This window comes from Emys orbicularis, chromosome 2 (genome assembly GCF_028017835.1).
Source record: "Emys orbicularis isolate rEmyOrb1 chromosome 2, rEmyOrb1.hap1, whole genome shotgun sequence".
Taxonomy (NCBI): domain Eukaryota; kingdom Metazoa; phylum Chordata; order Testudines; family Emydidae; genus Emys; species Emys orbicularis.
The window spans coordinates 34,454,104-34,598,282 of NC_088684.1; positions in this window are offsets into that span (position 1 = coordinate 34,454,104).

Sequence of the window (144,179 nt, forward strand, 5' to 3'; positions counted from 1 at the left end):
GTCACTGTAGAAAGGTCTTCTAGGTACTTACCAAGGTAATTCACCATCCCCCAGTACGCGTCTCAATTCTGATACATTCATTGGTGCAGTCAATTCTCAAATTGCTTTTACTTTCTCAGGGATAGGACTGATTCCATCTTTGTTTATTATCTGTCCCAAAAACTTGATTTCGGGTATGCAGAACACACACTTTTCCTTGTGTAGTTTCATTCCACAACTGATTAGGCTTAGGACTTTGTTGAGGATTTTGTTGTGTTCTTCTATTGAAAACCCATATATAAAAATATCGTCCATGAAAACTACAACTCCATTTGTTTTGGTTAACAATTCTGCCACCTTTTTTTGGAAAATTTCTGGTAATCCCAAAAGGTAATCTTCAAAAGTAAAATCTCCCAAAGGATGTGATAAATGTAGTCAGTTTAGAACTCTTTGGCTAAAGGAATTTGCCAGAATTCATTGGAGGAATCAAGTTTGGAGAATATTGTAGCTCCTTTCACTTTGGGGAGGAAGTCATCTAGTGTTGGGAGGATATAGTTTTCTCTTACAAGTGATTTATTAAATCCGCACAGATACTTTCCATTTTGCTTTGTAATGGGTACCATTGGGGCACACCATGCTGTTGGCGCAGACATTTTCTTGATAATGCCAATCTGTTCCATTCTCTTTAATTTAGTTTCCACTTTATAAAGCAATGGGATAGGAATGGGGTGTATGTACACTATATGGTTCACCATTGTCTCAAGCTTATTTGTACAGAATCTCCTTTCAAAAGTCCAATATCAAGTACTCCTTCCAGTTCTTCTACCTTCCTCACTAGGCCCACATGGCTGCCACACTGTGGCTGAGAAGGTTGTTGTCTTTGAGCCTTTGATCACATACAAAGATAAAAGCTAGGCACTCAGAGTGTAAGTCAGTGGTGGGCAACCTGCGGCCCGCAGGCGGCCCATCAGGGTAATCTGATTGCGGGCTGCAAGACATTTTGCTGACGTTGACCATCCACAGGCGCGGCCCCCTGCAGCTCCCAGTGGCTGTGGTTCACCATTCCCGGCCAATGGGAGCTGCGGGAAGCGGCAGCCAGCATGTCTAATACGAATGCATAGTGAAACATAGTGAAAGATAGACTGTAAGCTTCTCAGGGCAGAGACTAAGTAGACAAGACAGACAAAGGGTGGGAGGGAAGAGAGGTGAAGGGACTTGCCCAAGGTCACATCAGAGGTGGAAGAGCTGGGATTAGACTCCAAGTCTCCTGACCCCTAGTCCAGTGCCCTATCCACTAGATAAGACTGCATCACTTACCCAAATCTTCCTTTTGTGACAAAGCACAAAAGTAGTCCTCAGTTACTTAGATCCTCTTTCCTTTCCTCCTAGTGTAGCCACTCACACAGAGCTGAACTAGATCAAGCCCATAGTTATTAAAAAAGGATTAGGTAGGGAAATGGAGGAAAAGGCAGTGTGACATGCAACTTTGAACTCAAAAGAAAACGATGCATCTTCATTGCCTTTCTGGAATCTTTCTGCATTGAAATTTCCAGCTTCAGTGAGTCACCTTGACTCTAACAAAGAAAGTTTGTTGCACATACAGATACCATCTAAAGGGCTTCATTTCATCAGTGAGGCTGCCTCTTTATTCAAATTCCTCTCATACAAACCACTTTTGACAGTCAACACACATCATTCATAACAGCTACTTTACATCAAAGCAGAAAGATCAACATCAGCAGCATGTGGTTTTCTGTTACAAGTGGGAACACTTTCTGAATTCATTTTGAGATTGATGATTTGTTAAACATTGCTGCTGTTTAACATTACTCTTCAGTAAGGCATGGTGTCAGGATTCCAGTGGGCCTGATTTGCAAGGTGCTCAGTACCTCCTGCTTTGTGCTGAGTGTCTTTAAGGCTCTCAAGATCAGGCCTTCTGAAATCATAACATCATACCTTAATACAGACCACTATTAAACACCTGTCTAGCTATTTATCACCATGTTTACTGAGATCTTGAAGAATCTGAGCCAGTATTTGTACTACACACAAGATGCAAGAACAGGTAAGTCACGTGGTAACTATCATAAATTAGGTCTATCAATGGCTATTAGCCAGGATGGGCAGGGATGCAAAAACCATGCTCTGAAGCATCCCTAGCCTGTTTGCCAGAAGCTGGGAATGGGCTACAGGGGATGGATCACTTGATGATTCCCTGTTTTGTTCATTCCCTCCAAAGTACCTGGCATTGGCCACTGTAGGAAGACAGGACACTGGGCTAGATGGACCATTCGTCTGACCCGGTATGGCCATTCTCATGTTCTTATCGTGGCTGTGGGTCTGATTCTACAGAACACCCACAACTCCCAATGATACCAATGGGAGTTATTGATGTATATGGGGTGGTAAAATTGGATACAAAGAAAAGTATAATTTGGTCTGGAAAATTAGCATAAACTGACTTTTCTCTTAAATTAATAGAAGTAAATTTCTCTTAACACTGGTGCCAGGATCTGAGTTTCTAGTTCTCACTTGCTCTCTCCGCCCTGCAATGCTTTAGAGTTGCATGGGTTAAACAGCTATCCAGGGCACCATCCTTTGTACTGCCCTCTGCAGTTTACAAGATTTTTTAAGTATCAGAGGGGTAGCCGTGTTAGTCTGAATCTGTAAAAAGCAACAGAGGGTCCTGTGGCACCTTTAAGACTAACAGAAGTATTGGGAGCATAAGCTTTCGTGGGTAAGAACCTCACTTCTTCAGATGCAAGAAGTGAGGTTCTTACCCACGAAAGCTTATGCTCCCAATACTTCTGTTAGTCTTAAGGGTGCCACAGGACCCTCTGAAGATTTTTTAATTAATCTATGCACTAAATTTTAATTATATTAACTCTGTATAGCTTTTGAAGCTTTTACGATTAAGCTTTATTTTAGAGGATCCCCCAAACAGACCCTGAGTAAAAAAAATTTAAAGTATCCATAACTTAAAGTGTTTGACGAATCACCTTCAAACTTTCCAAAAAAGTGTGCAGCAGTATAGCTTGTAAATTACCAAATTATTTTACATACTATATATATATATATATATACACATATATACAGACACACACTTTACATATATGTATATATATAAATGCATTTCAAGTGCAAAGTTATAAGGAGAATGAAAAAAGAATGTATAATGGAACTCTCCTACCAACTTTAAACTACAGAGCTCTAGAGAATGGATTTATAATAAAAGTACTGTAGTTACTCATACCCTGCATCTCATGAACAGCTTGACTAACTTTTTTCATACAGAATAAGACAGTTAAGTGCTGTCCCACAACAAATCCATTCCTATAAGTCAGTGGTTTTCAACCTGGAGTCCGTGGACCCCTGGGGGTCAAAAATTTCCAAAGGGGTCCACACCTCCATTCGAAATTCTTTAGGGGTCCGCAAATGAAAAGAGGTTGAAAACCACTGTTATAAATGAACAAATAACACAATAACTATATGAACCATTCACACCTGCTGAGCTGGGACTAGAATTCTGCTTCTACAGCTCCAAAATCATAGCACTCTATGACCTGAGTTTAAGGAAGCTCTCTGTTAGCTACAGAAGGAACCTAACGTTCACTCGAAGCTACCGCTACTCACTACGGGACATTTCTTGTGCTCACAGGTCTCCCTCTAGTGATAGACAGGTTTATTGCTCCTGTGGAATGTAGCTGTCACAGCACTTCATGGTTGCTGAGTCAGTGGCTGTCTCCCAGACAATTAGGGGGCACTCCCATGGAGGACTTCAAATATCACAACAGAGACCTAAGATGGGACTCTGAGTTTAACGAGGAGCCAGTGCAGCAAGCAGAGCAAGAGGGTGATATGCACATGGGAATGCGTGTCAGGCTAAGCTGGTAGTCTGTTGCATCCAGTACATTGTTCCTGTGCACAACACACACAAGATGATCCTGGTCCAAATCTCTACTCCTCCTGGGATTTGCCTTTATTCTGTGGCTTTAGAAAAATCAACACAAGTAACAACACAGAGGGAGGACTGTACCCCAAAACAGCTCTCCATAGACCTTCACTCAAAACTTCCTCTCAGGGTCATTTACTCACAAAGCTTCTTCCAACAGGACTTCCTATTCCTTCCTCTTGCTTGGTTACGTAAGAGAGCCCTTTCTCTTGCTGAGTAGTTCTGAGAATCATTTGGTTAGCAGAATAGCTCTTCACACAGAGTTCTAAAACCTGACAATATCCTATGGGGCTGATTTTCAGCAGTATCAAGCAACCACAACTCCCAAATGAAGTCAATAAGAACCACAGGGCTGAAAAATCAAGCCCCACAACAGTTTGGCTTACAGATAACAATAATCATTAATGTGCTTAATTACACCTATTATCTTAAAATATAACCTATGCACAAGATTTCGAGGAGATTTAGCTATGAGCGAAATGTGAAGGGTAAGTAATGACATATTTTGCAGCTAAAGGGACTCAAGGAAACATTAAGACATTTCAAATTGAAGCAATATTTCAATATCCTATAGGTTAAAAAAGGTCAACCAATTTTCTTTAAACTTTGTAGAAAAGTTTAGCCTTCAGAGCAAACTGATTTTCCTAAGCAAAATTTAATAAATACTATACAGTCAGGGATTATCATGGAACTTGGTTGCAACATTAACTACACAGGGATTATTATCTTCATCTAATAAAACCGCTGTTTGCTGAGAATCTGGTATACAGTTTTATTTCAACGACACTATTGGATCTCTAGACACTATATATTTTGTACCTTGCACAGATGAAAAATGATTTTCTGAGATTTTCTGTTCTTTGGCAGGAAGCTAAATAAATACTGTTAAAGCAATATTCCTTTTTCATCACCATTTCATTTTACTTGTGGCTTTACAATAAATGGATGACACACTACAAGAGCACTGTCTTATAGGGAATATTTGTTTGCATCTTGTTCTAGAGAGACCAATTCATGTTCACTTTGGAGTGTCCTAATGGCCAAATTGAACCGGTCATTAGATGTGCATGGCATACAAAAGAAGTGTGGCACTTTATACATTTATTCAACAAGCCTTTAAAAGCTAAGTTAAATGACATTGTTGCATATTTTACCAAATGTTAACTTTGGAGTATTCTGATCTACGAGTTATTTGAACCAGGATCAATAAGGTGAAATGTAAAAGACTAATCCATCAGGTTTATCCACAATTTAGTAAATGGGATTGAGGAGATTGGTGTAACTACTGCTTGATGATATTCCACTGTTTAATTAAACATTTTAAATAAAGAACATATGAAAGTCAAGCAGGCCCTTAATTCTATAAAGGTTACATGTGATCTTTTGGCTTAGTTTGCCAATTAAATTATCTTCTAACTCAGACTTCTTCATGGCTTTGTGCTAAACTGACTGACTGTGTTAATGCTCAACAATGAAATCAAATTACACTAAAATTAACAGAGAGACAAGGTGAGTGAAGTAATATATTTTATTGGACCAATATCCTGGGACCAAAATGGGTACAACTACACTGCAAAGTAAAATTAATAGGCATCTTTTTGATCTTGTCTTTTGAGGAAAGATGATTTTGTGGCGAACTAGGATGCAAGAAATTTGGGCTGAATTCCTGATTCTGCCATAAACTTCTTGGGTGATCTTCAACACTTAAACCTTGATTCAGCAAAGCACTTAAACACATGATTAACTTAAAACATGTGAGCAATCCCCTTCCTATTCAAAGCACATATCCCACCGAAGTCAATCAGAGCCTTAATCTCTATGGGTTTACCAAAGTCAAAGGACTTTGTATCAGGGCCTCAGTTTCCCACGTGTTAAATAAAGTTAACACTTCCCTACCACATAAGGTTATTGTGAGGATAAACACATTAATCTTTGTGAGGCACTCAAATTATGATGATAGAATTTATATAGATAGTTGATACTGGTAGGGACTGAAAATAATTGTGAATGGAATTTCTAGAGTAAAAATGCTAAAATACAGTATTTGATTTTAATAACTACTCATTTTAGGTAGTAGATAATGTTAGTGAGATAAATTTCTGATGCTAAATGAAATTGCTCAGAATCTGTTATCTGGAACTGATGTGATGCTCTTTGATCATGATCATAATCGCTTTCAGTGAGAAGCAACACTTCCATAAGCATTTTTTCTCCAGTCAAGTATTGGCTCTAGCAGGACTGCAGAGTGGCAGATTTAGACCCTGTATAGGAATACCAGTCTCATCTGTTGGGCCACCCTAGGCTCAGGATACCCTAGAAAGAGCCAAGGTTAAGGCAAAAAGCTTAAGATGGGGTGGATATTGTGTTTTTAAATTAAACACAGTGAAGCCAAATCTCAGACAGGGTTTGAGTTTAGACATAAAGGGCATGTCTACACTGCACTTAAACACCTGTGGCTGGCCTGTGCCAGCTGACTTGGGCTCACAGGGCTCACAAGATCCTAGAGTCTGGGCTCCAGACCAAGGCTGAATGTCTACACCACAATTAGCCCAAGCCAGCTGGCATGGACCAACCGCAGGTTTTTTATTGCAGTGTAGACATACCCTAACTCAGGATCTTTGTGCTCTGCTACAGATAGATTAGGGACTCAAACTATTCCGAAGGTCCTATGGGTCACTTGGAAATTATGATGGTTGAATTTTCTGTCTACATAAGGTCTGTTTCTACCCCAAATCTCCTTATGTCCTGCAGAATTGACAACAAACTTCAGAACCTTAGCTTTTATTGGTCTGTCAAAAAAAAAAGGGGGGGGGGGAGGGGAGGGAAGGGGAGGGGAAAAAAGGTGGAATAACAATAGATTGATCAACTTGGGGTTTCAAATTCAGCATATACTGGCGGGCAGAGAAACATTGGTTTGTATTTGTGACTGCATTGTTGCCAATATCTACCACTGGAATTTCTCATTTTAGGATAATGTCTTATTTATCTAGATTTAACTCGAAGAGAGGGACGTAATCCCCCTGTTGCTTTTAATTTTAAAACTAAAAACAAACTCTGTAGACTATATTTATCATTGGCAATGGCATTACACCAGAGATGAATTTGCTTCATGTGTCTATGTTGGATGCAAATATCAAAAATATTAAGTTAATATGCTATGAAAACATGGCCTGCAACTAATCAGGACCAACCTTGATCCCAACCTCAGCAAGGTCGTTTTGAGCCAATACTTGAATGTGTTAGCCAAATGGGCTCGTTTCCCCCTGGAGCTGCCCAATTACCCCAAGGAGGCACGGGAGTCTAGAAGACGGCTTCAAGTTTTTTATTGATCAGTCAGCTGAGTGGGTGTCTCCCTCGACTATTGCCAGAGGGAGGAACACACTTGCAAGCACAGAGCAAGCCTTTTTTATACACAGAAACAAACAACTTAGCGTGCATACATTTTGCTAACCTAAGGAATTTTAAGTTCCTTTCTAGGGGTAAATAGGATACACCTGTTGGACTTCCTTAATTGATTATCTTGTAGGATAATAGGCAAATAGTTGACCTTTGCTCTAACAGGATTTTCCCCCCTTGAAAGCATTTTGAGAGCTTTACGGCCCCCAATCCTCAGCTTTTACCGGCTGGTATAGTGCCATCATTTGTTGGTATACAATTTGATTAGTCATTCGTCGGATCAATGCAACTATGCAGGGAGCAAAGCAAGCTAGAATTAATAGGGTTATAATAAAGAGTACAACGAGGAGAAAACCTTTTCGAAGCCATCCTAGTTGCGGTAGCCAGGATGTAAACCAGTCCATATTTCACCCTCCCCAGGTCTGAACTGGGACATGGGCTAACTTTCTCATTTCCTTCGTTAGCTGTTTTACCGCTTTTCCATTATCGTCGATTTGTAAACAGCAATTAGACTTATTTAATTTTGCACAAACCCCTCCTTCCTCTGCTAGTAAATAATCAAGGACTATATGGTGCTGATAGATTGCATTCCTTATTTGGGTTGATTGATCGGCCAAGAGATCGAGAGCTGTGTCTGTTTGGTTAGTTAAGATCTCCAAAACAGCCTGTAACCTGATTATTTGATTTAGGTTATAAATAGGTTCTCTGGCCCCGGATATTAACTTATTAGGGTTCCAAGTGGCCGGTCCATAGTGTTGTATAATTCTTTCAGGGGGCCACTCCTGAGCTCCCCACTTTTGGGAGCTTCCGGCGGCCAGGGTGGAGTCTACGAACCGCCTTTCTTTAATTAAATTTTTATACACCTTAATTCCCAACTTATTTCCCTGCATCTGGGGTAACAGAAAGAACAAGGGTCTTGTATATCCAACATAACATATTTCTGACCAGTTTGGAGGCAATCTTCGGTAGGCATAGGATTCACAGATCCAATAATGGCCCTTTAGAGCCCAGGTTCCATTAGCAAAGGGGCCAGTCCAGGTTTCATCATCCTCGTCGTCTTTCATGTGGTCAAAATATAAAGGCCCCAAAGGTCCCCCCACATGTCCATCATCTGAGTTGCAATAATTACATTTCCACGCCCCAGCTTCCGTCTTCCAGACACAGTCGCAGCCCCATTTTGGCTGATTGGTGCTAGACCAGAACTGTTTAAAACCTTCGACGCGGGTCCCATTATGATGCTGCTATGCCCACTGATACCACCGCACCACATGGTCCTTACTAGTGGTATTGTCTTGCTGGCAACTTAAAGATAGGGCATCAAAGAACCTATCCTGTCCTACCGCCTTGCAACCTTCGCCGTTAGGTTGTTGGTAGGAACATTTTACCCAACTATTATTGGTAAGTTTTACATAGGTGTGGTTCCATCGCCCTTGATATTTAGAACAGTCATATGGGCGACAGTAGGGATCCCAGCAATCAAATCCTTGGGATAGAGTCCACTCACACCTACTTTCTCCCACATACACTCCCTCCTGTCTCGTTTGATTAAGGCAAAGAATACCCATTCCAGCAGAATAGAGTCGCCCGGGACTACCATCCTTAGTCCAAACTTTTGTTCCATTGTGGACTATACTTAAATTACTGAGCCACCATTTAGGTTGCACTGGTTGGGCTACCCAAGGCCATTCATTTAATTCCCCTGGGCCTTCACACACCCAACAGTTACTGAGATTAAAAGAGTTTGCTATTGTTTTCCCCAGTTGTAAAAACCTATTTCCCAACCATAATAGTGATGGAAGTACATAAACAGAAATATTAACAATAACTTCATTATCTTTTCCTAAACAATCCCTTCAGTCCGTCCAGTTGCTGATACTCCCAGGTGGAGTCTTCGCCTGTGCCACCCCGGGCGTCCGGAACCGGGGCGGGCAGAGGGCTGGTGTCCTCTTCCGCTGATTCGGTCTCCGGGTTTGGGTTCAGAAACTGTTTTACCCGCGTATGGTGTGTCCATTTGTCACTCCCAAGAACTTTAACTGCCGCCTGGCTGATGACCGAGACAGTGTGCGGGCCGTCCCACCGTGGTGTGAGGGGGTCACGCTTCCACTTCTTGACAAGGACCTGATCACCGATCTGGAACGGGTGCACGGGCTGATCCAAGGGAAGGCCCTGAAAAGGCACCGCGTATCGATGCAGCTGTAACAAAACAGATTGCAGCCCCGAGACCTGTTTCCATAAGGAGTCCTTCCCCATTTCCCAGGTTATATCCTCCCGGAACCCCGGGATTAGGATTCGGGGAGGGAACCCAAAGACCAGTTCAAATGGTGAAAGCTTAAGACCCTTACGTGGGGCCCTTCGAATGCGGGTAAGGGCGAGCGGTAACGCATCAAGCCACTTTAAACTAGACTCTGTGCATAGTTTAGTGAGGGTATCCTTAAGAGTTCTATTTATTCTTTCCACCTGACCCGAGCTTTGCGGTCTCCAGGGTGTATGCAACTTCCATTGTATACCGAGTGCCTGGGACACCTGTTGGACCACTTGTGAGGTAAAGTGGCTTCCCTGATCAGATTCAATCGTTTCGGGGAGGTGGAATCGGGGAAGTATTTCATGCAACAGGGCCTTAGTAACAGCCCGGGCCTGGCAATGCCGGGTGGGGTAACACTTTACCCATCCCATAAGTTGATCCACAAATACGAGCAAGTATTTATAGCCCCTGCAAGGGGGCATTTCTGCAAAGTCAACCTGCCATCTCTGGAAAGGGTACGTGGCCCATGGCCGGCCTCCCATTGGGGCGGGAGGGCCACACCCCTTTTGGTTAGTTCGTTGGCAGACAGGGCAATTACTAACTATTCTCTGGGCTTCCATGTGCATGCCCAGCCCCTTAAGGGATCGGGTGGCCAAATCAACCATTGCCCCCGACCCCATATGTCCCTCTTTATGCATGTGCCAAAGAATTTCCTGAAGCACTGGTCGGGGGACAAAAATCTCCCCCCCTGGTAATTTCCACCATCCCGAGGGAACCTGCTGGGCCCCCGCAGCCTGCGCGTGGCATACCTCCTCAGCTGTGTATTGGGGAGGGGGGGTTTTAGCTTCTGTATCTTGAACCAAGAGGAGCCATGAGGCCCCTTCCCATGCGGCCTCCTTCGTGGCCTGATCAGCCAATTGATTATATCTACGTTGTTCGGCCTCCGGGGCCCTTCCATGGGCACGCACATGTATTACGGCAACCCGGAGGGGGAGCATCAAAGCCTCAAGAAGTGTTTTGATGAGACTCCCATGTGCAATTCTTTGGCCTGATGCTGTGATAAAATCCCTTTTTCTCCACAGGGTCCCGTGAGCATGTACCACCATATAGGCATAGCGGCTATCAGTATACAGGTTAATAGTTTTCCCAGTTCCCAACCGGAGAGCCTCGATAAGAGCCACCAGCTCCGCCGCTTGGGCGGACAAATTAGGGCTGAGTTTAAACTTGTATATTCCTTTGTCCTTAATTACTACTGCTGCTCCGGTAAACCGCTTGCCATCTATCACATAGCTGGACCCGTCAACGTACCCTTCAATTTCAGGGTTGGGCCACGGCAAGTCTGAGAGATCAGGGCGGGGTTTGGTTTCCTGTTGCAAGACTTCAATACAGTCATGAGTGGGGCTGGTCTCATGGGAAACCCGAGGGTCGGGCAATAGGGTAGCTGGGTTGAGGGAGCTAACTGTCCTAAAGGTTAGGTTAGGGGCTAGCAGAAGCCCTACTTCATATCTGGTATGTCGGCTGGGATTTAGATGCTTTTCCCCGGCGCCTGTCCCCAATATTTGAGGCACCCCGTGGGGTACCACAACCTCAGTGTCCCCTCCCAGGGTCAATTTTTCAGCCTCCTGTACAAGGAGAGCGGTTGCTGCAACGGCCCGTAAACAGGCGGGCCACCTCTTGGCGACAGGGTCCAACACCTTTGAGTAGTATCCAATGGGTCGCCAGGTTGGTCCCGATCTTTGGCACAGAACTCCAGCAGCCACCCCTCCCCTCTCATGAATGTATAGTGTGAATGGCCTCCGAGGGTCGGGGAGGGCTAGAGCAGGAGGCTGAACCAAGGCTTCTTTTAGCTCTCGAAATGCTTTTTCTATCTCTTTGGTCCACGTCCAATGGAACAGACCTTCTTTAGTTAAGGATTCATATAATGGTTTGGCTCTTCCCCCGTAGTCAGGGATCCAGAGCCGACAAAAGCCAGTCAATCCCAGAAAAGCCCTTAATTCTCGGGGGCTCCGGGGTTGAGGGCTATTAAGTATAACCTGGATTCTTTCTTTACCCAGACTACGACTTCCTTGGCACAAATGATACCCAAGAAAAGTGACCTGCTGCTTAACCAGTTGTGCTTTTTCCTTTGAGACCTTATACCCCTATGCCCCAAGGTAATTAAGGAGCTCTATAGTTTGCTCTTTACAGGCTGCCTCTGTTTCAATACTTAAGAGCAAATAGTCGCAATACTGGACTATGTTACATGAAGGGTGTTTAGCCAGGAATGGGGCGAGGTCCCTTTTTAACTGGCTGTCAAAAATCTCGGGTGCACAGGTAAGTCCTTGTGGGACAACGGTCCAAAGGTATTGAGCTTTGTAGTGGGTATCTGGGTCCTCCCACTCAAAGGCAAACAGTCTCTGAGACTCCAGATCAAGGGGGATGGAAAAGAAGGCATCTTTTAAATCTATGACAGAGAACCAACTGTGATTTTTGGGAACTTGGCCCAGAATAGTATGGGGATTCGGGACAACTGGATAGGGGGCTTCTATTAACTTGTTAATTTGTCTTAGGTCCTGGACCAACCGATACTGCCCATTAGGCTTAGGCACCCCCATTATCGGAGTATTGTATGGGGACGTGCCTTCCCTGAGCCACCCGCACTGCAGAAACTTTTGAATCAGAGGTTTTAACCCGATTCTAGTGGTCAGCTTAAGAGAGTATTGTCGAATTCAGACCGGGCTGCTTCCTTCCTTAAGGGAAATATGCACTGGTGAAGCATTCCGGGCCCGAGCGACGCCTCCCTCCTCCGCCCAAACCTCAAGGTTAACCCCTGACAGCTGGCTCCCTTCATTCCTCCCCTGGCACTCCGGGGAGTGATTTCTAGCGCTTATCAGGGCCATCTAGTTGTTGGAGGATTGCTGTTTAGGAAGTCTAACTTCCATAGTCCCTTTGTTGAACAAGATCTTCACCTGCAGTTTAGCAAGGATATGTCGTCCAAGCAGCGCGATGGGGCAAGAGGGGCTGCAAACAAACTGGTGGGAAATTTGATGGTCCCCTATTTTCACTAGGAGAGGCAAAGTTTTTTCCAAAGCTGTAGTTTGTCCCTCTATCCCTTGGACCATGGCACGTCCCCGAGCTCTACCTCGGGGAGCCTTATTAAGGGGGAGCAAACTAAGAGTGGCCCCAGTATCAATAAGGGCTTCAATTGGGCGGCCCTCCACTTTAATTTTTACCGTGGGATCCAGGCTGGCAGCTTGCGCCGCCAGGAGGGGCCGCTGGGTCCCCCGGTCCCCCTATGGGGAAGATCCCTCCCCTGAACGTCCCGTGCCGTTGTAGAGGATGGGAAGGGACGGGGATTTATCTTTACGTTCCCTTCCCATGGCCTGTCGCCGGGGGCATTCATTCTTCCAGTGCCCCTCTTCCTTACAGATAGCGCACTGATTTCGACCCAGGCGAGGGCCCCTCCCCTTCCCAGGTGGCCCTGGCCGTCCCTTAACTTTGTCCCCCCTTTCTTCATATCCTTCCCTTAGGGCCATGGCTAAAACGCGGGCCCCTTTCTTCCGAGAACGGGGGATTCTGTTGCTTCCAATTATATAGATCACTAGTGGTAAAGGGAACATATACCATAGTGAGATTGCCCTCAGGGGCTACAGTTTCCCGCAGTGGACATAAATAATTCTGTTGCAGGGGCCCTTGGAGTACCGGGCCACCCTTGCTCGATGAGCTAATAAGGGTAAACTGAATATCCCCAGGGTTATAGTCAGATGACACGTTCCACTGCTCCTCGGAGCTCTGACCTATCACAGGGCCAGTCTTGCTCCTGGTGTGGTTAGACACCGGGGAGCTCAGAGAGGTTGGAGGGGACTCCCCTTTGGAAGAGCCCTGGTGGCTTAGCTCACCCCTTTCAGCTGAGGCATTATCCTCAGAGGAGGGGGGGGCTTTCAATTGAGGGTGCCAGAACCGGGAGGCCAGGATACAAAGTGGGAGGGGGCATAGGATCAGGGGCAGAAGGAATCACAGTCGGCGGACAAGATTTCTTAACAGGGGGACAGGGTTTCCTAACAGGGGCACAGGCCATTAAGGTCTTAATAGTTTGTGATCTACATTTCTGCAACCATGGGGGAGGATTGGCCACGAGGTCCTGCCAAATATCTATATAGGGATATTGGTCCCAATGCCCATCCCGGGTCACAATGCTATGTACTGCTTGTACAATCCCTGGTTTGAGCGTCCCTCCCTCGGGCCATTCCACCCCGAATGTCGTCCATTCAAGAGTACAGAATTTTACAAGATTGTCTTTACATAATACAATTCCATAATCAGCCTGGCGTCTAAACGCCTTCCAGTTATCCAGCATACATCCCAGGGGTGTCCCGGAGAAGGTGCTTTGTCCGGACCCCATTATGCTTTACCCAGAGTTTTTCGAGACAGAGGTATCAAGAGGGGGAAGGGGTAGGGATCAGATATCCGCTGGGTCACGAGGTTTGGCTGACCCCCCTTGCAATCAAGATATCCTGGTCACCGGGTTTCCCCTCGCAGGAGTCTTGGGGCGGCTGAAGTCAGCTTAAGCCTCAGACCTGTCAGCGGCACTCATTCATCTTTCACATAGATCCTTTAATCAGTTACAATCTCGGTTTCCAACACACCATTAAGAGGAGAAACAAGATTACCCCTCCCAGAAACAAGAGTAATCCCTGAGGTTGCTCCAAGTCCCAATAATTGTTAAAAACGGCCCATGGACTTGTGGAGTTAGTTACGTTACTCATTTGCTTACCCTTTAACCAAAAACACAACAACAAGACATTTACAAAGCTACAATGATGTTAACATACCTTCCCGTATACAGGCTGCCTAGGGGATTTCCACCGTCCAACCCACACCTCGGGGGTGTTACTCCTCAAACCCAGGAGGTAAACGCACTTACTGCCCGAAGTGGCCGCGTCCGGCAGTCAGACTTCCCCTTCTTCTGAAGCCGTCTTGCTTCCGTGTCCTTCAGAGTTCTCTTCAGAGAGGACGCAGCCGCCCCGACCGATTGTGACGACCCGAGGCCCGAGCAAACCAACAGCTCGAGGTGGCCACTCCTCGGAATCGCCCTCGGTCGTCGGTCAGTGTCCTCTACAGGGAGAGAAGTCCCGGCGGAGTCGCCATTGTTAGCCAAATGGGCTCGTTTCCCCCTGGAGCTGCCCAATTACCCCAAGGAGGCACGGGAGTCTAGAAGACGGCTTCAAGTTTTTTATTGATCAGTCAGCTGAGTGGGTGTCTCCCTCGACTATTGCCAGAGGGAGGAACACACTTGCAAGCACAGAGCAAGCCTTTTTTATACACAGAAACAAACAACTTAGCGTGCATACATTTTGCTAACCTAAGGAATTTTAAGTTCCTTTCTAGGGGTAAATAGGATACACCTGTTGGACTTCCTTGGTTGATTATCTTGTGCAATGTATGGGAAAGCAGCTACTTGCGGGAAAACAGGATACATCTGGGATAATAGGCAAATAGTTGACCTTTGCTCTAACAAATGGGAGACCTTAATGGAATACCCACATGCTGCAGCAAATTATGTTCTTCCCCTAACCCTGTATTGAACTAATAGGTGGAGAGAATATGTCTACTATGTAGAACACAGGGCAGGGAGTCAGGAGATGTGTGTTCTATTCCCAGCAAAGCCGATGTCTTGCTGTGTGATCTGGGACCAGTTAATTAATCATTATGCATTAGTCACCCTGTCTAAAATGGGGGAGATTAATACTCCTGGGGCATTGTAATTCATTAATTAACGTTTGTAAAAATCCTTTGAGACCCACTGTTGATAGGCACAACAGAAGTGTGCTATTTTCATTATGAGTATCACAACACAATGTTACTGGTAACTATCCTACTGGAAGTTCTGTTTTTTGGACAAAATAATTAATAAGTCCTTACATTACTGTGGTCTCTAAAGATTCCATGACACTTTTCACAGCAGCAATGGTCTCCTGGACAAATTCCAACTCATTTAAGCTACATTCCTTCTTCACTTTCAATCAGATATTGTAGGCCTCCTGATCTCTATTGCTGTAAGACTGCATTGTCAATGTTTGTAAATCATTTTGCAATCTTTTGAGATGAAATATTATATTTGGATTTTGAAGGCTCCCCAGAGTTCACGGGCTGAAACCAGGGTTTTAGCTTGGCATATTATAGAGAGAGAGTAGCCAGTGTTGAAATTTGGATCTGGATCTAGGTGTAGATTCTGAACATCTTCAAAATTCAGGACTGTCCTGTTCCTGAGATTTGGTTTGAATCCACATTTAAAATAAGTCAAAATTACTGGAGCTAAGTTTGGGAATGTACAACCATTACAAATATATTCAGTGCATTCTATATTGAGCTTCCTTTTCCACCCTAATTTGAGAGAGGCATCCTTTCCAGAGATTCCCCCTCCCCGCCCCCCATTATAGACGTTCCCTGGGGTAGCTTTTCCGAACTAATGAAAATATATTTTTTCCATGAAAACATTCTCTAGTGAATATGCTTTCATCACCTCTGAATGCAGCTTCCAAGCAAGAACAAATACATTTTATAATAATGCTGTACAGCAGTAACAGCAAAACACAAGTTGCTTCAGTGTCACAGTCCTCTTTCAAATGTCTTCATGAAGAACATATTCTGCATCAGGGGGATTTTTGTGCATGTCACAAGAAACAAATCAGCCTTAAGCAACTCTCTTGTGCAACATACTGAATTCATCTCCATGTGTCCTTAGAATATAATAACTTTAACAATACATTGTACTTGACTTACGCATGTAGTCACAGTCCCTGCTTTCACTGAAAGTACACAAATTCCTGAAGTTAGCTGTTTACAGAACAGCTCAATATATCAAGTAAACATCAAATACACCATCAATAATTCAAAATTATTTTATTTTCAATGCAATAAACACTTTAGTTTAGAATGCATGTTAAGATAAACACAGTTCACAATAAAAATGATAAAATATAACACTACAGAAGCTCATTTATATACCACTGCTACTGCTAGAGGTGAGCCCAATCCTAAACTAAAACCCTAAACATTAGCTTACCCCCAAACCTGGGGAAGAGGCCGTTCAGAATCCAAACCCTAATTTTGCAGCTATTTTCTATCTCTATAACTGGCTGAACCCGAACCTCAAATTGAAACAGCCCCTGCATGTTTAGGGTTTCAAAGTCTGGATTTACATTTTGCAGCTAGAGTCCAGCACCAGTTATTAGAGCTTCTTTTTTTTTTGTCAAGTTAAAAAAATTATAGTACTATAATTATTATATTCTGGTTTAATTGAAATTTACATCATTTCAAAATCATATAAAGAAATTAGTTTACTAGGTTAGCTCGTGTTCTAAAGTTTCATGTTATATATTTATGTTAAGCACCTGCTTAAGAGCTGTTCTGGAATAGGGATGCTTTCCTGAAACAGGGCCACAAACATCAGCTGTGAAGAATTCATGTAACCACATTTGCCCACTGAATGAACTAGTGGAACCACTCCATTTTCCACTGGGGAGAGACCTGACATTTTGGAGCCAAAAGTTGTGAGCCCCCTGTAATCCCAGTGCTGCATATATTTAGTTGACCAGCAACAGCGATCTCTGAATGCACACAGCAATGGATCATTACACAGTCACAGCTGAAATGTTTGAGTTAATGAATTATTCCAAATGAATGAACAGGGGGATTGTTTTTAACTATCTGATATGAATGCAGACTTAGCTAAAGGTAAGTACTGTAATACTTTCCACCGGTGACCGTGTCAGCGAAATCCCAGCCTAGAGTTGCTCGTCTATCCATACTTCCCATTTAGAAGACATCTGCAACCAAACCTTATGCTGTGATCTAGCTAAGCAGGGCTAGGTTGGATCAAGATCTGGATGGGGCATCCCTTAGGTCAACTAGAGCTTGTTTACATGGTGCAAAGTGCCCTAAAGGGGTGTGATTTGTAAGGCACTCTACTGTGTTGCACTCCAACTGCCCCATGTAGACCCTGCTGGTGCCATATAAAAAGGCAATTCAGTAGCTGGGAATCTTCACTCCAAGTCATTATTGAACAAATGTCCTATATTGGCACCCTCTTTGGGTGAAACTGAAAATAAACATCCTGGCTGGTTATGGTCATTAAAGACCCAATAACACTTCTTGCAAGACTAGGCACGTTATCCACCTTGTCTGGGTAACAAGCCAAACTTAGATAATTAGCTTGGCTGACCTAAATTGGCCACACAGATTCTCACAGATGTTTCCATAGTTGTGAAGTAATTAACCTTGATATGTATGACACACAATAAATATCTGCATGTCTAGGACAAGATTTAAGCTTTCAAGTCTGGTTTGAGCATTGGCCTGCTAAACCTAGGGTTGTGAGTTCAATCCTTGAGGAGGCCATTTAGGGATTTGGGGCAAAAATCTGCCTCGGGATTGGTCCTGCTTTGAGCAGGGGCTTGGACTAGATGACCTCCTGAGGTCCCTTCCAACCCTTACATTCTATGATTCTATGAAGTCTAGAAGCCCCTTACTATGCTCACACTCACAATGATCCCTATTTAGATCACAAAAACGAGCAAAATTATCTATGATAATATCTGAGGTGGTTAAAGTGTCCTCGTAAAATCACTGGTGACAGGAGTCGTCAGTAAATAGATTTTGCACTCAAAAGTGCATATAGCATGATATCTTTCGTTTTCTATACATTCATTTACTGTATGCTTCAATTCCTGCTCAAAGGCTTACAAAATGTTTCAAAACTTCACAGCATTCTAGCAGTAATGAATCAATTAATGAGTAAAATCCTCATTTTAGAGGATTATGAGAGTGAAATCAATGGCAAAACTCTCATTGACTTCAGTGGAGCCAGGATTTCATCCCATGTTTCAAAACATGGTCTTTGCTTTTAGATTTGCAAAAGATGTGACATTTTTAAAGTAGCATTCACATAACAGGAGCCATGAAAAGTATTGAATGTTAATCATTCCACTGTGATGAGCTTTACAACATGTGTAACAAGCAACATTTACCTCCCATGAGCACTTGGCAAAGGAAGAATGGCTTATATTCATAATTTTCAAATTCACAGTTAATTTTAAGTAACCAATTAAGAACATAAGATTTCATTTGGGTTTTCCAGTAGAATGCCATCCATTGCAAACTGTTGTGTAAACTCAGCTAATCTTTCTACGCACACTGTCTATAATTGGGCAAAACCAGGTTTTATTTCTCAGTTCATAATTTCACAGATTTTAAGTTCAAAAGGGACCATTATGATAACAAAGGGCACAGAATTTTTTCTAATTATTCCTGAATTAAACCCAGTAACTTGTGGTACAACTACGGTAGATCTTTATGGCAGACCTCTAATCTTGATTTAAAGTCTTCAAGCACAGCAGTGTTAGTAAACTGTTCCAATGGCTAATTAACCTCACTACTAAAAGTGTACACCTTACTGTCTGAAACAATAATAATTATCAGCTAATTTCTAAAATTTTATAATATATTACCAACATGTTTTAAATCATTAAAACTTCTCCATTCGTTGTCCCCCAAATGGACAGTAATTGGACAGGCCATGTCCTTGAATAGACACAAGGTATTCTTATTTGCTTTCAAGGTAATCATCGATATGAAAACACTGAAATACTAGGATAATTAAATCAGACTCAAGCATGCATGTGATTTTATATATAAGATGTATGGCTATATGTCTGTGTTTGAAGACAAGAGCAAGGCCTGCATATAAATGAGTGATCAGCCCTCTACGTGCTTTAAAACTGAAATGAAGAAATGTTATTTTTAAATAGAGAAGAGACTCCATCTCTAACAATCTCTTCCATTTAGGAAAGTGAGTGATTACTTTGTTCTAATATGAGATTAAAACCTGCTGCATCACAACCACCTCCAACAATAAGGGTTGCAACTAAAAAAACGTTATACTGTCTAGTCACGTACAGCGCAGATTATTTTCAGAAAGAAAATTTCACAGCAGGAATTATGAAACTGAAAGCAGCTCTGAAATCTTAATCCCTTTGAAGTGGCAGACAGTGTGATACTTCTGGCAAATGAAAAGGAAGCTGCTAGGACATTATTAGGTCCTTCGGTTATTTTTCAGAGTGTAAGAGACAGATTTATGTTCTCAAATGCATGAATATATTCGATAGGAAGTCAATGCAAGCCTTACATATGAAACCTAGGGAAGAACTTGGCCCTTATCAAAAGGAAGAATTAATGCCCACATTTTTTTTTTTTTTAAGAAATGCTACTATGGTATTCATTAAATACTCTCTTTTCATTTTCCAAACACGTCAGGGTGAAATCTTCTGGCTTCCTGTGCAGCTTTATTAAGAGACGACGTCAGTGGAACCACGATGGTTCCACTGCACCTGGAGGTCAGGAAGCAGGGACAGAAGGAGGATGCTACTTATCTTATTGCTTGCCAGAGCAGAGTTCTGTGTGGGCTTTCTCTATGGGAAGATGAAGATTGGTTTGTGAATAGGCCAAGGCTAGTAAAATTATCATTACTGGATCCTCCAACTCAAGTCACTGACTACATGTCCCATGTAGAGGGCATGGAGCAGGGTACACAACACCTCCTTGCAAAACATTGGTCCCCAGCACAAATTGTTCCTGCTCTGGTTTTGTACAACGGAAGTGAATGTAGTGTGAAGTGGGACAGGTTCTGGCCCGTTCGTACAACGACTAACACAATGGGGCCCCAGTCCTGGCTGGTGCCTCTAAGCCAGTGATGCCCAAACTTTTCCTGTCACCCCCCAACTCTCCATTACTGGTTGGGGATCTGTCCATGGACCCCTCCCCCTTGATTACTACACAACCAAGGCTTCCTCAGTAGAGGAGTTTTGGCTGAAGGTGGAGCTGGGGGTAGAACTGGGGATGGGAGAGGAACTGGGGCTAGACGCAGAGCTGGCCTGGGGTTGGAGAGGGAATGAGGGCAGAGCTGGGGTTCGAGCTGGGCTGGGTGTGGAGCAGGGGGCGGAGCTGGGGTCAGGGCCAGAGCTGGGCTGGGGACAGAGAGGGACTGGGCTGGGGGCAGAGTGGAGCTGGGTGGTGCTCCCCCAACCCCCATGTGGGAGCTGGCCCAGGGCCTGCTGCATGCGGCCCCCAAATGTTCCTCCACACACCCCTAGGAGGAGCACTCCACAGTTTGGGGACCACTGCTCTAAGCACTACCACCACATATACACACAAATGAACAAATGTCTGAAATGAACAGTATCTACTCCCACTTGTTCTGTACTGTACCAAACTTTCGTGTCACTTAAAAAGTATCTAAAGTTCAGGTAAACATATTTTGAATAGGTGGGCATTGAGGGCATCATATTTAAAGCTCTAGTGAGACAATGGTCATTAGTTGTGTTGCTTATTAGAGTGCAGTTCTGTATATTTCTAACTGCTAGTATTCTTATAAGGATATTTTTTTACAGGAGCTCAATGGATTGTAACTGAAATACCATAGCTCACCTGCTCATGCAGGTAGTTCAAAGTGTGTTTGAACGGTGCATTTCTTTATCTTACTAAAGAGCAAGCCAGCAGCAACAGCTAATGATTTAAGTGACTCCACCTTGAAAGGCAGGTCCTGGAGCACACACTGCTCACTGTTACAAGTGATGACATCTGGAATAACTCTATTGAAGGCATCTCTGATGTTCGTGACGTGCTGCTTCCAGGGCTGGTTTTAGATTAGATAATTGCACTCTGAGTTCATATTAAGGATGCATTGTTTTTGCAATAATAAATATCAATGTAGAGACAGATTATTTTTCTACATATATGAGTGCTGATTCTTTACTCTGTCTGAGCTGGGCTTGGATACAGTGGAGAGAATAAGTCAGTCACAGGGAGGCAGGGTTGACAGAAGGGGGGAAAGGAGGGACCACTACACCAGGGCCTCTGAGCTCACGGAGCTCCCAAAACATCTGTAAGGTCTGTGTAAATAAAGGGAAAGGGGAGGGGATGAGGCCCCAGTAAACATGATGTACCAGGGCCCCAAGTTACTCTCTATGGGCATTTAGGAAGATGGTTAAGGCTGATTCTGAGCTGACCAGACCCACTGAAACCTAGGAGTTGCACAGGAGTGCTGACTTATGCCACTGGAGGGTCATGCTCTGCCACACCTTCTCCCCTTCTTGTCCTGTCCTGTCCCACTCCCAGAATAACCCTGACATATTCCACCCTCCCCTTACACTGGGTGGTGGTGGTGGAGGAATAGGAGGCAGAGCTGTCTTCACCAGGTTTGCACCAGCAGAGTTCCCTTGCGCACAAATGATTCTCCACTGACCATTCCCAGCTGTTTTAAGGCCATTTGCTCCACATATGTGGTTCAAAGTGACTTTAGTGGACAAGAGAATCCAGTCCATACGGTCTATGTGGAAAGTTAGTTCTCAAGAGGCAGATTTTCACAATAGGTCCTGGGAAATGCCATGTGCACACAAATCAATCCAAAGCTAGCCTATTGCAAAAGAGCAGGAAAAGCCTGTACAGGAGATTTTCCCTTACCTCCTGTTGTCAAATTTGTTATGATTAATTTGGGGGAGGGCACAGGGGGTACTTAACTTTTCTTATTTCTTCTCAGTTTTTTAAAAGATTTTTTAAAACAAACAAAAACAGTGGTGCTACATTTTTGAGAATCATTTTCTACACCTGAGTGACTGTTACCAGTCTGCAGACTTGTGGATGGATTAATGGCTTTCTGCCTAAACAACATTACTAGCTGCAGCCATCTGCCCCAAAGTAACAATGAAGAGGAAACACAATTTTACATGTCAAGTCAAATTGTTTTCAAAATATACAATGTCAGTGAAGAAGGCACACAAACTTCATACAACATGATCATCAAGAAAATCCGAATTAAATCCCTCACCTCCTACACAATTTTTTCCTTCTCCTAGCAGAACAACAAGAGAGACTAGAACTATATTTGTACTTATGGAGCCTTCTTGTAATAAACACGCACATCACAATCAAGAAACAATTCACAAAGCAACATTTTCCATTATCAATATTCACATATAATAAATTGTCAAGGTCCTTGACTCTCCATCCAGTGGAGGCTTTACTTCAGAAAATTTATCTGAGCTATTCATTAGGTTCCATTGCTGCCTCACTGAAAAGAACTGTGCTGGAGTGGAAACAGCTCATGAAAAAATTAACCTTTACATCTCCCAATCCTATGTATCTCTTGCTTTATTCAGGAAGCTCAAACATTGCCCATCAGCACTGTGCTCCACAGTCAATTGTTACCCCAGCCCTAGTATCCTACTCCTACCTTCATGGCACCTTTTCCCTGGAGAGCGGCGCACCAGTCGAGTTCCTTGCCTGCACGCAGTGTGTGTGTGTTTATTTTTTATTAAAGGTATGAAAATAGAGTGGAATATTCAAGCTCCGGGGAAACTGCTAATGTAGTCTTTAATCCTGTAAAGTTTTTGGCCTCCTTGGTAAAGAGACTACCGGTATATTGACTAGAAATTCCTAAATCACGGTAAGTTTTTGGTAATTTTTAATGAGGCAAATGTTAACAAGTCATGACATTTTCTTTTCTGATAATTCAGGCTTACTGCTCCAGTTGTACTTGTACATTCTTTATGCTTCTCCGTGGTAGATGCTGGTATTCCACAGTGTACAGAAGGTGTTTCCTGAGGCCTTTATCACAGCTTATGGCCACCGTCCGACATGCTAAGATCACCTACCCAAGAAGTACTGCTTCATTTTAGGAACATAATTTTATAGCAGTACTTAATGGCATATAAGGAACAAAAGTGCAATACCATATAATGATATTTGCATTCTTGACTGGCATGAGCTAGAGTAAAGAAGTATCACAACCTCCTCCAGAAGGACAATCACACAACCAGGAGGGTTCCCAGAAAAGGGCAGGTTTAAAATACAGCTAAGATTTATTCTCTAGTCAAAGCAAGTAAGGTGCCATATGAAGGGGAGACTAGGCCTGCAGATGATTTAAGTCTTATTTTCCCCCAAGACCCTAGTCTTAGATTTATTGAAATATGATTATGTAAAAAGGGCAAGTTGTTATAAACATCCAGCTATGGATTTTAAAATAATTGGTGTTGTGTCCTTTTTTGCTTCTTTATGGTATATGAGGAAGAAATGAAAGGTTTTTTTGTATTTAGTTATTTTGTTTGTTTAACTGACTTTAGAAATATCAGAAATGTTAAATTTGGTCTTCCCAGGTTTTCCTGGAGGAACTCATATGGGTTTTAAAAGCATGTGTATTGTGAGCTCTTGCATCTTAATTAAAGAGGTAGGCTGTAGAATCTTTAACAAAGATGTCTACTTGCCAAAATGTCCGTTAAACATTGAAATTAAATAAGTGATATCAAAAACAAACAAAAATCAAACAGCTCTAAACGGTCTAATTAAAACACCCTTCTCCTCACAGCTGCTCAGGTTTCAGTTCCTTGACTCCTGTGGTGTCATAATTTTGTAAAATCTCTGGCCATTACTAACTCTCCCAGGGCAGGCAGAACCTGAATACTATTGTTAAAAAAGAAAAAGATAGGGGGTAGGAGGAATGTTGCCTACAGACTTCCAGACATCATAAAGAGGAGCAGAAGATTTTTGGGGGGATGGAAGGCTGTTCTGTTTTGTTTTTTTGGGGGGTGGGGGAGGTTTGGCCTATATATGGGGTGAGAAATGTCAGCACTGAGGACAGTACCAAAAATATCAAGGACCTTCCCTTTCCTACTCAGCCATAGCTTATAATAGTAGACTCCATGTTTGTGGTGGGGCGGCTGCTCCAACCCCATGCTAGAGGGGGCTGCAGCAGGCCAGTGGGCCTGCGCAGACAAACAGCCAATAGGAAGAGGGCTTATTGGGAGCCAATCAGGGCCCAGATTGGAGACAGCCAATCAGGGCCTGGCTCAGCCCTAAAAAAGGCTGCTCAGGAAGGGAGCAGTCAGTCTGTCCCAGCCCTTCATGGGACAGAGCAGGAGACCAGCACCTCGGACAGAGCAGTGCTGGGCAGGCTCAGGGGGAGCACAGTAGGGCTCTAGCCCCAAACCTGCCAGACTGCGGGCCCTGAGAGAAAGGGCCGAGGGGGTGTGAGGGGCCAGAGGGGAAGTGGCCCAGGGACAGTGGGACAAGGGGAGAGAAGGAGGGCAGGGAGGCTGCCACTAGAGTGTCCCTGGGTCAGGACCCAGAGTAGTGGATGGGCCTGGGTCTCCCCCCCACACCCCCTTGTACTGCACCTGGCCATGCAGTAGGGTGGCTGAGACAAACTGCAACCAGCCCTAGAGATAAGGGGCTAGACTTTGGAGGTTGTAGTTGGCCACTGAGGCCAGTGCAAGGACTGCTGAACAACCCCCCCCCCCCCCCCGGAAGGGGGTGAGGATGGACTAGGGGGCACTGCCGGAGGGCAGTGACCTGAAGAGGATGCCGCCGAGTGAGGAGCAACGCGGGTCCAGACACCAGTGAGGAAGAGACGACGGACGGGACACCACCAGAGCAGAGGGTGCTCCCCATGGACTGAGCTAATTCCCAGAACAACCAGTGGGAGGCGCTGCGGTAGTGAGCTATTCCCATCTCCTCCTAGATCACATTCCCCTCTAAGTTTTTCCACTGATTACTGAGCTGCTCTTAAACTGTAGAGCTAATACTAACTTTTATAACCCTTTGACGACATCTTGTTCTATTCTTATAAGCAAACCTTTAAATAGTTAATTTTTTTTTTGCTCTTATGATACATGAGTATGCTTTTTTTTGTTGTTCTCACCAGCCACTGCTGCACACAATTTAAACAGTGATTGACTATTCATTGTAAGAAACAGACCTACCCTACCCATATATGTAATCAAATTAACCTTTACATAAATATCCATGGGACTGGTAAAGGATATTAGAAAAATGCTGTAAGATCTTTTATAAATTTCACATCCTCAGGAAGACAAACCTGATTTTGAACGTTTTTGTCATGTAGTTCAAAAAGGGCAGGTTCACAAAACTATTCTGTCTATAATGCTGAGAAACAAAAATAAAATAGGGTAATTTTTTGACCAGATTGGTGGTTTGGCTGCCAGTACAAATCACAAGGAGTCTGCATTAAAAAACAATCTTTGAATGCTCCATCGTCTTCCAATAGAATAGAAGTGGGAAAAGCATTTAGCTCCTTGTGCATACACTCAGTGGCTGTCAGTAGAGTGAGTGTCATTCTGTCTAGGTTCTCGTACCATTCTCATCCCTGCAGTATTGAGTGCATTCAGCGACAAGACTAACATCTGTCACATGTGGTTCCTTCCTTCTCTCATCCTCTTCCTAGGGGAAAAACTGTGTTCACGGTACACTGTTTTGGCAGGGTTTTTGGTGGTTTTTTTCTTTTATATGTTCATGCTGCTCTGTGTTTATATCAGTGAAGGCAGGTCAGAGAAGTGCACCGTGCACTAGGGTTGGAAGGTTGCGAGTCTGTGATGGTCCTTAGCTCCTGTGGGAGTTTGTCCCATAGCCTTGGGCCAGCCCCTGAGAAAGCTCTATAAGCATTTAGGCAGCATATTGGTGTTGGCCCACAGAGGAATATAAAATTGAATAAATGTTGTGTCTGGCTACACTCAAAACCAACAGAAGATATGAGCAGACTCTGGTGATCAAGACAAATAGATTTTGTCTCATATGATGTATATGCACAGTGCCTAGCACAATGGCACCGTGTCCAAGATTAAAACTGTATTCCTCAGCATTGTCATGTGTTCGAAACAGATAGGCATGATCAGCCCATACTCAGCATTGCCAACCACAAGCATTCAAAAATCATGACTCAGACCTCCAAAAATGAATGGATGAAAAATCATATTATTAAACATATGTTTGCCTTGTGGCTGTAGGTTACACTTCTTTCCTGTTTTCAAATTTTCCTCTGCAATCTTGAGGGCTATGAACTGACTTTTTTGTTAAATAAAAACTGACCTGTAAGCCACCTGACTCCAAGAGCTCGGGCTTTAAGAACAATACCAATATCATGTAACTTGCAATAAAATGGCAACACTACATACCTGGATGTTTAGTGGACTAGGAATTGCTGTATGAATGGCAAATCAAAAATATCCTCACCACTGACTACATCGGCTACCAGTATTCCCAAGCTAGTTAAAATTTAGAAGGATAATGAAATACAAACTGGCAGTAGTCAGCCACAGTCCTGTGCCTAACTTCACTGCTCTGAATAATGCTGCTGTGTTCATGACATTTTCCAACAGATATGGAAAGAAAATGGGGTATAAGAAATGTCTACACACTAACATTTGTAAACCCTCCTTTACACAGCAGCTGCTCTCTCTTACTCTGGCAATATTTAAAAAAATATATTCCAATTAATTTAAATTCATTTGGTGCTCTCACAAAAGTAAGTCTGGAGTAGTTTCCCAAGAGCCTTTGATTTCCTCTCTGCATGCAGAGACATGTGCTTAATTAAAACTTTCCATTAAAGCACCATTAGCTAGACACACAAGCATACCAAGTTGTACCTAGACTCCCTGCCAGAAAACCAGCAGTGCTGACTCTTCCCTTAAGTTAATGAAAAGTAGTTTAAAGTATCAATGAAAAGGATGATTTATGATCATACTGTATATAAATATACAGCAGACAACATATGTCTACCATCTGCAGTTGGTGCAATACAGTCTCAGACACAGTCACTTGGTTGCTTTTGACGGGTTCATGTTACCGAATGCTTACTGAAGATACTACACCAGTTATCTTCTAGAACGTCATAATGAAGTAAAACACCAATTTGAGCCTTTAAAAGGTGCTAGGGAACTGCATGAACAAATCCCATTATCAAACAACATCTGTGCAGATTGCTCCTATTCTCCACTTTCAAAATTTACCCTTAGGGCCTTATACAAACAAAAACAACAACAAAAAAGATGCAGATGTTACTGGATGCAGCTATCCAGTTACATCATAGAATTCACAAAAAAATCATTATTGGGATTTCATGTCATGATGTAAAGATTCAAAAAGACACATTAAAGACTCTGTAATAATTTGTGGGCTGGGACAAAAAAGCACTTGAAGAAATGAAGATCACTTAAAAAAATATGTATTGCAAGGAGTGTTTGAAAAGCCTGCAAAATATTACAAAAATTTTCATTACAATGCACTTGCGATGCTCGGAAGGCAGCAGAAAGCAGCAGAAAAATACCTAGTGAGCAAGTTACTAGACATCCTAATAAGGAAACATCTCCTTTTGGCCAAAGATGAAGTGCTGTTATTTCTATATCTGAAAGAGAATAGGCAGTTATTATTATTTGTATTGTGATCGTGCCTAGAAACTGCTGCTGTGTTATGCCAGGCACTGGTTACCAGACATGTACATTTCAGATAGGTTGGGAAGAGAGGGTTCACATTCAGATTAAGATGAACTAGGATTGTTCCAAATCAGGGCTAGGTTTCCGGTTTCACAGCACTGATCATCTTGAGAAACAGTCTCAGTAAAATTCAACGATCGTGGCAGTTATCTTGTGGGACCAGCAGATCTCAAAGATTTTGCCATTAAGATAAATTGTTCTCATGAGATTCCAGATATTTTGAGGCCAAAATCTGACAAGAACAACAGTTCTAGTAAAATTGGAGCCATATCCAAAATCAGAGCTAACCATTAGCATACTAAGGACTCAAAATACAAAGCACTGAGGGCCCAATTCAGTGAAGAATTTAAGCACATGTTTAAGTCTATCCCTATTCAGCAAAGTACTTAGGTATATGTTTAAGTGCTTTTCTGGATAGGGATGGACTGCTGAGTCAGGACCTAAGTACCCTCTGCTCTCACTGATTTCAGCATATCTCAAGTCTTACCAATTAAGCACTTTTCATCTCTCCTCCAAACTGTGCTAAGCAAAAGAAAAAATAGTGAATTTATTCTGTATTACCATAATATATGCAGATCTACATAGTATCTATAAGTAAAGGCAGTCTCTAATGTCAAAATCCTGGCTTGGCAAAATTCTTATTCACTTCAACTGGGCCCACGATTTTGACTAAATATCAATAGTTTAGCCAAATATATACCACCTGGAACTTTTTATTATTGTTCTATAAATATGCCTTGTGGATATCATTGGGGTTATGAAAGGAACTTGTACTTTAACATCCCATTGGCTTAAGCACAGCAAAGATGAGTCAAAAGAAATTTTGTTTTCAGGAGGGCAAAGTTGTCCAGCCATTCCCTTAACCATCTTCATGATAATAGCAGAGACATCTTAAAGGCCCTTGGAACAGCTGCAGAGGCTGAAAGGAGCCAGATGGCCCTGCTGGAGAAGCATCAGCTACACCTTGACATTTGATACTTTGGTCATCTTAGTGATGGAGCTGAGTTTAGAGCTGAGAGTACTGGAGCTGAGAAAGGGGGCTTGCATTGTCACTCAGCCAACAAAATGCCTGGGCTGTTGATGCTGGTGGCAACAGAAAATGGTAGGCAAAACCAGGTTTGCAGTGGCATGTGCAGGATTTATTCACAAGTGTCTCAGACCACTTGCTTTAAGGGGTTTGGAAGAACCTTTCCCCAAAAGTCTTACCAATTAGTCACTTTTTATCAAAACATTGTAACCATATCTTCAAATCTAAATGCATCTTGGTCAATGTTATATAAGTCTCTGATAAACAGAGACAATGTTTTCTTTTAAGAAATAAGACATGACATTCTCATGGCTCCTCTCCAGTTTTCTTCCCTTCCCCTTCCCCATTCCCATCCTCGTACTTCTTACCTAGATATTTTCTTTACCTATTAGAACTGAAGTTAAGAATTGAGAGGATAGGCTGTGGGGACATTAGTCAGGGAGAGGGGAAAAGGGAGGAAAATGGAGAGGCCAGATATGGTGAAAAATGAGAAACAGTACAGGAGGGATGGGGATGTGCAAAATTTAAAGGCGACAATGTGAACAGACCTAATGCTACCAGAAGCTGAACCTACTGTCAGTCACTGAGAGTTTGTGCTGCCTTCAGAAATTAGTCTAGAGAACCCAATCTAGATTACACACAAAAATACTAAATTAAAAAAATGTTATTACAGTTGCAAAGCCAGTCACTCGAAGGTGAACAGCACACTAACACACAGGAAGCTTCCTACCAACACTACAAAAAAGGATTCTGCGTGGACTCCTCCTGAAGGTCGAAACCACAGACTGGACTTCTACATAGAATGCTTCCGTCGACACGCACAAGCTGAAATTGTGGAAAAGCAGCATCACTTGCCCCATAACTTCAGCCGTGCAGAACACAATGCCATCCACAGCCTCAGAAACAACTCTTGACATCATAATAAAAAAGACTGACAAAGGAGGTGCTGTAGTCATCATGAATAGGTCAGAATGAACAAAAGGCTGCTAGACAACTCTCTGACACCACATTCTACAGGCCACTACCCTGGCCTCATTACCCATTATCCAGATGGGTAATGAGGATTACCCATCTGCTCAAGAAACTCCCTAAAGAAGCACAGGAACAAATCTACACTGAGACACCCCTCAAGCCCCGACCAGTGGTATTCTACCTGCTACCCAAAATCCATAAACCTGGGAATCCTGGACGCCCCATCATCTCAGGCATTGGCACCCTGACAGCAGGATTATCTGACTATGTAGACTCTCTCCTCAGGCCCTACGCTACCAGCACTCCCAGATATCTTCGAGACACCACTGACTTCCTGAGGAAACTACAATCCATTGGTGATCTTCCAGTAAACACCATCCTAGCCACTATGGATGTAGAAGCCCTCTACGCCAACATTCCACACAAAGATGGACTACAAGCCATCAGGAATAGCATCCCTATTACCATCATGGCAAACCTGGTGGCTGAACTTTGACTTTGTCCTCACCCACAACTATTTCAGATTTGGGGACAATTTATACCTTCAAGTCAGCGGGACTGCTATGGGCACCCGCATGGCCCCTCAGTATGCCAACGTTTTTATGGCTGACTTAGAACAACACTTCCTCAGCTCTCGTCCCCTTACACCCCTACTCTACTTGTGCTACATTGATGACATCTTCATCATCTGGACCCATGGGAAGGAGGCCCTTGAGGAATTCCTCCAAGATTTCAATGATTTCCACCCTACCATGAACCTCAGCCTGGGCCAGTCCACACAAGAGGTCCACTTCCTAGACACTACAGTGCTAATAAGTGATGGTCACAAACATCACCCTATACCGGAAACCTACTGACCGCTATACTTACCTACATGCCTCCAGCTTTCATCCAGACCACCTCACACAATCCATTGTCTACAGCCAAGCTCTAAGATACAACCGCATTTGCTCCGATCCCTCAGACAGAGACAAACACCTACAGGATCTCTATCAAGCGTTCTTAAAACTGCAATACCCACCTGGTGAAGTGAAGAAACAGACTGACAGAGCCAGAAGGGTACCGAGAAGTCACCTATTACAAGACAGGCCCAATAAAGGAAGTAACAGAACATAAGAACATAAGAAAGGCCGTACTGGGTCAGACCAAAGGTCCATCTAGCCCAGTATCTGTCTACCGACAGTGGCCAATGCCAGGTGCCCCAGAGGGAGTGAACCTAACAGGCAATGATCAAGTGATCTCTCTCCTGCCATCCATCTCCATCCTCTGACGAACAGAGGCTAGGGACACCATTCTTACCCATCCTGGCTAATAGCCATTTATGGACTTAGCCACCATGAATTTATCCAGTCCCCTTTTAAACATTGTTATAGTCCTAGCCTTCACAACCTCCTCAGGTAAGGAGTTCCACAAGTTGACTGTGCGCTGCGTGAAGAAGAACTTCCTTTTATTTGTTTTAAACCTGCTGCCTATTAATTTCTTTTGGTGACCCCTAGTTCTTGTATTATGGGAATAAGTAAATAACTTTTCCTTATCCACTTTCTCAACTCCAAGAACGCCACTAACCATCATCTACAGCCACCAACTAAAACCTCTCCAGCGCATCATCAAGGATCTACAACCTATCCTGAAGGACGATCCCTCACTCTCTCAGACCTTGGGAGACAGGCCAGTTCTCGCTTACAGACAGCCCCCCAACATGAAGCAAATACTCACCAGCAATTACACACCACACAACAAAAACACCAACCCAGGAACCAAACCCTGCTACAAACTCCGGTGCCAACTCTGTCCACATATCTATTCAAGGGACACCATCATAGGACCTAACCACATCACCTGCACATCTACCAATGTGATATATGCCATTATGTGCCAGCAATGCCCCTGTGCCATGTACATTGGCCAAACCAGATAGTCTCTACGCAAAAGAATAAATGGTCACAAATCTGACATCAGGAATCATAACATTCAAAAACCAGTAGGAGAACACTTCAATCTCTCTGGTCACTCAATAACAGACCTCAAAGTGACAATTCTTCAACAACAAAACCTTCAAAAACAGACTCCAACGTGAAGCTGCAAAACTGGAATTAATTTGCAAACGGGATACCATCAGATTAGGCCTGAATAAAGACTGGGAGTGATTGGGTCATTACAAAACTTAAACTTAATTTCTCCCTACTGTTACTCACACCTTCTTGTCAACTGTCTGTAATGGGCCACTCTCTTACCACTTCAAAAGTTATTTTTATTCCCTTGGTATCCTGCTGTTAATTGATTTCTCGTTAGACTGACCTAACACTTGGTAAAGCAACCCCCATCCTTTCATGTATTTATACCTGCTCCTGTATTTTTCACTTCATACATCTGATGAAGTGGGTTCTAGCCCACAAAAGCTTATGCCCAAATAAATTTGTTAGTCTCTAAGGTGCCACAAGGACTCTTTTTTTCTAAAGGTTAGGAAATGCCAGAATTAAAGTTGCCTGTGAAATCCTATTTCAACCTCTTGGTACATATGCATTATGATAGTATTTAATTACGCAATCAGCTACTATTTTTCCACAGGACCCCTGCCTCAGTTAATGAGCACCTTTTTTATATTTTGTTTTCTCCTCATCATCACACAATTTGCCAGTGAGATTCAGACATATCTGCTGACAGCAGAGAAATGGTGAGACTCAGGAATCTTGGGTTCCACTCCAGGCACAGGAAAGAGTGTGCTCTAGTGGGCACAGACTCTTCTTCCCATTTCCCTCAAGCATGACCTTGTCTGCCCTGTCCCCTCCAACCTGTCCTGTTCCAATCCTCTCTTCCCCACCCCTTGCCCTAGTCCCATACTAGTGGAATTCTTCAAGAACTGACCTATGAACTGATCTTATTTAATATGTTCATGAGTGACCCTGACACACAAAGTAGGAGCGTGCTAATGAAATCTGCTGATGACACAAATCTGGAAGGCAGAATATCCTACAGGAAGAACTAGATGATTCACAGGACTGGAGTAATAGAAATGGGATTAAATTCAATAGTACCAAGTGCAAGGCCCTGCATTTGGGGATTAACAACAAGAATTTCTGATATAAACTAGAGAGTAACAGTTGGAAGACAGACCTGGGTGTATTACTCAATCACAAGACGAGTCTGAGCCACCAATGTGATGTGGCAAAGAAAATGCGATCACAGACTGTATCAAGTATGGTATTTCCAATAGAGATGGGGAAGTATTAATGTCATTGTACATGGTAAGACATTATCTGGAATACACTGTACAGTTCTGGTCACCCATGTTCAAGAATCATGAATTCAAACTAGAACCAGTTCAGAGAAGGACTACTAGAATGATCAGGAGAATGGAGAGCATATCTTACAAGGGGAGACTAAAAGAGTGCACTTCTGGAACAGCTTTCAGTAGGAGTAGTTGGGGCAAACAATCTAACTAGTTTTAAGATGGAGCTTAATAAGTTTATGAAAGGATTTATATGACAGGGTTCCCTGCATTAGCAGGGGACTGGATTCATTTCTATGGACATGAAAGAGAAAGTGGCCTCACATTGTAGCTCCCAAAATTGTTCAGAAGTCATTTGACAAAGCATTACCTTTGCTACCAGGAGGGTGCGACATCAGGGCCAGATAGAGGAGGCTCCAATAAGGCCTGATCCTGCATCATTAAAATAAATGTGCCTTTTCCCATAAAACTTCCTGGCTCCACTTAAAGCAATGGCAAAACTCCCATCGATTTCAATTGTGGCAGGATTTCTTCTTTTAATAGGAGCAGGAGCAGAGCCATGCTGTGTAATCCATGCCCATTCCAAATATATCCATAAGATCATGCATTGGAAGGTGCCCAACCATGAATATCTAGAAGGAGTCTCTCCTTGAACCATGAGCAATCACACTGCCTCCTAACTCTTATCAATTTCATAAAACAGGACAGGACTTTGGTCTACAATGGGAAAGCTGAGCATAGCATTACTCACAAGTTATTCTCCCGTAATCAGAGAGTTAAAAAAATGTTAACACTCAAATTACAAAAGATGGAGTTATTGAGAGTGCTCTGTAATTTCAAGTGTCAACCACTTTTGATGCTATAATTTATGGTATTAGTGTTTATACTTGAATTTAGAATACAGTACTATAATTATGGACTCTGCAGGAAATAATCAGATGATTCTTATGAAAACTCCCAGATACAGCAATTAAAACAATGGCAGAATACAATTCTATAAATTACAGTAATGACAAAAAAGGTAACATTGAAATAAAGGCACAAAGGACCATGCTTTCCCATTCCCTCTCTGAGGCTGCTTGGACCCTTGTGCATTCTTGTCTCTTTCCCCCATTGCTAATCGCTTCTCTGTCAAAACCACATGAATATCTGTTAAGAAATTATCTTCAGCAGCACAAACAGTAGAAGCACGTAATCGCCCATATATTTAAAACAGTGAGAAACAAATGGCCTGAGTGCATATGACATTCACTGTGCCCTTTCTGGATCCTTGCAATAGAAAGTAGCGCTGCTTGAATACAACTTAACATGCCTTGTCTCTTCTGCTGTATTAAGCAGTTAACCTTGTTATTGCTGAATTTTTTTTACTGTAGCAAGCGGCAAAATACACCATTAAAATGTAATAAACTTTATAGTCATTTTCCAAATATAGACCTCAAATATGCAGCAGCATCTTATCACTTCCATGTATGCAATCTGAGTGATATAAAAGGGTTTGATAGCTATGGGATTTGTTCTTTAATTTGATCACAGCAGATATACTATGGCATACAGATGTATACTGTACTATAGCTGGGCAGAAGAATGCATTCACCTGCACTGCCTGACTCTCAGTTTTGCATATTCTATTTTTTTAAACAAAAACATGCTTTTCGCATAAATGCTATTCTCTTCTGAGTGACTGCCAGCTGGGATCAGCTGAGAGCAATGGGAAGCGTTCCTTGCCCACACTGAGATTCCTCAGCACTCCAGTGGCAACTGGCATTGGGAGTGAGGGCCAAAGCTCTAAATATGTACCTCAGTCTAGATGTTAAGCCACACATTTACTTTAAAACACAACATACCTTACAAAGCCATTAGTGATCTCGGGCATAAATGCAGTGTTTGGTTTCACACATGTGGCACAGATGTCCACTATGTGAAAGCAATGGCACTACCCATAGAATTAAGCAGGATCAAGCCCCAAGCATAATGCTGTGGACTGTATCATCCCATCTCTTTTTCAGAAAACAATCCAGTTCAAAGGGGAGTTCTGCTTCATGATGAATGGGATGATATGGTGTTTCAATCTTTGGTGTAGGCAGTGGACACTAATGCCTCTTTCCTCTACCAATAAATAAACTACAAAGCAAAGTGGTGACATTAAACAAGAGAAGTTACAAAGTGACAGAGGTTTGACGGCTCTGGAGCCAACCGCAGAAAAGGACCTCAGGATTTACAACGGTACAACACAAAAGGCTAGTCTGATGCTTACATTTTTAACCCAAAGACCCTTTAGAAGATGGTTGAAAGTCTGACAATGCAAAACAGAACAGTTTTTCTTTTAATTTACCCTTAGAGGGGCAGTGGTATGTCTACATTTGCAAGTGGACAGTTACTTGTGCGTGTTCTCCATACTTGCACCAAGTGTCCACATACACAGTGCTGGGCACAGGTACACTCTGCACACAGGTGTATGCATCCTCATCCACCATGCCCCTTTTCAATATGCGTCATTAGCGCTAACATTTCAGGGGCAGTATCCCAGATTCCTGTGCATCACAGGAGATGCTCTATGAACAGCCTTACTGCATATTGCTAGCACTGTGCACCACCTACACACATTTGACAACGGCACCTCCCATAAGTACTGGAACTAGGTGTGCTGCCGCACCCTCTGGCTTGAAGGAGTTTCCATTATATACAAGGTTTGCAGTTTGGTTCAATGGCTGTCAGCACCCCCATTATAAAAAATTGTTCAAGCACTCCTGCATCTCTCCGACATCACTCCCTTCTGCCAAATTCCATTGGAGAGATGAAGTAAGTCCATGAAGATGTGGTTCTGCTCCTGCTCATTGGACAAATGTTCATGTGGTGCCGTGCTGGACTCTGGATTGAATCAGTCCAAAGAGATTTCAGACAGCAAAGATGGCTGACCAGGGGAGGGGGAATGAAAATCCACTTGTCTCATGAAACAGATTTGTTGAATGCCATGGGTGGAACACCACTTCTGATCCCAGAGAACCAGCATAGTGTGGTGGGAACACACTGTCTTGGAAAACAGGGATAACGAACAGTGGCTGCAGAGCTTCAGAATGAGGAAGCAGGCAGTCATGAAGTTGGTGCAAGCTGCTCTCACAACTCTCCAGTGCCAGACCACTTGATTTCAGAAGCCCATACCAGTATAGAAGTAGGTGGTTATTGCCTTCAGAAGCTGGTAACACCTGACAGCTACTGGTCAGTTGCCAACCAGTTTAGGGCTGGGAAGTCAACTGTCAGGGCAGTAATTGTACAGTCTGCTACACTATCAATACTGTGATCTACCCACAGGTGATTCCCATAACCCAAGTCCCTGAAATTATAGCAAGATTTCAGAGGATGGGTTTTCCAAACAGCGTGGGGGCCATCGATGGAATGCGCATCCCTATACTTTGCCCACCAAAAGGGGCCAGTAAATATGTAAACTGCAGAGGTTACCACTCGCTGGTTCTCCACAGCTTAGTGGACCACAGGGATCGGTTCACGAACACAAAGTTGGGACACATGGGGAAAGGTCCACGAAACCAGGGTGCTTAGGAGGTTGGGTTTGTATCACAGAAGGGAAGAAAGGACTTTATTCCCACAAAACGATGCGACTATGTACAGTGTTTCTGTGCAGACATGTATTTTGGGGGATCCCACATGCCCTCTACTATTGTGGCTAACGAAACCTTACCCCAACATCGCTGACCCAAGAAAAAGGGAATTCGACTACAGACTGAGTAGCTGTAGAATGGTGGTGTAGTGCGCGTTGGGGCACCTGAAAACCCATTGGGGACACCTTTAGACCCATCTGGATGCCAATGTGGCCAAGACAGTTCAGATTATTGTGGCATACCGTGCTTTGCATAATGTATGTGAGGCTAAAGGGGAATACTGCTATAGTGATCGGGCACAGGGCACTTCTGTTTTCCAAACCTTTACAGGTAGCCAAATCCCACGCTGTGCACACAGCTCCTGGTTCCCAACAGGCCAGGGAAATTTGTGATGCTGTGCGCTCATACATAATGGAACACTGGGGAGTCAAAAGGTGACTTGGGACTATCAAGGTACACTATTGCGATGCTATGGTGCTGCTTCAAAGTTCTCAATTGAGCACTGCCATGTATTTCCGTTGTAAGATACTTCAATGGGTTTTGATCCCTTGCAGGTAATGTACTAACTGAAAGCAGACATTTGGGGGCGGACCCTCAAGGTTAATACCTTTGGCTCTGGTGTTGTGCTGTGGAGACTGTTAGTGCACTTTAATGACTTAGCAATGTTTTGCCACATTATCTGCTCTGTTTCAAGTTGTTTTATAGGGAGCACTGAAGCATTGTTTAAAGTTATTAAGAACAGTTCTGTAAGGTTCTGGGAGGGACTTAAGACATTCATTCCACACAATTCTCTCTGACACTGTAGCTCTTAACAAGTGCTATGCACTGCTGTCACGCCACTGGGGGAGGACACTGGCTGCTGGTTACTTCTGGCAGCAGGCAGTGCTCCACCTCTACTCCCAACTGACCCACTGTAGTGATGAACTATTATGCTGCTCTAGCAACAAGTGATGAGGAACCGCCCCCAAAGGTGGAGGAGGAGAAGCCATGAACCCCCAAGGCTGGTAGGATCACAGCCACCACTTCCAGGACGAAATGTAGGGTATTGGTGGTTGGTGACTCTTCTGAAGGGGACAGAGGTGCCCATCTGTCAGCCCTACATGGCATCCTGGGAAGTATACTGCCTGCCAGGGGCCCATATCCAAGATGTTATGGAGGGATTGTCGAGGATCATCCGGCCCTCTGACTACTACCCCAAGCTACTCATCCATGTGGGCACTAATGATATTGCAAGGTATGACCCTGAGCAGATCAGACGTAACTACAAGGCTCTGGGAATAAGGGTGAAGGAGATGGGGGCACAGGGAGTGTTCTCTTCAATTCTTCCAGTCCAGGGTAGGGGCTCATGAAGAGACAGATGCATCCCGGAGGTGAAAGCCTGGTTGCAAGGATGGTATTGTCAGAAGGGCTTCAGCTTCCTTGACCACAGGATGCTATTACAAGAAGGAGGACTGCTAAGCAGAGATGAGGTCCACCTATCGAGGATGGGGAAGAGCATATTTGGCTACAGACTGGCTAACCTACAAAGGAGGCATTTAAACTAGGTTCGATGGGGGCAGGAGACAAAAGCCCACAAGTAAGTCAAAAATATGGAGACCCGAGAGAAGGATCAGAATCCAGGGGGAACATGGGTTGTTATAGCAGGGATAAGGGACAGACCAGACAGAATGGAGGTGGGGAATCAAATCAGTATTTTAGATATCTGTATACTAATGTGAGAATTATGGGGAATAAACAGGAAAAATTAGAAATGCTAGTGAATAAACACAACTATGATATAGTTGGCATCACAGGTGGGACAATACATATTACTGGAATATTGGTATAGAAGGGTACAGCTTGCTCAGGAAGAAAATGCGAAGAAAAAAGGGGGGAGGTGTTGCCTTATATATTCAAAATGTATATACTTGGACTGAGGTGGAGATGGAAACAGGAGACAGACTTGTTGAAAGTCCCTGGGTAAGGATAAAAGGGGTTAAAAAAACAAGGGTGATGTCATGGTATGGGTCTACTATAGATCACCTAACCAGGAAGAAGTGGTGGATGGGGCTTTTTTTTTTTAAAACAACTAACAAAATCATCCAAAGCACAGGACTTGGTGGCGGTGGGGGAACTTCAACTATCCAGACATCCATTGGGAAAATAACACAGCAGGGCAGAGATTATCCAACAAGTTCTTGGAATGTATTGGAGACAATTTTTTATCTCTGAAGGTGGAGAAAGTTACTAGGGGAGAGGCTGTTCTAGATTTGATTTTAACAAATAGGGAGGAACTGGTTGAAAATTTGAATGTTCATGATTCTAAGGAATGGTGGGAGGGAAAACAGCACAATAAAGATAATGGAGTTCAAGAAAGCTGACTTTGGCAAACTCAGGGAGTTGGTAGGTAAGATCCCATGAAAAGCAAGTCTAAGGGGTAAAACAGTTCAAGAGCATTCGCAGTTTTTCAAAGAGACATTATTAAGGACAAAAGAGAAAACTATCCTATGCATAGGAAATATAGGAAGTATGGCAAGAAACCACCCTGGTTTAACCAGGAGATCTTCAATTATTTGAAACTAAAAAGAGTCCTACAAAAAGTGGAAACTAGGTCAAATTTCAAAGGATGAATATAAACAAGTAACACAAGAATGCAGGGACAAAATTAGAAAGGCCAAGGCACAAGATGAGATTAAACTAGCCAGAGACAAAGGGTGACAAGAAAACATTCTACAAATACATTAGAAGCAAGAGGAAGACTAAGGACACGGTAGGCCCGTTACTCATTGAGGAGGGAAAAACAATAGCAGAAAATGTGGAAATGGCAGAAATGCTAAATGACTTTTACGTTTCAGTTTTCACCAAAAAATTTAGTAGCGATTGGACATCTAACATAGTAAATGCCAGTGAAAATGAGGTAGGATTAGAGGCTAAAATAGGGAAAAAATAAGTTAAAAATTACTTAGACAAGTTAGATGTTTTCAAGTCATCAGGGCCTAATGAAATACATCCTAGAATACTCTAGGAGATGACTGAGGAGATATCTGAGCCATTAGCAATTATCTTCAAAAAGTCATGGAAGACGGGAGAGATTTTGGAGGACTGGAAAAGGGCAAATATAGTGCCAATCTATAAAAAGGGGAATAAGGACAACCCAGGGAATTATAGACCAGTCAGTTTAACTTCAATACCCAGAAAGATAATGGAGCAAATAATTAAACAATCAATTTGCAAACACCTAGAAGAAAATAAGGTTATAAGTAACAGTCAGCATGGATTTGTCAAGAACATAATGTGTCAAACCAATCTAATAGCTTACTTCAACAGGGTAACAAACCTTGTGGGTAGGAGAGAAGTGGTACATGTGGTATATCTTGACTTTAGTCAGGCTATTTGATACTCGCATGACCTTCTCATAAACAAAAGGAAATACAACATAGATGGAGCTACAATAAGGTGAGTGCATAACTGGTTGGAAAACTGTTCCCAGAGAGTAGCTATCAGTGCTTCACAGTCAAGCTGGAAGGACATACCGAGTTCTGGGAACAGTTCTGGGTCCTGTTCTGTTCAATATCTTCATCAATGGTTTAGATACTGGCATAGAGAGTACACTTATAAAGTTTGCGGACAATATCAGGCTGGGAAGGGTCACAAGCACTTTGGAGAACAGGATTAAAATTCAAAATGATCTGGACAAACTGGAGAAATAGTCTGAAATAAATAAGATGAAATTCAATAAGGACAAATGCAAAGTACTCCACTTAGAAAGGAACAATCAGTTGCACACATAGACAACCCATGCCTGCTGACAGTGGGAAGGGGCACAACCCCAGAACAGCTCAAGTCATGCCCCTCCCTCCCCCCAGCAGACCCTTCCCTCCCAGAAAGCAGCAGCCCCTCCTGCAGCGGCCAGATGTTCCTCTGTTCCTGCCTCTCCCTGCCCAGTGCAATTCGCTGGCTCAGCTGCTCTGCAGGGAAGGGACCCAGCCGCACCATGTGACTGAGCAATCTGGGTGGGGCATGGGACCCTGCATAGCCCCCTTCCCCTCCGTGTCGCCTCTGCATAAAATGGGAAATGACTGCCTAGGAAGGAATGCTGCAGAAAGGGATCTGGGGGTCATAGTGGACCACAAGCTAAATATGAGTCAACAGTGTAACACTGTTGCAAAAAAAAGCAAACATCATTCTGGGGTGTATTAGCAGGAGTGTTGTAAGCAAGACACGAGAAGTAATTCTTCCGCTCTGCTACGTGCTGATTAGGTGTCAACTGGAGTATTGTGTCCAGTTCATGGCGCCACATTTCAGGAAAGATGTAGAACAACTGAAAAAAGTTAGAGAAGAGCAACAAAAATTATTAAAGAGCTAGAAAAACATGACCTAGGAGGGAAGAATGAAAAATTGGATAGGTTTAGTCTGGAGAAGAGATGACTGACAGGGGAAATAATAATGGTTTTCAAATACATAAACTGTTACAAAGAGGAAGGAGAAAAATTATTCTCCTTAACCTCCAAGAACAGGACAAGAAACAATAGCTTAAATTACAGCAAGGGCAGCTTAATTTGGACATTAGGAAAAACCTCTTAACTGTCAGTGAAGCTAAGCACTGGAATAAATTGCCTCGGGAGATTGTGGAATCTCCATAATTGAAAATTTTTAAGAGCAGGTTAGACAAACAGGGGATGGTCTACATCAGTGCTTCTCAAAGCCGGTCCCCCACTTGTGTAGGGAAAGCCCCTGACGGTCCGGGCCGGTTTGTTTACCTGCCACATCCGCAGGTACGGCCGATCGCGGCTCCCACTGGCCGCGGTTCGCCATCCCAGGCCAATGGGGGCTGCGGGAAGCAGCGCGGGCTGAGGGATGTGCTGGCCGCCCTTCCCGCAGCCCCCATTGGCCCGGGACGGCAAACCCCGGCCAGTGGGAGCCGCGATTAGCCGAACCTGCGGACGCGGCAGGTAAACAAACCGGCCCGGACCACCAGGGGCTTTCCCTGAACAAGCGGCAGCCCGACTTTGAGAAGCACTGGTCTACATAATACTTAGTCCTGCCATGAATGCAGGGGACTGGACTAGAAGACCTCTTGAGGTCCCTTCCAGTCCTACAATTCTATGATTGCTCCCATGGCATTAGTTGCCAGTGGTATTTGTTTGGTGCAGGTGGGTTTGTCCTTAAAATACCGCTCAGTGTCAGGTATCTTCACTGTTAGTTTAGTTCCGATTCCTTTCTATTCACTTTTTATTATTAAGCAAGACAGACTTCTCAATAAAATTCTCTGTTTTTCATTGTGGTGCTTTAGAGAACCACAGCATACTTCATTGGACCCATGAACTTTTTTTATTTTTTCTTAATGGCTGAGGGGCATGGGGAAGGGTTGGGAAGGGATGGAATTGTTAGCATTTCCTTGGCACAAGACTTTTGCAGAAGTCACACCGTCACGTGCTGTGAATCCTGTTACTTACCCCAAATCTCTGGGAAGTATCAAGTATCATATTCAGAAAACAAGATACAGACACAAGTGAAGGAACAGTAACTTTTATTTACATACATACATGGAACAGTTTGTAATAGGAACAAATGAACAAAAAAAGAAAGCCAAATCCCTTCAGGAGACATCTCCTCACCCCTCACCTCCCCCTCGCCCTGACAAGGGTGGATGTGGCAAACCCAGGACAAACGGCTACAAAGGGGGGTAGTAATCAGTCCCAGGGGGTTAAAAAGGCCTCTCCCAAGCCACTGAAGAGAGAGAACCATGGGGAAATAAGGTTCAGCTGGGCAAGGGGTTACTAGGGAACTAATTAGGTTCAGCTGGCTCCAACTGCTTGGGACCTTTTTAAACCCTCCCCGGCATGGAAGGGGGGGGGGGAGAGTGAGAGAACCAGGGAAGCTGCCAGTAAGTTAGGAGCAGCAAGGCTCTGAACCCTTCCAGCAAGGAAGGCCGCACTCTGTCCCCAGAGGGGATGACAAACAAACACAGGGAGCTGACTGAGGGAAGGAATAGCCAGCCCCTGTGCTACCTACAGGGTTTTGCTTTGCCCAAGCCTGGGTCTCCAAGGCTAAAAAGGACTGAGCCTGCCGAGGAGAAGGAGGTACTTTGCCACAGTGGGGAACGGCCATGGAATAGTGTGTGGGAGGACAAATGTAGACATGTCCTGAGTGGGATTTGGGGGCTGAAAACAGGCTGGACCACAGGGACTGGGTCAGGCTCATCATTCCCCTCCTTAATACTCTGGGGGGATTCCTCCAAGAGGGGTTTCGGGTGACTGAGGAGGATGTGGTGCCAGGTGTCCAGCATGCTTTTCCCTGGCCGGGGAGCTGGGATTCACCACTTCAGCAACAGACTGCACAGCAGCTGGAGGAGCAACACGTGGTGCCTGTTCCCGCAGAGGAGCAGTGGCCACGGCATCAAACAGGCCTCGAAAGCATTCCACCACAAATTGGACTAGCTACTGCATGAGTGCAAGATCCTGTTCTCTCTGTGCAGGAATGCCTCATCCTTCGAGCCCAATCCTCTTACCCTAAGCTACCCTTGACTCCTTCTGTCTATGCCAACAAGCAGGTCCTCCAGAGTCCTTTGGCGTCTTCCTCTGCTATCTCTGTGGTGCTGCTTCTGCCCTCCCAGTGGAATAGGCTCTCTGTCAGCATCAAAATGTCCTAACAAGTCAAAGACAAGGGTAGCATTATATTTTATTTTTCTTTGGAAGGTACCTAAATCTCCCTTCCCCCTCACATAACACAACTGTGCTGCCAAAGGCCACAATATTGATACTACTTAGAATCCAAGGAACACAGCTGTTACAGTCTCCTTCCTTCAGGCTACTTTTGCAGCCCACAAGGAAAGAGCTGAGGTTAAAAATGGTAAGATACATGAATTAATTGTATTCAGATGTAAAGATTACAGTGCATGGATGGGCCACTTGGGCTGGGGTTTGGTTTCTTTAGGGTAATGTTACCAAGTCATCTTTCTCTTCTTTAAAAGCTGGCCATCGCTTGGAGAACATAGCTGTACTGAAGTTACCTCAGAATGGAAAAGAAAAGTGGCTTTCCAGTACAGTGGAGGACACCTGGCCACCTGTGTAAGAGAGATGTTTCTGATAGTGGTGACCCCTCTTCAAATTGCTGAGTGGAGGGGTTTGGTGAGCTATGAAGGTAGACCAAGCACATTTGTCCTGCCGTTAAACCTGAGGAACCAGCTTCAAATTCTTCTAAAACAAAAATTTGCTGGATTAGATTTACAGGACTTGATGGCAATTCATGAGGAAACTGACTGTATTATAAGGTAGCAGACTGAGTTGCCATGGAAGAGGAACGGAGAACCACAAAGAACAGCCCTCCCGACCACCCCCTTTGCAGCCATGTCTTGTTTGGGGACCATGTCAGGGTGCAGTATGGGTGGGGTGAGGGGACTGGCTTCAGGCATGTATTACCAGAGCAATAGGGGATATTTACGGGGTGTTTGGGGGCATATTACAACTTACCAGACTTGGATCCCAGTTCCTGCCACAGCTCGGGATCCTCCCCAGGCTCCTCAGAGGGGGCTTCCTCAACCGGGTCTGCCAGGTAGATGTGCGGAATCCTCTGGGTCTCCCATGGTTTCCTCTGGAACTATCTCCGAGGCCTGGGCTGCCTTCTCACGCTGCCCATCACCAGCATCCCACAGTACAATGAGGCTAGCAGGGGCATATACTAGGTCCTCTCCCAGAGTGACTGTACGAGTCCTTCATCCTCTGGTACAGGAGCCTGAGGTGCTTCATGCGCTCCCAGCACTTGGACAGAGTGTGGTGAATGCCTGCCTCCTCCAGCCTCTGTGAAATCTCCAAATACAGGTGTTTGTTCCTGCTGGTACAGGCAAAGTTATGGAGGATGGGGTATTCTGCCCACACATTGATCAGCACCTGGGCGTGCTCCAAAGACTAGGCAACAGCTCTTGGAACATGCTCCATGGTCAGCACTGGTGATCAGTACAGTTCATAGGAGAACAAACTGCTCAGTGTAGGTCCCTAGTACTGCTGGCAATGGGGGGGGGGGGGGAATCAGGGACCTTTATACCTTTGGGTAAGTGTCAGACAGCAAAGTGATCAGTGCACTGGGGGAATGGCCCTAAAGGACTATCAGTACCGGTGACCTGGTGCACACTCCTTACCCCGTCCACACTGCACTATAGAAGGGATACATGGCCATGCCACAGCAGAGGTGTGTACATACCCACACCCCTTAGGCATGCTAGCTTCAGGAATGTACTTCAGATGAGGACAGTAAGAGGGCTTTGGCACAACGACGCACATGTGACCACATACACGCACGAGTGTAGAGACACTCTTAGTGGGAAGTGATTGGCCCATATTCACTGTTCATCTGCCTCAGGGTAAAACCACATCTTATGGCCAAAAGTTAATTGAAACCAAAGGGGTTTTCACAAAGAAGAGCTCAAAAAAAAAAAAACCTCCCACAACTTCCTGCAACCAGTGATTGTGATCATGTGTGTCAGGGAGACCTTTCCCTTTTCTTATCCAGCTTCTACTTTTCCAAGAAGTAATCTTCAGTTGTATCCAGTCCTATTCCCCTAAGGCAAAGGCCCTCTACAATCTATCCAAAAAGGAAACACACCAGTCCTGCACCAGCTCTTCCCTGAACTCTGTGGACTTCCATCTAAGTCCTCTGTCTTCACTTTAGGAGAATCATGCAGGTGCATCTAACGGGGGGGGGGGGGGAGGGGGGGGAACTAAACCAGCCCAAAATGTACTAGTTAATTGCTGATAAACAGCCAGCAGCAGAGAGCACATAACAACAATGGTTTGTGTCTATGTGGCTCCCTCAAACATCAGTTATAGCTATGCTTGTTACAGATTTCTTAAGGACTGATGGAGTTTATAAACACACACAGAATCCAGAAAATGTTTCCAACCAAACTAACAATTTCAATTAAGTTAAATTTTAAGTTTGCACTAATTTAGTATCATAGGAATGTAAATGTAGGGCTAGAAGGGACCTCAAGAAGTCTCAAATCCAGCCCCTTGAGCTGAGGCAGGACCAAGTAAACCTAGACTATCCTGATAGGTGTTTGTCCAACCTGTTCTTAAAAACCTCCAATGGTGGGGATCCCAAAACCTCCCGTGGAAGCCTATTCCAGGTTTACTTATTATATTGTGTTGTCAATGTGCTGTATGATACAAGAGGAATACAGGGACCGCAATTGCCTCTGTGGCAGCTCCCCCCTTGACATTATGGTATGGTACAGAGTCTGTACTGGGAGACAGCGTGGAGAGTTTGCAGGCCAGTGAACAGAAATCTCCTCCAGCCATATGGGATTAGTTCAAAAAGATAGGAACCTTGGGTTATACTATATCTTCTGTGTAGCCCCTGCTTGGGAACCCAGGGATAGTCACAGCTGGGGATATCCCTGATAGCCTGACTCCTCCAATGGAAGGTAGATAGAGCTGTTAGCCAGAGCCACCTGTAAATCCCAGAGGCACTGCCAGGAATAGCAGCAGACCACTTAGCCTCTTGTATGGATGGGGCAAATCCCACCCCATGCCAATGGGATAGTCTGAAGGGGATCTCTGCAAGGTAATGCTCATAGAAACTCTACCCAAGAGTCCCCTTCTATGGGTTTTTCCACAAAGGGATGGTATGAAAAATTGCTTTTGCAAAACTGGAGTAAGTATGTAGCATGAATAAAACATCGCATCAGACACTCATTTGGGGGGGGGGGGGGAATACTCACCTCTGCTAGTTCCATGCTGGTGCCTTTTGTAGATTCAATTAATCACAGAGAAATTAGCATGGTAAATAAAAAAAGATGAGAATGGAATACTGAAAACACTTATGACAATTTAGTATTTAAAGGCATGGGATCAGCTCTTAAATTAAACTGAAATGAAGGGGAATTCACATCTTTGTTAAAAATGTCAGAACCTGTTGTCAATGAGGCTTGTGATAAAGCATCTTAGAAATATTTTCCTTCCTCAGAAGCTGCATGTTCAAAAAAATTATTCTGATAGAACAATTGCTTTTTTCAACTTTATTATTCAGTCAGGACTAGTTCAAATAGATATGATTCACTGAATGCAAACCTTGCACATAAAACACAGCAATAGGTAGAAATCAAAGAGTTCAGCTACAATATACCTGGTAACTTTTGACAATTTGATGATGAGAGAGTTTAGGCTTTAAATCAAAGTGCTGTGATTTTGTTAAAAATAACTCTTTTGTATTATAATTGGCACCACAATATTAGAACTCATTCAGATTTCATTTTAGAGGAAAACAAACCTTTAATTTCTTTTTCCATAAGTTAACTGTTTTGTGTAACACAACATTTCCTTGCAAACAGTATTTTTCCATAAACAGACAATTAAATATGAAGTCTGAAATTTTCAAAAAAGTACCCACTGATTTTTTTTGGGGGGGGAGGGTGTCAACCTGTGATGTTGGCGGGTTCAGCACCTCTGAGTATTCTAAATTGAGCACCCAACATTTGGGCATCCAGAATTAATGGCCATATTTGAAAATTTGGACCTAAATACAAGGGGACCTAAATACAAGGGGATCACGATCTATTGAAAATAACACAGTGTGCTGACACATTTTACCCTTTTTATCTATCTAGTCAAAGGCATTTCCTCACTTTATACATAGGAATCTACAGTATGCCAGGAAGGTCTACTCTGTCTCTATCCTTCCAGAATATAGTGAACCATTTAGCTATTGTACATGATGCACAGCTGTTTGAGGTAGGGAATAATACAACACACAGTAAACAGATGTTACATAATAGCTGCATCTCGCAGGTGGACAGTGAGAACTTCTTGTACCCAAGGTCTAACAATACCTCACATAATTCTTGGCATGTATTTGACCTTCTCATATACAACACGGAAGTGTTTGGCTTTCAGAAAGGAATCTGTGTGGGGAATTTTACATAATATTTAAGATACAATCTGGGGGTGGATAAAAAGAATAAAATTCCAAGGCCACTGGATGGATGAAATGGATGAAACCTGTTGTTGACCTTTTGTTGTAAAACTCTGAAGAAATAAAGACATAGTAGAAGAACAAAATGCTTTGAAACATGTGGTTTACAGATGAAATTAGGTCATTGATAAATCAAATATCAATCCCAGCTCAACTGTAGCATAATTCATGGCATAAATATTACATTTAGTAGAATCATTTGATCTGACACAAGCTTTAACTTCCCACAACCCTGAAAGACAATCAGCAAGAAATGGAAATCCTCAAAATTGCAGCTTTAGAAGCCCATTACTATGGACCCAGCAATGGTACATTTGCACTCATGAAAATGGGATATGTATTACTCCATTTTGTGTATTTCCAGCATCTCTCCTTCTGAATGCTGGATGCACTCTGATACCAATATAATGTTCTATTTCATAAGCTAGAGGTGTCACATTGTGCTTCTGGTAGTAGTAATATAATTCTGTTTATATATTGCTCTGTGCATGAAAAAGAACTAAGGGACTATACAGCAGGGTGGGGGAAACAGACAAAACAACAGTCATATATCCTGCTTATGTACCTTGCATCATAATATATTTACCACAAATAAAGCTTTACCGTATGGTCACATTCACTATATATTTTTTGAATGATGAAAAACGTAAGAGAGTACAGAAACTGACCTCTTAGTGCCAAACATAATGGTGGATGGTTTGCTTCACATTTATGAGAGTTCTGCACTACAGAGACTGTTCTAGTTGACCTGGTCAAAAAAGAAAAGAAAAGAGAGACATTTTCAGACTAAGACATTTAGGAGATGGATGTAAATGTCCTGAAGAATGTCTTTACTATTAAACTTCTTTCACCAGAACTCATGAGCGACCATTCAGATGTGTTACAGAAATAGGCAAATACGTGTAACCAAATATATGCTGATGTAGATCCGAAACCTGAGATTTTTAGTCAATCTTCCCTCAGGCAAAGCAGCCATTGATATCAATGACTGCTTCCTTACTTGGCCCTTACTTAGGCACAGGAGCGCCGCCAGCTTTTCTGCCACCCTAGGCAGCGGAAGGTCCCGCCCCGAAATGCCGCCCCCCACAGAGGAGGCGGAAGGTCCCGCTGCCGAAATACTGCCGCGGTCGCCGCCCCCCAAATTGTAGCGGTCGCCTAATGGGTTGCGCCGGCCCTGCTTAGGCAAACTGAGTAGGGACCTCAAGGATTGATCGCTAAATAATAAAAGACAAAACCTTTTTTATAAAAACTGAAAACGCTGAAAAATGACGATCATGGTACTAAAATAGTTCCACCTCTCAAGTTTGCAGTTCATGGCAAAAAGACACAGCCTACAAAAGAGTTCTACTCGAGGTTTGGTTGATTTTTCTATGTAAAAGAAAGAAATCAAAAGATGCTCAGCAATAAGCAATCTTAATACAAATGGTTTTGTTCATTAGAAAAAAGCAGTGATTAAATTATTTTTGACTGATGGGAAGCTTTTAGCTATAAACTCCTTCCTAATTTCAGAGAATGCTTGAGGGAATTTCACATTAGTACAATCATCTCCAAGTCATTCCAGGTAAAATATCTTGTTCTCGCCAACTGAGGAAGCAGTGATTGTTAAAGCTGTATGTTTCATTGTGCTGGGTTTGAGCAGTGGAATTTTTGTCTCAATTATCCAGTGCGCTTGCAGCGTATCTGGTTTTGTCAGCATGGCTACCCCACTTTTAAAGCAGCAAAGAGAAGATGGAGGGGATCTTTCCCCTCTTTCTCATGCTTGTTTTCTCACAGAATCAGCAGACCGCACCTGGACAAGCAGCACAAATGTAATCAACCTGTGCAACTTCTCGGCTTGTGCAATCGCTCTCAGCTGCCTGGAGTTCTGGATTGAGATTTTTAAAAAGCGCATGACTGAAGTTAAGCTCCTTGGCTGGGAATTTCAAAGGAGTTGGTGACAAGCTCTTGTTGAAGATCAATGGGTTTCAGGCATCTGACTATATCTTAGGCACTTTAGAAAACCCCATGCCTAATTCCTTAGGTAGTCACCTAAATAAAAGTGCCCTGGTATTCATAGTTACTTAGCATTTCTGAAAATCAGGCCACTTAGGCTCCTAATTCCCTATTCAGCCACCTACCTTTAGATATGCATTAAAATAAAATTTTAAAAAATTGGCCTTGGATTTTTTTCATTCTTAAATAGTACCAGAGAGAGTAGGCCTCAGGTAAAAATTTCAAAAGTGCCTAAATCATTTAGGAGCCTAAGTTTTATTGAAAGTCAATGGAACTTAGGTATTTTTGAAAGACCAGTTACATGTATTTATTAGATTGTGAACTGTTTATGGCAGGGCCTAGGGCTGTCTTTTGAGTTTGTAGAGCACTTAACACAACAGGGCCCTGATCCTACCCTGGAGCCTCTGGGATATACATAATAATGCTATAAATGATGTGGTATCGTCATTTCTCAGGAAAAGGATATGCTACTGGGGCAATCTGCATAAACTTAAACCTCCTGAGTACCTGAGGCATTCTCCCCCGGAGGGTGAAAAATTAGTGCAAATTCAGGGTTGGACATTGTCTCTCAAATGCATTTGTGGGGAACGCTAGCACCTAACCCATCTTTGCAAGCAACATTCCCCCTGTGCTCCTCTTTCCTGGCAGCACAGCTTCCTCCTTTTTTGGAAACAACTACTTACATAAATATAGTTGGTCACAAGAGGCATAGAAGAAAAAAAGACCACCACATTTTGAATATTTTTCCATGTTTTAACCAAATTGCCCAATATTGAGAGGTAGAATATTGATGGGTAAGCATTTTCCTCGTCTACCAGTTGTCTACTCGGAGTAGCACTGATTTAACTAAACATGTTATTTTTACATCAATATAGTTCAAAAGGCTGTGGGGAAGCTCTGATTTCCATTAAAACCAGATTTTTTTTGAGTTAGCTTAACTCATTTTAAGAACAGATTTAAGCTAAACCAAAATAAGCTTCTACACAGGGAGTTGACCCAGAGTGAGACTCCTTTTCATTATGAGAGGGTTTCATTGTAGAGGCAACTGTGCCCAGAGGGTGGCAGAAGATAAAACATTTAGACAGGAATACAGAGAATGACAATGATAATAAAGGAACAAGAAGTGCATGCAGGACGATGACTTGAATTTGTTGACATAACTAAAGCAGGGTAGATTAATGAGAACGTCTGATCACTGAGACGTACAGGCTTTTTGAAAAGAACAGGAAATGAAGGGAGGAAGCTTAACAATTTATGTTGAGAAAGAAAGAGAGGTAGGAAAAACATAATGGGTTAAATTCTCCTGAGAACAGAATTATCTCCAATATTAGGGTTACCATATTTCAGCAAGCAAAAAAGAGGACGGGAGGAGCCCCGCCCTAGCCCCGCCCCTGTCCTGCCCTAGCCCTGCCCCTGCCCTTCCCACTTCCCTCCCTCAGAACCCCCAACCCTCCCCCCGCTCCTTGTCCCCTGACTGCCCCCTCCTGGGACCCCTGCCCCAAACTGCCCCCCAGAACTCCACCCCCTACCTAAGCCTCCCTGCCTCTTGTCCCCTGACTGCCCCAACCCTTATCCACACCCCCACCCCCAGACAGACCCCCTGGGACTCCCACGTCCCATCCAACCACTCCCCACCCCCTGACAGCCCCCCCAGAACTCCCGACCCATCTGAACCCCTCTGCTCCCTGTCCCCTGACTGCTCCGATCCCTCTCCCCACCCCTGCCACCTGACAGCCCCCCCCCGAACTCCCAAACACCCCTCCCCCGCTCCTTGTCCCCTGACAGCCCCCAGGGACCCCTGCTCCTAACTGCCCTCCAGAACCCCACCCCCTATTTATGTACAGGCGTGACTACCTGCCCTTTCCTGGTTATTATACGCGGCCAGTCCGCATCCACACCCAGTAATTAAATAAACTAATAATTTAAATTGGAATTTCATCCATTAATAAGTATTTATTATATAATTAAAACCATTCTATTGAAGGACAGATATTAAATAACACTAAATAAATTAATGTTCAAAACAATATTAAAAATTTGAAAATTTAGAGCATGGAAACCAAAATAGCTAAAATTTAGTTTTGGCAAGATACACGGAATGGAAACTCCGGGATCTTTACCTGTCACTGAATATAGCCATCATACCAATAGTGGAATATAAAACAAGTCTACATATACTCTCCTTAAAATTTTTACTTCTGTCCATTCCCAATAATTGTAACAAATCATTATTACCTTCACTCCACTTGCCACGCGCCCCAAGCACAAAACCAAAGAAGTGAATATTTTTACCTCCCGTTAAGTTTTTAATTTCTTCCTCTAACTCACGGTAATAAGCCACCTTCTCACTGTGGGCTTGTTCCAAACTTCCAGCATTATCCTCCCATCGCACTGTAACATCAACCACCACTGCTGTATCTCCTTTTATAAATATAATATCCGGCTTTCTTAACTCACCCTTACTATTTCTCAAATGGGGCTCTATCATTGCCTTCTACCCTAATTTACCAACCTTATCTACAACTGCAGACACTACTCTATTATGCCTTTTTATCCTAGCATTCTTAGTCTTATAACATTGTCCTGAGATATGGGGAACAGTCTCCCGCACTTTACCGCACCATCTACAAAGAGCATTCACACCTCCTCTTCCTCTTGCTAATGTCTCCCTAGTAGGATAAATATTTGCCCTAAGCTGCAATGCTGCGATATACGCTGACGATTTAACTTTACTAGAATTTCTAAAAATCGAATTACTAATTAAATCATTTTTAAAATATTTTATCCCTATTCCCTGACATCTCAGTTCCGACCATCTTAAAAATTCCTCTTCCCTCCATTTCTTGGGATGAGATGTTACTGCACTAAATGACAATATTTTATCCACAAGATTTTCTCCTGCATATAGATAAGATAGGTCCATCCAATCATCTCTCGAGACAATATGTCTCCTCCATTTACGAATTAACATATTTGGGATTTGCACACTAAACTTAGTGAGAGCTAAACCACCATCCCTACCTCTAGAATAAAATATCCCATCTGTGGTACACTGAGGTAAATGTAAAATCTCTTTAACTATTTTTCTAACTAACACATCAAGCTCGTCTAAAAGATTAAAAGGGGGTTCTATTAAAAGAAGATTATAAAATAGCTTCGGTAAAATATATGTCTGTAAAATTAATATTTTTGGGGCCGGTTTTAATGGGGCCTTAATTAAATTCTCACTCCAATCTTTCAATTTTTCTTTAAGTACCGGTCCCCTACACCTATCCAGGGATCTATTCTAGCTCCTAAATATTTTTCAAAATCCCCTGGTTGAACATATTCAATCTCCTCTGACCCTATCTGCCAATTATCCTTAGGATTAACTACATAGGTTTTATGTTTAGTTAAAATATGAAAGCCTTTCGTTTTCTTCACATTAACAGAGAGATTAGTATTTTTACAAAACTCCTCTAAGATACCCAAATTTTTAATCATTCCTTTATATGAGCTACTTAAAATTGCCACATCATCGGCAAAAGCCAATGACGTGACACCATTGCCCTTAACATAAAAACCACTTCCTTCTACTTCTAATCTAGTTAAAAGGGGATCCATAGCAATATTAAACAAAATTGGGGACAACGGGTCACCCTGCTTGACCCCCCTCCTAATTAAAATAGACTCAGTAACTTCATCACCCACCCATACCCTAGTTGTGCAATTATCATAAAGGTCCCTAATAATATCTATAAAATGTTCATCTATACCAAATCTTCTCAACCCGGCTATTATATGTCCGTGTCCCACAGAATCAAAAGCTTTAGCCAGATCTACGAACACTATTGCAATTTCATTCCCATTTCGTTTAGCCCCTTTAATCAAATTATCTAATATAGCAATATTTTCCTCACACCCAGGGGCGGATATAAACCCTTTTTGTCTACTACATATCTTAACTGTTTCCACCAGTCTTTTTGCTAATATTTTGGTATAGATTCTAATCCAAACTGACCCAATTGTCAATGGTCTCCAAGATGTTAACTTCTTCATTTCCTCCTCATCTTGTGTCTTTGGTATTAAAATCGTTCTATTTTTCTTAAATTCATCTGGTACCTGTCTATTTAGAAGCCATATATTAAAAATTTTTGTAAGTATTAAGGAGTCTAAATTAAAAATATCCCACAAATTGCTCACTTTTACTTTATCTGGGCCAGGAGCACTATCTTTTCTTATTTCTCTTAAAGCTATTCTAATCTCATCCACAGAGATCGGACTCATTAATATATCATTATCCGCATTCTCTGTGGATGATGGCCACCCTATCATATTACCATGTCCAATTGTTCCCAAAATATTCACATAGTATTCCTCAATTTCTTTCATAGGGATAGCACACTTAGCCTTATCTGGCTCTCCCATTATAATGCGAGTCAATCTTCTTCTATCCTTATCAAATAATTGTTGATAGAATTTATACTTAGCTTTCTTTGTAGCATATCTCCTAATTGCATTAAATTGCTTCCTTCTCCCCTCCTTTCTCATCTTCTCTTTTCCTTTATTCCTCAACTCTATTTGACTTTCATTTCTAGGGTCCTTTCCCTCTACTAATGAATAACATAATTTTTCCAACATTGCCCATCCGAGAGCTTTTGTTAAATCCTCCTTTAATAATCCTTCAATTTCCCCTAAACTATTTATTATTTCTCTTCCCTCCCTACTTTGTTTTCCCCGTTTACATATTTTCTCCACTAAATCCACTTCTGGATGTCCTTTTAGTGGGAAAATCCTCTCTCTTGGGGGTGGAATTTCTAATATATTTACTCTAATGTCCTCTACCTCAGTCACTTCCTCCCTATCTCCTGTTACCACTAACTTCTTCTTTGTTAATTCTCGTCTTTTATCTGATATTTGTTTATTCGTTTTGGTCCTCATCTCGCTCTCAATACATTTATTTATATTCCTTTTCCCAATATATTTCCTTTCCAACTGTATAAGCTGCGCAACCTCATCTTTGGTCCATATACGAGATCTAGTCGATCCCTCTTTGATCTTACTTTTAGCAGCCATATCTTCTTTTCTTTGCTCATTCCTCACAGCAGGGTGTCTATGTCTACAGTGTTGGCTCAATCCAGATCTAGTATGAAAACCAAGCCCACAGACCGAGCACGTATGGCTCTTCATTGGGGTATCCGCCTTCTTGGGTATGCACTTGGGGTAGTGGCAAGCTATATTATGATATTGAGAAGATTTTCCACATTTACTACATACAACTCGTATGGCTTTACTTTTATGAGCCACATTAATGTGTTTGGCCCATTTACCAAATGTTGGTAATATCTGGGGACATATTGGACAATTAAAACTATCAACGGGATACTCTAAATAAAAAACCCCATCCTTCCACGAACTACTTTCTAATATATTTATATTACTACCAGTACTGTTAAGATCCTTATTACGATCCCTATTACAATCAGTACTTGGTCTAAAACTATTTAATAAACTAGACCCATTAACTAAATGAGCATTAAGATATCCCGATTCGCTAACATATGGATCATCAAATGTACTTAAATACTTAAAATCTGGATTAAAACTTTCCATAGTTAAATCATTAAAAGTGTCCCTTGTAAAAACCATCGGTAAGATAGATAAAATCTCCTCACCATGATCATCACAAACAGTCTCCTCTACCTCCTCTCCATGCTCCACTGGGAGGACTTGATTCTCACTCTCATGCTCATGAGACTTCATTATAGTCCACACCATTTTATCCATTGGTCCAGCGACCCTAATCACACCCCTAATATATTTAACACTGTCAGCCGGGGCATCAAAGCCAACAGCGGGGGCGTTATTAACCCGGTCCAGCGCCAATCCGGTATAAAAATATAAATTACTTTTTTCCATAGCTAAAAGATTTACCCTTCTCAGGGGGAAACTAACCCTTTCCAGGGGGAAACTAACCCGTACCTGGGGGACACTTACCCTTTCCAGGGGGAAACTAACCCGTGCCTGGGGGAGACTACCCTTACCAGGGGGAATCTAACCCTTACCAGGGGGAGTCAACCCGTACCTGGGGGAGGCTACCCTTACCAGGGGGGCATCCATGTGGCACCATATGGGGCTGCCCAACCCCGTCCCACCCCCTAAGCCTCTCTGTTCCTTGTCCCCTAACTGCCCCCTCCTAAGACCCCCCCCAATGCCCCCCAGCACCCTACCCCCTACCTGTACCCTGACTGCCCAAAACCTTATCCACACTCCCACCCCCAGAAAGCCCCCCCTCCGTCTCTTGACTGCCCCCTCCAGAACCTCCCTGCCCCTTCTCCGACCCCCTGGCCCCCTTGTTGTTGGCCTTCACCTAATGTCTCTGTGAGCTTGCTCAGGAACGGCCTGAGCCGTTTGTCCCGGCACTCTGGGGAGCAGGGGAGGAGGAGCGGGGGGAGGAGCCCCAGACTGCCGGAGGCGATCTGCGAATGCAGGGAGGGAGGGAGGGAGTGATCTCAGCTGCAGGGGGAGGAGGGGCTCTCTCTGGCTGTCGGAGCCCCATGTAAGTGGCACCATCCGGCCGGCTGCCCTGTCAGCCGCGCGCGCTCTGCATGGGGGGGGGGGGAAGTCCAGACATTTACAAATTCCCCCCGGATGCTATTTTTAGCTCAAAAAGCCGGACATGTCCGGAGGAATCTGGACGAATGGTAACCCTATCCAATATGCTTACCTAGAAACTTGTGGCCCTGCACTAGAAGAGACAGTATACATAAGGAGCATTAGCTACTATATAGTGTGTCATGAACACAGCCAGTGTGAGTCTCCCATCCCCGGATATGCTTCCTCCTCCTCCCTCATAAACTGTATCAGGTGCCTTTGGCGGGTCAGAAAATGCCATCGAAACATTCAACAGCGCATCATAGAAGCTCTGCCCATTTCCTGACATAGGAGTAAAAGCACAAGCAAGAGAAGTTTTAAAAAGTTGCCTCTGCCATGTTGCTGGCTCCAGTAGCTGTGTGCACACAGACAGAAAAGACTGCTTGGCATTGCATTGGTGGGCTGTTCTAACTTCCTGTAATGTGCAGGGTGCAGAGTCAAGTTTTCCTACAATGCAATAGGAGGGTGCTAGAGAGTCTGGGATATGGCTGGTTTGACTCAGGTCTGCATGCTGCAGCGTGGACTCCACAGGCCCAGGTTCGAGACCATGTTAGGAAATTCTTAACATAGGGTTAACAATCAGTGTAGGTGCTCATGCCCTGGGTTCTCTAACCCAGGGTCAGCTGAGTCGAGTCCCACTAAACCTGGGGTTACATTGCAGTATAGACATACCCTCCTATTAATGTCTTTTAAAAAATGACAATGAGTTGATAGGGATGACACGATGGATATAATGTACTTGCACTTCAAGGCAGTTTTTGATACAGTGCTGCATTAAAAGACTGATGTGGCATATATGGTTAAGTATCATGCTTATGATGAAATTCAAAAGTGGATGAAAGACTGACTTAGCAATTGATTATTTACTCGTATTATCTCTAGACACAGCCTAGTTAGAAAGGAAGCAATAAGTGGAGTGTCAAAGGGACTAGAATAAGGCCCAGTTTCATTCATATTTCCCAACAATTGTCCAGTGGAGTCAATATCATGCTAGGTACACAATTAAATTATTATTATATTTAGCTTACAGTCCTCATCGCATTGTTAAAAAACTTTAACAATACAAAATGGCCTTCCTCATAAGTACCTTACCCATGCAAATATGTAAAGTGTAAAAAATGTGAATAAAAATACACAACATATAAAATAAAAATATTGTACATGCAGTCAGATGTAACAGTCATATGACTCTAAAGTCATAATTTTCTTACACTGAGGGCAGGCCCTGTATATTGTCAAGTGTTTCTGCACCCAGTTAAATCACACAACCTCCACTTATGAAAATGGGGCATAGGAATTTTTGAATATTTTACCCAATGTACAGTAAAAGCTGTGTTACCTGGCACTTTACCAACCAGAAAGCTCTAGAAACCAGCATTTTGGGAGGGGGTGTGGGGCGCGGGCTCTGGGAGGGAGCTTGGGGCAGCGGGTTGGGGTGTGGGAGGGGTTTCAGGGTGTCAAATCCAGGCAGCGCTCACCTTGGGTGGCTCACTGCAAGTGGTGATATGTCCCTGCTGCTCCTAGGCAGAGGAACTGCCGGGGGGCTGTGAGCTGCCTCCTCCCTGCCCCAAGCACTGGCTCCGCAGCTCCCATTGGCCGGGGACGGCACCTGCAGGCAGAGGCAGCACGCAGAGCCGCCTGGATACGCCTCCGCTAGGAGCAGCAGGGATATGTCACCGATTGCAGGGAGCCACCCAAGGTGAGCACCGCCTGGATCCAGCACCCCAAACCCCCTCCCGCACTCCAATCCCCTGCTCCGAGCCCCCTTCCCCATCCAAACTCCCTCCCACAGCCTGCACTCCGCACCCCCCCAACCCCATCTTGCAGCCAAACTCCCTCCGTCTTAGTTAACCAGAATTTTTGACTTTCCAGCACACCCATATTCCCCCAACATGCCAGATAAAGCTTTTACTGTATTTTCAAGTTCAGTGTAGTTTGTAATGTAGTGGAATTAAACCTGTATCCAGTAGATTAGGAGTGGGCAAGAAACATTTTCTAGTTCTTAGAAAAACCCAATCTGAAACACCCAGCACCACCACCAGGGGTCCCAAAACTATAGGAATGAGAAAAGTCAAAATGAAAGAGGAAGACCAACACCGACCAAAAAGACCCCCAATAAAATCCTCAAGATAAGCTTAAAACAAGTAAAAACAGAAGCTATTGCTTATTTCCACTGCTGTAGTACCTACGAGCCTCAGTCACGGACCAGTGGCCCCTTATGGTTCTCACTGCTTTTTCTCCAATCACCGGCTTGGAAGGAGATCTTGCCTCTCTCAATCAATGACATATTGAAATAACTTATAGCTATGTTGAGATGTAATACAGGAAGATTTTTTTTAAAATGCCTCTGGCATATGAAAGAATTGACTTTTCCTTGCACTCCTAATAGGCTAATTTCTCCAGAGCTGCTTCTCACTTGGTCTGAACTACCCAAACCACCAGTGGCAAATAGGTAGTAATCAGGTAGCAAATATAATGCCAGTGTGTTGGCCTTCAAAGATCTCGAGGTTCAATGGCATCTGAAGTTGCACCCAAGTTCTTGAGTACCGTACGATAATGTAAAGAAGTCAGAAACAAAGTAAGTTGTAGATTGCCATACAGTAAATTTAGAATGTTTATATAGACACACAGTATGCCTTTCTGGAAGATGTGCTTTAGCCAAACACAAGTTATTGGGCTCAACAGAGCGGTAAGTGGTGAAATGTATTGGCCTGGGATACACAGGAGATCAAAGTAAATGATTAATGGTCCCCCTTGGCCTTAAAAAAAAAATTATGAATTATCTACACAGATATATTGTTTAAACTGAAAATAATACATTATTTATATTAAGTGAAAAGAAGTTGTGAGATTATACTTAAAAACTCTTTGGATCTGTAATGTTTAGATTTCAGAATTAAAAGACGCATCCTTCTTGCCTGATTTACTTATTTATAAAGCCTACCACCAAAATTTACTTATATTTGCAATGAAATTACCCTCCCTCTCACATAAAAAAAGTTTTACCTTGGCAAGCGGGGTTTCTCAGAGATATTCTGATGACTCTACTGTAATTGTTCTTTACATAATTAAGCAACTAAACCATGTTAAAATTAACACACCAATAAAATTAAGTACTTTGCAAATGGAGACAAAGGGAATACAATAATAAAAGGTAAATTCTGATTTACGTGAACTATGACTAAATACATCAACAGAAATTGTCATGCTTTGAAATAAACCAGGAGAATTACCATCTGTTGTTGTTCCATAGGTCAGTCCTGTAGTAAAAATGAATAAATAATTCACTTTCTTAGCATAAATAACTAGACCTGCCAAGATTATGGCCATGGGGAAGTATTCACATTATTCATTCTAATTTTTTTTGTAATTTTTGCCTTGTATTATCAAGAACTGTTTTTGCCACAGAGCTCCTTTGCTATCTGAAAAAGAAATACTATAGAACTCTGTTTATAAGTTATTTATATTTGATGCATTTGATTTTGGTGAACATTTCATCTGTCAACAGTCCTTTACAGCAGCCACTTTTAACAGTTTCCAAGGATCTAATATTGCTTATTAGGATTATGTTTGTAAGCCTGTTAATTTAAATCTTCGTACACTGTAATTGTATTTTATTAATTACACTATGTTTGTTACATGATCATTTTAACATACAGTTCACTATGGCAGCTTCATTCTGTCCCCTGCAAGACACAATCGGGCTTCCTAGAGTATTCATTCTGAGACAGACAAACATTCATAGATTTTAAGGCCAGAAGGGACCACTGTGATCATCGAATCCAGGGATCAGCAACCTTTTATAAAATTCTAGGAATTATTTTGGGAAAGTTCGATGACCTGTGTTATACAGGAGGTCAGATTAGATCAGGGATCGACAACCTTTGGCCTGTGTCTCGCCAGGGTAAGCAATGGGGGCTGCGGGAAGCAGCGGCCAGCACATCCCTCGGCCCGCGCTGCTTCTCGCAGCCCCCATTGGTCTGGGACAGTGAACCGCAGCGACTGGGAGCCGCGATCGGCCGAACTTGAGGACGCGGCAGGTAAACAAACTGGCCCGGCACGCCAGGATGCTTACCCTGGCGAGCTGCAGGCCAAAGGTTGCCGATTCCTGATCTAATCTGACCTCCTGTATAACACAGGCTATAGAACTTTCCCAAAATAATTCCTAGAATTTTAGAAAAAAATAAAATATTGATTTTAAAATTGCGAGTGATGAAGAATCCACCACAACCTTTGGTAATTTGTTCCAATGATTAATTACCCTCACTTAAAACTTTACACCATATTTCCGGTCTGAATTTGTCTAGCTTCAACTTCCAGCCATTAGATTGTGTTATACCTTCTTCTGTTAGACTAAAGACCCTATTATTAAAGGTCAGGTTTCAGAGTAGCAGCCGTGTTAGTCTGTATCCGCAAAAAGAACAGGAGTACTTGTGGCACCTTAGAGACTAACAAATTTATTTGAGCATAAGCTTTTGTGGGCTACAGCCCACTTCATCGGATGCATAGAATGGAGCATATAGTAAGGAGACATATATACACATACTGAGAACATGAAAAGGTGGGAGTTGTCCTACCAACTCTAAGAGGCTAATTAATTAAGAGAAAACTTTTGTAGTGATAATCAAGATAGCCCATTACAGACAGTTTGACAAGAGGTGAGAGAATACTTAACATGGGGAAATAGATTCAATGTGTGTAATGGCTCAGCCATTCCCAGTCTCTATTCAAGCCTAAGTTGATGGTGTCTAATTTGCATATTAATTCAAGTTCAGCAGTTTCTCGTTGGAGTCTGTTTTTAAAGCTTTTCTGTTGCAAAATTGCCACCTTTAAGTCTGTTACTAAGTGGCCAGAGAGGTTGAAGTGTTCTCCTACTGGTTTTTGAATGTTATGATTCCTGATGTCAGATTTGTGTCCATTTATTCTTTTGCGTAGAGACTGTCCGGTTTGGCCAATGTACATGGCAGAGGGGCATCGCTGGCACATGATGGCATATATCACATTTGTAGATTGATTATCACTACAAACGTTTTTTTCTCTTAATTAATTAGCCTCTTAGAGTTGGTAGGACAACTCCCACCTTTTCATGTTCTCTGTATGTGTGTATATATCTCCTTACTATATGCTCCATTCTATGCATCCGATGAAGTGGGCTGTAGCCCACAAAAGCTTATGCTCAAATAAATTTGTTAGTCTCTAAAGTGCCACAAGTACTCCTATTAATAAATATTTGTTCCCCATGTAGGTATTTATAGGCTGTAATTAAGTCATGCCTAAACCGTCTCTTTGTTAAGCTAAATTGATTGAGCTCCTTGAGTCTATCACTATAAGGCATGTTGTCTTACCCTTTAATCATTCTCGTGGCTCTGCTTTGAACCCATTCCAACTTATCAACATCCTTCTTGAGTTGAGGACACCAGCTCTAGACATAGCATTCCAGCAGCTTTCACACCGGTGTCAAATATGGAGGTAAAGTAACCTCTACTGCTACTTGGAACCAAGGATAATAATACTGTAGTCCCTTTGGCTACAGAGTCGATGCTTTGGGAGCTCACGGTCATCTGATTATGCACTATAACCCCAAATCTTTTTGCAGAGTCACTGTTTCCAGGACAGAGTCCCACATCCTGTAAGTATGGCCTACATTCTTTGTTCCTAGATGTATACATTTACATATTGTTTGCTTGTGCCCAGCTTATCAAGTTATCCAGATCACTCTAAATCTGTGATCTGTCCTCTTCATTATCTACCACTCCCCCAATTTTTGTGTCGTCTGCAAACTTGATCAGTGATGATTTTAGGTTGTCTTCCAGGTCATTGATAAAAATGTTAAATATCATAGGGCCAAGAACTGATCCCTGCAGGACAGGGCTTGTAAGTACTATCAGTCTGTTTCTCTAGACAGCCTAGTTAATCAGCCATTGCTCTCCAGTTCTTAATAAATAAATATTAGCAATATGACCAACTTAAGCAGATTCATACCTTCTAGATGTCCTTCACCTTGAACTGCTCTCTTTCATTTAGTCTCCTGCCTCTCCACATAATACCAGGTATCTTTCTCTGCCTCATTGCCCAGCTTTTATAGTAGCATCTACTTCACAAAAGCATTATAATCCACATAGGATAGAGTACTATACTACATTAAAGCCTGGTTGTACTGCTCATTCCTCTTCGGATCTTGATTCTCTGCCTGCAGGTATTCCAAAGACAAAAATCTACACTACTCTCATGGCGGAGAGGAAGCCTCCTAGACTCTTTTTTTATTTATTTGATATTTAATTTTTTAAAAAGACAAAAACAACACAAAGTACTTCTTAACTGAAGACAGAATGAGACTGCCAGACAGTCCCTCTGAAATTTCATCTCCTTTTTGGAGATAACTTTGTCCTCTTCCACCCTCATGGCAGCCCACTTTGACTCTTCTTCTGTGATTTCAGGATACTTTGGGACAAAAGTGAGTTCCTACTTACACAGTATTTGAGATTCTCCCAAATTTTTAAAAGTAGAAACATCATCTCTCTCTAGCCACAATTAGTGTATTACCAATTATTTATAATTAATAAAAAGCACTGAAAATATGCAGGGAGGACACATACTGGAAAGTCCATAATCAGGAATAAATAGGATGGTTTAAAATTTAATTATTTCCCCCCTAATCATAAAGAGACAAACCTCTACAGAAGTATGAAAAAAATAGAAGAACTGAAACAAAAACAAAAAAAACTCTTATTGAGCATCTAATCTGATGAATCAAAAGATTTTATTGTGAGGCACCTACACAATAGATGAATGTCAAAGGGAAAGATTATCCTTTTCTTGAGAATTCTCATGAGACATTAATGATGATTAAATAGTTCTTTTGCATCTGTTATTATGTATGAAGATGGTGAACATCTGCCAAAAATCAAGACTCTGACTTGTAGGGACAGCAGGCACTAATCAAGACGTGTAAGAACAGTGTAGGCTGTTTCTTAAAGATGAAGAAACTGATTTTACTTTAGACAGACAGCCTGACGTCTCAGGGTACAAGAGGGAAAGTGAGGATGTTAAAGCCTAGAGAAGCTTTAATACACCATTTACAGGCTCAATTCAATCCATTCAGAAGAAGATCCTGAAAGGCAGGTATTGTTCAATTGTCATAAAAAACAAACCAACAGGTCATTTGGCAATTTTTATTGGTTGTCCCTCAAGCAAATATAGCTTAATGAAATCAAAGTATAGAGAGCAGAGCTTCACACCGGCAGAACTAATTGTAAGTTGCTTAATCTCCCCAATGCCAGCTTTCTATGCACCCTCTGCTAATGCTACAGATGAACTATGCCTCACAGTTGTAGAGGAGTGCAGAAGTTGAAAATAATTCGATAGGAAAAACAGGAGAGATGAAACACCACATGGCACCATTCAGGACAAGGCAGATCACATGCTACTTTCTCTCTACCCCTCCTGAGCTGCAGTCAGATAGTTACTGGAGCACCTGAACACTGCACTTCAGTGTTAAGAGTTATTTCTCCTCCGTGGATGAGAGTCAGCTAAAACTGATGAACTAACATCCAGGAACTAGATAACAGAATAAATGATGTAGAGCAGAGGTTCTGGGCAGCAAATAAGCCTAGGAGGTTGAAGAAACAGAAGGTAATTTCGGCTGTAGCGGTGTGGACAGATTAGAGTGAAGCAACACAAGTACTAGAAAGGCCCAAGGGGAGAAGATTCTAGTAAGCAAAGTAGGAGAGGTCAAGCACATAAGCAGATGCATTAGCTATTATGACAAGGAAAGTGTTGGATTTTTGAAGTGTTCCTGTCCACAGAAACTTCAGAAAACAGCCAATAGCAGATTCATCTAAGTTGTTGTGTTTCATTTTTTCTGGTTTTAACCTAACAAAATGATACCTATATGTATTTTAACCAACAGTTCCAGTAAAGGATAGCTCAGTGAGCATTGGCCTGCTAAACCCAGGGTTGTGAGTTCAATCCTTGAGGGGGCCACTTAGGGATCTGGGGCAAAAATCAGTACTTGGTCCTGCTAGTGAAGGCAGGGGGCTGGACTCGATGACCCTTCCAGTTCGAGGAGATAGGATATCTCCATTAATTTAAAAAAAAAAATCTATAATTATTCCAAAACTGTCACATATTGTACAGTGGCATAATTCAATTTTTTTCTAAATGTCATTTTTTCTATTAAGAGACAAATTCAGTCATTTCCACAAGACCTATTTTATAATAGTCAAAAGGAGATTATAAATGAATGGGAGTTATATTTATTCCATAAAATATGAAGAATATACAGTCAGCCTTCTGAAGCACCTGGCCCAGTATACTGTAAGGCAAAATTTCCTGACTACATTACAAAATGTCTTTCTGCAGAGATTTCCCTTTTTAATAGCCTTCTCTTTGTTATTAACTAGCTTGTCTAGCCACTTGCCCTTTTAAAAATATATTTCATGGTGTAAAGGATCTAATTTGTAGTCTCTAGCTGTTGTTCCATTGACATTTATTAATGAGGGGATCATTTGTTTACTCTGTCTCATCTTTTGTAGGATTAAGGAATATTTAATAAAAATGCCAGGGTAAGATGTTCATAGTATCTTATCTTTAAGGGGGCAATATAGCTACATTAGGATTGGTGTCTGCCATTTTTTCTAAAAGTAGCCATGTCTAAGAGTGGGAACCTACTAAATAGTACAATCTTCATCTACAGACTGAATTAGCACTGTGTGCGGCCTATGGCAGCCAAGACTTAAGCTAGAACCATGGTGGTCTATGGACAACACAGTGCATCACAGTTTCAGGATAACTGTTTCCATAGTCCCTCGAGAGCACCCTCTTAAGGGTTCAGGCTCCCAGCTGTCACTGTCACTCACCCTTCTCACCAGGTGTTATAAGACTTCACAGCCCCCTGCCATACACTAATATCTCCAGCAAGCCAGTATGGCTTAAGGCCAGCCTCTGTGAACTGCTTTCTCTCTGGGGGCTATGAACAGTATATTGCCAACAGAGAAATCATATAAAACCCAAAAAGTTCCTACACACTTACTCAAACATACCAGAAATTGTCCATCAGCCTTATAGCGCCTACAAGGCCAAAGTCATTCCAACACCTCAGGATTGGGGCCTCTCCTTGGACAAAATGTCATGTCCATTTTCTCACTCAAAATAAAGGCCGTTAGTATGTTTAAACTCCCCATTTATATATCCTCAAGTTCTTTCTTTGCCTCCTGGTCTCTGGAAAACCTAGTTTGAGTAATTATATACAAACCACCCAACAGCTCTCTGGAGCTGTTTACTGTTTTAGTAACTCACTTTAACCTTTGTTTTTCGTTGGTAACCCACCTTGTAGAATCGAATGCAATCATACATTAAATCATTCATAAATGTAATACAATTGCCTTGAAAAAAAACTGCATGGGGTTCCAACATCTGTTGCAAAGTGATCCTCCTCCCTTGGCCAAGTCAGTTGGAAATCTTACATGCTTCTCCAGGTTGGAAGTCACAATTTGTACATCTTTTAGCATCTTGGAAAGATCAATAGACAACTGATTTGACTATTGTCACTTTGGCAGCTAGTAATACAGTATATCAGCAAATCTCTTCAGAAGATAAGGGTTTTGCAGAACTTACAAGAAAATATTTGAGGTCTGACCCATAGACAACTGAAGTCAACAGATGTGTTTCAACTGACTTAAATGAGCTTTGGATAAGGCCTATGAAGTATAGTTTCCTGGCATAAGGCCTGATCCTGTGAGGTGCTGAGCTCCTCATGTGGTCATTCACAGCCTCTACTTTAGTAACCACCACCTTCTTGGTCCCCATCAGGGACTGAACCAGGGACCTCCACAGCTTTAAAAAAAAAAAAAAAACACACCACAAGCCTCTCCAGCTTAAGCTAAACGACCGAGTCTGTAGCTCAAAGTTTTAACAGACTCATATCCTTTGGGGATCAGACAGAGGTAGATATGTAATATATACTGTACAGCGGGTAACAGTAGGATTGAGGATTAAATGGAATACTAATCAGTAAGCCTCACTCCTGCACCCACTAGAGTCAATGGAATTTTTGCCATTAACTTCAAAGAAAATAAAATCAGACACTATACAGAGGGGACCTTAACTAGAAAAAGTGCAGTGAAAATACTGTGATCACCAGGAAAAATAATGAGGAAAAAATAAATGCATTAGAAAACTGAGTTCTTGTGGAGAAGAAAGAAGTCTTCAAGGACGAGTTAGATGACTCAGGGTTGTGGGGGAGAGAAGGAATCAAACCCAAGCTGGCTTATTAAAGTGAGATGACTTTTAAAGACTGTGCACTACACCTATGTTTCTTATTCACTAGCTGTAACAGAATTGTGAATAACTGCAACTGATGTATGTGTTGTGAATGAACACTGCACTTTTTAATCTTCCTCCTCTGGAATTTCTATGCTGAAGCCAGTTAATGGACCCATCCCACAGATGTTCATTCAAAGATTTAAGTTTGGATTTTCATATAAAGAAAATATAATAGTGATGTTATCTAGCGTGTGTGCATTTAACTTCAGTACAGCTATCAGCAAAAGTTCAAAAGGCATGATGCATTTTCAATTATATAAAACAAAACAAACAAAGAAACCTTAGGTCCTACTCTATATTGCTGGTTTATCTAATATTTCCTTTGGAAAGCTCTCTCTTACTGCTAATTCATGTCACGAAGTATTCCATCACAACATACTTGAAAAATGCACTACAATCCACCTTAACTAAATGAAACCATCCACATGGACCTGCATAGCCTTACTGCATATTATTCTCAAAGAAGATTTATTACAGCTTTCCATGAATTTCTGTAAATCATCATACTTCCAGGTCCCACAAACAGGGAAGGTACATTGATCTCCACTGCTGTTGATTGTTTTCTATTGTATAGATCAGTGGTTCTCAACTGGGGGCCCATGGCCCCCTGGGGTCCACGAGCCATTTCAGGGGGGCCGCAAAGCCCTGTGGTTGGAAGCCAGTGTCCCGAGCCCGTGCTGAAGCTGGGAGCGGCGCGGGGCTGAAGCCAGGAGCCCCAGCATCCCCCCCAAGCCAGAAGCAGTGGGGGGCTGAAAAGCCGGGAGCCCCAGTGTCCCCTCCCCCCACTGAAGCTGGGAGCCATACTGGGAGCCCCAGTCCCCCCCATACACAGCCCCTAGCTACTCCCTGCCTGCACCCTGAGCTACACTCCCCTGCCTGCACACAGCCCCTAGTTACCCCCCTGCCTGCACACAGCCCCTAGCTATCCGCTGCCTGCTCCCTGAGCTACCCCCTGCCTGCACACAGACCCTAGCTACCCCCTGCCTGCACCCTGAGCTACCTCCATGCCTGCACACAGCCCTTAGCTACCCCCTGCCTGCACCCTGAGCTACCTCCATGCCTGCACACAGCCCCTAGCTACCCCCCTGCCTGCACAGCCACAGCTACCCCCCTGCCTGCACCCTGAGCGGTTTTCAAACTTTTTGAACTGAGTCCCCCCTTTCAGTTATATTTTTGGTTATGTCCCCCCCAGAGCTCAGACAGGCTGGGTGGCCGCCTGAGTGAGTCAGGGGGTGGAGGTGGCGCTCCCTCCCTGAACCCTGCTGTGTGGAGCTGGCTTGAGCCCCGCCAGCCCTTGCCCCTCCCAAATAGAAGTAAAACTATGCCTATGCCCAAGGGTCCCCCCCCAGGTCCAGAGCCCCGCGCTCACTCTCCCCCTCCTTCCCAGCCGGGCCCTGGCGTTTTTATAGCATGTTGAGGGGGGCCTCAGCAAGAAAAAGGCTGAGAATCCCTGGTCTAAATAACCATTTGTCCTCCTTAAAGGAGGACAGTCATTTTGACATATTTGTCCTCTGTCCTCCTCATGTCTCGAGAATGATGCTTAAATGACTTTTTGACACTTTGGATTTTGTAATTTAGAAAATGATTAATAAAATCTTAAAAATAAAAACATATGCAACCCGTCCCCGAAGCCCCCTCGCTCTCACTGGGCTCTGGGTTGTTCTATGAATGCTCTTCCACTCTGTACTCCTGGGGGATCCTGTGCCAACAAAAATAAAAATTCAATGCTAAAAAATTAAAAATTCTGCACATAATATAATATTTTAAAATTCTGCAAAATTGTGTATATTTTATCAAAATAAAACATCACACCAGTTTCAATTCTTTTGGTAATTTATTTCAAAATATTTGTCAGCAACTATGTCTGTAACAATACAGACCAAAAAAAAAAAAAATTCAGGAATTTTTTTTTTTTTTTTTTACAAATAAGATTCCTTACTAGACATATTAATACAGAACTTCCAGTAATACATTTAAACTACAATACAAAAATGTATTTCCTGCACCCCTCAGAAGCAGGGCAAAGGCTTAAGGGAGTCAGGGGTAATGGAGGAGCTGAGGAGGGGAGAAGACTGGGAGTGAACCTGGAGCGTTGTTGGGTATGCATGGGAGAAGTATGGAACAGGGTTTTCAGGGGGGATTGTTAGGGAGTAAGGGAGCCTCCCTCATGCAGATCCTGGCTGACCTCTAGCCTCTCCCATTCAGTCAGGCACATCTGCCCCCATCCCCCCATGTCCCTGCATCGCCCTACCCCCCTGTCCCTGCACCCCCATCCCCATTCAGTCCCCCACCCCACCACATTCAGCCCCTGGCTCAATGCTGTCATCCCACTAGCTCCTAAGCCTGCACCCCAATCTGTCTCCCGCACTAGCCTTTCTGAACCCCAGTCTTTGACCCTCAGGCAGCCCCATGTGCCCCACTCGGTCTGTCCTGTGCCTCCTCACCTGACCCCACTGTGAGGAACACAGCCTCTTTCCCGTCCCTCTCCACCGGCTGGCTGCCCATTCTTCTGGTGCCACAGCAGCCCCTGGTGGGTGCAATTTGTAACTGCAACACCTCTCCAGCAGAATCTATATTCTGAGGAGAAAAAAAAATAAATCTGCAGGGAGACATGAATTCTGCATGTGCACAGTGGCACAGAATTTCCCCAAAAGTAGCTCTGCTCCAGAGAGGAAACAGGCTTTTTTTTTTTTGCCAGCTCAGTGGCTAGGTCTTCTCTGGCTAGGCCTTCTCTCTCTCTCCCCAACTCAGAGTCACACTGGCTCTAGCTTTCTATCTCACTCCCCCTCCAGGCACAGCAGTCCTATTCAGACATTGGGTCCTTCCCACTGCCCCCACCCAGGAGCCTCACTCATTGGCCCCAGCCTGCAAGGGCTTCCAGCCACCCTTATCTTCAACCCAGCTTGGACTGGATCTATGGAGCTCTGGTGGCCACCATACCTGAGCTCCCTGAGATTGTTGGGCAGTGCAAGTGGGAGCCACCATACTTGAGCTCCCTGAAAGGGAACTTCAAGGGTGTTACAAATAAAAAAAAAAACTTGGTGGCCTGTATTGGTCTGCTACTTTTATACCACATTCCTGTGATAAATATAGTGCACCAATCACCATCCCAAAAAGAATAGAGGTTTCTCAGTGACCTAAGAAAAAGAATTTAAATTCATTACAAGTAGGAAATGAGATAACTATGCATTTTGCAGCTACTGTAAGTGTGACACTGATGTTTCAATTTGAGGTAAAGGTAATGTAATATATCGCATTAAAACTGCCAAAGATAACAAAAAGTTCAAAAATTCAAAGCTTTTTCCAAAGTTCATGCTCTTTATGAGTTACTGTAGCAGAACTCACCAAAACATTTCATGTTGTTAAGCAACTACTCATCAAAGTGTGGACGACAGCAAAAGTTGATAGTTCTATTTTCACTGATTCCAAAACTCCTTAAAAGCATATCCGGTGGAAAAAGTAAATCAAAAGCACTTTGTGAAAATGGGCTAGCCCCATATTCTGTTTCTAAGTGTACAGATGATCTTAAAGAGAACAACATTTATTATTCAAAATAACTGGGTATTTCCAACAAAGATTCCATGAAAGGCTTCCCACATATTTTACAGCACTCCACTGTGTTACCACATTCAATATTGTTCATTAGATTTTTATGAAGACTGTCATGAAACTTCTCAAGCAAATCACTACCAACCTAATCAATAGGATTGATGAGTTTAGACTAAAATTATCAAATGAGTCAGCATATACAGAAGACAATGTGGGTGTTAATTATTCTAAATTTAACGGTTTTCCAAAAACTGAGAAAAAAGTGGCATTGTTGTTACCAATTGTTTAGCTCATGTCATACGCAGCAACACAAGATTTGCAGCAACCAAATTAAACATTGATGTAGAAAACCTAGTTTAAAAGGTTTACTGCCATTTAAGAATTCAATCACTGAGAGTTCAACAGCTTTACAGAACTTTGCCAATTTGCTGGGGTAAAATACAGTAAAATTCTAGTTCATGTAGTCACACCTTGGCTGTCACTTGTACTTGCTCATTGAACAACCGGCAATGTGTTGAAAAGGGCTTACAAGTTACTTCCAATCTTTGGGGGAAGATAAATGCCATAAAGTAATACGGGGTAGTTTTGGAGATGCTGAATTGTACTATTTCTTCTTGAACCATGCTGGAAAAACATTCACAGATAGTACTGAAGCTCTCAAGTCAAACTTGCTCACAGTAACTTCATTGTTCGAACGGATGTCCAACCTAGACAATAAACTAAAATATAGAATAAATGAAATGTTATGGTTGTGTTTTGAACTCCAAACGGAAGAATCTCAGTGAAAGTGAATGAAGAAAAGTATGAAACAGATTTTCTGCCTTTTTAAAAATCAGTGGACTAGAAAATATTTATGAAAGAGATGACTTTACTGAAAATAATATGCACTAAAAAAACCTGTCTTATTGGCAAAATAGCATTCTTTTAAAAAATTTACAGAGGCTGTTGAAACATTCAAGACTGATTAAGTTCTTAATATGGACAAATTACATGAAGAATTTTGTATAATCAAGGAAGTCATTTTGTCTCCAGAATTTCAGGACTTCACAAGTATTAAAAAGAAATACCTCAAGATTTTCAAAATGGCAAATTCAAGTGGAAGTGGAAACTTCAAAAATTTGGAAAAAAAATAGGTTCTTACATATTTACCATTTCATGCAGCAATGCATATCCTGAAAGAATATTTTTGTTAATGAAGTACGCATGGTGAAATGAAAGTAATCAATTGAAAGTGGACACAGTGAAAGCAGAAATACAGACTTGCTGCAATTTTGAAAAATACTGAGTTCAAGTACCTTCTTCCAGAATTCCTCAAGAAGAAGCTGTTATACAAGAAACAGACAATAAGTTAAGGCTCGTGCATGCTTTCTATTAAACATTATTTGTTTAATTTAGTTTTGTCCTCATTTTCAGAAGCACTAAAAAGGACTTGTTGTCCTTTTTCAGTTACCCACCTGTGTTGCTACACATCACGAGAAAGATTTAAAATGGTCACTTAAGTGTAGCATTGTTTAAAGGGAAAAACAAGATTTGCATCCTATGAAACTCTAAAAGCCAAATAGCAGGACACCAAAAAGGATGGTTTCTCTGCTAATTGAAGTCTTGATGTTTGAAAGGATGGATAATTTTGGTACATAAACAAGGTAGTGAAGTTCACAAGGGAAATTACAAGAGGCTTACAGTTTTAATAATTTAGGATGGGATTTTCAAAAAGCACCCAGTGACTTAGGAGCACAAATCACTTCTAATTTTTAAATAAATATTAAACCCATGCTTCAAGGTTTAAGCCAATCTCTAACTACTAGAGATCAGCACATGACCTAACATGCGGACAAATTATTCCATTACAGGGTTCTTATGCCTTCCTCTGAAATATCTTGCACTAACCACGGTCAGAGACCAAATACTGAACTGGGTGGACCTAGGGTTGCCAGGTGTCCAGTTTTCGACTGGAACATCACAGACGCTAAAATCCAGCTGGCCACAGTAACCAACCTCCGCCACTGGGGGTGGGGTGGGATGGGAAGGGCAGCAGCTGCGGCTGGAGCCACATGGAAGAGCTGCTCTCTGCCCAGCTGCTGACACCTGACAGAGAGCAGCGGCTGGCTTCCGGACCGGGCTCCAAGAGGTAGGTGCTGTTGCCCGGGGAGGGGGGGGTCCTGTCAGCCCCCCCCCCTCCTGCCCTGCCATGCCCCGATTGCCTTGGCCCGTCGCTAGGGGGATCGACCCCTCTCTGTCCCACCTCCTTGCTCCAAGGACTGACCCCAGCGGTGCCCCGATTGTCTGGCCCTGACCCCTTGCTACAGGAACTGACCACTGCTGTGTCCCACTGTGCCCCAGCCCCTTTCTCCAGGGACCAACACCCCCCTGCACCGTTGTGCCCTGATTGAGCAAGCAGGCAGGCTGGCTCCCCATTAGCAACTCCCAACCTGGCTCTGCAGGCAGCAGGTGAGTCCCAGGAGGAGGGGGAGTGAGCGAGGGGGGGAGTGGAGAGTGAGCGATGGTGGGAGGGGGGAGAGGCAGGGCCTCAAGGGAAGAGGCAGGGCAGGGGCGAGGCAAGGGTGTTCGGTTTTCAGCAATTATAAAGTTGGCGACCCTAGGTGGATCATGAGTATGACCCCATACGGCAATTCCTATATCTCATTACCCACTCCTGGGAGACACTGTGCCTGAGTCAGAGTGCTTCTTGGAAATTCCCTGTTATGCTGGTGGGTAAGTAATTTGCAAGAGTCCTTTATGAGATGCAGCTTGGAAAACTAGTTAACACATCTGCCCACACCTTGCCCCCACTCCATTGTTTTCAAGTGGGGAGCATTTGGTGTTCTAGCTGGTAAAAGAAATGATACATGTTGAGGAAATTCTCTCAACATTTTTACAGTTTTTTTCAAAAAGTGTCTAAATTTCAATTAGTATTTTTGACCTTTGGAAAATTTTAACCAGCTCTATTTTCCTCAGAGAGAGATGTTGCATAAAAAAAAAAGTTTCAACAAAAAGCTTTACTGAGACCTACATTTCAAAAAACTATGACCTGCTATATCTGTTGTATAATCCCATTCAGTCCCAAGAGCTTGGAGCTGCAATAAAGGTAGCCTTAACATAGGCTTTGCAAGAGGGAGGAGGAAAATCTTTATTCCCTATGCCTGAGAGGCCCTATCACATAACTGTACATGTTTTAACACACAATGGAGTCTGGAGTATTTCAAAACAACGCTGGGGTTTGGAACAGCCTAAGGGCCATTGTGGACTAGACACTGAAACAGCCAAAGTCTTAGTTTGATAAACTGGTAAAAACAGTTGGGAAATCACTGCTGTAGGGAATGGACTAGAAGACTTTTCCTAACTCTAATTTTTATTCCTTTATGTTAAGCAGCACAAAGCCATTTTAGCCTTGTCTTCATAAGAAACAAAGTTAGAAAGATATCAGCATTCAAATTGAAGCAGGACAACATCAGCAAGCAATAATGTTACTTTTCAAACTGTGAATGTTTTATAAACAAATCAAAGTAAAACTCTGATGTTAGAGAGAATGATTTGACTTTGTCCCTTTAATTCTTTCAAGATCCTGGGAATAACTCAGATCATCTTAAACTAAGTAAAAGTAATCAGACACTGAATAGCCAAACCAGAAACTAACTGGTATATTTATCATACCATTGAACAAAATTCCCAGTTTAAAATGAACTGATACCATTTTATGATGTTGCTAACTAAGTATATGAAATCCACACAAAATACAAGAACATTGCAGAAACAATTTTTAGTTTTTATTTTGCTTGGCACAAGGAATTAAGATGTGATGAACTAATTTTTTTAAACCAATTTCAATTTATAAGAACGGCCCTACTGGGTCAGACCAAAGGTCCATCTAGCCCAGTATCCTGCCTTCTGACAGTGGCCAGTGCCAGGTGCCCCAGAGGGAATGAACAGAACAGGTAATCATCAAGTGATCCATCCCCTGTCGTTCATTCCCAGCTTCTGGCAAACAGAAGCTAGGGACACCATAAGCAGCTTGGAGTAACCATGAATAAACGACAAGCTCACTTTTTTTTCAAGCTTTCTGAAAAGTCTATGAAACTGTACACAGAAGAATAAAAAATTGTTTTTCCTCGCTAACTTGTGAACTGCTCCCTCTTGCCATTTAGCAAAATGAATTATTTCAGTCTGCTGTTTCCTTGCACCCAGCAATAAAGTTAAACACTCTTGCTTTATTTATTTAGGGATTTCTATTAATTTAGCCAGATAGCCTCCTGGAAACTGTCTTGCACAAAAACAATAAACTGATCCCCAATTTTAATAAGACAGCTAATGTAGGCCTCCTGGGCTCCACTGCTACCAAGGCCAACTCAGATATTTCTGATTAGAAAACAATTCAACTGAAAAAATAGCATTGCCCTTTGGTAAGCCACCATTCATCATGATGGGCAATGTATTAGCCACAATGTTAAGATAGCTTCCCTATAGGCAATAGGGACGTTATAGTATGATTATGTATAGGGTAACATCTAGGAACAGAGAGAATTCTACTTTCAGGAAGTGCTTGATGAGAAAGAAAAATATATGTGAAGGAAGGAACAAAGCCTGAATGTAGCACTGTCTTGGGGCTCATTCACAAACTTCATTCCTTTGAGTCAGAGTAATTGCCAAAGATGCACAAAATTTTAACAAGAGAATATATTTAAAGTTTGCATGGGGGGGGGGGGGGAAGAGAATTCTCTATGTTAGGGTTTTGTTCTAGCTCCCATTTCTGTAGTATCTGAGCCCCTCCTAGGTTAGTGGACATCGGGTACTCCCCATGATCACAGAAAATTCTGTTTGGAATAGGGTTGGATTTGGGGGTGGGGGCATCAGTTATTGTGGATTTGACCCAAGAACCTCATAATGCTATCTAGCAAGAGGGTGCAGAGGGGTTACAAGGATTTCCTGAGTCTGGTATTTACATTCTAGTTCACCAAAATGTGTCATGTCAGGTCTCAAATAAAAGCCAGTGTCACACTGGTCATGAATATAATTGCAAAATGCATGTATAGATGTTGTATAAGGAATCCTGTATACACACTGAAAATTATGTTCTTAAGGGACTGGTCATCAGCAAAGATGAAAAATAGGTTCTGTCAGTCCAGAAATGTTTGTCTATTTACATAAGTATTGTATGTTTCATAATAGGTCCCCTCCCACTGGTCTGAATCAAATGGTAATGACAGATTGTGAAAAACTTAGGCCTGGTCTACACTAGGAGCTTATATCGAATTTAGCGCCGTTACATCGAATTAACCCTGCACCCGTCCACACCAGGAAGCTACTTAGTTCGAAATAGAGCTCTTTTAAATTCGACTTCTGTAATCCTCGAAAACGAGAGGAGTAGCGCTAAATTCGAAATGGCAATATCGAATTAGGCTAGGTGTGGATGGAAATCGACGGTAATAGCTCCGGGAGCTATCCCACAGTGCACCACTCTGTTGACGCTCTTGACAGCACTTAGAGCTCGGATGCTCTGACCAGCCACACAGGAAAAGCCCCGGGAAAATTTGAATTCCTTTTCCTGTCTGGCCAGTTTGAATCTCATTTTCTGTTTGGACAGCGTGGAGAGCTCAGCAGCACTAGCAACGATGCAGAGCTCTCCAGCAGAGTTGGCCGTGCAATCTAATAGAAAGAGGGCCCCAGCATGGACTGATCGGGAGGTCTTGGATCTCATCGCTGTGTGGGGCGATGAGTCCGTGCTTTCAGAGCTGCGCTCCAAAAGAAGGAATGCAAAGATCTATGAGAAGATCTCTAAAGCCATGGCAGAGAGAGGATACAGCCGGGATGCAACGCAGTGCCGCGTGAAAATCAAGGAGCTGAGACAAGGCTACCAAAAAACCAAAGAGGCAAACCGACGCTCCGGATCCCAGCCCCACACATCACGTTTCTACGAGGCACTGCATTCCATCCTAGGTGCGGCCGCCACCACTACCCCACCAGTGACCGTGGACTCCGAGGATGGGATATTGTCCACGGCCGGTTCCTCCTCGGAAATGTTAGGTGACGGGGAAGATGAGGAAGGAGATGAGGAGGACGAGGCAGTCGACAGCGCTTGCACCGCTGATTTCAACGACAGCCAGGAGCTCTTCATCACCCTTACCGAGATCCCCTACCAACCGTCCACAGCCCTTACCCCGGACACCGAATCAGGGGAAGGATCAAGCAGTGAGTGCTTTAAACATCTAAACATTTCATTTTAACATAAGTGGAATATTTATATTGTTAAGAATGGGCTTTTCAGTCACTCAGTTAAACATAGAAACTTTTATTTATAACAAAACAGGAATAATAACTATATCAGTAATTTGTTGTTCATGATTTAGTTGGCTTAGTAAACTTTTTACTACTAACTATGTATAGAAAATCAAGTACTGTCCGGATATTCATGATTAGTCCACAACACGGCCCCTCCACTCTGTAGTCCGTTATGCTCAACTTAAAGGAAAAGGCGGTCAATGTGCCCGGGAATGGACAGACAGTCCTCCTGGGATAGCTCCGCATAGCTCTCCTGGAGGTACCGCTCCAGCATGCGCACGAGGTTCAACGGCAGGGCAATCTTGTTTGGTCCCCCGTGGTAGCACACGTTCCCACGCCATGAGTCCATGAGGTAGTCGGGGATCAGTGCGCGGCACAGCATGGCGGCATATGGCCCAGGCCTCTGCATGCATTCACGCAGCATCCTTCCCCTCTCGGTCTCCGAGATCCTCATGAGGGTTATGTCACACATGACGCCCTGCTTTAAATTAGGGAGGGGAATGTTAGTATTTGGACTGCTTTACAGCCACGCGGTGGAGGCGGCAGAGGGGCAGCATACAGGGATCTTTCCCGGGGACAGCCGCGAGGTGGTGGGACGGGGCAGAGCTCATGCTTCCCTGATTGCTGCCAGCAGAGAGTGGCCTTGCATTCAGTGCGAAAGGAGCCCAGTGCTACTATTACATGTTTAAGCTGCCACAAGTCTACGGCTTACCATGTTTGCCCGCAGCAGAAGTAGAGGTGTCCTGCAACGCTTCTCTGATCGCAACTGCAGGACCCCAGACACATAAGGCGAGGGCCGAAAATTCGACCTTGTCCTGAGTGCGCATGTGAAAGGTGCAGTGCATGGTGTTGTTCACAGAGAAAGACTATGCTCTTTGTTAGCAACTTCATTTATCTGGCTCAGGAATTTACTCCCTTTTTCCCATTCCCACAGACACATCTGCGACTGTCTCCCAACCCAGCCTGGCATCACACTCCCAGAGGCTAGCGCAGATTAGAAGAAGGAAGAGAAAAACTCGTGAAGACATGTTTTATGAACTTATGGAGTGCTCACGAGAGCAGGCAGCCCAGACGACACAGTGGAGGGAGAACTTGTCACAAATGCACAGAGCAGTCATGGAACGGGAGGAGAGGTGGCGCCAGGAGGACCAGCAGGCTACTCAAACCCTGCTTGGACTAATGAGGGAGCAAACGGAGACGCTCCGGCGCCTAGTGGATGTTCTGCAAGACCGGAGGCAGGAGGACAGAGCACTGCTGCTGTCTATCTCTAACCGCCCTCCCCCGCCACCAAGTCCCACACCCCCCCTCACCAAAAGTACAAAGAAGGAGGGGCGGCAAGGGCCGTTAAAACTGTCAGTCGGCCACTGCACACTGCTGCAGCAATGGAAGGCTCTCGTTCCAAACTTTGAAAAGTCCTTTCCTACCCATCTCACACTAGCCCATGTCCAAGTTTCCTTCCCCCCCCCCCCCCCCTTTTCATGTGCGGTTCGTAATAAAACATCTGTTTCTGTTAAGTACTGTTTCCGAGAGTGTCTTTTGGAGGGGATTCTGTCTGAAGGGGGGGAAGGGGTTTGTTACTTGGACAGGACAGTCACCTGTAGCAGGCTACAGAGGCGGGGGCAGGTCCAGCATCAGGACACATACACAGCACAGTCACCAGTTACCCTGGTCAGTCTGGGAGGCGGTTTTCTTGTTCTGGGGTGCGAGGGGGTTGATCTGTGACTTTGTGTCGGGGGAGGGCAGTTAGAGATCCTATGCCGCGGTCCTTATCCTGGATCACAGAGCCACGCAGCAGGGGATCTGTTACCCTCCGCCCCCTGCCAGAAAGTCACTTGGCCGACACATACATCCAGTCCCGCCCAGGACTGCTGGCAGGCTGCGTTGAAACAACCAATGCAGCACTGCGGAGCCTGTCATTCCCGGACTTTAGAAGCATCATTTGCATCAAAACAGTAAGCCCGCCCCCCGCCACAGTCTGCGTCCCCGGTTTAAAACATTCCCGCGAAAACAGTAAAAAAGAGAACCTTCTTCATTAACAGAACAGAACAGATTTTATTTGTTGGGAAGGTGGGGAAGGGGGTATGTAACTTGGAAGGATAGTCAACAGTAACTGGGTAAAGAAACGGGGGCAGGTTCAGCATCTGTGTCCACAAAGTAAAAAGTCACTGGAGACCCTGTTCAGTCAGGAACCTGGCTTTCAAAGCCTCCCTGATGCACAGTGCGTCCCGCTGTGATCTTCTAATCGCCCTGCTGTCTGGCTGGACGTAATCAGAAGCCAGGCTATTTGCCTCAACCTCCCACCCTGACATATAGGTCTCCCCCTTGCTCTCACACAAATTGTGGAGCACACAGCAAGCAGCTATCACAATGGGGATATTGGTCTCGCTGAGATCACAGCGAGTGAGTAGGCTTCTCCATCTGCCCTTGAGACGGCCAAAAGCACACTCCACCACCATTCTGCACTTGCTGAGCCGGTAGTTGAATAGTTCTTTCCCTGAGTCCAGTGCGCCAGTGTAGGGCTTCATGAGCCAGGGCATTAGCGGGTATGCAGGGTCCCCGAGGATGACTGTAGGCATCTCCACATCCCCAACAGTTACTTTGTGGTCCGGGAAGTAAAGACCTTCCTGCAGCCGTCTACACAGACCAGAGTTCCTGAACACCCTAGCGTCATGAACCTTGCCAGGCCATCCAACGTAGATATTGGTAAAACGTCCCCGATGGTCCACCAGTGCTTGCAGCACCATGGAAAAGTATCCCTTTCTGTTTATGTACTGGCTGGCCTGGTGGTCCGGTCCCAGGATAGGGATGTGAGTCCCATCTATAGCCCCACCGCAGTTTGGGAATCCCATCTCGGCAAAGCCATCTCTGATGAGCTCAACGTTTCCCAGGGTCACTACCTTAGATAGCAGTAGCTTGACGATTGCCCTGGCTACTTGCATAACAGCAACCCCCACGGTAGACTTGCCCACGCCAAACTGGTTAGCGACGGACCGGTAGCTGTCTGGCGTTGCGAGCTTCCAGAGGGCTATGGCCACTCGCTTCTGGACAGTCAGGGCTGCCCGCATCCGGGTGTCCTTTCGCTTCAGGGCAGGGGACAGCAACTCACACAGTTCGAGGAAAGTCCCCTTCCGCATGCGAAAGTTGCGCAGCCACTGGGATTCATCCCAGACCTGCAGCACTATGCGGTCCCACCATTCCGTGCTGGTTTCACGGGCCCAGAATCGCCGTTCAACAGTATCAACAAGACCCAGTGACAGCGAGATGTCCTGGGCGCTGGGTCTCATGTTCTCAGAGAGGTCGGAGCTAGTGTCCGACTTCATGCCGTCACGGTAGTGCCGTAGCCTCCTCTCATGATTGATCTGCAGCTGCCTCTGGTACAGGTGGAGGAGAAGCTGCGAGGCGTTGAGAACTGCCACAACTGCAGCGATGGTCGCAGCGGGATCCATGCTCGCACTGCTGTGGCGTCCGCGCTGTCAGTAATCAGAAAAGCGCGCGAAATTATTTCCCGCCGGCGCTTTCAGGGAGGGAGGGAGGGAGGGAGGGCTTGAGTGACGGACCGATGACGACAGGCGCCCAAAAGCACCCTCGACACATTTTTTTACCCAGAAGGCATTTGGGGCTCGACCCAGAATTCCAATGGGCAGGGGGGACTGCGGGAACTGTGGGATAGCTGCCCACAGTGCACCGCTTCCAATGTCGACGCTTGCCCCGTTAGTGTGGACTCACAAAGTCTCACAAAGTCGAATTACTGTCCTTAGTGTGGACACACACGTTCGACTTAGTAATATCGATTCCACATAGTCGAATTAACTAAAATCGAAGTACTCTCGTAGTGTAGACAAGGCCTTAGAAGAGAAAAGTAACACAAAAAAGCAAGGGGGGGGGGCAAACCCTATCTTGAGGTGCATATCAAAAGGTTTATTCTACTATATTTGGGGGACAAGGAAGACATCCTGTCACTCCTCACCTAGGAAGTAATTTGACAGCAAATTTGCTCCAGGAAAGTGGGATCTCAACCAGGCTTGGCTGAAAACACTCTAGAGAACTTGGGGTGAGATAAGCTTCTTTAGACAAGAATATAACTTGTTTGCTTAGTCTCTAAAAAGTATGTTATAATTTTGCTTTATACGTAACCCATTTGTTTCCAATACTCTTATTTCTCACTGTTACCTGAATCTCTGTTCTTTGGCAATGAATTTATTCTTGTTTTCATTACAAATATATTTAAGTGCTGTGGTGTTAATCACAATGGTGTTCTTAAGTTAAATCTTACAAGCTAGAGCATACTGTTCCTTTGGGAACAGAAGGCCTGGTAATTCTATGTGTTCTGTGCACAGGGGGCTGGGCATGGCAGGGAAAGCCCCAAGGGACTCAGTGGTTAGGGTATGCCTTTCGCTACCTGTGCAGAGCACAAGGCCTGCGGAGGCTTGGAAGGCAGAGCTTGTGTTGCCAGAGACTGGCAGTTTCAGGGAGCTGCTCTACAGCAGGCACAGCCAAGGCCTCCTCATGCTAAGGGCAGGTAATGGTGAGGTGCTTGACAACCCTGGGTACCACTGGAGAGCTCCACAGGGATATGGTGACAAGGCTTTATCAGAGCGGAAGGTCTTGCAGTGACCCAAAGGTGGTCCTACTCTGAATTTGTCTCATCTCTTTTGGAGATCTGGACCACAGCCAGATCCCCTTGACTGAGGGTTAAGGCCTGAGAGGTCCCCATCACCAAACCAGGAATAAACCCAGACCCCTGATGGGATGACTGAGAAGGAACCCGCATTGGGTTCCCTCATCACAGCACAGAAATGCTACTGTGGGACAGACAGAGCTTCAAGGGCTGTGGGCACGTACTTACTTCTTCCTTCATTCTCTGTTGGATCTCTCAGGACGACTACTGGCCCCTGTCCTGCCCCAAAAAACAATGCAGTGGAGCTTGTGGGTGGGGAGGGGGTCAGAGAGCATAGTGTCCATCCCTCAACTGGGGTAGGGACACTGGCAGGGGAGAAGGGCACCTCCTGAGCTCCCCACCCAACATATCTGCATAAAGCAGCTGGGGCTACAGAACCCTCCCACCCCTTCATTGAGGGAGCAAGGACCGTGATCTCCCTATCCCTCCCGTCCCACCGCAGACACAGCAGACCCTGCTCTGTATAGTGTGGTTTTCTGAAGCTTCACAGAAGCCAGGGAGAGGAACAGAAAAGTTACAGGCTCTGTGTGCCCAGCCACTACCTCTCCCTTCTAGCCCTTCTCCAGCCTAAAGGAGGAGAGTGACTTTATGTGCCAGCACACACTGCCATCTCACTATACAATGTGTTGACAAAATAACAGAGTTCCTCCTCCAAGGAGCTTATCATGCAAACTTAACTCAACCTGGGAAAAAGCAGCAGCACTAGTTGTAGTCTTCCTCAGCTCCATCCACATGCTAAGCTTTGCCCACCTGAGCTGCCAAAATGAGATGCCACTCAAAGCACATGGGCTCCTCAGGCTTGATTCTCCCTCCGTGGAGTCAGGGCCGGCTCCAGCTTTTTTGCCACCCCAAGCGGCAAAGGGGGGGGGGGGACACACGATTGAGCTACCACCGAAGGACCACTGCCGAATTGCTGCTGAAGACTGAAGCGGAGGGATTGAAGGACCCGCCGCCGAAGACCCAAACGTGCTGCCCCTTTCTATTGGGCGCCCCAGGCACCTGCTTCCTTCGCCGGTGCCTGGAGCTGGCCATGAGCGGAGTTCACATACACACTTAGCCAAGGCTGGATTCAGACATAGGCACAACAGATACTTACTTGAGTAGGGCCCCAAGGACATCAGAATTTGAACTTTCATAAAAAGTTTCTAACCCCTATGTTTGAAAACAATAGCTTTAAAATTATAGAGCTTTAAAATCAAGGGACAGCAAGAGTCAACCCCCTGCCATGATGCAAAATATGAATCAAGTATAACCAATACAGGCAAGTATGCCTTCTTCATTTTCCAATTAAACCCAAAGTTCTAGAGAACAAGGTGGCATCCTCCAAAATATGTCAGGTTACCGATCTAGTGCAATGTGAGCTCTGCATGTCAAGTCACAGGTGAGCACAGTTCAATACAGTACGCACAAAGAAGGGTGAGGAAAGCATCAGAGTTGGAATACTTTACAGTACCTGCCAAAGTAACAGGAATAGAAATGCCTATATAACTCTGGCAAGTCAAAACCAAATCATTAACAGGGTTGGAAATACTTCTGCTGTAATATGTATGGAAATGTTTGCAAATAAAAAGTTTTGAAATTCCAACAGTTTTCCAATGTACACCATTCCAAAGTCTACAAATGGAAAACACCTTCGCCATCCCCTCTTTTTAAAGGCTTTACCTTCCAACATTAATTCTGCATCTCAGCATACAAGCCTCATGCAATTGCATATAACAAGAAAAAAATCAATGAGCCTAAAATTAAAAGCACAGTAGAGAAGGATATTTTTATCAGTGACTGCTTCTTGGTCAGCATTTTGTTTTCATTTTGGTTAGGCAAGCTACTGTAAAGGGATTGCATTTGTCAGGAGTGGAACTTTGGCTACAGCCAACACTGCTGCGTATTACACAGTAATTTTGATTACTTGTTTTTAGTTCTGATTTTTTTAATACTGTGAGGTGAAGAGGCCATGTAAAGGGGATGACTTTCTATATCCACTAGTAGGTTCTTTCCCCCACCTCTACCACATACATACTCCACAGTCTCCACTACCCTCTGCTCTGCCACTGCAACATATACTGGGGGAGGGTCGACAACCAGAGTAGGGTGAAAAGCTCTGAGGCAGGTTTCCCTCTTAGGGCAGCTGACTTCCAATGCAAAATATAACAGTAACACCATCACTGCAGTGACGGCATGACAGAGGGAACTGTGGCAGGCAATAAGGCAGGGAAAGCAGACCCAAAGGAACCAAAGTGGGATGAGATCTGAGAGATCTGGCCCCATTTCCTGATGCAGAACTTGCGACCACGGCCTTTCAGCTCTGCTGCCAGCCTCACCTCCAGAAGGGGAGGATGTGGAGCACAAGCCTGTGACCTTACCCCTTGATAACTCCCCTTTGGTGCTTTTTCTGCTTGGGAAGTGGCAGGTTGTGAAGTGCCATGGTTTGGAACTAGATTTTTGCTGCAACATTAAGTGATCCATCCTGTCAGCCATTCCCATCTTATGGCAGTTGGAGGTTTAGGGACACCCGGAACATGGGGTTCCATCCCTGACCACCTGGGTATACATTCATGTCCTGGGCACTGAAGAAAATGAATGTATCAAGTTCTTTTTTGAAGCCAGATACACTTCTGGCCTTCACAACATCCCCTGGTAGTTACAGTCGCGACAGCAATCACAACATGGTTACAATGTATATAAATACGTAAAAGTTTTATACTACCTACTATATTATAATTTATGTTGGTATAATCATTAATCATTTAGATATGCAAACGTTATTTTGCTTCTCAAGCATCTTCCGATAGCCCCAATTAACTTCTACTGTAAGCTACTATTATTCAAGAAGTTATTCAAAATGTCTAGCAGCAATTATCTAACTTGGTATTTAATATTTAATAGCATCATAAAAGATGTAGGCATTTCAAAGGAAACTTCACGAACAACAGGTATCAATCATCATTTTTTTTTTCTTTCTAGAAGTACATCTTTAGAAAACAAGCCTACCTGAGATTGCCTTGGTATCAAAGATTTGTTTTTCTTCCAAAGCTATTATACTGTAGCCTTATTAGGATTGCATCTTAAAACTGTGACTAATGACAAAGCCAATTAACATCCAGTCAGATAATACATTAAAGGAGAGTCCTAAGAAGTCTTTAGGAGCTTCATGTGTGCATTTACGTTTCAGAGCTGGTTAACTAGTTATTACCATTTATTTAGCATAATAGAACAAGAACACATGATAAATAATACAACAACAGGTCCAACAAGAGACCCCTAAAATACAGCTTCTTAGTAATCAATTTATTTCAGTCAATCCAGGAAGCATATCTGTATTAACATGGCTTTTTATCCATAACATAAGAAGAGAGGGAAAGTGAATGTTCTAATTCATATGTGATTTATATCATTCATAATTAAAAGTGTTGCATAAGAAAATGAAACCACATTATGTCCTCATCTATGAGATGCTGAAGGATGCAGTTATTTCAGAAATCTGAGGTAGGCAGATGTCATCCTTAGTCCTTTTTTGTGTAACTTACGTAATGAAAAAGAATGCTGCTTTACAAGTTTACACATGCCATGGTGATGAAGCACCTCTACAGTAAATACTAAGGTCACCAGTTGTAGCTGTTTACAAACAGTCAGATTATGAATCTGTTAATTTGCAATCCTGAAAGCTCCTTTCAAAGTAAGATTAACACAGTTTCTGCTTATCATTTTGCTGTAGCCAAAGAGCCTCGTGCAAAAACAATAAAACTGGTTCCCCTATTTTCACCAATGAAAAATTATGCAACAGCTCATTGTGTATTTCATGGATCTACAGTACAGCTAAATCCAACTGCACAGGCATACATACAGTAAATTGGTGAAATTGAACACTTTCATTTTCTCATTGATGTGAATGAAAGTGGAAGATACTCCCTTGGGTGAAATCAATAAAATAGCTCCTCTAAATTTTACTGTCTGTAAATTGGAATTCAAATGGATAATGAGTAGATTTTTTTTCCAAATTGTATCAAATAAATGCCATCCCTCTTCAGTAAGGGTGAATCCACTCAAGGCCTGTGCAGCATTTAAGTCTCACATAAGTCACATTTGAAAACACTAGGCTTCAGTGGCACATAGGGCTTGTGTGTGTCCTCTGCACAGGGGTGAATTTCACCCTAATAGACCAATCCTGCAACATAAGGCCCTAAATAGACTTCTATGCAATTTGGGAGGTGGGTGAAAATAGAATGCTTGTTTTCTGTAAATCAGATTAACTAGAACTGTTCATTAGCTACTTTTCAGTTTTTAAACAAATGAAACAGGAATAGTGATTAATGAATTAACAGATAAGCCATAGCCTACTCCTGAAGTAGTATTACTCAAATTATGTTGCTTTATGCCAGCACAAAACCAGCAAGTCCCCAGGAGCAGACACAAGGCTTCAAATTGCAATGACATAAGGCAACCTCAGCCTCAGTGATGCTTAGAGAGAGGAACTACAGGGGACCCGAACAGCCCAAAGTACAGGTAATGCTACCCATACCATGAGGTCTGACCTGAACTAAAGTTGCCCCCTGAAAAATCTCATAGAAGAAAGGCAGTAGTGGAAAGACTGACCCCAGATGCCAGGCAATCTCCTGTAGATCACAAGAGGCTCAGCTAGTGCAGGTATGTTTAAATTACACCTTTTCGTACAGCTGTGGTGAATATGGCCTAATAAATATTATCTCCACTTTACAGATGGCTGAACCAAGGTAAGGAAAGTTAGCTGGCTTGTCCCAGCTTACATAGTGACTCATGAAAGAGTTAGTTTTGTTCCTTGCCCTAACCACTATCAGACTGGCTCATATTCTAATGCCTGTAACACCAGTGTAAATCCAGACTAATTTGGAGTTATTCAGATTTATATTGGTGTGATGGAGATCAGAATCTGCCTCTCATTTAGCTTGGTTCCTGCTATTATTTTTACAAGTCTATGGGCTCAGATACACACATTAATTTTATTATGTTTAATAACATCCCAAAGCCGGGGCGGATGATTTCTTTTAAAATAGTCTCACCTTCTTTTCTGTTTCCCATTTAAAAGCAAAAAACAAAATTAAAAAATGATACACGTCTGAGGCAAGGTAGAAGGCAAGCTCTTGAAGAAACAATGAGAGCAGGTTTTTTTAATTATTAGTTTGGGATTTTTTTTCCTTCCTCAAATTAAGAAAAATATGCTGCTGGGACTCTTTAATTAATTAGAAAATAAGGCATTAGAAGTAACTGTATACTAGCAGAAGAAACTATTCCTACAAGAACAGTTTGTGTTGATCCTACACTGTATATGAATACTGAAGCAGTTTTCTCGTGCACATAAATTACACGCAGGTTGATTTTAAAACATTACTTACCTTCAAAGTCCAAAAAAGGAAGTGAAAAATAAAGAGATAATGGATTTTGTTAACTGCCAAATGAAGTAAGTTCAGAAACAAAAGCCCAAAGACTTCCCGTTCATAATAAGCAACATTTTGAAAGTAGCATATACAGCAGAAAGGACCAAAATAGCATCCAAGGAATCAGCAAGGAATCTAGGCCAAAGCAATCTTTGGGGTTGACCTCAAGAAACAATGAGAAATTAAGAACACCGATTAATTCATTGAAGATGAATGAAGTTGAAAAAGCACCTGAAATGTCAGACAGGACTCAAGATATGACATATAATCGAATATATCATGGAATACTTTGAAAGAACAGCACACTATCAAAAAGGTCACTATTTATTTTACAACAGGTCAAATTCAGTCCTGGTATAAAACAAATTGCTTCAAAAAGAAGTTGTACCAGGAATGAGAGAAATTAAAATTTAGTACAGAATTAAATGAGTCACCATTATAGAGACACAGTGGTAATAACATGCATGGTTAAGATCCTCAGTTTGCCAAAAGGTAAGACAGTAAGAACAAATGGACAACATGGGGAAAGAGAGAGAGACTTGAGTAAGGACTGCAAGATTCCACCTCAAGTACATGCATTTAAGGTTCAGAATTAGAGGATTTAAGCATAACTCAAGAGGTGAAATCCTGCCCCCAATGAAATTAACAAATCTCCCATTGGCTTCATTAGGGCCGAGGTTCCATCCAACATAACCAAACATTAGATTTTCTCTACTTTAGTTGTACTGAAGTGACTAGAACAACTGCCTCAGACAAAGAAGTCAAAAGCATGAATTAAAAAGCTGCTGAAAGTTTAGAACATTGAATCAAGCAGTTAACATAGTAGCTAAGAGCATTCTGTAGATGTTTGATTGTACTTCTACTCCTGGGGAATTCTGTGCCCCTGCGCAATGCAGAATTTTACAGAAATTAACATTGTGCACGCAGAATTTCCTTTCCCTGACAGAAATGGACTGCAGTGTTTCTGGCCGCCAGTAGCGGCTGCTGGACCTGGCACAGCCCAGCTCACACATAAAAGACACTGCTGGGGGAAGAGAGAGGAAGCTAGAGGGTCCCTGGCAGCTGCAGTTCCCAGCACGCCCTGAGGTAAAGAGACGGTGGCACGCAGGAAACTCCATGCAAACCTGGGACCAAACATCAGGCTGTTTCTTCCTCTGGATCCTTGGGCTCTGGGAGGAGGAGGGAGCCCAGGTGTCTGAGCTGGGGGGCCACAACTGGGCTCTGGGGGAGAGAGGAGGCAGGTATCTGGACTCTGGGGGGGAAGGCATGTGGGTATCTAGACAAGGGGGGGCCCATGGCTGGGCTCAGGGGGCAGAGAGTATGGGTATCTGGGCCAGGGGGGCCCCGCGACTGGGCTCGGGGGGGGGGGTTGGGATGTATTTGCTGGGGGGGTACCATGGCTGGGCTCTGGAGGAGGGTTGGTGTATTGGCTGGGGGGCACCATGGCTGGGCTCTGGGGGGGAGGGGTTGTGGGTGTCTGGCCGCCCAGCTGGGCTGGGGGGTGGGGGGGAGAAAGGGGGCAGAGAAACAGGAACTGGGTTGTTAACTCTCTACTCCTGGGGGAATTTGTGACAGGTATTTTGAAATAAATTACCAAAATAATTGAAACTGGTGTGATTATGTAGTGTTATTTTGACAAATAACATTTGCAGAATTTTAAAATATTGTGCACAGAATTTAATTTTTTGGCACAGAATGCTCCCAGGAGTACAGTACTACTTATGTTGTTCTACTGAAGGATCAAACATTTTCATTATACGTTACAAAATACCTTACCTTGATATGCAAAGCAATGAACCTCTATCAAAATATCTAGAGTCTTTTTTTATGTTGGTGGATACTCTCATTCAGTGCCCAAGAACTATAACTGAAATCCAAGCAAAACCGGAAAAATCTTTTGTTGGCTTTGTTTTCTCCCACATTTCTGGAATTTAAAATGATGCCAAGTCTTCAGTTTCCATTTCGCCCTATGAAAAGTATTTTCATTGTAACATTTAGGACAAAAGATAGAGGATTTATTTTAGGTGTGTCTGAAAATTGTCAGTGGTACTAGTGACGAAATTCATGTTTCCCAAGAGGAGACCAGCTAAAGCTATGTTAGCTAAACACTGAGGAAATTACAGTAATTGTTTTGCACAATTGACAGAGGTGCACCATTGGATAAAGGGATGCTTTCCGCATCTGACATTGGCTCACAAGCAGGTTGCATGGATCCAGTGAGAGTCAGCCTACTTTACGATGGTCAGACGTCTCTTTTGACAGATAGATACATAGCCAGCTAAGTGCTCTTGCTTTCTGTAGTCAGCTAAATTTGACCATGAGGGCAGAAAGTTTGGTTGGTTTTTATTGTCTTATATCAAGCACATATATGGAAAAAATATTTTACACAGTGGTGATATAATTGTATGAAATATTTTTGTTTGTAAAATACAAAAACATGGGCCAACATTTACAAACTTGGGAGCCTAAGATTAGTCAAGTATCAGAGGGGTAGCCGTGTTAGTCTGGATCTGTAAAAAGCGACAAAGAGTCCTGTGGCACCTTATAGACTAACAGGCATATTGGAGCATAAGCTTTCATGGGAGATTAGACACTAGATCCATATTTATGCACCTTCATTTTATTTAAAATTTCAAAGGGACTAAGCACCTAGAGCTCCCATTCACTTCAATTAAAATGGTGGATGCTCAGAACCTCTACAATTCAGGCCTCTTGATTAGGTGCCCAAGTGTGAATTTAGCTGCCTAATTTTAGTAGCCAAGTCTGAAAATTATTGGTCTTGGTAGATTTTCAGTCCACTTAAGCAAGTCAGAAGCACAAGTTCCAGGTCTATTAAATCAGCCTTCTACTCTTAACTCTCTGAGGTGCTATTAAAAATCTGAAACCAATAATTTTTATTTAAGGGGTAATACAAGTATTATAGAGATCCATAATATCCAGTGGTCAGCTGAAGTTATGAAGCTTTATTTAACTTTTTTCTTCAGTGGAGTTTTATTTTGGTTTCTTCTTTTCATAGCAGCATGAGTAATTGGTTGGATATTGATTGGGTACATGCTCAAAGTACTGTATTAGCCTACACATCTGGTGTCATTTTGTTATGTCTTTATCTTTGCTAAAGAGCAGACGCTAGTGGAAGAATTAGGCATAGCCTTGCTTTGGGGCCTCGTAGAGCTGTACTGGGTCAAGGGGAGCTCATCAAGCCACAGCCACTCCCTGACTGGGGAGACCGCACAGACTATCATCATTCAGTATGCTTGGTGCACAATAGGTAGACTGACATCAACGTTCTACATTGATATGGGTTCACAGACTTGTGACGATGCAGTATTTCCCACCCCAGTCCTTAAGGTGGAAGACTCAACACTTTCATTTTTTTACTTCCATACATTCCCCTTCCTGAAGCACTCCCCTATCTTTAACATAATTGATGTAACACCAAGATAAATTTTAGCCTTGAAAGAAAATCCAAATTCCCACTTTGAGGGAAACACACTGAAATTTATATTAAAAAAAAAAAAATCTCAAAGGAGATAGAGTTGAGAACTAGGAAGTCCACAGAAGAAAATGAGGTCACAGAGAGAGGAAAAGGTTGGAGACGCAATGTTGTCAACACTCATGATATTTGGAGATTTTCTTAAAGCCTCATCTCCTAGAGTCATGTTAAGTTAGAATCAGATTTCATTTAAAAGAAGAAGTGCCTAGATCTTGTGATTACAAAATGAGCCCTAAAGGCACAAAATACAGAAAGCAAATAAGAACACATTTATTATTTTTGAAATCTCATTATCTTTAAGCCAATCTTATGATTTTTGGGGGCCTGACTCATGAGTTTTGAAGGGCTGGGGTTGGCAATACTGTGAAAGTAGAAGAGGAAATTGAATATTTTATAGGCTGGAGTTTGTTAAATAAATGTGTTATGAAGTGAGGGTGTAAAAGATGCTGACAGAGAGCAAGTGGAGGAAGAAGAGAGAGAAAGAGAGACTAAGTCAGGAAAATGACCAACATGGTAAGTCGTTCAGGTCTAGGAGGGATTCAAAAAATCACTCTGAATATGTTTTGATAACATTCTAAATAAAAAAGGCCCAAGTGAAAAGTACAGTGTGTAAAATTGTAAATTTTCAGAGCTATTGAGTTAATAAACCCCCACATGGGAGAGTTGAACTGGTGAGACCAGAGGATCAAATCAGTTCTAATTATGCCTTTGTTAACATCACCATTTACATGGCTAGCCCTTTTCTAATGAAAACAATCAGAATTTCTTGACACTGCTTCACTTCATTGACAAAAAAAGAGTATGGAAGAATGAGAATTTATGTATATTTTCATTGCACATTTCTCCGTAAGTAGGGCACTATTAAAATAAAAGTTGTATCTGATATTAAAATAATTAGGTCTCTACAAAAAAAAATTGAAGAATAAAATGTTAATGCTCAAAGCAATACCCCATATTTTCCCATCAAGTTCAGTCCTGTACAGATAACAATACTGCTTGGACTTAAGTCATTATTAGACATAATGTTTCAACCACCTTTAAGACATCTAAGCAAGCAGCATGGCACTATAATTCAATTAATCATATTTTCTCACCACTTCTGAAGCCCTTTTCTGATTAAATAGCTTATTTAAGCATAAATTTTGGAGTATGAAAAGTCTTTTCTTTTACTGTCCTCTTGGTACCAGAGACTCGAAAGCTCAGCACACTATTGCTGGCAACATAGCCAGTTTGACTCTCTCTGCTGAGAATGATCACTTTATGGGGTAGTTCCTTGCATCTCTGGAAGCACAAACAGATGAGGTGGTCCAGTACTGGCTACCTCTAGATCTCATTAACTGAGCAGGGGACCGAAAACCACAAAGCCTCCTTACTGACAGAACACTATGTGGAAGTTCAAAGACAGGCCTACATGCCTCATTCTGAAGCTTAGCAGGGATCTTTTTTTAGCCGATAAGGGCTTATCTTATAACCCTTCTTAGCTGTGATCCCTGCACATGACCTAGAGAAAAACAACAGCCAAAAAAAAAAAAAAAAAAAAAAAAAAAAAAAAAAAGGGTACGTACAGTACTTAGTAAACATAGATAACCCAAATACACTCCTATCTATATACTCTTACCTAAATCAAACACAGTTTACCTGCATTTCTTAAATATCTAACAGGACTCCGCTGTTACAGTTTGGGTTTTTTGCATCTTGTTAATATGCCCCGTCTCTCTTTCTCTGTTCAAGTAAAGCCGATATGATTTAATAATTATGTCACATGTATTTTTTTTAAACCCAGATGCTGTGGTACCACAGTCTGGGTGTACACTTAATATCACTTAGACCTCTCTGCCTTTCTGGTTGGACCCACATACCAGCTTGTTAATTATCATCTGCTAAAAAATTCAATCACTGTGTGTTTGTGCACAATACTGGTTTGTTTGTTTTTTGTTTATTTCTTTCTTCATGATATGTTAGACCATGGCCATTACAAGAGACTTCCCCATAATCTCATATTCTAGAGATGCAATTTTCAGTATAAATAATGTTTGCTTATTGTCCCAAATCACTTTGCAGGTGAATGAAAGTAGTGAAAGTGGCAATGTTCTTTCCAAAATGATTGACACTAACTTTACTGCTATCCAAATGGAATAAAGAATGGGATAAATTGATTTTATTATTGCGAGAGAGCACAAAACCACCACAAAACTGTAACACTAACATTGGAAAAATGAGAACAATGACATACTTGTATTATTTTCCAGTGTTTACCACAAATTAGTCACACAATTCAAGGGCAAGGCTTTCATTTTACAGTCATTTATTCACACTGGACAATCATTACTGCTATGATCTCATAGGCAACTTCCTCTCTCAATTACACCAGGGTAACCTCAGCTGTAATCAATAGGGCTACAGTGGTGCAACAGAGGAAGATTTGGCCCATATTTATATATTTCACATATACTTTGCATAAATGTCTATGCTTATGAGGATGATAATGAAGAAAGAATTTATAAGGAATTGAGGGTTATGTTACTGTCTCAGTAACATTTACTCCTGGGGGGATTCGGTAGGACTGCGCGCCCACAGCAGAAAACGCTTTCCCCCCTGCCCCCCGCACATTTCCTGCTTGATTGGATGATTTCGTTGGGGATTGGTCCTGCTTTGAGCAAGGGTTTGGACTAGAGGACCTCCTGAGGTCCCTTCCAACCCTGATATTCTATTATTCTAGGGCAGCCGTGGGGAGGGGGGACAGGGAAGGGAAGTGACCACGTGTGCAGTTTTTTGGGGGGATTGCTCCCCAAACAGAAGTGAGGCATAGGGGGGCACACGGGGTTACGTGCCATTGCCCCCCTCCCTCCTCATTTCTGCAAACACAGAGTTGCCCAGCTGGGAGGCTGCCTCTTGTCTGGGGCTCTGCTGACTTTGCAGCTGAACGCTGCCTCCTGGGTCCTAGTGCCAGTTGTGCTCCCCTTCTATATTCTGGGAGCCTTCCTACTTTCTGTGGAACAGGGAGTTCCCGCAGTGGGGCTGGGTAATCGGAGTTGGGGTAAATGAGGGAAGGAAGGGAGGTGGAATAGGGCAGGGAGAGGGAAATGTTAGAGGGAGGGGAGGGGGATGGAGAAGAAAAGGAGATAGGGGAATCATGGGAGGAAGCGGGATCCCAGCCTGTGGCATCCCCTCGGCAGCAGCTGGGGCTCCCCCTTTAAGCAGGCCCATCGAACCCTCACCCTGACAAGCCCTACCCCCCCACACACCTGGACCCCTCCGACAAGCCCCCACACACCCAGACCCTCCCCCGCCAAGCCCCATCTCCCCACACCAACCCCACCCCCACCCCCGATCCCAACCACCATTACCTGGATCCCCTGCAGAGTCCCATTGCTCCTGCACACGGAACCGCGCAACAAGCCCCTGTGCATCCAGATTTCCCATTGAGCTATCTGCACCCAGATTGCCCCAAACAGAAACCTCTCATCCCACACCTGGATCCCCCACACACTAAGCCCTTCCACACTTGGATCATGCTGGGCTAAGCCTGCCTGCCTACCCACATCTGGTGCACCTGGCAGAGAGTGGCAGGGCCCTGGTGTGTTTTGGGGGCAGGCCCAGCCTTTGCACTGTGTCAGGTGCAGCCTCACTGCCGAGTCCCCCTGTACTGGGGGAGCCACATTTATTTATTGACAAATAAAATTTGCAGAATTTTAAAATATTGTGCGCATAATTTTTAGGCACATAATTCTCTCAGGAGTAAACATTAAATAAACTATACTTTCATATTACAAATTATACAATTTGTTATTGTATGAAATGTGTAAGAATTAACCTTGAGGAAAAAATGATGAGTAATTATATACAAAAATCCATTGCCTACTCATTTGTCACTTTTATTCGCATCACTCATTATTTACATCAACATGACCTCAACAATATCCATTTAATACTAAAACTGAACTGAAATGTTTCTAGTGTTTCCTTCCAAAACAAATAGGATTTCAGTAAGTACTAACCTGGGTTAAAGGGCATTAAGGTTTTTGCTATTTGTCTGTAATCTTTTTAAATGTCTGGTAGGCACAGTATAACAACTTGAAATTTACCAAAGAGAGGGAAAACAACAACACTGTGTTATGTAAGATAGGTTATTTTTTTAATCTAGGCAACAAGAGCAAAACAAAGGATTAATTTTTTTCTATTTTCTTTCATTTAAATTATTACAGAAGTGCATTGTACTACAGGACAAACATGTTGTTCCTTGTATCTTCTCATTAAACTTCACTAGCATTGAAGCAAATAGCCTTGGATCCTGTGCACCATTTACTGGGGATAGGATTTAATGGCTTGGCATATGTAAAAATCTGTAGCAGTCAGCAATGCAGCAGCTGTGTCAGGAAAGGTTTCAAGTACAAAAGAAATTATGTTTAGTAGCCTGTAAAGCAAAGATGCTTAACCCACTGCAGCACATAGGGCCACGTTAGCAACTAACCATGAAGCAGTGGACAGCATATACATTTTATACAATTAAATCCACAGAGCCACTCCATTTGCTTCTCCTCTGACAAAGAAATTGTTGAGATTCTTCACAAGTAGTTCAGAGCTGTTTTGGTTGAATTCTGCTTTAAACTGACCGTCCAGTTACACAGGGAAGGAGCCTGTGGTATTCCTCTTATAGCACATTGGTTTCTAGAGCGGACAGGAGAATGGCAATTCCATTTTAAGCAAAACTTAAAAAAAAAAAAAAATTATTCTGAATTGAGAATGAAGCCACTGAGGTAGTTGTCACTTTCTCCCTCCCCTGCCCTGGACTCAAAAAAAATCTGTAAAGTTTCTTGGAAACAGATAAGTCTCCACAAAACATTTCAGCTTTGTTCTGACCACAAATACTGGTTTCACATCATGTACCCCTCTGTAGAGTTGCCAGTTCTGTTGTCTGCTGTTACAATTCAGTCTGAACAAGAACTCACACCTTGATCCCCTGATGCACTTTGTGGAGAGGAGTCAAAGTTCTGGTACAAATCCAGGTGTGAATTTCAAGATTAAGGACTCCCTATAACAGAGCAAATGAGCCTCAAATCTGAATTCTTCTGGTTTCAAAATCTGGACTCACGCTCAGATCTAACTTCTGCACTTTGAGCCCATCTCTAGCTCTTTCTACCAAGTTGTCCAAAGACAGTAAAATGGCAGCATTTAATTGGGAGATGACTGACCTGTAGTAATTAAAATTAAAATGTTTAAAACATTGAAATTTATTGCCAGCATTTGTAACTAAACTTTTGCATTGCTGTTAATGTTTTAAGTGTAGACGTTTCAGCTAACCTCAACATGGTCTTTAATATTGCTTAAGGAAGACTTTTGTATGGACACACACAAATTGCATGGGCAAGTAATATATTTTCATAGGCAAATAGGCACCTACATGTACAAAAGTAGCAACTGATTGTCTGTATTTGCATTCACAAACGTTCCTATAAACGTGGTGGATGGGCATGCATGCAACCAATGGATTATACAGTGATGGACACACAAAATTAAGGGCCTCTTCTTGAAACCTTTTTTTCCCTAAAATACTAACAGGAACAAGACAGCAACACAGATAGTAAAAAGAGTGTTTAATCAAAGTACTCTTAAAGTGTTTTTTAAAACTTTTAAAATATTATCTAAATCCTGTTAATATAAAGCATGACTGTAGACTAAGAAAGAGAAAGTCGGTGAAGTAATATATTTTATTGGGCCAACTTGCAATCTTTCTCTATATAAGCTTGAAAGCTTGTCTCTCTCACTAACAGAAGTCAGTCCAATAAAACATATTACCTCACCCACCTTGTCTCTAATATCCTGAGACCACCGCATACAAGTTGGTAGAAAGGTTTTCATGTGTTTTGATGACAGTACACAGGGACATACAGTAAGGAGGTAACAAGAGCTGTCATTCAAGTTAATCCATTCAGTACACGACTAGTGTAAATAAATATTCCCTTCCCTTTGTTAATACTAAGGCTTGAAGAAATAATCATTAAAAAAACAGATTTTTGCTAAACTAATTTTCAGTGAAATTAAAATGGCATGGATATTTTTGAGAGGCGAAGGACAAAAAAAAGCTAGTGGTTTAAAATTCCCACCACCAAGATCTCCAAAAGAAACTTAAGTAACTTAATCCTGGCATTGAAACTGAATGCTCTGTGCACTGAAATTTGTGTTGTTCTAATGTGTAAGCATTTCGGTGCACAATGTCAGGTATAAGCATCTGGAAAACTACAAGCCACTTACACCATCTTTTAGTGTTTTATACCATCCTAGTGTTAAGCCCTTTAAATTCCAGTTGACTAGCATGATTTAGATTAATTTGCATGTTTTAAAAAATAACTTCTGATGACTACAAGTGTACAGCAGAGTACTTCGGTAACAGCATGCAAACAGGAGTAGGAAAAATAAAGAACATACTACAAAAAACGTAGAGTGGCTTTTTTAAATACTCAATTGCTATACCTTAGCCCAAGTTCTTGTTTTCATTGATTAACCGGAAGATCTCAAAAAGGGCAAAACATATCAAAATTCTAACAATCTGTACAACATATTTGAAGAGATTCACATAAGAGTAAGTAACCTGTGTACAAAAAAACCCATCTGATTTCTTACAGAAAACATTAGCCCATTTGATGCTGTGTAGCAGTTTTCTAAAACATGCTCTGCCTGGTGAACTAAGCAAGGATCATTAATTCATTCTAAAGATCATTTGAATATGCATTCTTATCAAGGGGACAAATTGTATAAAACACAAAGCTTCACAAAAATCAAGTTATAGGGTGAAGGGAAAATTTGAAGAGAAAAAGTTGCTTGACAAAACCTGCAGTTCCAAACAGATGAAGCTTCACATATTTGTAACAGTTAAGGGATAATCTAAATTAAACCAAGTGAGACAGAAAAAAAAAATATTTAAATTTTGCTATTCCTCCTCCTGATGGATTCATTCGGAAAGGCTGCAGAAGAGACTGGCCCTTTCCTGGTAACAAGTTGTAATGTCACTAAGAGTGAATTGAGACATTACTTAGATAATTGGGTAGGAGGAGCAGGTAGCACACAATACCTTGGCAATTAGCAATGATAAGAAATTAGATGACATTTGTACTTTGAGAATAGATGACATTTGTACTTTGAACAGGGGATCTTCCCCATGATTCTTGAGTTGGGAGAATCCTCCCTTCAAAGTTAATAGCCACATTCCCCTCAAAGCCTCGGACTGTGCCGACTTCCTTTTTGGCTGAAGAAGTCCATCAGTGCTCTCCCAAATTACCTAAGAAGCTTCAACTATAGAAAGTCAGAGCCTGCTTTCTTTCTCCCCTGGGAAATTCATTTCTACAACACTCATCATCACAGAATCTGAGTACCTCTGCCTGCAGCATTCAAACATGCTTGAAAATTTGAACCTGCCAACAGTGAATGAATGGAATTGGGTATGATCGCATACAGATTACATTTGTCTATGTTATGAGATATTTTTATGAATTAAAGTATTTTTATAAAGATCTTAGACAGTCCTTGGGAAACACAGGTTGGAGGATCTTTGAGAAAGATGTCTTACTGACTATGTTCACAACATATTCCACACATGCTGTACTTCTGCTGTTCAGCCAGTAACCTAGCCTTTAGTGCCACAGACAAACAAAGTAGTCTGTCACTGATTAAAAAAATAAAATTCATAGGGCCAAATTTTGCTCAAAATCCAACACTGACTTTGGGTCAGAAGTAAGGAGTGGTAAGTGGGTGCATTGCCTCAGGGCAGACTATGGAAACCCCTGTGAGTCCAAGTCCCTCTATGGTTCCCTTCTTGCGCTGGAGGTCGGAGGGTAATCCTCTACTGGCCAAGAGCAAAATTACTTGCTTCTCAGTGCCAGCTCAGCCAAGGCTCCACCTATTCCCCACATGTTTGTGCACTCTCCACGCATTTACTCAAGGGGAGGAGCAGTGGCCACAAGGAATCTGCTCTCTCCCTGCACTCTAACACTGCTGGGAGCCCCTTACCTTTAAGGCAATAAGCTCAGAGTACAAATTGTGACTCGTGGGTACTGGCTTGCGTTGGGAGCTTTGTGCACTAACAAAGCCCCCAGGAAAATTTTTCCCGGTGTTCTCTGGTCCCTGTTTTTACTCTGTTTCCACGCCGGTAATGGTCCAACAGTGTTTACAAACAACACACAAGAACTGTTTAAAAGAAAGTTAAGGTTGCAAATCAAGCACTCAAATTAGCGAATGCCAGAATTAAGATTCCCTATGAAACTTTAATTCATCCTCCCCCCCTTCATGTGTATGCATGATCCTACAGTCTTTAATTACATGTTCACATACTTCCCCCACCCCCAAAAGAACACTGCCTCATTCAGGGCACAGAATAGATAGTTCTTCACAAACTACAATGAATTTCTTTTCACCACACCCCTGTGAGGTTAGGGGGATGGTACTGTCCCCATTTCACAGCCAGGGAATGGAGGCACAGAAGAAATTAAGGTCAAGTGTCCACAGGCAACCTTCCTTCTGGCATTTCCTAACTTTTGAGAGCTTCACTTTGCAACCTTAACATATTTTAAGGTATTTGTGGGTGTAATTCCTCTATGTTTATTTTTTTTAAAGGTAAACTGTAAGAAGAGAAATCCTACCATGTATGACCATCCTGACCCTTATTTGGGTCATCAGCAGGGGTAGAACACAGAATTCCCTCTGCCACTTGAGTTAAGGGATTACCTAATAGCAGCAGCAAGTTGCCATGTTCTGGGTGGACCAGCGTTAGAAGAGGAGGACACACACACTTTGCCAAAGGGTTTCACAGATATTGGTGACAGCAGAGGAATGGTGAGACTCAGGAATCTTGGGTTCCACTCCAGGCTCTGAAAGGAAGTGTGTCTGGGGAGGAGGGGGGAGAAACAGACTCTCTGCTTTTCTCCCCGCCAGCATGTCCCTGTACTATTCCTGTCCCATGTCTCCCCCATCCAAATCCTCATCCCAGTTCCCCTCCCCACCCTCCTCTTCTCAGTTCCAGTCTCCTTACCAGCCATTCCCAGTATCCCCCTCGAGGCTCCTTGCCCAGCTAGTCCCAGTCTCTCTTCATATGACCTCAGTTTCCCACCACTACTCCATCCCAGTTTCCCCATTTAGCTCCTAGTTTCTGTGCCCACCAATCCCAGTATCCCCTCACCACCCAGCTCCCAATCCACTCCCCCCAGTCTAGAATTTATTCCCTCTATGTTTCAGTCAGGCTGCTTCCTTCTCCATGCAGCCTGGGTGGCTACTAGGCCCAGAGTAGGGGGAAAACATACTGAGCACAGGTTACCCAGCCTCCCTGCTCTCAGTTCCTGTGCCACAACAGCCTCTGGCAGACAGGAGGAGCAGTTGCAGGAAAAGTCCAGCTCAGCCCCTGTATCCCTGGGCCGGTGCATAATCATTACAGAGAGCACCTTCGGCTGTCAAAGTATAACAAGTTTCTACAGATCATCTGCAAACTGAGGTTTTTCCAAGACTTATAAATTGACTAAATTTGGGCAAATTTTCACAAAGGCAGCAAAAGACACATCCCTGACACCAGGGAGACACTCCTGCCAAATTTCAAGTCACTGCTCCAGAACAATAGTAAGATTATTTTATATGGCAAACTACTTCTTTTTCCCTGGCCTTGTTCTCTGAAACAGCTGAACAGCTTTAGGTGAAGCTACCCAAGAAAAACAAATACAGTCTGAGGCAGACATCCATCATGGAAAAATTTCAACACGAACAGTTAAAGTTTGGCAAAGGTATAAGCAACTGAAAACAGGGTCTCAGAATAGAAAGTGTCAGGCAACCTTAACTTAGCAGTGCTACAATCTGCCTATAATATTTCCAGACTGAGGAACAGTATATTCCATTCTCTGAAGTGGCCCAGAGCAGGTGTTACAAGATTGTTATAGTGAGAAGGAGGTGGCTCCATGGTCAAAATTCATGCAGGTTTTATTCTTTTGTGAACAGGACTTTGACTTGTGGACCCATTTATTTAATGCCACGTGATGGCCCCATTAGTACAAAAAGTACAGCCTGTGGTTTAGGCCAGTGGTTTTCAAATTATTTTTCTGGTGACCCAGCTGAAGAAAATTGTTGATGCCCATGACCCAACGGAGCTGGGGATGAGGGGTTTGGGGTGTGGGAGGGGGCTCCGGGCTGGGGCAGAGGGTTAGAGTGCACGGGTGAGGGCTGCGGGGTGGGGCCAGGAATGGGGGGGTTGGGGTGTAGGAGGGGGCTCTGGGTTTGGGGGGGTTCAGGGCTGGGGCAGGGGATTGGGGCACGGGGTTACCTCTGGTGGCTCCCAGTCAGTGGCGCAGCCAGGGTGCAGAGGCAGGCTTCCTGCCTGTCTTGGCATCCGGGCACCGCAGACCATGCTGCACCCTGGAAGCGGCCAGCAGGTCTGGATCCTAGGTGGAGGCGCACAAGCAGCTCTGCGTGGCTCTCACCCAGAGGCACCCTCCCCCAGCTCCCATTGGCTGGTTACCGGCCAATAGGAGTGCGGAGCCGGTGCTTGGGGTGGAGGCAGCATGCGGAGCCCCGTGGCCCCCCTGCCTATGAGCCGGACCTGCTGCTGGCCGCTTCCGGGGCGCAGCGCGATATCAGAACAGGTAGAGATTACTAGTTTTTACTGGCCGGCTGCCAGGGTCCCTGGGTGCTGAACAAGGCGACCCAATGCCTTGCATTCCGCGACCCAGTACTTGGTCATGACTCAAACTTTGAAAACCACTGGTTTAGGCCACCAGGGAACTCCCTTGACATAAAGAGAATCCCCCTGCAGTGCTGAGCCTCTGTAATGCTATTGAAATGGTCTCAATGTTTCCTCTCAAAACATACTCGGAATCCAGGTGGGCAACTGCTCCTTGGATTTCAGCACTCTCACCTGGGAGGTTCCATGGGGACCTAGCCTCCCTTCCAACCTATTTAACATGTCAGATTGTCTCTCTTAGCAGACAGAACAGGCTCAAATGCCAGCAACAGGTAAACATATGGAGGCAATTGTGTCTTCCCTAGTGGGATGGCTGAGCAGAAACAAATCAGAGCTACGAGCAGTGAGGCCTCTTTAGCAGGAGAGAATATTTGTATACACAAGCCAAACAAAATAACAAGCAAAAAGGGGGGGGGGGGGGAAATAAAAGAAAACCACTAGATTTCTGTGCTAGGAGGATCCTCAGAGCCAGAGAAAGGAGCCCTACCTTTCCCTAGACATTCTCATCCTTCTGTCTGTCCAGCAGCCCTACTCTCAAGACTTGTCAAAAGGGAATGGAGTTTGAATTAACCCCTTGTTTACTGGGAACTAGATAGTGCTTCTGCATTTTGTTACAGGGTTACTCCTGAAGACCTCTTGGAAGCTACTATTAATAGATAATTTGGCAGCTGGCTCAGTTAACAGCATATCTTGCCAGATGCACATTACACCCAGTCGAGGGCTCTAACCACTGGACCTCATTCTTCTCTTGGTCCAATTAGACCAAGCATGGGCAAGCTCAGCCTTCACTAAAAATCCCCCACCAGCATGTTTGTTCAAGTGCCTATAGCATATATCAGAGGAGCATTTTAGACATTTAAAATAAACCAAAAATAAGTGTGTTTATAACATCACTTAACTGCATAGCTAGGCATTTCTTATGCAGAAATGTAACTCTGAAATGAAGGTTCTAAATAAATAATGCCATCATTAACTAGTTTTCCTTGAATACTCTGGGAATTCTTTTGGGGGTCTAATTCTCGTCTCACTTACACCAGTGAGAATCAGAAGTACCTTCACTGAAGTCAACAGTGTTTCATCGGTGTAAGGCTGGTCTGAGAACTGAATCAGACCCAAAATGCTTACGAGAGCATTTCTTAGCTCCAAGAACACTATGTAATTTACATTTAACATAAAAACTGCCAAGAGTTTTACCATCTATGACTTATATTTTAAATGCAGATGCACAAGTAACCCTCGACACTGCAATATTAGAGTATTAGAAGATGCCACCAAAGAGACAAAACAATGCAAGACGGTTTATTTTGAAGTGTAGTACATTTTGAATCAGCATATATTCTCCTACTAGTAAATTGCTATTAACCAAGGTATCCACATTCTGCCACTCTTTGCACATTGAAATAAAGGGGACTACTCAGAGTAAGGTGCAAATCTTAAGGAGGACTAGTTGTGGACTGAGATACTACTCACAGTGAGTAAGGGTGGCAGAATCCAGCCCCTAATGATTAATCCAGATCCAGTCTCTAAAAAAACAGGGCAGTGATTAAAATGATTAGATAGAAGATGTGTTCTTTCTTCATGTCCACTTTTTGGGCTCAAATTTGCAAAACACTTATGCCCAGGAGTAAAGTTACTTGCAACTGAAGTAATGTGAAATACACGTCTGAGCAGCTTTACTCGCATGTGCTTCAGGCCCTTCAATAGGTAATTTTTCAAAACAAGTTTAGAAATCAGTAGAATACAAGCCCATATAACTTGTTACTATCAAGCAACAAGAATAAAATGAAAGTCAAGTGAGATTTGATGGAAGACATCTACATATGGATGCACTATTAATTTCCTTTCATTCTAATGTGAAATGATGAGATAAGCAGGACTACTTCTCCAATAACTTATTGAGACTGCTTTTTTCTTTTAATTTTTTTCCAGATCTTACACTAAGACTCAGAGGGCCAGATTCTCAACTAGTGTAAAATGGCACTACATTGATTTACACCAGGTGAAGATCCTACCGACTGTATTCAGCTGTTTGGAGTTCACTATACAGCTAAAGTCCTTTCAATTTTTCAAGATAAGAATAGCCAGGAGTGTTTTCAGTTATGCATCCCTATTAATTAGACTCCATATTAATGGATTAATTTGGAAATAAACTACTGAACAAACAACTGTTTCTATACAGCCAATTGAGCATGGTAGGCACTTTGCAGACAAGTAAAAAATAAGATCTTAACTGCAAAGTGCTTACAATTTAGATACACAACATATAGAAGGATGGGATGCAATATATAGCAAAGTGAATAAGCAATGAAGGGTTAGCCTGTGTGGTGTTAGTTCTGTGAATTTTGTTTAGTGTGTGGTTTTGGGGGATTTTTTGTAATTTTTCTTTCATTTAAGTATCTAGTTAGATTCTTATAGGGTCTCCATTGTGGCCTCTATGCACATTAGCTGTCTTGTAAAAACCTCTCAGAGGCGTGGGAATTCAGGTTTGTAGGGCTTCAAGAAAAGTGTATTGTAGTGAGGGACATGGAGGATGAGAGAACAGAGACATAGTGGGCTGGGTCAGGGAAGAACGCTCAGAGCACAGTGCTATACAATGTACTACATCCCAGACAATCCCCGATATTCCCATCCATGCAAACATATACAGAATAGGGACCGGTCTACACTTGAAACACTACAGCATAGACCATAACTACACTGATGGGAGGGATTCTCCCGTCAGCAATCCACCTCCCCAAGAGGCAGGTAGGTCAACAAAAAAATCGTCCTAGTGCTCTCTACATGCGGACTTAGTTCAGTCTAACTATGTCATTCTGGTGTGTGGATTTTTTACACCCCTGAGCAATGTAGTTGGGTCGATCTAATTTTCTAGTGTAGACCAGCTCTAAGTGTGGCTGGAAATGAGTGCAGACTCCTCCTGCCCCCACCCAGTTACTTCAAGGGATCTGTGGCAGGGAGAGCCGTGTGTTGGTCTTCTGCCAGTGGCTTAATTTCACATTCTGAATCCACCAGTGAAAGATTCAACTCTATGAAAAATATTTTTGCTGTAATCAGTACCATAGATGATGCAAACGATGACCCACAGGTGTGAGACTAAGGCCTGGTCTACACTAGGCGTTTATGTCGAATTTAGCGCCGTTACATCGAATTAACCCTGCACCCGTCCACACCACGAGGCTATTTAGTTCGACATAGAGGTCTCTTAAATTCGACTTCTGTACTCCTCCCCAACGAGGGGAGTAGCGCTAAATTCGACATGGCCATATCGAATTAGGCTTGGTGTGGATGGAAATCGACGCTAATAGCTCCGGGAGCTATCCCACAGTGCACCACTCTGTTGACGCTCTGGACAGCAGTCCGAGCTCGGATGCTCTAACCAGCCACACAGGAAAAGCCCCGGGAAAATTTGAATTCCTTTTCCTGTCTGGGCAGTTTGAATCTCATTTCCTGTTTGGACATCGTGGCGAGCTCAGCAGCACTGGCAACGATGCAGAGCTCTCCAGCAGAGATGGCCGTGCAATCCCAGAATAGAAAGAGGGCCCCAGCATGGACTGATAGGGAAGTCTTGGATCTGATCGCTGTGTGGGGCGATGAGTCCGTGCTTTCCGAGCTGCGCTCCAAAAGACGGAATGCAAAGATCTATGAGAAGATCTCTAAAGCCATGGCAGAGAGAGGATACAGCCGGGATGCAACGCAGTGCCGCGTGAAAATCAAGGAGCTGAGACAAGGCTACCAGAAGACCAAACAGGCAAATGGACGATCCGGATCCCAGCCCCACACATCCCGTTTCTACGAGGCACTGCATTCCATCCTAGGTGCGGCCGCCACCACTACCCCACCACTGACTGTGGACTCTGAGGATGGGATATTGTACACGGCCGCTTCCTCGGACATGGTAGCGGACGGGGAAGATGAGGAAGGAGATGAGGAGGACGAGGCAGTCGACAGCGCTTACCAAGCTGATTTCCCCGACAGCCAGGATCTCTTCATCACCCTTACAGAGATCCCCTACCAACCGTCCCCAGCATTTAACCCGGACACAGATTCAGGGGAAGGATCAAGCAGTAAGTGTTTTAAATATCTAAACATTTATTTTTAACAGAACTGGAATATTAACAATAAGAACAATGTGTTTTTCATGATTTGTTTGCCCTAGGCGCTTAACTATTCAGTCCCAACTATTTAAAAAAAATCTAACAGTGTCCGGTTGAGCATGATTCTGCTGCCAAAGACGCTCCACTCTTTAGTCCCTGCCAGTGCAGCTATATTAAAATGCGGTCTATGTGTCCGAGGATAGAGCTGAAATCCTCCAGGGACATCTCGAGGAAGCTCTCCTGGAGGTAATTGGAAAGCCTGTTCATCAGGTTCCCTTATTGGGTCCTCCGAAGTAGGAGACGTTTCCGCGCCAGGAGATCCTCAAGTACTCCGGGATCATAGCCTTGCACAGCATGGCGGCATAAGGCCCTGGTCTTTGCAGGCTTTCCCGAAGCATCCTTTCTTTATCGCTGTCTGAGATCCTCATTATTGTGATGTCGCTCATGATGACCTGCTTTGAATTAGGTAGGGGACTGTTAGTATTGGGACTGCTTGCCCGTTCCTTTACAGAACTGTAACCGCTGGTTTACAGCCACGCGGTGGAGGCGGGAGAGGGGCAGCATACAGGGATCTTTCCCTGGGACAGCCGCGAGGGGGTGGGACAGGGGCAGAGTTCATGCTTGGCCGATTGCTGGCAGCAGAGACTGGCATTGCTTTCAATGTGAAAGGAGGCCAGTGCTACTATTAAAGTTTTAAGCAGCCACAAGTCTACGGCTTACCATGTCTGCCTGCTACAGAAATTCCGGTGTCCTGCCCCGCTTCCCAGATCGGCAGTGCAAGACCCCAGGCACTGAAAGCGAGGTCCGAAAATTCGACCTTGTCCTGAGTGCGCATTTGATAGGTGCAGTGCATGGTCTTGTTCACAGAGAAAGACTATGTTCTTTGTTCACAACTACATTTATCTTTCGGAGGAATTCACTACCTTTTTCTCTTTCCCACAGCCACATCTGCAACTGTCTCCCAACCCAGCCTGGCATCACACTCCCGGAGGCTAGCGCACATTAGGCGGAGGAAGAAGAAGACGCGAGAGGACATGTTCTCAGAACTAATGGGCTGCTCCCGAGCCCAGGCAGCACAGCAGAACCAGTGGAGGGAGCATTTGTCCCAAATGCACCGAACACACATGGAACGTGAGGAGAGGTGGCGGCAGGAAGACCAGCAGGCGACTCAAACGCTGCTTGGACTTATGAGGGAGCAAACGGACACGCTCCGGCGCCTTGTTGATGTTCTGCAGGAACGGAGGCAGGAGGACAGAGCCCCGCTGCAGTCTATCTGTAACCGCCCTCCCCCGCCACCAAGTCCCATACCCCCCTCGCCCAAAGTCCAAAGAAGGAGGGGCGGCAGAGTCCGTGAAAACTCTCACTCCACCCCTGCAGACTGCTCAAGCACCAGAAGGCTGTCATTCCCCAAAATTTGACAAGTCCTTTCCTTCCCGCCTCACACAAGCCCCCGTCGAAGTTTCACCCCCCAGTTTCATGTGTGGTTGTTAATAAAAAATACGTTTCTGTTCATTACTGTTTCCATCATGTTCTTTTGGAGGAGAGTGTGTCTGAAGGGGCTTGGTAATTGGACAGGACAGTCACCTTTAGCAGGGTACAGAGGCGGGGGCAGGTCCAGCAGCAGGGCACATACACAGTGCAGTGACTAGTTACCCTGGTCAGTCTGGGAGGTGGTTTTCATGTTCTGTGGGGGGGGGGCGGGGGTTGCACTGTGACTTTGTTGCGGGGGAGGGCAGTTACAGATCTTATGCAGCGGTCCTTTTCCTGGATCACAGAGCCACGCAGCAGGGGATCTGTAACCCTCCTCCCCCTGCCATACAGTCACATAGCCCCCACATACACGCAGTCCCGCTCAGGAGGGCTGGCAGGCTCCGTTGAAACAACCAGTCCACCACTGCGAATCCTGTCATTCCTGGAGTTTAGAAGCATCATTTGCATCAGTACACTACACCCGCTCCCCACCACAGTCTGCGTCCCAGGTTTAAAACATTCCCGCGAAAACAGTAATAAAGACAACGGTGTTCATTAACAAAATAAAACTGATTTTATTTTTTTGGAAGGGGGTGAAGGGGGTATGTAGCTGGATAGGATAGACAACATTAACCGGGTAAAGAAACGGGGGCAGGTTCAGCTTCTCTTTAAACAAACTTAAAAGTCACTGGTTACCCTGCTCACTCAGGAACCTAGCTTTCAAAGCCTCCCGGATGCACAGCGCGTCCCACTGGGATCTTCTAATCGCCCGGCTGTCTGGCTGGGCGTAATCAGAAGCCAGGCTATTTGCCTCAACCTCCCACCCCGCCATAAAGGTCTCCCCCTTGCTCTCACAGAGATTGTGGAGCACACAGCAAGCTGCTATAACAATGGGGATATTGGTTTCGCTGAGATCACAGCGAGTCAGTAAGCTTCTCCATCTCCCCTTGAGACGGCCAAAAGCACACTCCACCACCATTCTGCACTTGCTCAGCCGGTAGTTGAACAGTTCTTTTTCAGAGTCCAGGGCGCCAGTATAGGGCTTCATGAGCCAGGGCATTAGCGGGTAGGCTGGGTCCCCAAGGATCACTGTAGGCATCTCCACATCCCCAAGAGTTATTTTGTGGTCCGGGAAGTAAATACCTTCCTGCAGCCGTCTAAACAGACCAGAGTTCCTGAAGACGCGAGCGTCATGAACCTTGCCCGGCCATCCGACGTTGATGTTGGTAAAACGTCCCCTGTGGTCCACCAGTGCTTGCAGCACCATTGAAAAGTAGCCCTTTCGGTTGATGTACTGGCTGGCCTGGTGGTCCAGTCCCAGGATAGGGATGTGAGTTCCATCTATAGCCCCACCGCAGTTTGGGAATCCCATCGCGGCGAAGCCATCTATGATGACCTCCACGTTTCCCAGGGTCACTACCTTTGAGAGCAGTACCTTAACGATTGCGTTGGCTACTTGCATCACAACAACCCCCTCGGTAGATTTGCTCACGCCAAAGTGGTTCGCGACTGACCGGTAGCTGTCTGCCGTTGCAAGCTTCCAGAGGGCTATGGCCACTCGCTTCTGGACAGTCAGGGTTGCTCGCATCCGGGTGTCCTTGCGCTTCAGGGCAGGGGACAGCAACTCACAAAGTTCAAGGAAAGTCCCCTTCCGCATGCGAAAGTTTCGCAGCCACTGGGATTCATCCCAGACCTGCAGCACTATGCGGTCCCACCAGTCCGTGCTTGTTTCCCGTGCCCAGAATCGCCGTTCCACAACATCCACATGACCCATTGTCACCGTGATGTCCTCGGCGCTGGGTCCCGTGCTTTCTGACAGGCCTGTGCTACTCTCAGACTTCAGGCCCTCACCGCGGTGCCGTAGCCTCCTCGCCTGGTTTATCTGCATCTGCCTCTGGGAAAGGTGGATGATAAGCTGCGAGGCGTTGACAACGGCCACAACTGCAGCGATGGTCGCAGCGGGATCCATGCTCGCAGCGCTGTGGCGTCCGCGCTGTCACTGACCAGAAAAGTGCGCGAACTGATTTCCCGCCGGCGCTTTCAGGGAGGGAGGGAGGGCGGTAGTGACGGACGGATGACGACAATTACCCAAAAGCACCCTCGACACATTTTTTTTACCCAGAAGGCATTGGCGGCTCGACCCAGAATTCCAATGGGCAGCGGGGACTGCGGGAACTGTGGGATAGCTGCCCACAGTGCACCGCTTCCAATGTCGACGCTTTCCCCGTTAGTGTGGACTTACAAAGTTGAATTACTGTCCTTAGTGTGGACATACACGTTCGACTTTGCAATATCGATTCCACATATTCGATTTAAGTGAAATCGAACTACCCTCGTAGTGTAGACATACCCTAATAGATTAACATTAGTCCTTCAGCTATTAACTTCACTGTAGAAGAATACTGACAAACATAATCCTAGAGGAATTTTTTTTTTTTTAAATAAAAACCACAGAGCAAGATAACATTCCCAAGGTGTAAACAAAACAGAAATAAACAAATAAAAGAAGACAGAGGAAAAAATAAAATATATTTTGACTTAGACAGCTACTACCACTTGTGATCCCTAAAGAAAATAAACTTTGCTTCCTCCACCACTGGGGATTTGAAAGCTGCTTTAGTTTTTCTTTTCAGTAACTGCGGCAGCTTTAATATATCAATCATCTATTAATCATCTGGGAATGTGTTTAGATCAGCATCATAAATCTTGTCTTTTCTTCAAGTTAATGCATACGACAGCTTGGGACTCAGCTACCACAAAACTAGACAACTTAATGGATTAGGTTTACATCAGCAATATCTATACACGGGGTTCTGTAATTAAACAGTGGTAATTTATACAATGAAGGAAATACAATCAAGGAAGAGACAACCTAATCTAATGCCATTGTATTCAATACAAAATGCTGACCCTTAGCAGAGTTTCATATGCGAAATATATATATTTTTAATAACTCTTGATTTCATAACTGTATACAAACTGTTTGAGGATGGAATAAAATAATTATATGTTTGACATAGTTTTAGAGGATGCAAGCATGATGACAAAGCTATACATTGCCACAAAAGCTAGATCTGGCCACATTCAAGACATTTTTTAAGTTTCACCACCACCTTTCCATACCTGTAGTATTTTTCATACCTTTGTAAATTACCATCCTAATGACTAATACAATGAATATTTTACTTGTGAAATGGTTTCATTCCAGTGCAACCTGAAGGGTTTTATATAAATAAGACTTGATCCCAGTACTACTCTGCACACAGAGCTTCCATTGATTTCAATAGGACTTCCAAATGTTGAGTAGCTGCAGAAGCAGGCCATACAAAAATGACATTTAATGTATGTATTACATTCTCACACACACACACACACACACACACACACACACACACACACACACACACACACACACACAGTAACCTCTTAACAGACCCCTAAAAGGACTGACAATCAGTTGTTTAATGGAGTCATCTAACCATGGAGTAGTAGAACTGTACTCTCTGGGATGGCGCCTTGCCTAATAAGGAGGGCCACTTGGATACCTTTTCAATATATATACCTTCACAAACAGCATCACTGAACGAGTAGCAGCCCATGACATCAGAGGAAATCCCTTACTCTTCTGAAAAGTGTCATGGGATCTTAAATATCCACTCAGTGCAGCAACAGCTTTGGTTTACAAGTCACTTTGGACAGGCTCCATGCAGAGGAAACTGCACATAATTCAAATTTATCTTCTTCAAGGGATATTTTCTATGCCCCCACAAAATGTTTACTCTCCTGCTGACATGCTACTGCATGGCTCATACTTAAGGCTACAGTTTTGTCATGGATATTTTTAGTAAAAGTCAAGGACAGGTCACAGGCAAACAACAACAAAAATCACGGAAGCCATACCTGTCCTTGACTTTTACTAAAAACATCCCTGACAAAATGGGGAGCTGCAGGGCCCCCATTGCCCTGCGGGGCTGAAGCTGGGGGGAATCCCACCACCACCTCTGCCGGTGGTTGGGGAGCTGTGCGGGGCCCCTTCCAGCAGCTGCTGAGCAGCTCTGGGGTCCCTATGCCATCGTCGGAGGCAGCTGGGAGGGGCGGGGGGCACGGCTACTCACCACGGCTGAGCAGCTGCGGGGGGAGGAGGGGGGAGGGCTGACAGCGGCAGCAGCTGGCTGGGGAGTTGCGGGGGGCCTTGCAGCCGCTGAACAGCTCCAGGGTCCTTCTGCTGCCGTTGCCGGCGGCTGGGCAGCTCAGGGGGGCCCGCCGGCAGCAGCAGTCGGTCAGTTGCAGGGGTCCCTGCACTGTGGGGAGCTGCAGGGGGCCCTTCCAGCAGCCACTGAGCAGCTCCAGGGTCCGTGTGCCGCTGCCAGAGGCAGCTGGGAGCTGTGGGGTTGGGGGTACTGGCTGCTTGCAGAGGCTGAGCAGCTGCAGGAGGGGCCCTACCAGCGGCGGCGGCCGGTCACTTGCGGGGGGGTTCCACCACTTTTTTTTTTTTTTTGCTGACTTCATTTGATGTGTTCTATTTTTAAAGAAAATTGTAAGTTTTCTGGAATGTCTTGCTTAGCACTAGTTCAAGGTGATTTAGGGTTAAATATTTTTAAGGAATATTCTTTAACCTGAACAGAGGTTGTTGATTCTCTGGACAGCATGAAGTGTAATTTGTTAAAAATTCTGAAACATCTGGCTCTAGATACAGACAGAGCAGCTTTCTAGTACTTCTGCTTTTCAGAAGCGCGTTATTTTGAATACAGGTCTGTCGCATCTTACGCGTATTTAACATGCGCGATTTCAACTTTACGCGGTCGGAAAAAACAACAAACAACAAACAAACAAAAAACAAAAAAAGAGAAAAACAACAGTTTTAATACTATACCTGTAGTGCGGGCGATTTCACCCACCATTGAACTCAATGGGGTTTTGGCTATACGTGGTTTTCGCTTTACGCGCTAACCGCGGAACGGAACCCCCGCGTAAGATGAGACAGACCTGTAATCACACTGGAACAAACTTGCATGCCTGATCATGCAACTCATAGCAAGTAGTACTTAAGCATGTAAATTGTCAACTCAATGTTTTGTTTCCATACTGTATTATTCAAACTTCACTTGTGTTTCCTAGCCAAATCATGAAGTTCATACTCTTTAAAGAGTTCCATCAGCTTCAATGAAAGCTTTGCCTGAGTATGCAATTCTGGTCTAGAGCCCATATACATCAGTCAGACTATTTATTGATTAGAGGGCATAGGAGATGCATCTTATACATACTGCTTATTATTGTTAATATTATTCATCAGCTAAATATGCAGTACATGCTGCGAGCAATCTGTCAAAATGATTTATGAGGAGACAAAATAAATACAAGAGGCTCTGCTTAGACCTTTTAAAATTTTGGCTTTTTCATTTATCTTTCAACTTTGATCAATATTAGATTTATTAGCAGACGACTACACTTAAAAAGATACTCGCATCTATTTCGATTAAACAAGTGCCTTTTCCCTACCAACGTGCTATATTTTGACCTAACGGCTTTACTGCTGCTTGAAGGTGCATGCACATCCAGATGAAATCCACCTGGGGAAAGGAACAATTATGTCCAAATATTTCAGCATTTTGCCTCTCCTGAGGACTTGAAAATAGGATAGTAGGCATATCATCCAAGCACTACTAGGACAAAGGGAGTTCAAAGAGGAGCCACAAGAATTATTTTAAGGATAGGAAAACATGCCATATAGTCAAAGACTCAAGGAGCTCAATCTATTTAGCTCAACAAAGAGTTAAAGGCAATTTGATCAATATCTGCAGGGGGAGCCACAATGTGATAAAAGAGGGCTCTTCAATCTGGCAGACAAAGGTATAACGAGCTCCAATGGCTGGAAGTTGACCCTAGAAACATTTAGACTACAAAAAAAGTTGCAAATTTTAACATGAGGGTCAACAATTTACAAAAGTGTTGTGGTGAACTCTCCAACCCTGGAACTTTTAAAATCAAGATTGGATGTTTTTCTAAAATATATATTCTCTAGTTCTAACAGGAATTAATTCAGGGAAGTCCTATGGCCTGTGTTATCCAGGTCAGACTATATTACAATGGTCCCTTCTGGCCCTGGAATCCAGGAATCTATAAATTAATATCTAGCACAAATCAAATTATTCCTCTGAAATTATTAAATTTAATTTTCCCCCTCATCTTATTCTTCTAAATTATTTGGACTGGCAAGTTTGTTAACTACCAGGCAATACAGGTCTGTCGCATCTTACGCGCATTTAACATGCGCGATTTCAACTTTACGCGATCGGCAAAAACAAAAACAAAACAAAAAGAAAATCAACAGTTTTAATACTATACCTGTAGTGCGGGCAATTTCGCCCGCCATTAAACTCAATGGGGTTTTGGGTATACGCGGTTTTTGCTTTACGCGCTAACCGCGGAACGGAACCCCCACATAAGATGAGACAGACCAGTACACTGTTTTGTTACCTGGTCTATAAATTGTAAAGAGATATATAGAGCCCGAATCTACTTATCCATAAAAGGCAGGAAACTCCCATACAAATGCATAAAACTTGCTGTGGATCTGTCTGACCATGCCGAATGACAGTTGGGCCCTATAGACTATATGTATGGGGAAAAGAAGAAATCTGTTCCCCTTTCATCAGCTAGAGGCCATGGAGTTGCTCAAGAAGGAAGCAGCTCATTCTTCCACCACCATCAGCATATCATGGGGGGGGGGGGGGTGCATGGATCAGCGGTTCACATCGCACTCCCAGTCAGTACCCAGCCCAGACAAGCTAATGATCCACCCAGCAGGCCAAATTTGGAGATGAATCCTGGTCACATGTCACCTGAGGCACTTGCACATACACTAAGCAGCAGCAGTATACCGTGCATATACTCCTGATCCCCTCTCTTTTTTCTTCCTCCTGCTGAGTATCTGGAGGACATAGGAGCCCTGTAACATGGATCTCAGATAACGTACAGCCATTTGCCTTGTGAGGAGCAAAGTTGGTAAACTCTTCTTATGAACTCCATTGTGAATGAAGAGCTTTCAACCAACTGGCACCTGACTATTCACCCTGGCTCACAGCAGCTCCAAGATTAGTTTCAAGGTGCATGGTCCCTTTGAGGTTCCCATAGTTGCCTGTCAGTCAAATGGTGAGAATCCACCTCCAGCCCCACTCCTGCCTAGAAATCAACAAGGAGCCTCCCTCCACATTATTACTAAAGCACCACAGTGGCCTGAAGACGAGTTCTGTGTAGCTCAAAAGCTTGTCTCTTTCACCAACTGACATCGGTCCAATAAAAGATATTACCTTCCCCACCTTCTCTCTAATATCCTGGAACCAACATGGCCACAACAATGCTGCAAATATAAAGCACCAACTGACATTTATGGCTGATCCCCTGAGGAGGGGAAGGAGTTAGGCAGCCAAAGGGTCCTTTGCTCTTAGGGAGCATTGGTTCCTATGAGGAGACATGGTGCTCCTTAGAAAGCATGGTGTTGCAGAAGCAGCTTGGCCAATGATGCTAGGATTAACAATGTTCTGCATTTCTCTGTGCATCTCTATTTTTACTCTGTTTTTCTTCCTTCCCCCGCTTTTAGAAGCAGCAGATTAAAACTAGCTAACAATCCACATAGCAATTTTGTGTTTGCCCACATTAACAAAAAAGGACAAGGAACAGGAAGTCATTCAGGGATCACTTTGCTTCTGAGGGTAACGGGGAAGTACACAAGGGATACTTACACACAGCAAGAAACTTACTAATCATACTACTACTGCTTCACCACCACATATAAGCACCGATAATTGTCATGATTTCTAGCCTCTGCACAATCAGGAAGATTTGAATATAACCCACCTTTTATTGCCTGTTTGGGACAGAAAGCAGTTGACATTCACAGGATACTGTATCCTCTCCTCATTTATGACAACCCTTGAATAGAGTTGGTAGATGCAGAAGAAAAATACATTTTAAAAAGTACAGAAGGAGCATATGCTCAGCTGCCATGAAGTGTCATTGTTCCATTGAAGTCAGTGTAATGACGACAATTTACTCCAGCTGAAGATGTGCCCCGAGAACTCCAACAAACAGGTGTGTCTGCTTCTTTTTCTTTCATCTGCTCTCTAATTGTAATAGCTCTCAGTCCTACTAAAAGCACCGTCCATGACACAGACCTTGCTGTGTTGCAACATAAAAGGAAGCCCTCCTCAATTCAGGTATCAGTGGCCCCTATTAAACACAAAAGTTCAAGTTTCTTCTTTTAACAGCCCAATAAGTTCAAAAGCACCTAGTACCCACCTCAGTTAACTCAGCTCATCACTAAGCTATATTTGGCTGCAATGGCAGTTAATTTTGACTGCAAATTGCCATCTCTGGTATTTATTTCAACAATGTCATTAATTTAATATTTTTGCTACAATAGACTGAAGAGAATAGCAGGAAGGACCAGCAAGAAAAATCACATAAGGTAGTTTAACAATAACAATAAAAGCTAAGAAACTTTCTTGTGACTTAATAGTTGACTGGAAATGTTCATAACCTTACAATTTTGCTTCTGACTGTTAACCTCACGTAAGCATTAATTCCCTAGGAAATGTCCTGGAGCATTATTAATAATACAACCTTTTAAAATGAATTCAACTACAATAATTATTTTAACATCTCTTTACACAGCACTGTTATTCTCCAAAGTGCTGGAGACGTGAATTGTGATAGAAGTGTAATATGAACCCCTGGAACAGGAGTTGTACTTTTTTTAAAAAATGCATATACTGTATTGCCTTAGACTAAGCAAAAAATGGAGCAATAAGAGCTTTCAAGGAAAAGAAACACATGGAGTCAGAAAATTTACATCTTTTACTGCCTGAGAGGAAAAAACTATGTCCTGCTAAACTACACATTTATGGACAATTAATGCCCAACACTCCAACCTCTTAAATATTTCTGTTAATTGGGTTGAGTTCTGGACATCAAAGGAAGTTTCATCTGAGTAGGGATTCGGCTCACTATACAAATTATAATTTAAAAAAAGAGTATGTTCTGTACATATACACATTCTTATGGTAATCACTACTTCTGTTTTAAGTTTAAGTACCTTGGGCCTGATCCATAGTCCATTGAAGTCTTTCCATTAAATTGCCTAATCTTTGGGTCAGGTTCCTTATGAATAAAATACATTAATTAGTGTTTGAGAGGTACTTAGGTACTACAATGGTGAGTGCAACAGAAGTGCCTCCAATTAAATAAAATTAGCCTTGACTGTTAGATGTATAAACTGAGGCATTTTTAATGTTCTGGTAATTCCTGGGATTTAAATAAGATTTATGACCCCAGCTCAAAGATAATCAAATGCAGGGTCCAACTCAAGGTTGGCATGTTCAAAATTTTTCCTCCATAGTTTTCACTAAATTGTCATCATAGGTAACCCAATCTGTTCTCTTCTCTTCCAGTCTTATGGAACGGGCAGCAAAGGGAAATGTGCAAGAATTCAACTTTCACATTAGTCACTCCTCATAAAAAAAGGAGAATACCAGCACAGCATGGAACAGCAATTTATTCACATACACTCTTAATGGTTTGCAGAAGGACACAGATTAGGATTCTTTTGCCCGTTCTCTCCCCTCCCCCCCCCCCCCCCCTTTTGATGGGTGAAGGAGGGATAAACACACTACAGTCCTCATTTCCCACTTGCAACCCACACCACACCCAGAACACCACTAATTAATGGAGTCAAGAGTACACAGCACGAAGGTAGCAAAAATTGGGGACTGGAGAACTTTAAAATGCCTTTAACTTTTACTGGCTACTAGTTAAATTAATTAGGCCTAACTTGAAAACATTTAAACATGTGCACACATTTATTTTCATGAGTCCCACTACAATTCATTCAATGTGCAGAGACAGTCATCAGTGTGTTTCCAGAATCAAACCATTAAATTGATAGATCCCCATCATGCTATCAAATGGAAAAATACCAGAAACTATTCACAAATAAATTGGCGTTACAAGGTTTCACAAGTCAGGAGCCTAACAGAAATATTTTCATAAACAAAAACAATGTCCCTGCTATCCAACAGAAGTATTGCAAAGTATTATTTTTTTCCATTATTAAATCATTTCGTAAAATGGATATCTGATTTACAATCTGCAAATAATCCCCTGCCCATATGAAAGGAGAAGTAGGTCCTAAAATCCTTCTAATTTTAGACAACATAAGGCCTATATATGAAAGAAGGTGAACTAAACTGACTACCTTATAGATTAATAAGGTTAGTTTCATCCAAAATTTTCTGATGTACATGAGTAACAAACATCACTTTAAATGATTTTATATGCATATTTTAAATAGATCTCATCATGCTTATTAGGTTAAATATCAACATCTATTCTTTGAGATAAACATGTATTTTAGTTTAGTACTTAAGATATTCCCCACTGACAGACATTTAATGAAGAAAGCACTTAATCAGTACTAAACTATATGAACACACTCTATATTTATTTCATATTAATAAACAATGAATTAATGCAATGTTTTAATGCAGAAAGTAAATTTTAATCCAGCAAGATTTTATTTCCCATTTTTGTTTGTAGCAATTTGGTTTTATCAGAAACTCCTGTAAAATCTTGATAACTATGCTTTTACTACATTATAAAACTTTTTTAATAATGTAATTTGAATTTTTAATTACAAAAACAACTTAGTTTTTGTATTTGCTTCTCAGTCTTCATTTTTGACTATTTTGGTTGCAGTTTACTTCTGTTGAAGCTTTTGTGCATTAATATAGTTAAACCCCCCCTTTAATAATGATGACTACAGAACAATAGCACCACTGGTGTAATCATCTCACCAGATATGCATATTTCAGGAGGCTGCTCTACTGAGAATAAATGAGTACAGTGCAAAAGTGCATCTCCACTGGAACATGCCAGCAGAAAAAGAGATGCAGAGTGTCTGATCAGATCAGTAAGCAGCCTCTCATTAAGGAATCTGAAAAGACCAGGGAACCTCTTAAGATAGCAAAGAAATGAGGATGCAAAAGTCTTGCTGACAGCCAGGGCATGCCAATTTCCTCCAAAGGGAAATGGGCTAATCTATAAGAAGTCATCGGATGGAAATTAAGTTGTGAAAACCGCGGGGACAGACAGACTGCCTGTTTTCCTACAGACAACAATCCCATGGATTTCCCAAGGAGAGAGAAGGAAATCCATGACATGATGAAGGAAATCCATGACATGATGATAGAGAATCACATGCAGCTTCTGCTAGATCATCTCCCCAGGGCTTCCTAAGCATAATAGATGCTACTCCCGTCCCTGTTCTCAGATTCTGAGCAAATGTAGCAACTTTAAAGTTACACGTACCATACCGACTGTAGTTCCAAGCCACACGCTCACAAAAGGACGTGTTCCACCTGGATTCACTCACTCACTCGCTCACGCACACACACATTGCAAGGAGGACGACAGCCAGCCTGACCCCGCGGAGCTGCACCTACCCCCCGCAGTACCGGGATGCGCGGGGGGCTGGGTTGGGCTGTGTGTGTCGGCACTGCAGTGTCTCGGTAGCTGCGGTCAATCTCCGTCAGCTCTAATGCAAAGTAATCAACCCCCCCAAACGCCGCGGTTCAGAGAGGCTTATTAATGCTGCCAAGCGCAGAGGGGGGCAATGCTTCGAGCACCAGTCCGGCCACTGCCAGGAGCACCCACTCCCCCCTGCCTGGCGCCCAGCACCCTCCTCCGGCACTCACTCCCCCGGGGCATCCTTGCCTCTGCCCGGCGCCCGTCTCTCGCCCCTGCCGCGCACCCCCGGGGCAGACTGACCCGCTCAGCAGCAGCGGCGGCGGCATGTCAAGGGCACCTGGAGCTGAGCGCCCCACTCCGGCGAAGGGTGCAGGCTTGCTCGGGCACAGGCTGCCCTGCCCGTAGCTCGGCGCCTGCCCGTAGCTCGGCGCCTTCCCGCTGCCGGGCCCCCGCGGGGCGCGAGAAGCTGCCGGAACCCGGGGGGGGCAAAGGCTCCCGAGCACCCACCCAAACTTACTTGGCGGCCGGGGAGCGCTGCGCCGGCTGCTGGCCGGGTCCCGCGCTGCGTGGGGCGCGCGCGCGTTCGCTCGCTAGGCTCAGCCGGCGCTGGGCTGCGGAGCTGCCGGAGCCTGGCCAGACATGCTCAGTTCTCTACCCCCCCTCGACGGGCCCTACCATTGACGGAGTGGGGGGGAATACGGGAGCCATCTGGACGCTACCAACGAGAGGGAGCTAAAAATAGGCCCTGCCGGGGGGAGGCAAAGAGCAGCAGCCTGCGGGAGCTGAGCCAGGCCCGCCGAGGGGTGTCGCTCCCCGGCTGCCGCTCGCGCTGCGGCGCTGTGAGGTGCGGGGGTTGCTACTGCCCCGACTGAACTGCGTGTGCAGAGCGGGCTGCCCGGGCTGAACAAGCCGAGCGAAGGACGGGCCCGCCCCGGGCGGTTCTGCGTGTGCAGACCGGGCGGTTTCTCACCCTCCCTGGTGTCCTTGCAAAGCCGCCAGGTGCCGCGGCTGAGTGTCACCTGGGGCCGTTCTTCAGCCCCGGGACCAGCGGGACGGGGCCGCCCGCGGCTGTGACTGATGCGGGGAGATGGGGTCAGTGCCAAGCGTCCCTCTCCGGGGCTGTGTGCGCGGAGCCAGGGAGAGGTTAAATTTCACTCGATCAACCGGGCGACTCAAACCAGGGCAGCGGGGGAGCCCATAACTCTCTCTCCTTTACTTCAGAGCCGCTTGGCCCGGCCCTGGGCCCCCAGGGGGGACCCGCCGCAGCAGAGCCCGCAGCCGGGCATGTTCCCTTCTTCCTCACCAGCCACCTCGCATTGGCTTCTGTAGGGACCAGGATTTGGGAGACAGCCATTATCCCACCACTAAATCCACAGGCAGCCCCAGCACCAGTCATCATTCATGTAAACATATTCCCTGGAAATGCCGTTTGCAGGGCATTTCCTAGCACCAGGGCTCCCTTGGCTCACATTATGAGATCATCCCAGGATGGAAGATAACAGAGATCAGATGCGCTCTCTCGCAACCTCCCCCGCCCCTTTCGCCCCAGTCGCTAGTCAAATGGCTTTAAGGAACTATTTAAAAGAAATTAAAAGCAACCTGAATGTGAATATATAAGGTTGGGATGCAAGAGTGAGTGGTGATGTCCTCCTACCTGCGATGGGATGATAAATTGTATTCTACTGTTCAGCCACTAGGCGGTGCTGTGTGTAAAATACCTGATTTAAAGCCATACCTGGCAGAGCTCTAAAGGCTCTTATGATGAACACATCTGGTGTGTATAAGCAAATTCTGTAGCCAGGCCATATCTGGAATAGGGTCATGACATGGTGGTAGGAGTAAACTAAGAACAGAGACAAAAGGCACAAAGAAACAAAGGTTGCAGGATCTCATCAACCTGTCACTCCTCAATGCACAGAGAACTTTACCCTTGACAAACCTTCACCATAGACTGATTGGAATCAGTATTTTGCAAGGTTTTAAATTGCCAGCAAACTCCACAAAGAAACTAGAGATGTACAGGTATCATCTTTAATTTATGCTATGGGAAAGCAATCAGAGCAATTATTTCATAGAATATCAGGGTTGGAAGGGACCTCAGGAGGTCATCTAGTCCAAACCCTTATACTTTACTGAGATCAGTCACAAAGGTGACTATGAATGGGTTTTGGCTATTTTGGATGCATACTTTATACCACAGAGAAATGTTGTTTATGAAAGAGCATGTTTTCATCAGAGAATTCAAGAACCAGGGGAAAATGTTGAATGTTTATAAGAGCTTGGCATGCATTGGCTGAAAACTGATTTTGGAACTGCAAAATATGAAAATATCAGAGAAAGGCTGGTTATTGGGTTAATAGGTAAAACCTTTCACACGAACTACATTTGAAGAGAAATTTAACTGTAGCCACAACTATTCAAATAGCAAAGCAGTCTGAGCTTGTGGGACAGCAAAAACTGAAAGCAACTTGCCAAACTTGAAAAACAAGACACTAGTTTAGAAGCTATGAACAGATGCAGCGTAAGTGCTAAAAGTCATTACCATAAGACCCCTGAGGCAAGGAGAGAGAACTCCCAGGCTAAGAGGGACCAAATTTTACAGGCACAAGATGTGGAAAACGTCAGATTCCCAAGACATGATGCATGTCCAGCCAGAGGCGCTCAGTGTAATAAATGCATGAAATATGGATATTTTGCAGCTGTTTGTTGCACCAAAGCAGTAAGGAGTTGACTCATACTATGGTCAATCAAGAGCCAGTGTTTCTTAGATCTATCAATCGTGATGACATAGGGCCTGCCTGTGTTACCCGAAAGTAAGCTTAGGGAGGACAAATGACCCACCAGAGTTTGGCAGAAAGCAGCACTTTTATTATACTGATAGCTAAGCTCAAAAGAAGTGGGGGAGGTCACACTCACACTTGCATAATCACACTCCCAGGACAGGCACGGCACTGGAGATGTCAGGATTCTTCAAGGTAAGCGTCCCACAGTTCAGCAATGGACGGTGCGATGAAGGTAAGTCTTCCTGAGGCACAATGAAATGCAATGCGGCGAACCACTAGCCAGGTGGTCCAGACGAAGGGCCTTCACAGGAGGTACAATCTTGTGAGTGCACTCCTGAGCACATGGCCCCTTCCCCTTTTAAGGACCTGCTCCTCATGGCCTGCAGCTAGAGATGACTTGGCCGCGCCTGGTTGGTTACACTCCACCTCAGGCAGTATCCATGCATTGGGTGTGTGATCGCTGCCTAATTAGAGTCCCACTACCTTGTCTATTTGGGAGCTCTTCTGATCTTCCAGCTGTTCAAGCAGCCCATTCATTTCACAAGCATTCCAGGAGGGAGCGGGAGGGGGAGGGGGAAAGCCATTTTACAGGTATTCAAAGAAGGAGAGGAGACAAAACGGGGGGAAGGTGTAACAGACCTTTTGAACATACAGGTTATACAGAGCATACAGATCACTGCTGCTCCTACAACAGCCTGGACAATGAAACTGAATATTTGTGGCAAGACTATCGACATTAAAATTGACCCAAGAGCTGATATAACAGTCATCTCAGAATGGACTTATAGTCACCTCATGCCCTCTCCAAGCTGAAGTCACCTGACAGCTCTGACTAGCACTGGAGGTATTCTGCCCCATGCAGTTCAGTTCACTAGAAACAACTTACAAAGACAAAAGCTATGCATTCAGAGTATATGTGATCCAAGGACCACAGACTCAACCTTCTCAGTTGCAGTGTGTCAGCCATAATGTGCCTAGTGAGAAAGCTGGAAGAACTCAATGGAATATTTGGTGACGTTGGACTTTTAAAAAGAAGATCCAGTACAAACCTTAAGAAACAATGCTGAACGATACAGTGTACATAAACCTCGCAGGATTCCTGTTGCTTCATAAAGTGGAAACTGAGTTAAAGAGACTGGAGCGGATTGGCATAACTGAGAAAATCTCTAAGCCAATAGCATCATGTCCACCAATGTTATAAAGAAAAACGGAAAAATACAAATCTGTATGGATCTTAAAAGAGTTAATAAAGAAATTGTGAGAGAAAAATATATTCTCCCAATGCTGGATGACTTCCTCCCCAGAGTGAAAGGAGCTACAGTATTCTCTAAGCTGGATGCCTTGAACGGATTCTGGCAAATTCCTTTAGGAAAAAAAGTGCAAAACTGACTACATATATCATTTACATAATTGGGAGATTTTGTTTGCAATAGATTATCCTTTGGGATTACTAGTACACACACAGTTTTCCAAAGAAAGATTCCAGAATTCTTAACAAACACAAATGGAGTTAAGTATCAGAGGGGTAGCCGTGTTAGTCTGGATCTGTAAAAAGCGACAAAGAGCATATGCTTATGCTCCAATACATCTGTTAGTCTATAAGGTGCCACAGGACTCTTTCTTGCTTTTTACAAATGTAGTTGTAGTTTTCATGGACCATATTCTGATATGCAGATCTTCAGTGGAAGAACATAACAAAACCCTCATAGAAGTCCTAAGTCTAATCAGTCAGTCTGAACTAAAGCTAAACAAGGAAAAATGTGTTTTCTGCCTACATCAAATCGAGTTTTTGGGACAGATAAACAAAAATGGAATCAGTCTTAGCCCTGAGAAAGTCAAAGCAATTTGAGAATTGAATGCGCCAGCTAATGTACCAGAATTGAAAGGTATACTTGGGATGATAAACTACCTTGACTGATATCTACAAGATCTTTCTACGGTGACAAAACCACTGAATGAACTCTTAAAGCCAACACCTCTTGATTATGGAGGCCAAATCAAGAAATTGCCTTAAAAAAGGTAAAAGAAATGATCTCAACAGCTCCAGTTCTGTAGTACTGTAATGTGAGCAAGCCACAATGGGGTCAGTGCAGATGCAAGCAGCTATGACTTGTGTGGTGTATTGTTGCAACTGCATGGTTCTGAGAGGAAGACAGTTGCATTTTGCTCTCACACAACTTACAGAAGAAGAAAAATGATATGCACAGATTGAACAGGAATGTGTGGCAAGCATATGGGCATGTGAGAACTTTTATCTATTTGGACTGGATTCATTTACACTGATAACAGACCACAAACTGCTTGTAACATTCATCAGTGGAAAAAACCTGGATCTAGCATCACTGAGATGCCAGTGTCTGTTGGTAAGGTTAGTTCAATTTAACCCAATTGCTAAATATTACTGGAAAAATCCAGTAATAGCAGACACACTGTCATAGAGCCTAGCCTCACACTCAGCTGTCATAAAGAAAAATAATTCACTGCCCAGATCATATGTTATCAAGATCAACTGTGGAGAATACAACAGAAACCATCAACATCTACAGTTTGTTCCTCAGAAAAACAACAGAGGAAACTCTGCAGAGGGCAGGTGCAGAACAAGAAGATGATGACTCTAGGATTTCAAACCAACCACAGCCAGTTGTTGCAACTAATGGCCAGCCAGATGACCAAGCTGTTACGTGTTTGGATTGTGTAATTAAAAAAAACAGTATGATTCAGAGATACTTAACAGACTGATATGTACTGATCTTCAAAGTCAGTGTGATAGTGTAAAATATTGTAAATGGGAGGAATGTAGAACTTAAAGGGGGAGAGGTAATGGAATGCTAAACTGTATTATTCTGTTCGGCCACTGGATGGCAGTGTGTGTAAAATACCCTATTTAAATGAACCTCAGGCATACGTGGCAGAGCATTAAAGGATCTTATGATGAACACACGTCCATAGCTCAGTGGTCCCCAAATTATGGGGCTCACCCCCCCTTGGGGGCCATGGAGGAATGTCCAGGGGAGAGCAGCGGGGCCCAGGTCAGCCCCCACAATGGGGCCGGGAAGGAGTGCAACCCAGCCCCACTCTGCCCCCAGCTCTGCTCTGGCCCCAGCCCCAGTCCTCAGCCGCAGCTCTGGCCCCGGCTCCGCCCCCAGCCACAGCCACAGCCCTATTTCTGGACATGGCTAAGCCCCTGCTCTCAGCCCCGTCTCCTGCTCTTGACTCCTGGCCCCTGCTCCCAGCTGTGACTCCGTTCCCGATCTGGGGTGGCATGGACATATTTTATCACTGGTAAGGAGGGGCGTGAGAGGAAAAGTTTGGGGACCACTGCCATAGTGGGTACAGGGACATGACACTGCCTTCCTACAAGAACAGTAAGAATAAACAGGATAGCAACACCATATTGTTTTAGATTTGTACCACACTACACAGTATAAACAAATTTTAGTGTCCTTGTGCACCATCAGTGTTTTTACTGACTTCTGCTGTTGCAGTTGCAATACATTGCTTTTAGAAGATGGATAATATAAACTAAAAAACCTCACATACCAGAAAGAATAAACTAAGAAGGGTAACATAAGGCCATTCAATATTCTGATATGACCTCACTTAGAGTAATATATAGATTATTGCCATATTATTTAAAAACTCCAGTTATTTAAGCAGGAGGGGGAAAGTGATGTAAACAAAAAGTTTATCCTGTGATGTTAAGGAGTCACAAAACCCAGTGCAGTCTTGGACAAAAAAGTTAGTGAAGAGAAGCAGCTCTCAGTTTCATCCAGGTGAGCATAAGCAGAAAAGGAAACATTAAGCTGCAATGATATCAAATAAAGTAGGAAGAAGGAAGTAATTTTCATACAGAGGCTGACATACAGAAGGATGGGTCATTAAACAAGATTATGTGGCGACGTTGCTGCAGTATTTTAAGAAACAATAAGATGACATCATGAAGATTATAGTACTAAAATGGGAATGAATCATGATGACTAATTGTCTCTTCACTCTTCGATACTTTTACTGCATTCTCATGTAGGTAATGAGATTCTCAGATGCAATATATTCTGTAAGGAAGATCAGGAACTAATTGCAACCTTAGCAGTACATAAAAAACATAGTTGCCTATTTTGCTGAATGCCCCTAACATACTTAGAGAAAACATTTTAAAAGACTACTGGAATTCTTTAGCATGGAGCTATAGCTCCTGATGATGGTGTCAGACAGAATAAAGGATGCAACTTTCTGGGTGCAGCCTCTTGGGTGAAGAATAAGGCAGGCGTGGGAGGGGCAGAGGACCAGTCTGGCTCTGGATGCAGTTGGAAGAAAATAATTGACCTCTAGAGCATCAGTTCTCAAACTGTGGGTCAAGACCCCAAAGTGGGTCACAACCCCGTTTTAATGGAGTTGCCAGGGCAGCGTTAGACTTGTTGGGGCCCGGGACCGAAGCCTAAACCCCACCACCCGGGACTAAAGTCTGAGCCCAATGGCTTCAGCCCTGGGTGGCAGGGCTCAGGTTACAGGCGAGTTTAGGACCCAAGAGAAGAGAATGGCGAGACAAGAAGCCCTCTCTCCTTTCTGTTTTCCATTTCTCATCTTTCACTTCTACCTTCTCTTATCCATTCCTACTTTTTCCTTCACTACTTGTTTTGCCTTCCTTCTTTTTTCAGAGGCAGCCAGTGAGTGGATATTAGAGACAGCTCCTCTCTCCTTCTTCCTATTTTGCTCAACAGAAATATTAGCAATTTAGGTTATGTCTACACTAGAAATGCACAAAATTCTTCCATCAACCTGTCTACACCGGGACTTAGGTTGGCTTAATTATGTCTCTCGGGGAGTGAATTGTTCACACTCCTGAGCAACGTATCTAGGTTGACCTAACGTAGTGTAGAGCAGCCCTTAAACCCTATTTGAGGACTTAAGTGGGACTTTAATTAACAGAACTTGTTTCATCTTCTGAACATAGGTGATTTACCGTTTATAGATCACATTAACTGCAAAAAGTTAATATAACATTATGTTGAGATTTTTTTTCCTGAAAGATAAAAATACAGGAAAGTTAGAGTTAAGATTCTAATATTATGATATCACTGGTCTACAATTTTTGAGAAGTTGTCTGCTTCAGAGATAAAATGTGCTATTTATTATGTACTTTGATGTGCTGAATTCAAATATGACAATTAAAACAACTGATTGGCTACTGTTTCTAAGATATTTAAGTTTTTACATTTTATGTCTATGTATATTGTGTAGATAGTAGAGTTTTAAACATAAATTGTAAACCTAGGTCTTTTAATGTGCTTATGGTTGCTTTACATGATAATATTTCACCTGTCCTGTTTATGTAACACTTTAAAAATCAGCAAAAGGGTTATATAAATAAAATTTATTATGAAACAAAAGGCAAAAAACTATTATGTACATAGTTTAGTCCTATTCAGTGTCTACTCGGCGCTTCTTGGCTTGTCTCTTGTATTCATTAAATGGAGCATCTCTTGTCACTGTCCAGCAACAGTCTGCAAGCATTGATGGGCTCCATTTGCCCAGATAGCGTTTCTACATTGTTGCAATGTCCTGGTGAAATCGCTCGCCGTGCTCGTCGCTCACTGCTCCGCAGTTCGGTGGAAAAAAATCTAGATGAGAGTGCAAAAAATGTATCTTTAGTGACATGTTGCAACCAAGGCTTTTGTATGCCTTGAGGAGGTTTTCCACCAACAACCTGTAGTTGTCTGCCTTGTTGTTTCCGAGAAAATTTATTGCCACTAACTGGAAGGCTTTCCATGCCGTCTTTTCCTTGCCACGCAGCGCATGGTCAAATGCATCATCTCGAAGAAGTTCACGAATCTGAGGACCAACAAAGACACATTCCTTTATCTTAGCTTCACTTAACCTTGGAAATTTTCCACGGAGGTACTTGAAAGCTGCTTGTGTTTTGTCAATGGCCTTGACAAAGTTCTTCATCAGACCCAGCTTGATATGTAAGGGTGGTAACAAAATCTTCCTTGATTCAACCAGTGGTGGATGCTGAACACTTTTCCTCCCAGGCTCCAATGACTGTTGGAGTGGCCAATCTTTCTTGATGGAGTGGGAATCTCTTGTACGACTATCCCATTCGCAGAGAAAACAGCAGTACTTTGTGTATCCAGTCTGCAGACCAAGCAAGAGAGCAACAACCTTCAAATCGCCACAAAGCTGCCACTGATGTTGGTCATAGTTTATGCACCTCAAAAGTTGTTTCATGTTGTCATAGGTTTCCTTCATATGGACTGCATGACCACCTGGAATTGATGGCAGAACATTGCCATTATGCAGTAAAACAGCTTTAAGACTCGTCTTCGATGAATCAATGAACAGTCTCCACTCATCTGGATCGTGAACGATGTTGAGGGCTGCCATTACACCATCGATGTTGTTGCAGGCTACAAGATCACCTTCCATGAAGAAGAATGGGACAAGATCCTTTTGACGGTCACGGAACGTGGAAACCCTAACATCACCTGCCAGGAGATTCCACTGCTGTAGTCTGGAGCCCAACAGCTCTGCCTTACTCTTGGGTCGTTCCAAATCCCTGACAAGGTCATTCAGTTCACCTTGTGTTATGAGGTGTGGTTCAGAGGAGGAGGATGGGAGAAAATGTGGGTCCTGTGACATTGATGGTTCAGGACCAGAAGTTTCATCCTCTTCCTCTTCCTCGTCTTACTCAAGTGAGAATGATTCTGGTGCATCAGGAACCGGCAGTCCTTCTCCGTGGGGTACTGGGTGTATAGCTGATGGAATGTTTGGATAATGCACAGTCCACTTTTTCTTCTTTGACCCACCTTTCCCAACTGGAGGCACAATGCAGAAGTAACAATTGCTGGTATGATCGGTTGGCTCTCTCCAAATCATTGGCACTGCAAAAGGCATAGATTTCCTTTTCCTGTTCAACCACTGGCGAAGATTTGTTGCACAAGTGTTGCAGCATATGTATGGGGCCCACCTCTTGTCCTGATCTCCAATTTTGCAGCCAAAATAAAGGTGATAGGCTTTCTTAACCATAGTGGTTATACTGCGCTTTTGTGATGCAAAAGTCACTTCACCACAAACATAGCAGAAGTTATCTGCACTGTTCACACAAGTACGAGGCATCTCTGCTCACTTTGGCTAAACAGAAATGTGTCCCTTTGCAAAATCAAACACTGACAAATAAGAGAGCACGACACTGTATGATTTCTAGAGCTGATATAGGGCAATTTGTTCAGCAGAGTGATGTAAGCTTCGTTAGGATTGCATCATCCATGACTTCTAGGAATAACATGATGCAATTCATATCATGTATGACACAATACCAGCTTCAGATTGCATCATTCATTGTTTTGCCTAAAAAGCAAGTACTGTCCAAACCCAGTCATAGATTTATTCATAGATCCAGTCAAAGATGTATTTTAGTCATTTCTGGTTTAAATTGAGATCCCTTCCCTTTATAACTCACTTATCCTCCGCCATTCCCAAGTCAAGGGTCGTATATACTGACCCAATAGCATATCTTGAAAACTAGAGCCAATCAACAATTTTAAGCATCATTTTCGTTCTCAGTGACCTAGAATTAGTAAAGTTTGACTACATTTATTTCAGAAGCATTTTGGCTGTAGAGCAGTGTATTTAATCTGATCATGGCAACAGTCTCCAACTATGTAAAAAGTTATTATAAACTGGATGGTGATCAATTGTTCTACACTGTTTTCAGTGTTGTTGTAGCTGTGTAGTTCGCAGGATATTAGAGAGAGAAGCTTTCGAGCTACGCAGAGCCCAGACCTGAAGAAGAGCTAGTTTCTTTTACCAACAGAAGTTGGTCCAATAAAAAATGTTACCACACCTAACTTATCTTTCTAATTGTCCTACTGCTGAGGGTAGGACAAGAAGTAATTTGATTCATTTGCAGGAAATGACATTTAGGTTGGATATTAGGGGGGGGTGGAATTTTAACTGTAAGGATAGTCAAGTAATGGAATAGGTTACTAACAGAAGTTGTGGAATCCCTGTCATTGAAGGTTTTTAAAAAACCCCAAAAGGTGGGGTGGCCTAGACATGCTGGATGCTGCCTCAGCACAGGGGGGAGGAACTAGATGACATCTTGAGGTCCTGTCCAGCCCTACATTTCTAGTATTAAGAATTATTTTGCCATCTAAGTGTTAATTTATTGGGCTTGATTATCTTCTCATTTACACCAGTTTTATCCTAGTGTATCTCCATTGACTTAACTCCACTTAGGATGATTATTGCTTGAAAACATACTTTTTATCTGACCAAATACTACTTAGCATTAGGCACCAAAGCCAAAATCATACAATTAGATCCATGGATGCGGAGGTATTTGCTCAGGAGAGTCCAGATACAGGATTGAGGCCTAAGTAAGTAACATCCCTTAGAATACAAGAAGGGTTGTCACACTAACTATAGGGCCAGTTGTGCTCAGACTAGGGAAAAGGTACAGTTTAAACACAAAACACTACATAATTAATTGTGCAACAGAATAATACAGGGAAAAAATTGGATGCTCAGTGGTTCACAGCCCTGGGCCCCCAAAGAAGAATCTTCACTGTGTCAGTTATAGTCCTATCTGAGTCTGTAAACAACAACGTGGTATACAACAGATACATTTTTTCCACATACTCCTTTTCCCTTTAAGTTTGCCATCAGAGTATGGAGTATGCTGTATGCTGAGTCTGCAATTGGAGTGTTTTAAAATCTTTCTGAAAACCATCACATCTAGGCTGAGACAAAGCATGAGAAAAATTAGGCCAAATAGAAACTTTGAGTAAGATACTGTATAAGTGACTGAAAAATAGGACGGGTTTAATTTGTCTAAAATGTCAATGGATCCTGATTTTTAAAAGTATACACAGTATATTTTTTAACAACAGTTCAGAATGCTAGTGTGATCAAAACCTTAACTTTGAGGCTTGTAGTGTGATGCAACAATAGTTAGAATTTAAGAGTAATACAGCAAAAATCCTCCCTAAATTTGATAAAACACAATGTTATATAAAATTCCCAGTTTCACTATCACTATTAATCAGTATGGCTGACAGTGGCCTTTGGGGATATGTTAAAAATAGCAGCTTTCTGGCCACTGTAACTCTCTACGGGCCAAATCCCATTTCCAGTATGAAGCCTGAGCACACAGGCTTGGTGCAGAGGATGGTCACAGGGGTCATGAACAGGAATTTACCCCATATACTGCTTCATGGTTGTTATTGCAGTGAATGTAGCCCCTGCTGCTGACACACTCCTCTTAGCAGGAATGATCAGTGGATATGAGCAGCCTCATATCCGTGGGCATCCATCATCCCCCTGCAAACAGAGAACCTTTGTGGCATCCCACTTTCCCCCCAGCACAGCAGAACCACAGCAGTTCTGCTGCCATCGGGGCTTTCCATGCCTGTAACAGACTGAGCAGGGTTTGCCCCTCTATGAAGGTTTGGTACAGGTGCTGTTTCTACTTGTCTCATTCCTACATCCTCATTTTGTAGGAGTCTGATCAGAACAAAGAAAACGGGGTCCTTCCTGCCACCCTAACATGGGAGAACCACATTGACAACAATGGGAGTTTTGCCTAGGCAAGGATTGCAGACTCAGCCTTTTAAAAGATTATCTGTTAAAGAAACAGACCTGTTACAATGATCCTTTCTTTTCTTGTGCACCAAATGTAACATTAAAAAAAAGAGCTGAATAATTTTCAAATGAATGCCTTATAAAATGTAAAGAGGGGATTCAGTTTTATAACCTTGCATGCCAAGCCAAATAGATTTCAGATTGGGATTTTCCTCAGAAGAAATTCAGATGTGTTTCTAGCATTTCGATTTTTCCTGGCCATATTCCTCTCTCAGTTTTACTTCACTGTAATCAGTACCCTTTCCCAGTCAGTCTGCAGTAATTTACTTTTTACTGCCCCTCTATGGGCTTTGGATTTTGATCATAGACACTGGAATTTAAATATTAATCTCTCACCTCTTTGACTCAAAGTTCCTGGTAGGCATATTGAGGTTTGGAGGCAAATATTTTACTCTTGGATTATAAGTGTTCTATTTTCAGAAGTGTATGGGCAGGTCATTCTGTTCATGCATTAGGCTCACACATTACACTGCTATGTGTATATAAGATTAATTTGCTTCATTTCCAAAGATGGTAGTAGTTGAGCAATGTATTATGAACATAGTAATATATGTCTGTGCCTGTTTGCATATATAACACTTCTAAATGTTTCATGAAAGGATTCTTATTAGTTACTGTCACTTTAATAATAAATCCTTTCCAACCTGCTTTAAACATTAATGAATTAAGCCACACAACACTCCAGAAAATATTACGGTCTCCTTTTTTAGTTTTAATTAAATTGTTTCAGTGCCTAAAGATTTCAATAGATCTTATGTAAACCCAGATACATTTATAAATAAAGATAAATTGACAATACAATGAGATCTCTGCTATCAGGGTAGATGTAGCATGCTGAAACAGGAAGCTCTAAGAAGTTTCTAGCTCACTGACAGAGGGCAACACTAGCAGCCATCTACTTTTTTAAAAAAAGCAGTGTGCCTGTTTGAGATCAATATTTAATCTAACACAGACCCTTGATTTCTGTCACTGATTCCAAACAGGCCATGCGGTTGTATGCAAAAGGAACACTATCAAATGTCTCTGTTGATCAATGGAACTACACCAGCACCAGGAGTAAGTGCTTGTCTTATTGGGCCCTTAGTTGCCAACTGGAATCAATAGGAACCAAGAAACGATGTTAATGTTTTCTAGAATTTCCACTAAGGAAGGTAAATGCTGCTGCTGTAAAGAACCACAAGGGCCATTTGGGATCGACTGTGTCTTTGAAGAGGACACTTAGAATGACCCTAACTTCTTTTTCTGGTTTAAGTTTCACACGTAATAGCAATAAACTTTTTCATTTTTTAATGTAACCAGGTATGCTAGACGCTATCTGTACATTTCCTTACAATAAAATCATCAACTTGTTTATATTATTCTGTCTCCACTGTACTAATTTTTTATTTGTTTTAGATAATACAAAAAATGCATGCCCTCAAAAGTGCCTGCGAATTTGTAAAAAATTTAAAAGAGCATGTATGTGACTGTGTGGATATCTGAGCAACAGTGCGTGGATTCTTGTTCTTCATGATGCTAAATCTTAGGAAATGTTGTGCCCTAGGTCTAACCTTCTTTCTTATATTTTGGGCAAGAGTTATAAAAATTCCAACAATTAGATTTCAAATGTTGCTTCCGGCTATCTCTTTTTATTCATTCTGGTGAGCCAGAATTTTTTTAAAATATCTTATATTAAGAGAGCAATTGCTTATTTCACTCAGCTTTCTCTCCACATAAGACAAAAGGTTTTCATTTTGACACTCAGGTGCCACTTCCTGTTTTTGCATTTTGGTTTCCACGTGAATTTGAGTACTGATAAAAGGGTGTGGATTACAGATCAAATGCCTTCCTCAGAACTGGTACAGCATGAGAAATGACAGTGAAATCTTCCCAACACAAACTTTTAAAGGACTTCTGCAGATGGAAGATGTGGGAGAGAGATAGAAGTGGGAAAGCAGCTTGAGAAGTTTTTGGCTGCTTGGGAGGAGCCCCTTAGTATCCGGGCCCAGCATCAGGAAAGCTCTTAAGTGTGTCAATTAAAATTAAGCGTGGATTAAAGTGCAGTCCTATGAAAGGATGGACTTAACCATTTGTTTATGTGTTCCTCTTAAGTAGGACACCAGCCAACACTGGCAAGGAGAAGAAAGGTCCTATTTTGAACTCAAATAGCTGAGTGCTGCACTATAAAAGATACTTGAGATCTGCACTAGAACTTTATAGTGGCTGTGGCATGGTATCAGTAATTGTGTAGTAAGGGTCACAGCGTGGTCTAGTAGTTAAAGCACAGCAGTCAAGCATTGAGATTTGGGTTCTACTACCAGCTCTTCTATTGACTTCTGTGATTTGGGCAATTCAGATAGGCTGGGATTTTCAAAGGACCTATTCCTAAAGAATTGAGGTGCCTTTGAAAAGCCCAGTCTTAACCTCTCTGTGCCTGATGCAGATAACACCAATTACCTACCTCACAGGAGTGAGGTTAGGCTTTACATTTGTAAAGCAATTTTACACGGTAGATGATAAGTACTAAAAATGTGAGATATAGTAATCTACTGGTTAGTGCTCCCTACTAGCTGTGCTTCATAGTTTATTTGATTAGTTCATTGGAGACAGTTGGGGCTATGTTCCCAGAGGTGATGGGGCATGGAACCACACTTTTTGGTTCCTTTGATTTAGTGGCCTGCTATGTTCATTTGCATTTTATTGTTTAATGTCGCTGGTGGGATAAATTGCTGCTAAGTAGTTGTTATCAGATTGTTATAAGATGTCAGGGATTCTAGAGCTTGTCACCATGCCTCAGTGGGTGGATCACAGCTGAAGATGGCAGATTCAGGACAAACTGCTGAGAAATAGGGCAGACTTACCTCAAACTGGTGGTTATTCTATTATTAGATATACCAAGCCAGAAACAGAAGTAAACTTCTGTCTCTCCACACTGGTTAACAAGAAGTCCAAATGCAGTCGCCTTAGGCATCCCAGGCCTTATTTCACCACCCAGACAGTAGGCTTTATGATGAGTGGTTACTGAAAATCAATTTAATTAAACAAAGAGTTCTTCTGATCTCAAAAGATCAGTCACATACCCAGGTCAATATATAACTCAGATCTTATATCAATAATCACACTGTTGCTAATCCTTTAGGATCTAATATCTAAAGGCTTATTTAGAGAATAGAAAAGAAGGAGAGAGTTAAAATGGTCAGAAAAATCATATACATACAATCATTGCAAAGTTCTTGGATAAGGTTTGTAGCAGGGATATTACAGGCTGCTGGCTTATAAAATCTCTAGTAACTTCCAAAAGATTGGAAGCTTCTCAGTCCATAGTCAATATGCTCCTTTTAGAGTAAATCCATAATCCAGAGAACAGAGCAGGAAAGAGGCAAAATGGAAATGATTCTAGGGTCTTTTATATCTTCTCCCATGTGGAGGGAATGCTCTCAGGCTTTGTGGAAAATTATAGGCACAAGACCCTGGAGTCCAGGGTCACATGACAAATCACATGCCCCATATTCTGGCTAAACCATCCACAGGAAGTTCACCAGGCAGGATGAATTTCTTCTATGGCCCATTGTGAGAGTCAAGTGTTCTTTAATGGGCCATCAATTTGAATAGCCCATTCACAATATGCTGTCTGGCTTCAATATAGATTTTACCTGGTGGGTGTTACTCAGGAATACAGCACATATGTAGGATGCCAATACATAGTCAATATCTATAACTTCAGCTACAAAAATTATACATGCATCTAAATAGGATAATCCTACTTAGCAAATCATAACGCTTCCATTGACACCTTACATGATATACTTTATACAAGTTTTGTTGCAGTTGTCTAACAGTGGCAACAGTAATGATATAAACGGTCATGTTTCAATCATACAGCATCACAGAGCTGTTTGTACTGGTGATTTTAGTATTGTTTAAATCTAAATAAATAAAGTATTAAATAAATCTCCTTTAACACAAGCAGTAGGGGAGAGGTGGGCAAACTACAGCCCGCGGGACCATCCTGCCTGGCCCTTGAGCTCCCGGCCGGGGAGGCTAGCCCCCAGCCCCTCCCCCACTGTCCCCCCTTCCCTGCAGCTCCGCAGCTGTTTCGCAGCGTAACAAGCTCTGGGAGGGAGGGGGGAGGAGCTGGAACGCGGCATGCTCAGGGGAGGGGGTGGGGAAGAGGCGGGGCTGGGGAGGGGATTTGGGGAAGGGGTTGGAATAGGGACAGGGAGGGGGCGGAGTTGGGGCGGGGACATTGGGGAAGGGGTTGGAATGGGGGCGGGGCAGGAGTGGGAGGGGCGGGGCGGGGTGGAGTCAGGGTGGGGGCAGAGGGGGTCAAGCACTCACCGGCGCCAGCAGAAATCAGCGCCTATGTGTTCACACACACAAAAAACAAACAAACAAACAAACCCCAGGATTTTTAGGATTCAGACAGGAGCTATTTTTCAGGCTGGATTATTAAAGAAAAGTGATATTGAACAGTTTCCTGATGGCCTTTCACTTTAGATCCTGTGCTGCTGGGCTCTATTGAAATCAATGAAATGTTTGGAAGCCCTGGAAGAATTCTGTAATAACTTTCCGGGAATATTTGCAGACCTGAGAAGCATGATAAGCCATGACAAACTTAAAGTGTTGGTCACATATGTCCAGAAAGAGGACAGCTTTGCAATTAAAAAATGAAGAATTGTTAAAAAAACATAACCCCCAAATCCTCAATTTCACCAAACATTGCTTGGTTTCATTCTAAAATCTGAGTTCCAGTATTAACAAAGAGCCTTTTCAGTCCCACCGTTAAAAAAGAAACAGCTCACAGTTTAAGTTTCTAATTAAAATGTTTAAGAATCCAAACTAGGTCATGGGAGGAGAGCAGAAAAATCTTATACATGAATGAGGATGATGAAGACAGAAGGAAAAGTGTCACCCATTTCAGCTTTTAGGCCCCTTTCTGCATGAATCTAATTCCTTCCCTGCACTAACACCTGAATTCCATTTCCAGCCTCCTTTTAAAGATGGCATCAGAAGCAACTCAGTAGGCCTGCTACAACTCATTAGCCTATGGTGTAAGATTTCATGTGTGCAGTCGTTTTGTATGTCGGCATGTACAGTAACTCCTCACTTAAAGTCGTCCCGCTTAACATTTCGTTATGTTGCTGATCAACTAGGGAGCATACTCATTTAAAGTTGTGCAATGCTCCACTTTTACGTTGTTTGGCTGCCTGCTTTCTCCACAGCTGGCAGCCTCCCTACAGCCCCCTCCCCCGCAGCGCCTCCTGCCCGCCGGCAGACCCCGCGGATCAGCGCCTTCCCCCACCTCCTCCCACCTCCTGCCCACGGCAATCAGCTGCCTTGCGGCGTTTTGGAGGCAGGAGGGAGGGGGGAGGAGCGAGGACTCAGCGCGCAGGCTCCCCCTCCTTCCCCTGCTCCCGAACGCCACAAGCCAGCTGATTGCCGCCGGCAGGAGGCAGGAGGGAGGGGGAGTCTGCGCGCCGAGTCCTCGCTCCTCCCCCCACCCTCCTGTCTGGGGCAATCAGCTGGCTTGCGGCGTTTTGGAGGCATGAGGGAGGGGGGAGGAGTGAGGACTCGGCGCGCAGGCTCCCCCTCCCTCCCCTGCCTCCCGAACACGGCAAGCCAGCTGATTGCCCTGGCAGAAGGGAGGGGGGAGGAGCGAGGACGGCGCGCAGGCTCCCCCTCCCTCCCCTGCCTCCCATATGCGGGAAGCCAGCTGATTGCCCTGGGCAGAAGGGAGGGGGGAGGAGCAAGGACTCGGCACCCCTCTCCCCTCCCTCCCCTATGCGGCAATCAGCTGGCTTGCGGCATTTAGAAGGGAGGGGAGGGAGGAAGGGGGGGAGGAGCCAGGATGCAGCGAGCGAAGCAAAGGGGGAGGAGGTGCGGGGGAGAAGAGGCGGATCAAGGGTGGGGGCTTGGGGGAAGGAGTGGAGTGGGCGGGCTGAAGGTTGAACCCCCCACCTCTGGTGCTTGCAGAGTAGGGGAAGCTGCCCTGGAACCTAACCCCCCCCCCCCCATTTACATTAATTCTTATGGGGAAATTGGATTCGCTTAACATCGTTTCACTTAAAGTTGCATTTTTCAGGAACATAACTACAACGTTAAGTGAGGAGTTACTGTACTGCACCCTACAAAAAGGGTGGCATTGAAGTTCCTAGACAGTGAGGCCTGGTGGAAAGGCTTCAAGGCCTGCTGGGCCTTTTCAGGTGTAATTTGAAAAGATAAGATAAGACTTTTCATTCACCCGTCCTTTAATTTAATTTCTTCTTGCTCTGATGTATACCCTGCATACTTAGGAATTTATCCACACTGTTTGAAGTTTGAAGAGTTCAGCACCTGTGAATGCTGAATTATATTAACATGCCATTAGTTAGGTGGGTTGTCTGTGGAAAGTTATTAAATGTGTGTGTTGGGGGTGGGGGGAGAATGGAGATGCCCATCCCCCATATCTACACCACCACTCACCTGAAGTTCCCAAGTCTCCATTGAAGATTTCCATGGGTCTGGAGAAGGATGCTGATACTCCTTCCACAACATCCCATATCCTTTTACAGCCCTCAAGAGAGACCTGCTAGCTTTCAAGGGAGCTAATCTGGCCCATGGTATTCATTATGTATTATATCAAATGGAATCAATGACAACTAGTCAAATTACTGACAAAAGCCCAGTGCATTTTTAAAAAAATGCATGTTTAGGGATAAGCTTTTTCTGAAGTGCATAGCAAATCTGTCCCCAAGCTAATGTGGATGCAGTGCAGTCAGCAAATGCCACTCTAATGTGTGTACTTCTAACATAATATTTGATAGAACAAGAATGAATGCCATGTAGCAAGATGTCTCTCACAGGTGAGGATAAGCATGTCCTATTTTTCCTTGACCTGAAGAAGAGTTCTGTATAAGCTGGAAAGCTTGTCTCTTTCACCAACAGAAGTTGGTCCAATAAAATACATTGCCTCACCCACCTTGCCTCTCTACTTTTCCTTTGACACTTATTTTGATAATTAATTTTATTCACTTCTACACTTATCTGCTTTTAAAGCTTGTTAATAGCTTCCTTTTATAAAAGTTTAATTGAGCACAGGCAGTGGTAAGTCACCTTCTAAATCTAAGATTAAGAAGCTTTTAAAGTTCCCAGCTGTGGGATACCATCCATGGAGGAAAAATCCAAGATGGTCACATGAGCCCTCACTACACCTACCCCTGTATCACGCTTTAGCCTTTGATAGATTTGGTGCAAAATGCAGAAGTCACTAATAACAGGTTCTCTTAATCAGGCAGCTACATAAATAATTAAGGATGAGACTGGTGAACCACCTGTAGAAACATTAAAACTTTATTTAGTACTTAAATACAAACAAGTAGAATTGCAGTTATAGAATCATGAATCGTAGGACTGGAAGGGATCTCAAGAGGTCATCTAATCCAGTCCCCTGCACTCAAGGGAGGACTAAGTATTATGTAGGCCATCCCAGACAGGTGTTTGTCTAACCTGCTCTTAAAAAACCCAGTGACAGAGATGCCACAACCTCCCTAGGTAATTTATTCCAGTGCTTAACCACCCTGACAGTTAGGAAGTTTTTCCTAATGTCCAACATAAACTGCCCTCGCTGCAATTTAAGCCCATTGCTTCTTGTCCTATCCTCATAGGTTAAAGAGAACAATTTTTCTCCCTTCTCCTTCTAACAACCTTTTATGTACTTAAAAACTGTTATCATGTCCCCTCTCAGTCTTCTCTTCTCCAGACTAAGCAAACCCAATTTTTTTTTCAATCTTCCCTCATAGGTCATGTTTTCTTGACCTTTAATCATTTCTGTAGCTCTTCATTGGACTTTCTCCAATTTGTCCACATCCTTCCTGAAATATGGCTCCCAGAACTGGACACAATACTCCAGCTGAGACCTAATCAGCGTGGAGTAGAGCAGAAGCATTATTTCTTGTGTCTTGCTTACAACACTCCTGCTAATACATCTCAGAATGATGTTTGCTTTTTTTGCAACAGTGTTACACTGTTGACTCATATTTAGCTTGTGATCCACTATGACCCCCAGATCCCTTTCTGCAGTACTCCTTCCTAGGCAGTCATTTCCCATTTTGTATGTGTGCAACTGATTGTTCCTTCCTAAATGGAGTATTTTGCATTTGTCTTATTGAATTTCATCCTATTTACTTCAGAGCATTTCTCCAGTTTTTCCAGATCATTTTGAATTCTAATCCTAGCCTCCAAAGCATTTGCAACCCCTCCCAGCTTGGTATTGTCCGTAAACCTTATAAGTGTACCCTGTACACTATTATCTAAAAAAATCATTGATGAAGATATTGAACAGAACCAGAAACAGAACTGATCCCTGCTGGACCCCATTTGATATGCCCTTCCAGCTTGACTGTGAACTCTCTGGGAACGGTTTTCCAACCAGTTATGCATCCACCTTATAGTAGCTCCATCTATGTTATAGTTCCCTTTTTTGTTTTTGAGAAGGCCATGCAAGTCAGCATCAAAAATCCTTACTAAAGTCAAGTTATACCACATATGCTGCTTCCCCCCATCCAGCAGGCTTGTTACCCTGTCAAAAAAAGCTATTAGGTTGGTTTAACACAATTTGTTCTTGACAAACCAGGCTGACTGTTAGTTATCACCTTATTATCTTCTAGGTGTCTGCAAATTGATTGCTTAATTATTTGCTCCATTATCTTTCCAAGTATTGAAGTTAAGCTGACTGGTCTGTAATTCCCTGTGTTGTCCTTACTCCCCTTTTTATAGATGGGAACTATATTTGCCCTTTTCCAGTCCTCTGGAATCTCTCTCATCTTCCATGACTTTTCGAAGATAATTGCTAATGGCTCAGATATCTCCTCAGTCAGCTCCTTGAGTATTCTAGGATATATTTCATCAGGTCCCGCTGATTTGAAAACCTCAAACTCATCTACGTAATTTTTAACTTGTTCTTTCCCTATTATAGCCTCTGATCCTACCTCATTTTCACTGGCATTCATTAAGTTAGATGTCCAATTTGCTACTCAAATTTTTGGTGAAAACTCTTATAGAAGAGTCAGAAGAGTAAGAATAATAAGATAAGTACAGCAAAATGACATCACCTATTGTGCATACTCACAACATTATGGAGATCATTGGAAGTGAAGATGAAAAGAATAGGAAGTGGAGGAAGCACCAGAAGCAGGATGTGGCACTCCAGGCTTCCATCACCTGGTCACCTGAATGTCCTCACCAGAGGTTGGACATACAACTTTTTTATACACTTTTGCCTATACCCACATATATGTGGGACCATATTTAGATTGGTTTCCAGTTCCTGGCTGGGTGTTGTATTATGGTGAACCATAGATGGGTTTCTGATTGCTGACATAAGCTATTTGCATCAATATATTTCCCAATGTTTCCAATATATTAATGCTGTTAACCTCATGGTTACACGTACCAAAAATCTCCTAGAATTTCATGAGGAGTTTGTTATCTTGTTCTTTTGCATTGTACTTGTTTATCATAAGATACACATTACTAAATCTTATAACCCCTAGGTCAAATACTCATGCTAACAGTATGCTAACTGCTAGGTTCCCTTAACTCTATTAGGCCTCAAACTTATTACCAAGCTTATTTCGTTATGTGTAAATTTGTTTCTCCCTACTTGTGTTACAGCTTTAATACTAGCATCTTTAAACACATAAATTAGAGTTTAAACATAAGCAAAAATCTTCTGAGATCAGGTCAAGGTCAACAACACATACGGGCAGCAGGCACAATCTAGTTCCCGGCACTGAGAAGCACAATGGATGGCAAGAACAGCTGGCCACACTATCATGCCTAGAGTGCATTTCTGTGCAGGTCCAGTGTCTTGTCCCATGAATGTTATTAGCGCAACAGTGTGGGGGGAGGGAGTTCTAACTACAGGTTTTGCATGTAGCAGGTGTACCAACAAACGTTCCACGTGCCCTTTAGTTGGCAATCTTGAAAATGCTGCTCAGTGTGTCCTGAAGAGTCTTTTGTAAGTAACAGTGGCTACTAGAGGCTTAATCCTTTATTGCAATTATGAATATTCAGAATTGTATGGAATTGTTTCAGACGTAACATATTAATATTGTGTGTACATGCATATTAAATAAACTAGTTTAGAAGCGTTATAGCTTCCTACAATGCTCTTAAAGCAACAGCTTAGTGAAATAAAAGCAACTGAAGAATTTAAAAAAGTATCTGAAAGGGTTTGTTGCAAGCTCTTTCAGCACAAACTTACGCTGTCAATAATGAATGATTAAGATCATCATTGAAAGAGGCAAGCACCACACCATGCTATTGCAGTGCGTAGGAGTTGCTATCTAAAGTAAGCCACATTAGAATGTCATATCAAATCACAGAGAGACAAAGTGGGCGAAGTAATATCTTTTATTGGACCAAATTCTGGTGGTGAGAGAGACAAGCTTTCAGAGCTCTTCATCAGAAGTTGGTCCAATAAAAGATATTACCTCACCCACCTTGTCTCTCTAATATCCTGGGACCAACATGGCTACAACAACAGTGCAAATATCAAATCATAGGTACCTATGTAGCCCCCATTACCATAGTACTTGAGCACCTCACAATCTTTATTGTAATTATCATCACAACATTCTGTTGGAGATAGGGAAGTATTATCCCCATTTTACTCATGGGGAACAGAGGCTCAAAGACTAAGTGACTTGCCCAATGTTGCACAGGAAGTCTGACAGAGCAGAAAAGTCATCTCTGGTCCCCCAAATCCTGGACTAGCACCCTAACTATCCCTCCCCAATGCACCATGCCACATGACAAAAGGAAATTAGAAAAGAGATAACATGCAGAAAGCAGCAACTTGAATACTATTAAGACCATGAGAGAAAGGAAGAAAGAATGTGCAAGTGGACAAGAAGAGCAGGATCAGAAAAAAAGGGGGAGGGAGTTTCCTGGGTATCAGTGAAGTCACAGTTTGGTCCTTTGATAACATAATGGCATCCTACAGAGGAACTCATCTGCTATCTTTCATATGCTGAAAGATTTAATGGGAAACTTCTTGTCTTGTACTACTAAGGCTTCTTAAAGGATTTGCTGTACTGCATTTACTGAAGCAAAGGGGTTGGTTTGAAATTTTTACTATCGTATCTTTGGCTCTGCTGCAGGTACTACAATATCTCCATTTAAAGAAGCCTTTTCTGGTATGTCCATTTTGGAAGATTCTATCTCCATCAAGCCAACTATACCCATAAGCATTTAGGGACCTGTGCTGAGAATGAAAAAGAAAAGGCAAATCCTTGTGCTGTTTAGGAAAGTCCTGAAAAGAACTGGAACCCAAAGGGAAAGGACTAAAGTTAGAAATTTAAGATATAGGAGATTAAAGTCCAGGACCGCCATGGTAGCATTCTTCCAGTTCCATGCACAGGGCCAATAGGATCCGGTAATACAAGGGTACAAAATATGTAGGAATGACAGAGTAGGTTACACTTGTGGGGGAGTGGCACTATATGTGAAAGAAAGCCCAGAGTCAAATATAGTAAAAATATTAAATGACTCAAACTGTTCCACAGCATTTCTATGGATAGAAATTCCATGCTTGAATAATAAGAGTATAGTAGTAGGAATATACTACTGACAGCCTGACCAGGATGGTGATGGTGATTTTTGAAGTGCTCAGGGAGATTAGAGAGGCTACAAAAACAGAAAACTCAATAGTAATGGGGGATTTCAACTATCCCCATTTTGACTGGATACATGTCACCTCAGGATGGGATGCAGAGATAAAATGTTTAGACAACATTAATGACTGTTTCTTGGAGCAGCTAATCCTGGAACCAGCAAGGGGAGAGACAATTCTTGATTTAGTCCTAAGTGGGGCACAGGATCTGGTCCAAGAGGTCAATATAGCTGAACTGCTCAATAAGAGCAACCATAATGTAACTAAATTTAACATCCTTGTGGGGGGAAGGGGAAATACCAAAGAAACCCACCACAGTAGCATTTAACTTCAAAAATGGGAACTACACAAAAATGAGGAGGCTAGGTAAGAAACTAAAAGGAAGAGTCACAAGAGTGTAATGCCTGCAAACTGCCTGGAAACTACTTGAAAAACACTATAATAGAGGCTCAAATGAAATGTATAACCCAAATAAAAAAAAAGTAAGAGTACCAAAAAATGCCATCATGGCTAAACAGCAGAGTAAAAGAGGTTGTGAGAGGCAACGAGGCATCCTTTAAAAATTAGAAGTAAAATCCTACTAAGGAAAGTAGAAAGGATCATAAACTCTGGCAAGTCAAGTGTAAAAGTATAATTAGGCAGGATAAACAAGAATTTGAAGAACAACTAGCAAAAAATTGTATTAATTTTTGTAAGTACATCAGAAGCAGGAAGCTTGACAAATGAGCAGTGGGATCACTGGATGATCAAGGTGCTAAAGAAGCACTCAAGGAAGACAGGGGCATTGCAGTGAAGCTAAATGACTGGAGGATAGTTAATGTAATGCTGATTTTTTAAAAATGCTCCATAGGTGATCCTGGCAATTACAGGTTAGTAAGCCTAATTTACCAGGCAAATTGGTTGATATTTAGTAAAGGATATACTTATCAGATAAATAGATGAACACGATATGTTGGAGAAAAGTCAACATGGCTTTTGTAAAGGGAAATCATGCCTCACCAATCTACTAGAATTCTCTGAAGGTGTGCATGTGAACAAGGGTGACCCAATTGATATAGTGTACTGTGACTTTCAGAAAACCTTTGACAAGGTGCTTCACCTAAGCCTCTTAAGCAAAGTAAGCAGCCTTGGGATAAGCAGGAAGGTCCTTGTATGGATCAGTAACTTGTAAAAAGATAGGAAACAAAGTGTTGGAATAAACAGTTTTCAGAATGGAGAGAGGTAAATAGTAGTGTCCCCCAGGGATTTGTACTGGGACCAGTGCTGTCAGCATATTCATAAATGATCTGGAAAACAGGGTATATAGGGAGGTGGCAAAATTTGCAGATGATACAAAATTACTCAAGATAGTGAAGGCCAAAGCTGACTGCATAATTACAAAGGGATCTCACAAAACCAGGTAAATGGGCAACAAAATGGCAGATGAAATTCAGTGTTGATAAGTGCAAAGTATAATTGGAAAAAATAATCCCAACTATATATACAAAATGATGGGCTCTACATTAGCTGTTACCAGACAAGGAAGAGACCTTGGAGTCATTGTAAATAGTTCTCTGAAAATATCTGCTCAATGTGTAGTGGCAGTCAAAAAAGGTAACAGAATGTTAGGAACCATTAAAAAAAGGATAGATAATAAGACAATAAATCATAATGCACACACCGTGAATACTGCATTTTGTTCTAGTAGCCCCATCTCAAATAAAAGATATATTAGAATTGGAAAAGGTATAGAGAATGGCAACAAAAATGATTAGGGGTATGGAACAGTTTCCATTTGAAGAGAGATTAAAAAGACTGGGACTGTTCAGTTTAGAAAAGAGACTAATAAAGGGAACATAATAGAGGTCTATATGATCATGAATGGTGTGGAGAAAGTGAATAGGAAAGTGTTATTTGCCCCTTTGCATAAGCAGTGGTCACCCAATGAAATTAATAGATAGCAGTTTTAAAACAAACAAAAGGAAGTATTTCCTTACACAAAGGACAGTGTATCTGTGGAACTCACTGCCAGGGGATGTTGTGAATGCCATAAAAGTATAAGTAAGTTCAAAAAAGAATTAGATAAGTTCATGGAGGTTAGGTTCATCAATGGCTGTTAGCAAAGATGGTCAGGGATGGAACCCCATGCTCAGGGTATTCCTAAACCTCTGCCTGCCAGACGATGGGACTGGACAGCAGGATATGGATCATTCAATAATTACCCTGTTCTATTCATTCCCTCTGAAGCATCTGGTACTAGTCACTGCCAGACGACAAGACGGTGGTCTAGATGGACCATTGGTCTGACCCAGCATGGCTATTCT